The 117,405-nt window shown below is 38.3% G+C and overlaps 3 protein-coding genes and 1 long non-coding RNA gene across 18 annotated transcripts; 2 read left to right on the forward strand and 2 right to left on the reverse strand.

Annotated features, from left to right (window-relative positions):
* Positions 1-2,243: 2,243 nt before the first annotated feature.
* Positions 2,244-12,387, reverse strand: LOC110136320 (uncharacterized). Its single transcript, XR_002313603.2, has 3 exons — positions 10,592-12,387; positions 7,063-7,156; positions 2,244-2,529 (listed from the first exon to the last, which is right to left on the reverse strand). It is a non-coding gene; the product is annotated as an uncharacterized lncRNA (long non-coding RNA).
* Positions 12,388-38,206: 25,819 nt separating this feature from the next.
* On the forward strand, positions 38,207-76,052 carry SUPT20H (SPT20 homolog, SAGA complex component). 13 transcript variants are annotated; one of them, XM_070471323.1, is made up of 26 exons: positions 38,207-38,281; positions 40,529-40,625; positions 43,183-43,218; positions 43,874-43,932; positions 44,382-44,448; positions 48,993-49,122; positions 50,131-50,234; positions 52,208-52,324; positions 52,441-52,494; positions 53,783-53,922; positions 55,362-55,518; positions 55,612-55,668; positions 57,719-57,790; positions 58,080-58,237; positions 60,048-60,074; positions 60,581-60,613; positions 61,172-61,289; positions 61,893-61,995; positions 62,168-62,326; positions 64,024-64,330; positions 64,794-64,948; positions 67,343-67,398; positions 69,307-69,444; positions 73,253-73,358; positions 74,702-74,805; positions 75,551-76,052. In XM_070471323.1, the coding sequence occupies exons 2-26, from the start codon at positions 40,623-40,625 to the stop codon at positions 75,686-75,688; spliced, it is 2,598 nt and encodes an 865-aa protein (XP_070327424.1). In that variant the 5' UTR covers positions 38,207-38,281; positions 40,529-40,622; the 3' UTR covers positions 75,689-76,052. The 13 variants fall into 13 exon arrangements, with proteins under 13 accessions (XP_070327424.1, XP_020747498.2, XP_020747488.2 ...); XM_020891839.2 differs by having other exon boundaries at positions 38,236-38,341; XM_020891829.2 differs by lacking the exon at positions 38,207-38,281 and adding an exon at positions 38,450-38,595.
* EXOSC8 (exosome component 8) lies at positions 75,964-83,187 on the reverse strand. Its single transcript, XM_020891921.2, has 11 exons — positions 83,120-83,187; positions 81,716-81,752; positions 81,419-81,482; positions 80,403-80,476; positions 79,417-79,462; positions 78,500-78,605; positions 78,368-78,413; positions 77,500-77,596; positions 76,791-76,911; positions 76,478-76,584; positions 75,964-76,177 (listed from the first exon to the last, which is right to left on the reverse strand). The coding sequence occupies exons 1-11, from the start codon at positions 83,134-83,136 to the stop codon at positions 76,062-76,064; spliced, it is 831 nt and encodes a 276-aa protein (XP_020747580.1). The 5' UTR covers positions 83,137-83,187; the 3' UTR covers positions 75,964-76,061.
* Positions 83,188-83,429: 242 nt separating this feature from the next.
* Positions 83,430-110,295, forward strand: ALG5 (ALG5 dolichyl-phosphate beta-glucosyltransferase). Of its 3 annotated transcripts, none has more exons than XM_020891794.2 (10): positions 83,430-83,764; positions 88,041-88,212; positions 88,601-88,647; positions 88,970-89,038; positions 89,578-89,670; positions 91,225-91,338; positions 96,153-96,212; positions 101,059-101,210; positions 108,014-108,099; positions 110,097-110,295. In XM_020891794.2, exons 2-10 carry the CDS (start codon positions 88,074-88,076, stop codon positions 110,210-110,212), a joined length of 876 nt encoding a protein of 291 aa, XP_020747453.1. In that variant the 5' UTR covers positions 83,430-83,764; positions 88,041-88,073; the 3' UTR covers positions 110,213-110,295. The 3 variants fall into 3 exon arrangements, with proteins under 3 accessions (XP_020747453.1, XP_070327428.1, XP_020747445.1); XM_020891786.2 differs by lacking the exon at positions 83,430-83,764 and adding an exon at positions 84,470-84,584; XM_070471327.1 differs by lacking the exons at positions 83,430-83,764; positions 108,014-108,099; positions 110,097-110,295 and adding exons at positions 84,465-84,584; positions 105,803-106,241.
* The last annotated feature ends 7,110 nt before the right edge of the window (positions 110,296-117,405 follow it).

Here is a 117,405-nt window from a genome sequence, read left to right on the forward strand (position 1 = left end):
TTACTTAAGAACCAATTTTTGTTACTTCTTTTGTATTCTATTTAAACATTTCCAAAATGAAATTATGTTCATGCCAAATGGCTTCTATGAAGACAGTAGTCTAACCAACACTATGGCCAAAAAAAATTTTTTATAATTATAAAGAAATCCTTGTATTTGAAAAGGCTATTCCCTAGTAAAATATCTCCATTTGTTGAGAAAAAGTACCAGGAAGTCCAATAATTAACTCAGAAACTCATATGAGACTAAAATCAGTTGCATTTGACTGTAGTTCTTGAATTGCCAGGGCAGGAAGTGGACTCACGGGAAACAAATAAAGCCTCATGTGCAGGGTCACCGTGAGCATTCGGTGGGGCCAGGAGCTATGAAGCACCCTGGATGAGTGGGAAGGAGAAGCCCAGCGATCAGGTGGCAACAAAGAAGCATGTATGTAAGCATTTCTGGTACACTGCCTCAGATAGATTAGAAAAACAGGAAGTTGAACCTCCAACACTCAATTATCGTGATTTCTATTCCTACACTACACATGTCATGCTTATTTTTATGTTTATACTTTTATCTTCATTTTCTTAAAGAAAGCCAAAAAGTTTTGTAAGCTCAGTACCCAAAAAACCTGAATCTACCCTAGGCAGTACAATTTACTCAATCAGTCCACCCAGAATATGTTATTTCACTTTTAATGGGGTCATCTTGGATTCATACGGACAAAAAAGAAAAAGGTTTTAATGACAGTTTTTAAACTAAGACTAACAGGAGTTTAAAAAGCCATTGGTGAAACACTTGATACAATTTTTTAAGGAAAAGAAATAAAATTAATAGCTGCCCAACAGTGAAGCCACCTAGCATTCAGCAACCTCTAGCTATTGATATCTATATAATGATTAAGTATACTGGTGTACAGTCAGGCAATTCTGGGTTTCAACCCTGAATCAGTCGGTCTATATAGCCATGTCACTTTTGGTGAGTCAATTGTATCTTGCAATGAAAGGCATTGAATAACTACTTGTTGAAGAAACAAGAACACACATCAACTCCATACACTGTCCAGAAGACTTTCAATTTAGCAAATGTAACAATTTTTAAAACTTTTGTTGCACGTCTTTTAGAGGAAAGGTATTGGGCAAAAGAGTCAGTTCAGTTCAGTTCGATCGCTTAGTCCTGTCTGACTCTTTGCAACCCCCATGGACTGCAGAACATCAAGATTTCCTGTCCATCACCAACTCCCGGAGCTTGCTCAAACTCAAGTCCATCGAGTCGGTGATGCCATCCAACCACCTCATCCTCTGTCGTCCCCCTTTTCTGCTGCTGTCAACCTTTCCCAGCATCAGGGTCTTTTCCATTCTTTGCATCAGGCGGCCAAAGTATTGGAGTTTTGGCTTCAGCATCAGTCCTTCCAATGAATATTCAGGACTGATCTCCTTTAGGAAGGACTGGTTTGATCTCCTTGCAGTCCAAGGGACTCCCAAGAGTCTTCTCCAACACCACAGTTCAAAAGTGTCAATTCTGCGGTGCTTAACTTTCTTTATGGCCCAACTCTCACATCCATACATGACTACTGGAAAAACCATAGATTTAACTAGACAGACCTATGTTGGCAAAGTAATATCTCTGCTTTTTAATATGCTGTTTAGGTTTGTCATAGTTTAGTAAGAAGGAATACTGGAGTGTACACAAAGCATTGTTTGGATTTTTTTCTTACTGGGATGTGTACTTGTATTTGATGAGATTGGGCAACTCCTGCCTGGAGTAGAAAGCATTTAAGGATAGAGCCTGAAAAATTATCAAGATTAGACCTGGGTGATGGAGAAGGTGGAGCAGGCTGGAAGCATTTCAGGATGAGGGAACAATAGACTAAGCCAAGACCCAGAGACAAGGAAATGCAGAAATCTAAGGATTCTGGGAAAAGTCAGCAGCCCTGCCACCTTAAGGTTTAGAGAACTCGTGGGAGGCTGGAAACAATTCAGGGTCATATCACCACCTTCATTAACAAAGCACCTCAATCTGGAGATGCTTGCAAAATTCCTATTCACTAAAAATCCACACAACCATCTATAAATTATACTTGGCTTTAACTGATACAATGTCTTTAACTGATGCAAGGAAATTTGAGACTTAAGATTGCTAAAGGAAATTCAAGTTAATATGGTTCCAGTGTTGAAGAGGGATTTTATTTTTTAATTTAAGCTTTCATCCAAGAATGGACTGTTGGTAACTTACAAAATATTTCCCTCACGTGGAACACATTTGCATTTCAAAACCATTTCAAAGCTGTTTATTGGCGAATTGAAAGGGAAGGAAGCGTGATGGGCACTGGGTTAACTACTTTCGTAGGAAGTCATTATGAGGAAAACTGTTCTCAAGACAAACAGCAACAAAGACGGATGAGTAAATGAAGCTGACATTTTTGTTGGTATAATACAAAAAAAGTAATGGCCTTGGGTCAAAACTTGAGATTCCAAGTTGGCTTCTGCCAGTTGTCAGTGGTGTGAACTTGGGCAGTTTAACCCCTCTAAGCACTGGTTTCCACCTCTGTAAAATAAGAAGCACAATCACAATAATAAAACTTTCCAGTGGTGTGCTGCATTATTATTGTACACTTTGAATGCGGGCTTCCCTGATAGCTCAGTTGGTAAAGAATCTGCCTGAAATGCCAGAGCCCCTGGTTCAATTCCTGGGTTGGGAAGATCTGCTGCAGAAGGAACAGGCCATCCACTCCAGTATTCTTGGGCTTCCCTTGTGGCTCAGCTGGTAAAGAATCTGCCTGCAATGCAGGAGACCTGGGTTCAATCCCTGGGTTGGGAAGATCCCCTGGAGAAGGGAACAGCTACCCACTCCAGTATTCTGGCCTGGAGAATACCAGAGTCAGACACGACTTAACCACTTTCACTTTCACTTTCTGTCACTTTCAGCCCACTGTCTTTGGATCTGATCATATGATGTGTCCACTGGAATGTGATGCTTGTCCCATCTCTTTGTTATTACAACAGTGTGCCTGCAAGGAAGCTGCTCTTTCAGCTGGAATTCTAAAATGATGAGGACATGGGAAGCAGAGATGCAGCTGATCTACAGCCTACAGTAAATGTAAATGTTAAATCAACTTTGTTGGTGTAAGTCACTCAGATTTGAGGGTAATATGCTCAAGTAATATGCTGTGCTACCCACTTCACACACGTGTTATAAAGATTGAATAAAATAATATATTTTAAAGCACCTTGTAACTTTCTATGCTTACTCATACCTCAAACTATCTCCTTCTCTCCCTCAGGTTGTTGCAGATCAGAAACTTGCAATGTGACAGAATAAGGAAGAATGGGATACTGACTGTCAAAGCTGCACCCCCCTCCCCTGCCTCTCTGCCACTGCATCCTCAAATTCAATGCTACTGCTCCATCAGCAGTATACTCAAATCCTGTCCCATCTCCTTACCATACCTCATAAAACAAAAGAATCCTGGGGTTTTTTTTTAATTAGTTTTGATGTTAATTTCCATGAGAATAATAAAGTGGGGGTATCTTTCAAATGATATAGCTTTTCATGCTAGTGCTTGCCCCAACTCTTCTGAGAAAATGTTCAGAATCACTTAAGTCTGGTTTCCCTTTGAATTTTGGTGAAATCTTACTTAATTCTTTGTTTAGCCAGAGTTTTATCAGAACTTCTCTATGGAATCCTGTTTAACTTGGAGGATCCCATGGCGCAGGGGCCGGGGGGGGGGGGGGGGGGCGGGGGGAATTTAAAAGATAGCTTTAAAAAAAAAAAAATACATTTCAATTTAACTAGCAGTTTAAAAAAAAAAAACTTTGAGTAAATTCAACAAGGAAGTAATAAAAGAGGTGGCAGAGGAAAAACCCAAGAGATGGTACCATGATTCTCAATAAACCAGGAAAAGATGAAGGCTAGGGAAGCAGATGAGTTCATGACTGGGCAAGAAAACAAGAAAATTTTTTTTTTTTTTTGCCCAGGCCCCTGAGACTCCCATTTCTGTGTGAGGAAGTTGAAAGAACACAAAGTTCAGAGTTACACAAGCCTCAGAGCTTTGAATACCAGCTCAGTCACAATCTCTGTACAAGCTTAGGCTAGTTATGCAATTTGAGACTTACCCTCCTTAACCAGTAAATTAAGGGAAATAACAGCTACCAGGTAAGATTGCTATTAAGTAATAAATGGATTAAGGTGAGTGGAGCACTAAAACAGCACTTGGACAGTAACAGCTTCTCAAAAAATTCCCATTCTTGGCTCTTTGACATTAACTTTTCTCTCCATACCCTGAATCAATCTTCAACAATCCATGTGCAAATCCTTTTGTGTCCAGGTTGGGAATCTCTTATAGAGTAGTAAGTGAAAGTTGCTCAGTTGTGTCCCACTCTTTGTGATCCCATGGACTATATAGTCCATGGAATTCTCCAGGCCAGAATACTGGAGTGGGTAGCCTTTCCCTTCTCCAACAGATTAGTAAAAATGACTTTAATCTACCACGTAAAGATGGATGATAATTAAACATTTTATGTTTTAAAGTTCACAGCATTTTTTAAGTATGCACACATTTATATGTAGATATTTTTCTTAACATATTGATACCTTTACACGGGTCACCAAAAAAGCAATCATCTGAAATACGTAGAAGTAAAATTACACATTTTCCAAAGGCACATCATCAGTTGTCTGTTTATTTGACTTTCAACTCTGAAATCCCCAGGAACTAGAAAAGCGAGAGAGGGAGCCCCCACCCATCAAGAGGTCATACTGAGTGATTCCAAGGAACCGAAGAAAACCTATACTGTATCCAAGTTTTTAACCGCCAGGTTTTTAACTCCTGGCTACAGTTCCCAAGTATGATATAATTTAGAAACTTGGCGTAGGCACAGGAGAATCATGGAATTTAGAAGTGTCCCTCAACATGTAAAATTTTAATGAAAAACCCAAAAAAGTCATAAATTATCATAAAGAAATTCAGAAACAAACAAAAAATTTGCAAAATGCTAGGGGGAACTTTTTAAACCAAAAAAGAGGGGAAAAGGAAGGATAGCTGTTTTATTCATGTGTAAGTTGAATGGAGGGCTTCCCAGGTGGCTCAGTGGTAAAGAACTCACCTGCTAATACAGGAGACATTAGTTTGATCCCTGGGTCGGGAAGATCCTCTGGAGTAGGAAATGGCAACCCACTCGAACATGCTCACCTGAGATCCCATGAACAAAGGAGACTGGCAGGCTACAGTCCGGGGGGCCGCAAAAGAGTCGGACACAACTTAGCGACTAAACAACAAGTTGAATGGAACCTTCCTAGTCCCTTCACCCTCTTCCTGTTCTCCAGGCATCTTCTGCACCAGTGATTCCCGAGAGCCACCTACTATGAAGCTGGAACAGCCAAGAATGGTGCTACATTTCCAACCCAAGTTGATCACAGAAGTTTGAAAATACACATTTTTCACCCCAATCCTACAGTACAAGCACGACCAGCCACAATAGTTGCACACATAAGGACTGATTTGTTCATATAAACCCTGGGGAAAAAATCCCAAAGGCTTCCTGCTGCATTTCTTTGAAACCATTTGTTGACTCTTAGTCTGATATTTGACTTGAAAATTACAGATAAAATTAATTTTTACTGTAAGTCTCATATTTACCCCTCAAATCCCTTCTGGTCAATCTCAGTTATCCCTGACACAGAAAAGAGAATGCACACAGGAGAATTTATCAATTCAGACAAAATAGTCTTCCTCTGCCCCTATTAACATTTAACCTTAGACATATTCTGATAGATAAACACCTATCTGGTCATAAGTGTTGTTCTCCATGGTCAGAGAAATAGTTACAGAATTAAACAGTGGAGAGAGGAGGACAAAGTCATGTTCCAGCACAGTTCATTCACATCTTCATTTATTCACTCAGTATTCATTTATGGAGTACCCACTACAGGTCAAATAATGTTCTGGTTGCTGGGGTTGTATCAGTGAACGAAAAGACAAAAATCCCTACTGTTACAGAATCTGTACTCTAGTGGGGACAAATAAATAAAAGAAACAAGTAAATTAAATTACTTATAATTGTGATGAAAAATAACATAATGGAGGGGATAAGGAGTATTGTACACAGTTACAGACATAAATATGGTAGTCATGAATATCTCACTCAGAAAATTCCATTCGTGCAAAGACATGGAGCTGAAGGAGCATTTCAATAAGCTCGAAAGTTCCGAAGCAGGCACAGGCTAAGAGTATCTGAGAAATGGCAGGACTTCCCAGGTGGTGCTAGTGGTAAAGAATCCACCTGCCAATGCAGGGGACGCAAGAGGCACAGGTTGGATCCCTGGGTTGGGAAGATCCCCTGGAATAGGCACCCCACTCCAATATTCCTGTCTGGAAAATTCCATGGACAGAGGAGGCTGGCAGGCTGCAGTCCACAGGCCACAGAGTCAAACACAACTGAGCACAAGAAGGCTAGAAAGCAGAGCAACAGGGGTGAGGTCAGGGAGCTGGGAGAAGGGAGGGCAGGTGAAGGGTGAGACGAAGAAAGGTTGCAGGGTCTTAGGCAGAGCAGTGGCATGACCCGATGAAGGTTTAATGGAGTCAGTTTGGAGCTTGGAAAAGAGCTTGAAGGAAGGATACACGCTTGGAAGCAGAAATCCCATTCAGTTTCTACCACAAAAATCTGGGCACTCAGGTGACCATGGTTAGGATCAGGCTGAGAAAGAACAAGAAGTTATTGGATTCTGGATGTACTTGAAAAGTAGAGCCAATGGTGTTCTTTATTCATACAGGAAAAAAAAGATAAAGATGACTTATTGATGTTTGGACTGAGTAACTAGCAGAAGACAGTTACTATAAACTGAGATGGACAAGACCTTGGCAGGGTGTATTCGGGGCAGGGCAGGATCGGGAATTCAGTTTTGTGTGTTGTTATATATTTGAGATTACTGTGAGATATAGATACCTAATGATGACTGCCGACTGCTAATACCTATGGGGATACCTAACAGGCAGCAGTCAATATGACTGACTCTTCCTCTACAGCGATGGAGCTTTATCTACCTCCAGGGGTCCTTGATGGTCTCTCTAAATACTTTTACCTTTTCTCACTTAGGGGATTGAGACAGCACAGAATTCTTCATTGCTGATTCCATCCGTGAGTCAAGATTTCCTTTACGCTTTGCTTAGGCAATACTGTGAAAGATAAAACACAGTAAGGGGCAAGCAGGAAAATCTTAAAGAGGCTCAGTTATCCTTGAAATAAGTCAGAATTCTATAATCACATGCAAAAAAAAAAAAACCTAAAAGTACATTGAGAAACCAGCTATGGCTGAAATATGGCGACCATTAAGGCCACTATTCACTGTAAGACATTTGCATAACTGCTACTTTATAAGATCAAACTTTTCCCTGCCTTTATTAAACTAATGCATTCCAGCTCTGCATCCTGTGGTTTACAAATCATCAGGAGCTTGGAAAATTCGTGGTCATATGAAGAGCCAAAAAACATGACATTTCTCAAATTAATAGGAACAAACATAAATATGATGAGCAAAGAAGCAAACCACAAACACAGGTTTGCCACAGATCTGTAAACTTTCCACTAAGGGCCAAGTTCCAACAGGAGTGATGCTGTAAATTAGATGACAATTCTAACATTTAAGTGGGTAAAAATTTGTTCTAACATTGAGTATTTAAAGACACATAGTATGCCATTGTTAATTGACTATATTCCAATACAAAATTTTAAAACTTTAATAGAAAAAAAAAGATACACACTGTGGATCCTGCCTGCTAGTAGAGTACATTCTAAATCTTAAGAGTAAAGATATATATAAGTATATATATCTTATATAATATATATTTTGTTGTTCAGTCACTCAGTCGTATCTGACCCTTTGTGACCACACAGACGGCGCACACCAGGCTTCTCTGTCCTTCACAATCTCCCAGAGTTTGCTCAAACTCATGTCCATTGAGTCGATGATGCCATCCAACTATCTCATCCTCTATTGTCCCCTTCTCCTCCCGCCTTCAATCTTTCCCAGCATCAGGGTCTTTTCCAACGAGTCAGCTCTTTGCATCAGGTGGCTGAAGTATTGGAGCTTCAGCTTCAGCATCAGTCCTTCCAATGAATATTCACGGTTGATTTCCTTTAGGATTGATATATAACAAATATATATCACATATAATATATATCATATGTATAACATAGATATCATATATAACAATATATACATAGAGAGAGAGAACCCTTGAGCACTGTTGTTCAATCTCAAGACAAACAAAAGTCTCCCTTTCCCATACCTATTAACACTTCTCGATAAGTGATACAGAGCTACTTTCGTTCAAGTTTCAAGTAGATTCTTTTCATTCCTTTGCTCATTTATTTGAAGAAACTCCCATCTGAACAAGATTACCCACTCTTTCCATTGTGCAGTTATATTACTTAAGGCAGAACTAATTACAGGTTAATGTAAACAGTTTTTACAATTAGCCTCATGTCTGAAAGGCAAATCTTGGAGTCTGAGCAATTTGTTGCAGATTCCCAGATGATTATTATCTCCAGACAACCTCACTACTTGTGGTTAATGAGTCCGTTTTATTCACTTCAAAATAAATGTGGATCACAACTGCCATTTTAATAGCTCTATGGAAGCTAAGAGTTCAATCTCTGAGGCAGTAGCCCCATTCCAGGCCCAGTTCTGACCCTTTTGAGCTAGGAGATGTTTGACAAAGTTACTTAACATCTCTGTGTTTCAAGTTTTATTGTATGTAAACTGAGGTCAGCAATTGGACCAATCAGTTGGCTAGCATGTGGATCATATGTAAATGACACTTGGCACTGTGACAGGCAAATAATAAATGCTTGGTAAATACCCACCCCTAATATCTGAGGATGTGAGAGTTAGACCATAAAGAAGGCTGAGCGCTAAAGAATTCTTGCTTTCAAATTGTGGTGCTGGAGAACATTCTTGAGAATCCCTTGGACTACAAGGAGATCAAACAAGTCAATCCTAAAGGAAATCAACTCTGAATATTCATTGGAAGGACTGATGCTGAAGCTGAAGCTACAATACTTTGGCCACCTGATATGAAGAGCTGACTTACTGGAAAAGACAATGATGCTGGGAAAGACCAAAGGCAAAAGGAGAATAGGGCGACAGAGGATGAGATGGTTGGATGGCATCACTGACTTCAATGGACATGAACTTGAGCAAACTCTGGGACATAGTGAAGGACAGGGAAACCTGGCGTGCTACAGCCCATGGGGTCACAAAGTTGGACATGACTTAGTGACTGAGCAACAACAAGATCTGTGGAGTCTGGAGAGGAATATAAATGAAGATTCTTAAAACTGTCAAAGAGACCTGAAGCCAAGTACTGATCAAGTTGGTAAAGTAGGATTTTATTCAGAAACTATTATAATTGAGGAAAAGGAGACTTCAATATAGTATAAGAAGGATAAGCAGTAATTTATAGCCAAAGAACAAGATAAGGAGGTCAGTCGATGAAAGTCACCATGAGGAAAGAGGTGTCAAGAGTAGGGGGATTCTTGTTAAATCAATATAACAGGATTCTTGCTGAAGGCAAGCCAGGGAGATCATATATTAAAGGTGGGGAAATTCTCCATAAACTTACTTAGAAAGATTCTTCTTGTCTTTGTGTGCCTAGCTTATTTTACTTAACATAATGCCTTCCAGATTCAACCGTGTTGTCCCAAATGGCAGGATTTCCTTCTTTTTTAAGGTCAAATGTATACCACATTGGAATATATTTCCATTGTGTTTACATATACCACATTTTCTTATTCATTCATTCATCAATGGACACTCAGTCTGTTTACATGCCTTTGCTATTGTGAATAAGGCTGCAATGCACATGGGAATGCAGAAGGAACGAAAATTCAGAATCCTCCTATATTGCCATCCTGGTGATGTCTTTTCTAAAATGTTGGTAGTTGCCTGTGTTAGAATTAAGTAGGGTTATTCATTCCCTCCTCCTCAACCTTACTACCAGGTAGCATGTTACAATGAAAACAAGTCCCAGAGTGAACTTAACCATCCTCTCCAGATTCAAAATTGATCAAGAAATATAGAAAAAATACAGAAATCAAAATATAGTCTTTATTATTTTCGGAAAAATAAGATTGTGACCTCAAGCAGTACTGTGTAAGAATGAGGTTTGACATTTTATTTTAACTCGACAACCAGCAGGAAGAAATATCTAGGCAAAGAGTTTCAAATATACTCCTATCTAAAGAGAATTTACAAAGTTTAAATATGGAGAAGGGTCAATTTTATTAAGATCAATGAGGTCACAGTCAGTGAGTTAATTATCACAAAGCTGGTGAGCAAATTCAATTTCCTAGCACAAACATAGGTTACAACTTTAGTGAGCGAACACAATTTCCTATAGCAAACATTTGAATAAGCTTTGAGGTTAACATGGTCTTAACATTATAGGTTTAACATGAGATCAACAATAAAATTTTGTCCTTCGTTAATCATTCTTATCCAAAATGAAACAGTAAACATTGTAAGCTTACACTTTGAATTCTTAAAGCACTTATGTCAACAATGTTTATTCTGATGCTGTTTCTTCCATATTAAACAAAGTTGAATTTACCTGCTCAATTTGGGCCATCCAGGCTTGTCTAATATGCTTACTTTCAATAAAGAATATCACAGAAGACTTGGAAACAGAAGGTGAAAAGAAGAGGAATGGGTAAGAAGGAAAGAAAGAAACAGAGGGATGGAGAACTCTAGCAATCCAAAGCTACGTTTACACACAGAATCCCCCTTTCCCAGTGTCATCAAAAAGTAAAGTCATTTCCACTTCTGGGCATAAAAGTAGATTGGAGGTATGGAGAAGATGGAAGCTTGCTTCCAAATGAGTGCTTCTATGTGTGTGAAAGTGTGGGTGGAAGTTCCTGTTTATGACCCAAAGGAACTTTGGGAAAGGAAAGAATAGTTTCCCTGGTGATAATATTGGAAGAGGAAACCCATGATGGAATCTCAGGGAAAAGAAAGAACAGAGAAGCAGCAAAGGTAAGGGGCAGCCAGAAAGATAAATCGAGAAATGAGGGTGATGTCTCAGAAATGTAAATCAGACAAATATGGACTAGAGACAGTTTGGACAAGGAGAAGAAAATGTTCAAGCTACCAGTATAGACCATGTGCTGTGAGTCCCTACGTGTCAGGCACAGTGGGACGCGTGCACCTCAGCCAGTCCCCCAAATGAGAGGTCACCCTACTTCACCAAAAAGAAAAGTAAGGTTAAGACAACTTAAGTAACTCTTAACAAAGTCAGGCTTTGAACTTCTTTCTGACCATGAGGTCTACTGGGTCTTCACCATGTTATAAAGCCTCTAAGAATAAGGAATTTGGCAAATTCATCATCTTCATCTTATGCACCTCCTTGGGGGTCTATTGAGGCCATTACTAGACTCTCTAGTGCTTACTCCTTCCCAGTTATCCTACAGCTGCTCCTTTCATGACCCAGCCTATCAACTCCACTGGGCTTCCCATTAGTCCCGCTGCCTGGGGTTGATGTGTTGCTTGCCCAGCCTACCGGCTATTTATTGCCACATAGAGAATAGCTTTTAATTTTATAGTTTCTGTGGGTCAGGAGTCTGGGCTTTCTCTGGCTTCAGAACTCGCCAAGGGCTAAAACTAAGCTGTTGAGTTTTTCTTAAATTCCTCTGTAATTGATGAGCATTTATTGGGTGTCTATCCCCCCCCATCTCCCAGACACCATTTTTTTTTCTTTAATGTTTCCATCCTACCAATAACTTTAAGCCCACCTGAGGTTGCTTTCAGCCTCTCATCATTTCTTCTCAGGAGCCCCCCTTCCTCCATTCCATGGGATGCCTTGGGGGCTGCCAATCATGAGACATCACCTTTCTCATCCTGGGAACACAGACAAGACCCAGACCTGCCAATCAGAGACACTGCTGCTCCCTAAGACTCAATGATGGGTGTACTTAACTTCAGGGAAGATCACCGGGAGCCTTTTTTATCTTTAAAGGACTGATTTGTTGTTGTTCACTCAGTTGTGTCTGACTCTGTGACCCCATGGACTGTAGCACACCAGGCTTCCCTGTCCTCACTATCTCCCAGAGTTTGCTCATGTCCACTGAGTTGGTGATGCTATCTAACCATCTCATCCTATGCCACCCTCTTCTCCTTTGGGCTTCAATCTTTCCCAGCATGAGGGAATGAGTCGGTTCTTCCACCAGGTGGCCAAATGGGCTCATAAAAAATAGAATACTCCAGGGTAGAGTTATAAGGGCTGTTTTGATCCAAATATATGTGAAACCATCTTTCCTATCATTTGAAAGAGAAGCTGACACAGAAATACGGCCAAGAGAAAGAAAATAGAGCCAAGAGATGTAAAAAATAAACAGACGCCTGACAACATTATTTAAGTAACTGGGGACTGTCATGTCTGAAGAAGTGAATCCCTGAACTTTTCAAGTTATATGAACCAATAAATTATCTTCTTTTCCCTAAGATGGTGCAAGTTAGATTTCTGTCACTTGTAAGAAAAACAACTGAACCAATTTATCTCCATTTCCACAGAGCAACTCCACAGTCACTTTTAAGGAAGGGAAAATATTTTACCACCATTATGTGGCTCAGTGGTAAAAGAATCTGCCTGCTAATGGAAACATGGGACATACGAGTTTGATCCCTGGGTTGGGAAGATCTCCTGGAGTAGGAAACGGCAACCCACTCCAGTATTCTTGCCTGGAAAATCCCCTAGACAGAGGAGCCTGGTGGCCTACAGTCCAGAGGGTCACAAAGAGTCGGACAGAACTGAGCACACACACCACCATATATTTCACAGTGTCACAGAAACTAAGTTCTTTCTTTTTGAACCTCAACCAGCTAAATAACTGTGACGAGCTTCCCAATTAGTCAATATTTAATAGGCCTATTTTATTTTTAAACCTACACTGCCTTCAAGTATCTGTGGAAAGGTGTGGTCACACAGGTACAGAGGGACTGGCTTGTTCCCAGCACAGAGGTAAGCCCACCTTCTGTCTGCCAACATGGCCATCCTCACTCTTTCATGGTTAGGCCGTGACACGCACACAAAACCTGTGTGTTGGTGGCCTGAAACTTAGAGGAAAACAACATACCACCAATCTCAACTAATGATTATCCCTTCCCAATTTCCTCATTCCTATCAAAGTTACCCCTTCTTCTTTGCCAGCTACTTTTGATCTATTATTATGGTCTGTTGCTTCTTTTTCATGAGGCCTCTTAGGTGTGACACTGTCTTTTTATATTCACAGTCATGTCCTTTTAGGGTCTGGTCCTAAGCACCCTCAGCCACCCTTCATCGCATGGGTCCTGGGAATGTGTTAAAATGTGTCCCCAAATCCACTGCCACTGTATTCCACCCAGGCTCCTCACCACTCAGCCCTTCCTCCTCCTCCTCTCACCTACTACTTCCAATCTCTTACCTCCATCCTCTTGTTTGATTCTCTTCTATTTTTTAAATATCCATTTATGTCACTATGCTATGTGGGGTCCTCCCTGTCAAAATCTGTTTTTTAATTTTTCAAAAAAAGAAAAGCATGTTTAGAAAATGCAGATGTTATATTAATCACACAATTCCTAAGAGCAATTTTACGCTGAGTGAAAAGGAAAAAACTGTGTGGTTTGATATTTTAACTTGATTTAAAAAAAATGCTTTCTAGGTTTCACTGTTCCAATGTATTAGTTAAATAATACACTAAGTGTTTCCATGTGACAATGACCTCATCTCTGTGAACAAAGAAACTGACCTAAGTACATGCCAAGAGAGCTTGCTCAACTAACCATGAATGTTGGATCACAAAATATAATCAAACTCTAGCCAAGAAGAGTAGATGCTAAGAACATAAAATACTGTATATAGTTCAGGTCAATAAAAATGTGGTTTATTATTTCTAAATCCTCTTTAAATAGTAAAAAAAAAAAAAAAAAAGAAAAAAATGGAGTGTGCTCCTGAAAGAGTCCATCAACTGAAAGGTGTTTTTCCCATGTTTTGAAGTTCATTGTCCTTCAATTTCACTCTATCTGAAGAAGTAGTTGTTTTGAACAGATACCCTTAAAAACTCTTGCCAGAAGTCTCACCAAAAAATAGTTAAGATACATAAATTACCCTGCATGTATGAGCCACCAAACTCTAAGAATAGTTATTTGCTGAATCCTGAGATTCTGATTTTACAGTCTTCTTGTGAACTTATTTTATTTATTTTTTTTTTCTTCCATTTATTTTTATTTGTTGGAGGCTAATTACTTTACAACATTGCAGTGGTTTTTGTCATACATTGAAATGAATTAGCCATGGATTTACATGTATTCCCCATCCCGGTTCCCCCTCCCACCTCCCTCTCCACCCCATCCCTCTGGGTCTTCCCAGTGCACCAGTCCTCAGCACTTGTCTTATGCATCCAACCTGGGCTGGTGATCTGTTTCACCCTAGATATACATGTTTCGATGCTGTTCTCTTGAAACATCCCGCCCTCGCCTTCTCCCACAGAGTCCACAAGTCTGTTCTATACATCTGAGTCTCTTTTTCTTTTTTTGCATATAAGGTTATCGTTACCATCTTTCTAAATTCCATATATATGTGTTAGTATACTGTAATGGTCTTTATCTTTCTGGCTTACTTCGCTCTGTATAATGGGTTCCAGTTTCACCCATCTCATTAGAACTGATTCAAATGAATTCTTTTTGATGGCTGAGTAATATTCCATGGTGTATATGTACCACAGCTTCCTCATCCATTTGTCTGCTGATGGGCATCTGGGTTGCTTCCATGACCTGGCTATTATAAACAGTGCTGCGATGAACATTGGGGTGCACGTGTCTCTTTCGGATCTGGTTTCCTCAGTGTGTATGCCTAGAAGTGGTATTGCTGGGTCATATGGCAGATCTATTTCCAGCTTTTTAAGGAATCTCCACACTGTTTTCCATAGTGGCTGTACTAATTTGCATTCCCACCAACAGTGTAAGAGGGTTCCCTTTTCTCCACACCCTCTCCAGCATTTATTGCTTGTAGACTTTTGGATAGCAGCCATCCTGACTGGTGTATAATGGTACCTCATTGTGGTTTTGATTTGCATTTCTCTGATAATGAGTGATGTTGAGCATCTTCTCATGTGTTTTTTTGCCATCCGTATGTCTTCCTTGGAGAAATGTCTGTTTAGTTCCCTGGCCCATCTTTTGATTGGGTCATTTATTTTTCTGGAGTTGAGCTGGAGGACTTGCTTTTATATTTTTGAGATTAATCCTTTGTCTGTTGCTTCATTTGCTATTATTTTCTCCCGATCTGAGGGCTGTCTTTTCACCTTACTTATAGTATCCTTTGTTGTGCAAAAGCTTTTAAGTTTCATTAGGTCCCATTTGTTTATTTTTGCTTTTGTTTCTAAAATTCTGGGATGTGGGTCATAGAGGATCCTGCTGTGATTTATGTCGGAGAGTGTTTTGCCTATGTTCTCCTCTAGGAGTTTTATAGTTTCTGGTCTTACATTTAGATCTTTAATCCATTTTGAGTTTATTTTTGTGTATGGTGTTAGAAAGTGTTCTAGTTTCATTCTTTTACAGGGGGTTGACCAGTTTTCCCAGCACCACTTGTTAAAGAGGTTGTCTTTTTTCCATTGTATATCCTTGCCTCCTTTGTCGAAGATAAGGTGACCATAGGTTCGTGGATTTATCTCTGGGCTTTCTATTCTGTTCCATTGATCTATATTTCTGTCTTTGTGCCAGTACCATACTGTCTTGATGACTTGTGAACTTATTTTAAATGGCACCTCCCCATTGAAACAAAAAAAGAATACTGAATTAACTGCAAAGGCTAAATTTCAGACTATAAGCAATTTACAAGGTCAACAATATGACTTGCAAGGTAATCACCAAGCAAATAATTTGACTTCACAGTCTACACAGTTAAGATTATTGAGGTCCATTTTATTAACTCAAACCAGATCTGAACATGAGGATATTTACAGTCTTTGTTGTTTTTATTCACTTACTTATTGTGAATTATTAATGGGGAGTACTACCTCAATGAAGAGGAAGGATTCTAAGTTCTAAAACAATCTGGCTCCAAGGGTTCTGGAAGAGGAGTGGGGACCTGTCCCTTTATTTTGAAATACTGGAAAAGTTGATCCTGTTTCTCCATTGTGTGTAGACTTTAGAAACTAGATTTAACATCAGTGTCTTCAAAAGAAAATTCCATAAGTGATGAGATTAGCCATTTTCTCACCTCCTTCATTACCAAATATTATTTATTACTGACTAGCTTCTCTGAAAAGAGCATTGCTCCAGGAAATGAGGTGACAATGAAGGAAAAGGCATGATCCCAGATGCTCGCAAACTAGGTGGGGAGTTGTGGGACATGCATTTTTTTTTTTTAAATCCATCAAATCTGTAAGTAAATTCTTTAGGATTTCCAAGGAAAGAATGGTCACTCAAGCTTTTAATCTCCTGGGGACTCTATGAAAGAAGTGAGATTCATGCTGGAGCTGGAAGGATACATAAGAATTACTCAAATGGAAAAGAGAAAGTGCATTCCAAAATAAGAGAAATGGTATAAACATAAGAAATTGGAATGTGTGGGGCCAGTTCTGAGAACAATGAGATGACCAATTGAAATAGAATGGAAGAGATACGGGATTTATTTAATCCTTCTCTATTTTTCTTTTGCCAGCACTCAACTAGAAACTTGAAATACAACTGATAAATCAGAGAGTATCTATGTTCTAGAAGAGTTATAATATAGAAAAATCTATATAAACAATTTGTCCTAAAATTTTATACATTTGTTGTGATAGTGTGACATGACCATACACAAAAAGAAATAATCAAATCTTTGTAAATGGCTAAAGAAAGTCTTCTTAGTGATGGTACTAGTTGAACTGGGTCATAGAAAATATACTAGGATAACCACATGTGCAAAGTCAGAGGCTATTCTAAAACAAACTTTCTTAACTTAAATGGATCTATGTTATAAGTTTAAAGCTCTTAAAATATAAAAATTCTGCAACTTCTTTTGATAACCCATTCTAGCATTCAATAGCCTTACAATATTCTTGCTTACAAAATTCTTTTTGCTCACCATGTTGATGCCTCTCCTCTGATATAGCTCAACCTGGAGGATTTTATTACTTCTGGTTTATGCGTCTCGCATTCATAGTAACCTTCTCTATATGGGACAGTTAAGCGGAAAGATATATTGCTTAAAGCCCGAGACAGACAACATTAAGTCTGTGACTTTGACACAGAAGAACATCTGATTTAGCATCAAAATGCTGGAAATCTGCATTTGTTTGGCTTCCATGGGCTGCTATACAAATATGGAGAACACTACTACTTTGGGAAATAGGATTAACTAAAATTCAGTTAATTCAGGTGCTTACATACTCCCCAGTGCGAATATAAACAACAGAGGAGTTGTTTATCCACCAATCATTCCAAGCACTCTTCACAGGCTATTTTATGTCCCATTTTAGTTTACTCTTTGTAATCCCTTCTGAACATACTCAGACGCCCCATTAAACAATAACAAAGATTTTCTCTTTCTGGTAAATGGAATCTCTCTCTTTCCATTGATAGACTAAAAACATACATAAATACCTTTAAATTTTAAGATAATCGTATTGCTTAAGAGTCAACCTCCCCCAACCATCTTCTTAATAGACTTGGTGTATTTTTTTTAATACTTGGTTCATGAGCCCCCAGCTTTGTTACAGTAAACACTCCTGGTTTTCATGTAGTCAGAGAAAGAACGTTCCCATATTTTCCAAAGAAAACGTCTTCTTTTTTGTTCACATCCCTATATGAATGGATCAATTCTACCATATACATTCAGAATTTTATCACAGTTGATTCTTTAAAACAGAAGATCCCTTTTTCATCCTTAGGCCTACAGTACAACTTCTGGTACATAATAGTGCTGTCTAAATAGTTGTTCATTGAATTAATTATAGAAATAACATTAATGAACTTACATTGCTATGTGTAACACTGTTTTAAACTATGGTGCAAATATTAAAATTAAAAGCTCAATATTTTATAAATTTCAAAATCATTAACAAAATAAACTGTATCCAGAATTCGAGCTTTTTTGTGAAAAAGTTACTTGAAAGAGAAAATACCAGTTTAGTTTTACTTTCTGGGAACTAGGAAGCCTGCAGAAATGGGGCGGGGGGGAGTCTATTTGTGCACATTGAGTAATCTGGTATCTCACTACCTTCGGTGTTCCAGGAGCTGTTTTTATCTCAATACCAAATAACTTTTTTGACAAATTTATAACTATTAGTTCATCTGTCACTAATCAAAATGTGCCAAGGAGTAGGGATAAGATGTTCTGGGGCAGAGCTGCTTTCCCAAGTTAAGAGACCTGGCAAGAAGGATAGTACTGACAAATCCACCTGCAGGGCAGCAATGGAGATGCAGACATAGAGAACAGGCTTGTGGACACAGTAGGGGAAGGAGAGGCTGGGACGATAAGAGAGAGTAGCATGGAAACATAGACATTACCATATGTAAAATAGATAGCCAGTGGGAATGTGCTGTATAATGCAGGGAACTCAGATCCTGTACTCTGTGACAACCTAGCAGGGTGGGATGGGTGGCAGGTGGGAGGGAGGTTCAAGAGGGCAGGGGACGTATATATTCCTATGGCTGAATCATGTTAATATATGGCAGAAACCAACACAGTACTGTAAAGCAACTACCCTCCAACTAAAAATAAATAAATTAAAAAAAATTTTTTTTAATAGAGGAGCCTCAACAAAGGAAACTATAAGCAAGGTGAAGACAGCCTTCAGAATCGGAGAAAATAATAGCAAATGAAGCAACAGACAAAGGATTAATCTCAAAAATATACAAGCAACTCCTGCACCTCAATTCCAGAAAAATAAATGACCCAATCAAAAAATGGGCCAAAGAACTAAACAGACATTTCTCCAAGGAAGACATACAGATGGCCAACAAACACATGAAAAGATGCTCAACATCACTCATCATCACAGAAATGCAAATCAAAACCTCAATGAGGTACCATTACACGCCAGTCAGAACGGCTGCTATCCAAAAGTCTACAAGCAATAAATGCTGGAGAGGGTGTGGAGAAAAGGGAACCCTCTTACACTGTTGGTGGGAATGCAAACTAGTACAGCCGCTATGGAGAACAGTGTGGAAAAAACTGGAAATAGAACTGCCATATGACCCAGCAATCCCACTTCTGGGCACACACACCAAAGAAACCAGATCTGAAAGAGACACGTGCACCCCAATGTTCATCGCAGCACTGTTTATAATAGCCAGGACTTGGAAGCAACCTAGATGCCCATCAGCAGACGAATGGATAAGGAAGCTGTGGTACATATACACCATGAAATATTACTCAGCCATTAAAAAGAATTCATTTGAATCAGTTCTAATGAGGTGGATGAAACTGGAGCCCATAACACAGAGTGAAGTAAGCCAGAAAGATAAAGACCATTACAGTATACTAACACATATATATGGAATTTAGAAAAATGGTAACCATAACCCTATATGAAAAATGGAAAAAGAGACACAGATGTACAGAACAGACTTTTGGACTCTGTGGTTGAAGGCAAGGGTGGGATGTTTTGAGAGAACAGCATCAAAACATGTATATTATCTACGGTGAAACAGATCACTAGCCAGGTTGGATGCAGGAGACAAGTGCTCGGGGCTGGTGCGCTGGGAAGACCCAGAGGGATGGGGGGGAGGGAGGTGGGAGGGGGGATCAGGATGGGGAACACATGTAAATCCATGGCTGATTCATGTCCATGTATGGCAAAAACCACTACAATATTGTAAAGTAATTAGCCTCCAACTAATAAAAATAAATGGAAAAAAAAAATAAAATAGAGGAGCCTCAGGGCAATTTTCTGTGCTGCTAATCCTTCCTGTTTCTAGAAGCCAACTCTAGAAATGCTATTTTCTTCGCAGCATTTACAACTCCTGTACTGGCTCCGTAGTTCCTGACTCAAGCTCATTTCACTATTTTCCTAGGAGTTAGGTACACTCGGTAACTTTGGCTCTAGGTTTCTGCCACCCAGATTATGGTCTATTTTAGTTCATTATGTGTGTTGTGCTTAGTTGCTCAGCGGTGTCTAACTCTTTTCGACACCACGGACTGTTTGTAGTCTGCCAGGCTCCTCTGTCCACGGGGATTCTCCAGGCAAGAACACTGGAGTGGGTTGCTGTGCCCCCCCACCAGGGGATCGTCCTAACCCAGGGATTGAACCCCGGTCTCCCGCACTGCAGGCAGAGTCTTTACCATCTGAGCCACCCCCTGCTTCGAATCTGGTGGAGCCACGTAACGTGCTGTGGTTGAAATTGCTCTATGGGAGTAGAATGCAAATTTAGGTTAGTGAAGAGAACTCAGTATGACAGATTCCTTCCAGAACTGACGATAACATATTTTCTGAGAACTTTACTATTAACAATGCATTTTCAGAAACAGATAACCTAAATCAACGCTTTTTCTTTAGAGATGTGCCTTCATCATGTCTTTCCAAAGATCTATTTATTTTTCAGAAAAATAACTTTTCCTACTCATTATTTCACGCATTACATAATACTTAACTAAATTATATCACTGCATCACAAATACAAGGACAAAAAAGACTGATTCATGGTAGGAGCATCACTTGTCTTAGTCACCTTGTGAAGTGAAAGTTGCTCAGTTGTGTCCAGCTCTTTGAGACCCCATGGACTATACAGTCCATGGAATTCTCCAGGCCAGAATACTGGAGTGGGTAGCCTCTCCCTTCTCCAGGGGATCCTCCCAACCCAGGGATTGAACCCAGGTCTTCCACATTGCAGGCAGATTCTTTACCAGCTGAGCCACAAGGGAAGCATTAGTCACCTTGGGATGCCATAAAAATACCACAGATTCAGTGGTTTAAACAATAGAAATTAAAAATAAACTTTTTAAAGGCAACAGACGTCTGTTTTCTCACAGATCTGCATGCTAGGAAGTCCAAGATCAAGGTGCAGCCACTTCAGTTTCTGGGTACAGCTCTCCTCTGACTTACAGATGGACAGCTTCTCCCTGGGTCTTCAGAGGTGAGAGGGAAGATGGAGAGAGAGCTCCCTGTGACTCCTGTTATAAGAACATAAATCCCATCAGATCAGGGCTCCACCACAGCCTCACTTAACCTCAATTACTTCCTCACTCCAAATCTAGCCACAGTGAGGGGGCTTCAACACAGGAATCTGGCATTCCCTAAAGAATATGCCCACAATATGGGAGACTGGGTTTGATTCCTGGGCGGGGAAGATCCCTCAGAGAAGGGAATGGCAACCCACTCCAGTATTCTTGCCTGGAGAATTCCATAGACAGAGGAGCCTGGTGGGCTACAGTTCCTGGGGTTGCGATGAGTCAACACGACCGAGTGACTAACACTTACTTACTTAAAGAGGTTAAATACAGAGTTATCAAATTACTTAATAATCCTATCCCTGGATAAATTCCCAAGGGAGGGGGAAACATGTACACCATAAAACTTATACCTATGTGTTTATAACAACATTCATCAGAATAACCAAAACATGAAAACAAACCAAATTACCCTAACTGGTTAATAAATAATGTAATAGATCTGTAAGATGAAATATTCAACAATAAAAAGAAATGAGGGAACTTCCCAGGCAGTCCAGTGATTAAGACTCTGAGCTTCCACTGCAGGAAGCACTAAGATCCCCCATGTGGTGTGACCACAAAAAAAGAAAGAAATGAGGCTGGGACTCTACAAGGATCCAGCAAGGGAAATTGAACAGAAGCAGCCAATGAAATAAGATGAAAAGCCAGTCCGTGCAACCACCCAAGCAGCTCTAGGACTCATTGGTCCTGCTTTACATACAGGTAAACAGAAGCTCAAGGTGGTCATGGTACAAGATGCCATAATGAAGAAGAGCCAGAATCTAAGCCCTGAGCCCTCCGGGTTAGTCCATGCTTTTCTATCCCTGTAAGATTGCTCACTGGAGAAAAGATGTGGTTCTAACAATGTACTGCTGTTATCATACTCATCATAACAGGTACACTGCTAAGTTAAATTTATCCCACTTGTGAAGAACACAGACAATGCATAGCAGCAACCCCAAACAAAACTCTTAAGATGATAAACTGAGGAACTTCTTTGGACCCACAAAGCTACCCATAGCAAGGCATGTTTCATATGTAGTGCTGCAGATAGCACTGGGAAACAGCCTGCCCCAGAGAGGAAGCAGTCTTGGGCTGCCACTGCAGACACGGACAACATAAACTTACTTCTTCCTCTCCTCCACTGCTCAGTGCTCTTTATTCCACGTTTGGTTTCACCAGTATTTTTCCTTCTGTCCTATATTTCCTGTTTTTCCATTTTACCCAGAGTACTATATTGAGTTAAAGCAGTATATAAAGTGACTTGAACTTCTAGGGTAAAGGCGTATTTAAATCTAAGAAACAAAAAGTTTAGCATAGTAATAATGGTTAAACACAGAAAAATTATATTGCAAAAAAAAGTATTCAACCTTTTAAAGTGACAGTTATATTTCAGCCAAAAAAATTTACCCATGAATTCTTAAAGATGACACCTTATAAACATAATTTTTTTCAGTCTTTTATAAAACTTAAGTCTAGATCCTTCATGAAGCACTTATTTTTAAAATAAAGTCCTGACCTCTAGTGGCTAAACTGAATTAATTCAATACCCGAATCTATTGAACAATCTTGACATCAGGAAGAGAGACAGTCGGACATTACAGTCTCTCATTAACGTAATGTAACAGGCAAAATACAAACACATCCATGAAATAGTTGTGAAAAAACTCAAACTTGAATCTGATCTAGACTCAGATCTAATCTAATAGCCAGGCTAGGGGAAATAAACAGAAGATAAACATGTTAAACAATATTAATTTAGAAACAGAAATTCTACCTCACAAAAGGCCCAGTCCATTTTCTTTTTTTAAAAACAAAGAACATGAAAAAACAGAGAGAACTTCATAGATTAAATGGATCTTAAGAGACATATTGGGTTTCCCAGGTGGTGCTAGTGGTAAAGAACCCACCTGCCAATGCAGGAGCCTTATAAGACATGGGTTTGATCCCCGGGTGGGGAAGATCCCCTGGAGGAAGGCATGACAACCCACTCCCGTATTCTAGCCTGGAGAATTCCATGGACTGAGGAGCACGGAGAGCTACAGTCAATGGGATTGCAAAGAGTCAGACATGACTGAGTGACTAACATACACACACAACATCGACAGCAGCTAGAACCTTGCCTGGTAGATTACAGGTTCTCGGTAAATACTTATTGAATGAATGAATGAATGAATGAACGAACAGTAGATACTCAGATTTCAGTAGGCATTAGAGATGCAAGCATGAACCAGATCAAGTCCTTGAGATGTTCAGAGTTAGACTGGTTCAAATATGCTTGCCTGAGGAAAGGAAAAGAGGGGCAGAGACAGAAAGTCAAATTCTACAGTGGGGACTGCTGTGGAACTCTTCTTTCCATTCTTGCTGTTTTTTTGCCTTTGCTTTCTTTCCTTATCTTTCCTTGGGAGAAAGTGAGACACTCCCCTCAGTGCCAGGTAAAAAAAAAAAAAAAAAACTATGGCTTTTCCTGTGCCAATGAGAACTGAACATGCTATGGAATCTTCATGCCAAATCTATAAAATGTAGTCTTTATGGCCTCACTGAGATAATAATTCAAGAATGAGAGTCATTCATTGTAATTTAGAAACCCTTCTATGGGAGAAACTAATGCCATGAAACTTGAGAACCATTAGAAGGGTTTCTAAATTACAATGAATGACTCTCATTCTTGAATTAATCATTATTACTTAGGGACTTTCTTAAAAATGTGATGACTTTCCCGACCTGGTTGGGGCTGTGAACTGTCCCAGGTAGGCTCCAGCCATGGAACAAAAGCATCCTTTAACAATACCATTATCCTTTTACCCCAAATGCACAATGCTTACTTGGGGTAAACTTTTCAAAAGATATATAAGATCCAGATTTTTTAAAAGAGAACAATTTGTTCGCGAAAAATACTGATAGAGTATTCGCAATTCCATTTGGTGCCACAAGATGTCACCTGTATATAAGAAAATTCTCCATGTACAACAGAAACAATTGAAATTGTATTCAGAAAAATGTTTTGAGGCTCTAATTTTTAAGGACACCAGAATGTGCATTCTGGATGATGAAAACATGAACACAGCATGGTTCCTGACCTCACCGGGCTTAAAATGCCGCATAGAAACAGATGTGTGCTCAAACAACTATACATAGTGCATGGAACATACAAGGCAATGTCAGAACTACAAACTGTCAAAGCAAAAACTGCCCCAACAAAGTTAAAAAGGTTAGGAAGACTTTACTCAAGGCTGTCTATATAGTTACAAGAGATCAGAGCACAGTCTGAACTCATCTCTACTGAAACAAAGAATCAGAGAGTTATTTTGGTGGCTTTCAAACATTTTTCATTATAGTAAAATACACATTTACTACTGTAACCTATTTTTAAATATATAATTCAGTGGCACTGAGTACATTCACAGTTGTTGTGCATCAGAATTATCTATTTCTAGAACATTTTCATCCTCTAGAATGAAACTCAATACCCATTAAATAATTTCCCATTCCTTCCATCCCACAGTCCCTAATAAACTATTCTATTTTCTGTCTCTATACATAGTTAAATAGAATTTAACTATTTTAGGTATCTCATTAGAAGGAATCATACAATTATTGTCCTTTTGTGTTCGGCTTATTTCACTTCGTATAATGTTATCAAGGTTCATCCATCTTATAGTGTGTGTCAAAATTTTATTCCTTTCTAAGGCTGAAGAATATTCTGTTGAATATATACACCATGGTTTATGAATTTATCTGTTGATGGATATTGGGTTGTTTCCACCTTTTGACTACTGTGAATAATGTTACTATAAGTACTGGTGTACAGTCTCTGCTTTCAGTTCTTTGGGGGAATATACCTAGAAGTGAAATTGCTGGATCACATGATAATTCCACGTTGAACTTTTCTAGGAACCACAATTCTGTTTTTTTTGGGCTTCCCTGATGGTTCAGCAGTAAAGAATCCACCTGCAATGCAGGAGATGCAGGAGACACAGGTTCAATCCCTGGGACGGGAAGATCCCCTAGAGGAAGAAATGGCAACCCACTCCAGTATTGTTGCCTGGAAAATCCAATGGACAGAGGAGCCTGGGGGGCTACAGTCCATACGGTTGCAAAGAGTTGGACGCAACTGGGCATGCAATATTGTTTTCCAGCACATCTGCACCATTTCACGTGCCTACCCTCAAAGTCCACAGCTTCTGATTTCTTCACATCCTTGCCAGTACTTATAATTTTGATTTTTTTTTTTTTTTTTTTTGGCAGGGGGTTGGCGGTAATAGCCATCCCAAGGAATGTGAGGTAGTATTTTATTGTGGCTTTTACTTGCATTTCCCTAATGATTAGTGATGCTGAACTACTTTTCATATGCTTGCTGTATATCTTTAGAGAAATATCTATTCAAGTCCTTTGCCCATTTTTTCCTAGTTTCTTACTGCAATTTGAGTTATAGAACAGAAATTGAAGTAGCTATTAATTTCTTTGAATACAAATATCATATTATTTCACTGGATTGGTATTTACATAAGATGATTAGTCCTCTTAACAGTTGAAAAAAGCTATCAACACTAAAGAAACAATTAAAAGTATATTTCTGATTCTCTGAGGCACATGCTAGTAAAACTACTCCCTCTTGGGAGGAAAGTACTTGTCCATATTAGGTAAACTGTCTAAGGGAGCCAAATAATGATTTTAAAAGGTCAAGTAATAATTCAATGATAAATAAAATTTTTTCATAGCACGTATGAACTTGGAGTGTTTGTAAATTCCCTCAATATATATATATATATTTATATAGCAAATGGCCAATAATTTGCTATTTTCTAAACCTAAATGTATTTGCCTAACACATAGCTGGTTATTAGAGCTCACAGCAGTATTTATGACAAGAGTGTTGGCTCTGTAGGGGTATATACAAGTATAGTCTTTATGACATCATTTAAAACTTTAAAATGTAGTATATCAGGATATGAGCTACTGAGTATCATACACATTCAGAGTAACAGCTGGATAATTACAGGTTACACACATCTATTCCCTCTTAAGGATATAGCTAAAAATCAGTCAGAAATGTTGCCACTTGTCATAAAATGTTTTCCTTTGTTGTCTATCATGGAACTAGCCACAATGGATGCTGAGATCAGTGATAACAGAAGTATATTTGTTTTCAGTGTTTTCTCCAGGTTCTTCTTTATCATTAGCAGGTCTTCCAAATAAATGTACAGATCTCTATAGGGTTGACAGACAATTACGCCCATGGGCAGTGGGTACTTCACACGGTGGCAGGCAATATGATTTCTCTGCCAAGATGTGCTTCGTTTCAGTGCAGTCAATAAAAAAGTAAACATGGCTGAGTCTTCAATACAGCCTAAGACGGCCTTCCTTCAATATTACACTGATTGAAGTACAAAGGTGCAAAGCCAAAGTAGCTAAATATACAGGCGGAAACAATAGTACATGTTCTCAAGTAATGAAAAAATATATCAATCTATCACACAGTTTTTTCTGCATTTGAGTTTCAGTTTTTATAAAAACAGAAATAAAGTGCAGATATTTTTAAAGGCAATTTAAGAAACTATTGCAAACTCATCTTAGGCACTAGTCCGGCCATCGCCTTCATTTTATTTTCTCGTTCTCTCCAAACAGCATTCTCTTGTATTTCCCACCACACACACACACACACACACACACAAATCCCTTTCATAGCTTATAAACTCTCATAATTCCAAATGCCCTTTGAAACAATCTTTCTTGATAAAATGACACAAATGACGATCCAGAAGAACAAGAGTATAGGAATCAGTAGAAAGATCCATAACCCGTTCACTGTGAAGGATATTGTAAAGGATACAGAAGAACAGCCAGATGAAGAGGTACACAGGTTGGAGTACAGAAGGGTTCTAGGCCCAGGAGCTTTTGTCCCCAGGGAACCAACGTGGCCACACCCTCCTGGCGCGCGGATGCATTCACCAAAACCTGAAGCTCCTCCTTTGGCCATTTTGCAATTAAGTTGTTTGGGGTTTTTTGTTGTTAAGTTGTAGGAGTTCATAATGTATTCCAGATATTAACACCACAACAGATATGTGATCTGCAATAGTTTCTTTCAGCCCATGATTGCCTTTTCACTCTTTTGACTGTTGATTCTTTTCAATCCTTTGAAATATGGAAGTTTATAGCATGAAAGGTTTCAAGAGCTGGGGTGAGGACTTTGCTGATCACTTGTGTTAACTGGCCTTACCCAAAGGAAGAGTGCATCTCCTTTTATCCTCATGATGGTGGATATTTTACAATCTGGAGCTAGGCAGCCTTGCTAACTCCCAGCAGGCATCATCCTACTCTTCCAGCAGACCATGCGAGATGGGACCCTATCTTCCTTGATGACTGCATTTCAAATGGATGGCTGGGGGAGGGAGGAGATTAAAAGCTTGGAGGTTAAAGCCTTTTTTAAAATGTGTATCTTTGCGGGTTCCTTAAAAAATAAAAATAGAGTCACCATACGATCCAGCAATCCCACTTCTGAGCATATATTCAGAAAAGATGAAAACTCTCATTCAAAAAGATACATGCACCCCAATGATCTTAACATGGTAAAAATCTGATCCTACCAGTCCTTCTTCATTTATCAGCCTTTGTGCTTCATTAAAAGGAAATATCCGCTCATGAATTAATTGGATCCCTTGAGGTACAGTCAATTATAAAAATAGGATAAATGCTTAATTCTATTTATTTACCAGTTTTCATTAGTATTAGTAACAGGAGATATAAGTATTTCTCTATATTTATTACCTTTTTTTGATGTGGACAATTTTTAAAGTCTTTATTGAGTTTGTTACAATATTCCTTCTGTGCTATGTTTGTTGGTTTGTTTTTTGTTTTTGTTTTTTTTTTTTTTTTGGTCATAAGGCATGTGGGATCTCAGCTCTCTGACCAGGGATGGAATGCGCACCCTCTACACTGGAAAGTGAAGTCTCAACCACTGCACTGCCAGGGAAGTCCCCTGTATCTCTTATACTGTATAATATGTTAAAATAGCATAATAAAGCAGAAAACTAAAACATAAGGGTTACCAATTGAGGGAAGGACGAACAGAATGAAAAACTGGAATGGAAACTAAAATTTCTGACTTCAATTTTATTTTGTAGATTTGATTTGAAACTATATGATTACTTTAAATACTTATAAAAGTAAACTATAAAATAATTCTTAAGAACAAAAAAGGTTTCAATTTCTAAAAGCAAAAACAAACACCTCTGTGTATCAAGTTGTTGACAGAGACAATCAGAGAGAAATTATTTTAAACAACTTTAAAAACTCATAATTTGTATATATATTCCTAGTAGTATACAATCTAAGGTCAAAAAACCTTCAATAAAAATCTTTAAATGTCCCAGAGATCATACTGTTGATGGTAAGCATTCCTGTTGTCATTCTGAGATGGCAGGAAATGTTATGTGGGATAAAACAATCACGATTTTGATGCAGCTGGGGACCAATATTTTCAATGTGAGAAAAAAGCTATCAGATCTAGGAGCTAGAGGTTAAATAAAAATCTTACAGTACTGGATTTTTTATATGACAAATCTTATTTTATTACCTCCCGATCTTATTAATGTTTTTATTTAATTAAGCCTAAAAGATTAATAATAATTTTAAGGCACTGTTCTAGACAACCACTTATCTACCAAGCTTAAGCTCTGAAATACATTTTTTGGACATATTAAACATTTAGTACAGATTTGAAGCTGCCTCCTTTTTTTTCAAGGAATATAAAATATACAGATAATTGGGTTTGTGTATAAGCAGATTATACTTGGCTTATTAATGTAAAAAGGATTTAAAATTCAAACAGAATTTTATTTTTTCCTTTTATTTACTTAATTACTTGTAAATGCTACATTTTGTATCTCTAATAAATAAAGTCCATTTTTTCTTATTTTCATAATGAAAAAAATCCCTATTCCACCTAATGTCATTGTATTAGTTTGCCACAGCTGCCACAACAACATATTGCAGGCCAGGAGATTTAAACAACAGGAGTTAATTTTTTCAGCATCTGGAGGCTGAAATCCCAGATCAAGGGGAGAGCAGGTCTGGTTTCCTCTCTGGCCTCTCTGATTGGCGTGCAAACAGCCCCTTGTTGATGTACCCTCAGAAGGTCTGTTCTCTGTGTGCTGGCAGTCATGCTGGATTAGGGCCCGCCCTAACAACCTCATTTAATTTAAAAGCCCTATCTTCACAATGTGATTGTGAGATACCAGGCATTAGTGCTTCAATATATTAATTTGGGGGATGGCACAATTCAGCCTGTAACAGTTAACAGTAATCCCTTAGTATTAATCACATAGCCAATTCACATCCAATTTTCCTACAGTTTACTATACTATGCATTGGGCAGACTGTATTAGCATGCTGTCACTTTAACCTGTTACCCTGTGCCTCTTTTTTTCTGGTGTACTAATAAGTTAGACCTAGGGGCTTGATTCAGTTCAGTTTCAATTTCTCTTTTTGTGAAGATATTTCATAAACAGTAATAGTATGAAGTACCCTACGTCAAGAGGCATATAGTACTTGACCAGCTCACCTTTGGTATTGCAAAGATTGATTAAGTGTTGTCAGCCTGATCCATTCCTTATAAAGTTCCCTTTCACTCTTCCACTAATGGAAACCATTAGTTATTATTTCCTCAGCCATATCCAGTGTATAATACGTCCATCAAAGGAATGCTTCATCTCTGTTGCATTTTTTTTTATCTCTACCATTTCTTTTTAGTTCTTTCTTAGGATTTTCATATCTCTGCACACATTACCTATCAGATTTGGCATGTTATCTATCCCTTAGAGTTCTTAGCATATAAATCATAGTTTTATTTATTGAAGTATAGTTTATGTGTTGTGCATTATATTAGTCACATGTATACAATACAGTGATTCACTATTTTTAAAGGTTATACTTCATTTATAGTTATTATAAAATATTGGCTATATCCCAGTGTTGTTCAATATATTCTTGTAGCTTATTTTATCCATAACAGTTTGTACCTCATTAATCATAGTTTTAACATTGCCAGTCTGATAATTCCAACACCCATGCCACATCTGGTTGTGGTACTTGTTCTGTTTCTTTAAACTGTATTTTTGACCTTTCAATATGCCCAGTAATTTTTCTTGATAGCCAGAAATTATGTAGTGGATAAAGGAACTGCTGTAAATAAGCTGTTAGTTATGTGGTGGTGAGGTTCGGGGAGAGGAAGCAGTCTACAGTCCTTTGATTAGGTCTCGGTCTTTTAGTGCGTCTGTGTCCCTGAAGTGTTTTTCAAACTTCCCAAGTGTTTCTCAGACTCCCCTGCCCATAGGTGAGAGAAGACAGCTACAGTAGATTGGATTCAGGTATTTCCTTCAGCTTCTTGTTTAGTCACTAAGTCATGTCTGAATCTTTTTTGACCCCATGACTGCAGCCCGCCAGGCTCCTCTGTCCATGGGATTTTCCAGGCAAGAATACTGGAGTGGGTTGCCATTCCCTTCTCCAGGGGATAAAACTCCAGCAGATTAGGCTCTGGTTAACTAGTTTCCCCTGAGGGCAGGTCTTGTTAAAACAACAGAGATCTGGTATTTTCATCCTACCAGCTTGCCTTATAGATTTCACACCTGCCAGCCTCTACAATTGCATGAACCAATTCTTTAAAATGAAGGGATGACTAGCCAGAGCAATTGGGCAAGGAAAGGAAATAAAAGGCACCCCAATTGTAAGGAATAAGTAAAACTTGACCAATTTTGAACAGATGACATGATTCCATATATTAAAAGTATTAAAGAACACATACACACACACCACATACAACTATTAGCACTAATAAACAAATGTGGCAAGTTTTCAGAGTGCAAAATCAATACTCAAAAATCCATTCTTTTTTAATACATCAACAATGAATAATCTGAAAAGAAAATTCAGTAATGATTTTATTTATAACTGAATTTACTATAGTTTGGTGACTGGTGCGAAGAGCAGTTCAGTTTCAGTTCAGTCGCTCAGTCGTGTCTGACTCTTTGCGATCCCATGAATCGCAGCACGCCAGGCCTCCCTGTCCATCACAAACACTCGCTGGAAAAGATCCTGATACTGGAAAAGATTGAGGGCAGGAGGAGAAGGGGGCAACAGAGGATGAGATGGTTGGATGGCTTCATTGACTCAATGGACATGAGTTTGAGCAAACTCTGGGAGATGATGAAGGAGAGGGAAGCCTGGCGTGCTGCAGTCCATGGGATCACGAAGAGTGAGACATCACTGAACAACCACTATAGACTAAGTTGTGTTCCCCAAAGTTCAGATGTTGAAGCCCTATTCTGCAGTGGGATTGTTTTTGGAGAGAGGGCCTAGTACCCTTTCAAGAAGAGTTACCAAGGCTCCCTTTCTCTCCTTCACCGTCACGTGAGGAGAAGACAGCTTTCTACAAGCCAGGAAGAGAACTCTCACCAGAAACCAAGTCTGTCAGCATCTTGACATTTGAACTTCCCAAGCAGAACTGTGAGAAAGAAATTTCTATTGTTTATGGCACCCAGCCTGTGGCATTTTGCTACAGCGACCCTGAGCAGACGAAGATAGCATTCAAAAATGAAAAGAAATATATAGGAATAAATTATCTAAAGAGATGAAAGCTTGTACCCTGGAAACTACAAATATTGCAAAAAAAATTAAAAAGGATCAAAATAAATGGAAAGACATCACGTTCACAGATTTGAGGACTTTTTTTTTTTTTTTTACTTAATGTTTTAAGATAACAATTGTCAAAGAGACCTACTATTTCAATGCCTAATTCAATCCCTATCAAAATCCCAGTTGCTTTTTTTTTTGCACAAACAAAAAAGCTGATCTCAAACTCATATAAAATTGCAAGGGGCCTGAATAGCCAAAACCATATTGTAAAAGAAGAACAAAACTGGAGCACTTACACTTCCCAATTTCAAAACTTAGTATAAAACTACAGTGTGGTACTGGCATAGGACAGACATATAGAACAATAGAGAAGAATTAACAGTCCAGAAACAAACCCATACATCTATAGCAAACTGATTTTTGACAAGGATGTCAAGTTCATTCATTGAGGATAAGAACATTCTCTGCAACAAATGGTTCAAGGACAACATACAAAAGAATGAAATGGAATGCCTACCACAGAACAGATAGAAAAATAAACTCAAAATGGATTACTGACCTAATATAAGAGCTAAAACTATAAAACTCTTAGAAGAAAATAGGGGTAAATCCTGTAGAACCCAAACTAAAGTGATGTCACTTATACTGGGGACAAAATGGAGGACAACAGAGGTGCATTAAAGAAAACCAAAACATTATCTAATGTAATTTGCAAGAATTTACACCCTTCTCGGAAATCAGCAGAGGATGCCAGTCATCCTCAAAGACCAAGACTGTTCATGCTATCTTTGGACTTCCTTGTTCCCCTGACACAACTACCCTGATCCAAATAAAGATCAGCTGAAAAAGTCAAATTACTTCTTTACCCTATATACACCCTTTGGTCTGTGAGGAACTCAGAACTCCCATAGCCTGGAGTTTCTTGGCTTGCAGGTTGAAAACCTTGGGATAAACTCACTTTCTGCTTTGTGTAAAACAAAATACAGAGATGGTTTTCAACAATCCTTATGACCTTGGATTTGGCAGCAGATTCTTAAATATGATATCAAAATCACAATTCACAACAGAAAAAAAATAAATTAGACTTCATCACAAATTTAAGTTTGTATATAAAAAAAATCAGAAAAGTGAAAAGACAGCATACAGAACTAGAGAAAATGCTTCTAAATCCTATATCTGATAAGGGTCTAGTGTCTAGAATATATAAAAACAAACAACTGAATTTAATAATGGGCAAATGACTTGAATAGACATTTCTGCAAAGAATATAGACAAATGGTCAATCAGAACATGAAAAGACTCTCAATCAATATCACTGGCCATTAGAGAACTGCACATCAAGACCACAGTTCAGTTCAATCACTCAGTTGTGTCCGACTATTTGCGACCCCATGGACAGTAGCACATCAGGCCTCACTGTCCATCACCAACTCCCAGAGTTTACTCAAACTCATGTCCACCAAGTCAGTGATGCCATCCACCATCTCATCCTCTGTCGTCCCCTTCTCCTCCCACCTTCAATCTTTCCCAGCATCAGGGGCTTTTCCAATGAGTCAGTTCTTCTCACCAGGTGGCCAAAGTATTGGAGTTTCAGCTTCAACATCAGTCCTTCCAATGAACACCCAGGACTGATCTCCTTTAGGATGGACTGGTTGGATCTCCTTGCAGTCCAAGGGACTCTCAAGAGTCTTCTCCAACGCCACAGTTCAAAAGCATTGATTCTTCAGTGCTCAGCTTTCTTTATAGTCCAACTCTCACATTCACACATGACTACTGGACAAATGATAGCTTTGACTAGATAGACCTTTGTTGACAAAGTAATGTCTCTGCTTTTTAATATGTTGTCTAGGTTGGTCACAGCTTTTCTTCCAAGGAGTAAGCGTCTTTTAATTTCATGGCTGCAGTCACCATCTGCAATGATTTTGGAGCCAAAAAAAATAAAGTCTGAAAAAAAAATTAAAAATAAATAAATAAATAAAATAAAGTCTGTCACTCTTTCCATTGTTTCCCCATCTGTTTGCCATGAAGTGATGGGACCAGATGCCATGATCTTAGTTTTCTGAATGTTGAGCTTTAAGCCAACTTTTTCACTCTCCTCTTTCACTTTCATCAAGAGGTTCTTTAGTTCTTCTTTGCTTTCTGTCATAAGAGTGCTGTCATCTGCATATCTGAGGTTATGGATATTTCTCCCAGCAGTCTTGATTCCAGTTTGTGTTTCATCCAGCCCAGCATTTTTCATGATGTACTCTGCATATAAGTTAAATAAGCACGGTGACAGTATACAGCCTTGACGTACTCCTTTCCCTATTTGGAACCAGTCTGTTTTTCCACGTCCAGTTCTAACTGTTGCTTCTTGACCTGCATACAGGTTTCTCAGGAGACAGGTCAGGTGGTCTGGTATTCCCATCTCTTTCAGAATTTTCCACAGTCTGTTGTTATCCACACAATCAAAGGCTTTGGCTTAGTCAATAAAGCAGAAGTTGATATCTTTCTGGAACTCTCTTGCTTTTTCAATGATCCAATGGATGTTAGCAATTTGATCTCTGATTCCTCTGCCTTTTCTAAATCCAGCTTGAACATCTGGAAGTTCACGGTTCACATACTGCTGAAGCCTGGCTTGGAGAATTTTGAGCATCACTTTGCTAGTGTGTGAGATGAGTGCAATTGTGTGGTAGTTTGAGCATTCTTTAGGATTGCCTTTCTTTGGGATTGGAATGAAAACTGACCTTTTCCAGTCTTGTGGCCACTGCTGAGTTTTCCAAATTTGCTGGCATATTGAGTGCAGCACTTTCCCAGCATCATCTTTTAGGATTTGAAATAGCTCAACTGGAATTCCATCACCTCCACTATCTTTGTTCTTAGTGATGCTTCCTAAGGCTCACTTGACTTTGCATTCCAAGATGTCTGGCTCTAGGTGAGTGATCCCACCATTGTGATTATCTGGTGTGATAATCAAATCTTCTAAATCCATGCTCTGACCAGTAATGCTGAAGAAGCTGAAATTGAACGGTTCTATGAAGACCTACAAGACCTTTTAGAACTAACACACAAAAAAGATGTCCTTTTCATTATAGGGGACTGGGATGCAAAAGTAGGAAGTCAAGAGATACCTGGAGTAACAGGTAAATTTGGCCTTGGAGTACAGAATGAAGCAGGGCAAAGGCCAACAGAGTTTTGCCAAGAGAATGCACTGGTCATAGCAAACACCCTCTTCCAGAAATACAAGAGAAGACTCTACACATGGACATCACCAGATGGTCAATACCAAAATCAGATTGATTATATTCTTTGCAGCCATAGATGGAGAAGCTCTATACAATCAGCAAAAATAAGACTGGGAGTTGACTGTGGCTCAGATCATGAAGTGAGCCTTCTGTGCACCAGGACCCAGGTGATAGGAGAAATGACCCCATGAGACTGACCCAGAGTTGCCCATGAGTGTCCAGGAGTCTCCGGCGGAGGCGTGGGTCAGTGTGGCCTGCTGCAGGGTTGCAGGCACTGAGTGTAGCAGTGTGTGCATGGGACCTTTTGAAGGAGGTCAACATTATCTTCATTATCTCCACCATAGTTTGGCCTCAGGTCAAGTAAAAGGGAGGAAACACAGCCCTGCCCATGGACAGAAAATTGGATTAAAGATTACTGAACATGGCCCCACCCATCAGAAGAAGACTCATTTTCCCTCTCAGTCAGTTTCTCCCATCAGGAAGCTTTCATAAGCCTCTTATCCTTCTTCATCAGAGGGCAGACAGACTGACCACAATCACAGAAAACTGACCAATCTGATCACATGGACCAAAGCCTTGTCTAACTCAATGAAACTATGAACCATGCCATGTAGGGACACCTAAGGCAGACGGGTCATGGTGGAGAGTTCTGACAAAGTGTGGTCCACTGGAGAAGGGAATGGCAAATCAGTTCAGTATTCTTGCCTTGAGAACCCCATGAACAGAATGAAAAGGCAAAAAGATAGGATACTGAAAGATGAACTCCCCAGGATAGGTGCCCAATATGCTACTGGAGATCAGTGGAGAAATAACTCCGGAAAGAATGAAGAGACGAAGCCAAAGCAAAAACAACACCCAGTTGTGGATGTGACTGTTGATGGAAGTAAAGTCCAATGCTATAAAGAGCAATATTGCATAGGAACCTGGAATGTTGGGTCCATGAATCAAGGCAAATTGGAAGTGGTCAAACAGGAGATGGCAAGAGTGAACATCAATGTTTTAGGAATCAGTAAACTAAAATGGAATGGAATGGATGAATTTAACTCAGATGACCATTATATCTATTACTCTGGGCAAGAATCCCTTAGAAGAAATGGAGTATCCATCACAGTCAACAAAAGAGTCCAAAGTGCAGTACTTGGATGCAGTCTCAAAAACGACAGAATGATCTCTGTTCGTTTCCAAGGCAAATCATTCAAAACCACAATGAGACCACAACTTCATACCCACTAGGCCAGTTATGTATGCATGCTCAGCGGTGTCCAACTCCTTGCAACTGCATGGACTATAGCTGGCCAGGCTCTTCTGTCCATGGAAATTTCCAGGCAATAATGGAGTTGGTTGCCATTTCCTCCTCCAGGGACCTTCCTGACCCAGGGGTCCAACAACCCGAGTCTCCTGCATCTCCTGCATTGGCAGCCAGTCTTTACCACTGAGCCACCTGGGAAGACCCAAGGATGGCTATCAAAAACAAAATAAGACAAAACTGTTGGTGAGGACGTGGAGAAATTGAAACTGTCATACATTGTTATTAGTATGTAAAACATCTCCGCCACTGTGGAAAACAGTTTATCGACTCTGCAAATATTTAAGCATGGAATTACCACATGACCCAGCAGTTCCATTCCTGGCTATTCACAAGGAGTGTTTCCTTGACTTTAGTCAGGCTCCTCTAAGCCCTCTCAGCCTCTACTTGAGTACTGGCCTTGTGGGACCTGCATTAACTACTTGTCATAAGATTCCAGTTAGGTCAGTTAAAGAGCCCCTCCCAGGATAGTTTATCATCCTCAACATCTCATCAAATTCTTCATCCCCTATCTTCAATATTACATCAACCTGGTCTGCCTTCAGTTAAGAAACCTGTTAAAATGGTTGGGCCAGAATTTAGCCCTTATCAATGGCATTTCATTTTAGGAAATATCCACCCACTGGCTATAGGTTCTCACTTGTTTATGATGTTTTTGTTTAACTGACCCCAGTTCTATACCAAGGTCTCTTTCCTCTATTGCAATAATTCCTAAATAAATTGTTTTGTTTTGATTCACTGATTGAATTACTGTCAGATTCTGATTTTCTTCAACAGTATATAACCCAAAGAGTTGAAAACAGGGTTTAAACAAATACTTCCATACACATATTCATAACAGCACTATCACAGTAGCTCAAAGGTGTGAACAACCCAAACGACCACCGCTGGATGGATGGGTAAATTATGGTATATACATACAAATAAGATGGAGTATTAGCCATAAAAAATAATCAGATACTGATATTTGCCATACAGTGGACGAACCTGGAAAACACCTTTATGTGAAAGCAGACAGCACAAAATGATCATATAATCCATTTACGTGAAATACTCGTATTAGGTAAACCCAGACTGAGTCTGGGCTTCAGTCCATGGGGTCGCAAAGAGTCGGACACGACTGAAAAGTGACCTCACTTTCTTTCTTTCTTTCGAGTCTGAAAGCAGTTGTTCCTGCTAGGTTCCAGGAGCGAGAAGAAAATAATTCTTAATAGGAATGAAAAAAATGGTTTGCAACTAGACATTGTTAGTGGTCTTACAACATTGCGATTATACTACATACACAGAATTGAGTATTTAAAGATGTTTCATTTTAGGTTTTTTGAGTTTCACTTCAATAGTATTTTTTTTTTAAGTTTATAACCCAACAGCCGAAGTTGTTCAAAAGTGCAGAATTACAATCAGGCACTGCAATGTGCCCTGATTATTCCGCTTCTGAGTTTTTAGAACTCTTCAGTGAGGTGTTTTGTTTTTTAACATTAAATTCATTGGCATTTGACTGGTACACCATCACAAACTGCAAGGCCGGCACCAGTATAGGCAAGAATGGTGGGGTTCCTGAGCATGAGGATGGACCGAGCAACAAGGCTAGTTCGTTCCAAGCTTCTTTCACTGTAGTATTTCAACCGGGCTCCCTACCTCACAAATAGTCACAAGCTACCTCGCCTTTTACGGACCTGGACGCCGGGTCTGCGAAGGCGCTCGTGGACCTCGCCCCGTCACCGGGCTCGAGTCACTAAAGGGCACGCGGGGGTGGACCCAGGCGGGAATATCCCGGCGTCGAGCCCAACGACCGCGGCCCAGCCTGCCCACCTCCACCACTTCCGCCCGCGCCGGCCGCCCGCACCGCCCAGCGCGCCAGTCGGAAGTGTGGGCGCCGGAATAGGCGGTCGGCGGGCCTGTGGCGCCGCGCGGGCCGGAGCGGGGGCGGGGCGTGCCGGGACAACGCGTAGCAGCCAGCGCGGGGCCCAGGTCGGTGCTCCGCGTTTTGGCCGAGCAGAGGGCGCGGTCAAGAGTCGGCAGCCTGCACAGGTGGGCCGCGGCGGGAGGGCAGGGGCGCTCTCGCGGCGGGCGGGGTAGGCGCGCGAGACTCGGGGCGGGGTCAGAGGGGAACGAACGGCTTCCCGAGTGGCTTTTCGCCGCTTCCGGGGCCCGGCGCCCGCGGGAGGAAGACGGTGTTCTGGGAGACGCGGTGGGCCAGGCCGAGCCAGCAGCACCCCCGGCGGTCGCCTTCGTCGCCTCTCGGGTGTTTTAGTTTTGTGCTGACGTTTGGTTTGCAGTTACAGGTATTTCCGGAAATTCGCTAGAATTTCGCACAGCGCTTTTTGTGGGGAGGGTGGCGGGGGCGGGGTTTTTGGTGTCCATATTGAATAAGACTGTCAGCTGGGCTGTGGAATTGGGACGTTTTTCAGGTAAAGTCTAAGTTGTTAACAAAGCTCGAGCAGTTGCCAGATACTCACGTCCGTCAGGGAAGTCAGTGGGATTGATGGCGATATTTAGAATTGGATTGCTGACGATCCTCGCCGTGGTTCTTGGGAGTTCAGAAATAAACTTGGCGAATAGCCGCCCCTGGAAGCCATCTCCGTTAACCGTCACCGGGGAGGGGCCGCGCCTAATAGTCTCTGTTAGGACTCGGGATAGAAAGTGATTAGCTCGGTTTTCGGAGTTACATTGAGTACAGTGAAAAATGTTTGATAACCATGATGTAAAAATAGATCAAAATTAAGACAAAGTATTAGTCTGAGCAGAATCAAGTCCTTATTTTAAAATGCTTTTAAAAATTCAAAAGGTGCTGGGTTGAATGGTCTGAAGGTTGTAAGATTTAATAGTAAAAATCTCAAGATTAAAAAGAGGAGTCTGAATTCCGGTCTAGCTGTGTGCTCCTGACAAAATCACTAGTTCTGAGAGCCTTATTCTGTAAAATGGCTACGATGATAATTACAGTAGTTTTCTCACAGTTCTAGTAAATTCTGTATTACGGTCAGAATGTTTGGATTTGTAAGTGGTTGTGGGGTTTTGTAGTACTTAAATACTTAAAGTCACTAAGCCTTCCTCTTCTCCATCCCCCACAGTTTAGTGACAAGAGGTCTGATTTTAAAGTCATCACATTTTGCCTATACCTAGTGTATCTTCATCAGTAGATTCAGGGGTCAGAAAAATTTCACCTTAAGTTCATCTTAAATCTCCCATGAACTTTTGTAGAATAGGATTAACGTCATATTCATTTGTGAAATGCTTATTCCTGGAACCTGGACGGTGCTTGTCAATTTTGGTGGGTTTGTGAATTTTTTCCTGTTTTCTACCTTCTTTTTAAAGACCGAACTGGCAAAACTTATGCTTTGGGTTCACCCAAAACAAACCAAAATAATTTTACATGGAAAATACTGTTTTCTGTTGCTTAAAGGTGTGCTCAGTTGTGTATAGACACACGGGGTGATTACAAGGAGTTAGGTAAAGAATTAGATTACAAATAAGCTTTATTTAGCATCACTTTCAGAGCGAACAAAGCATCTCTGTGAGAGGCAGAGGAGATCTAGCAGTAGACTTCAACATTGGCAGCACTTTTGAATTGCTTAGAGAGAGTTAAAAATACTGACCTCTGGGCCCTAATCCAGACCAATTAATGAGCATTTCTGGAGGAGCATGGGTATCCCACCTGTTAACAGTCCCCAGGGTTACTCTGTTGTGCAGCCAGGATGAGAGCTTGTGTATTAGAGGAATGATTTTCTTCTAGAGTGTATCTTGTTTGCTCGAGGAAGGGAAAAGCTGGAAGGACTGGAGCTACATTGGACAGTGTAGCCTGGGGCATTTGAGAGAATGTTAAAGAGGACTTTTATCTGCGGGTGTGATGAAATGTTTTGATTTGTAAAATGAACTGTGCAGTGACCCAGGCCAGAGGGCAGGCTGTTAAAATCCTGAGTCACAGAACAGTAACTGTGAAGATAGAAGAAATTAAAGAAACATTCTCTCCTGGATGTTAAATATTTGTAAGAAATTGAGTAATGATTTTAACTTGCAAACTTTTTTTTGCCCTACCTAGTTAAAACTGTGTTTTTCAGAATGGGTGAATAGACTGTCAATGTGTGAATTTGTGACTGGTTATTTTTAAAGCGTCATACAAATATATATACTTCAAACAACTTTCCTTGTTAATTACTAAGTAATCTGATATATGTTGACTTATGTTAATTTAGGGGTTTTGTCATTTTTGTTTTTCAGTACTCTTAAGATTGATTTCTAAAGATATGATTTTCATCCAACTTCATCAACGCACATAAATTTTCTCCTTTTTGGACTCTTGTTTTATATCACAATGGTGAGCTACAAATCAATATGTTAATATTCTTAGAATATTCTCTTCCCTCAAAAAATATCAATATGAAACAAATATTCTTGTTAACTGCTCTAGTTACCCTACCTGGGAAATTACTTAGCAATTGCATGCAAAATCTTAAAATATGAGGCTCATCTCTCAATTCAGTATTATATTCATAACCAGGGTACACAGATAATCTATCTGTCCTTATTTATGTGAAGTAGTAAAAAAAATTACTTCCATAGAATTCTCCAGGCAAGAATAATGGAGTGGGTTGTCATTCCCTTCTCCAGGGGATCTTCCCAAACCACAGATTGAATCCTGGTCTCCTGCGTTGCAGGCAGATTCTTTACCATCTGAGCCACCAGGGAAGTCCTCTATTTACTTTACCATAGTCCAAATCACTGGCAAGAACCTTGGGTATAAGTTTAAATAGTTTTGGGGGCACAGGTTTCTCATATTTTGAAGTTCTTGTTAGTACAGATTTTTTTAAAAAATTAACAAATATAACCTGCTTACTGCAATTAACATTTAAGCAGCATTAGGGTTAGCCTTCTAATGGCACATTTCTGCTTACCACTTACGGTCACTAAACATACTTAAGGCTGGGCATTTAACTTTAGACATTAAAAAATTAAAAACAGAAGAAAAAGATCACTTTCTGATGTTACAAAGAAACAGCATTCGACAGAGATATAAAGAGCACTGACCACCATGTTGAATAAACTTCAGAAAACATGTGTCTTCTCTTGTTGGGATCTTGCCTGTGTATCCTTGCCTTTTTAGAGAAAAGTGGAGCTATCACAATGGGTTTCTTAGCTTATATTTTGCTTTCATATTATCTTAAGTATTTGAATGCAGTAGTGAATATATGATACTAGCATTTACATATGCAGGTATATCTCACTAGACCCTTTACAGTTTTGATATCAGAAGATTAAATATTTGAGAAGAGTGGCTGTTTGAAATTGTCTTGGAGTATACATTTGATTGTGTTTTATAACTTTTTGATAAGTTATAAGCTTACTCTATAAGGTTTTATGGCCAAAATAAAAGAACCTTGTGTTTTTGTCAAGAGTATATAATGGAAAATAGTTTATGCTCAAGAATCTAATTTTGAATCCCTGGGAAACAGTTTCACTGAATTCTGCCCGTGAGATTTTTTAATAAGTTGATATAAATTTAACAGCCTTCTGAAGTAATGGCATATTTCAGACTTTCTTTTACCTACTCCATTCAGATGCTTGATAATGTACAGGTTCTATCGCTCTTCTAAAAGGCTGACTGTTTTTGTAATGTTAATTCTCCATCCTTATAACTGGGATGACAGGGTCACCTCAGCCTTTGTGATTTCTGAGACCTGGACATATATGTTCTTAATCCTGCACGGTTGGGGTTTTGATGGGTGCTAGGAGTTTTTACTCCATGGAATTTGGTAGATTGAATTGTTGGAGAGTCCAAAATGACACAGAAAAATATAGGTTCTTAAAAATAAAAAAAGAAAATTATTTGCCTCTCAGTGAAATTAAAAGTGATTGTCATTGTGAATGAAAAATGGTATAATTCTTTGTGATACCCAAACTACAAAACTAGAAAGAAATTATTGGTGGTATATTGGCTTAAATTTTTTTAAATCTAGTACTTTTTATTGTTGGGTATCTTTGCAAAAGCATGCTATACAGGTAAAGAAGACAGAGTTTACCCTTCTTATTACTCTCTCTTGCCCTATAAGACAGGTCTCTAAGAAATCACACTTGATCTTAGCCAAGAGCGATTCTAAGAAATCAAAGAAGGATGGGGATCTACTAGTAGATCTCAAACTGCATGCAGTAATAACACTGTATTTTCATCAGTTCTAAGGTGCATCTGCTTTTGCTTTTACATTTTAATTACTGAGTTAATAATGTATCTGTGATACAGTCAGTGACATCTTAAATTTATTGGCAGCATACTCTAATTCCCTAATGTTAAATAATAATTCAGGCATGTAACTGATGGTATCTTAAATTCATTAAAAATTAGTAAGGGTAGCCATCATTTATTGTGTTTCTACTAGGCACTGGCCTAGTTTCTATACATAATGTTAAGAATGTCTGAGTTGATACTGGCCACCAACATAATAGCCCCCTCAGTTTTTAGGATTCCTAGCAGCTTAAGGGATTTTAGTTTTTGCTTCACTTTAATTGCATACCTGATAGCCAGTATATTTTCCTGAATGATGCTCTTAAAATGCTGAAGTTTATAAGATGGTAATAGTTACCATATCGAATCTTCAGCCCTATATCAGCTGTACAAGCATGACCAGAGAAAATCATTATAGCATTTCTTAACTAATTTGTGGTCAGAATCAGATGTCTGAGATGACCGTATTTTTTCCTGTAATATGTCTTGAGCATGCAGTGAGGTGGGTGGAGGAGACAAAGAAAGGAAAATGTTATACCTATTTTAAAAAGTAAAACACATTTAAAACATTTAATTAGAAAATGTTATATGTGTATTAAGTTATTTTTGTGTGAAAATAACTAATGTGATAAAATACACCATTTACTTTTTACAGCAACAAGCTTTAGAACTAGCTTTGGACCGTGCAGAGGTGAGGCATGACTAAGTTACATATTGAAATAGTGTTGTCTTTAATTGACAAAACACGGTTTAAAGAGATTTTTGTATGTGACTGTCTAGGACGTACATTAATATTAGGATGAGTATACTTTCTGTAAATATATATATAAGAATACCAGATGATGTTTGAATCATCTGTTACTTGGAATGCTCAGATAGTAATGTTGTGGAATAAAAACTGAACAGTATTGTGAGTTAAATATTTGAACAAGGACATAGAGTTTCTGAAACTATGTTTTCTGTTTTAAGCAATTTTCTATTTGCTTAATTAAAGGGGAAGTAGCTCAAATATATAGAGTCTTTGTGATTGGGTATGCTGTATATATTCTGAACAACTATAAAACATTGAAAATATTGACTGTGAAAGCACAGTGGTGAAATGGTATGGTTTTGCTCATAACATGCAAGTAAATATTGAGCTAAATTTTACTACAGTTTAAATTTCACTTGTTTATTACATATATTTAGAAGTTTAGTAGGTTTCCCTAAAAGGTATGATTTAATATACATGCGGGACTCGAATAACTGAATAGTCTTTAGCCTTACACATGATTTAAATATACTTAATGCAGTTGTTCATGCACTAAGCAAAAGGCCAGCTGTTTTCTTAAACTTTTCTTTTTTAGTATGTCATTGAAAGTGCCCGGCAGAGACCTCCTAAAAGGAAATACCTATCTAGTGGAAGGTATGAGTACTTAATTGTTGGTATCTTAGATATGCTGAAATGTGATGATAGCCACCATTTATTTCTTACTAGACACTGAGCTAGAAATGTTGTATCATGGGTACTTTGCATATATAGTTGACCCATGAACAGTGTGGGTTTGTACTGTGCAGGTCCATTTATTTGTAGATGTTTTACAGTAAACACTACTGTACTTCATGGTTGAATCTGGATGCAGAGGAACCACAGATACAGAAGGCCAGCTATAAGTTACATGAGGATTAACCTCCATGTTGTGCAAGGGTCAGCTGTATTCGTAATTTCTAAATTGATGTTAGCTGCCATGTCCAGCCCCTCTTCACCACCCAGTTTTTGGGAAATTGTGGGGGGAATGACAGAAAAATTCAAAATGCTTATTTTATGATTATTATATTCACAGTACTTTGTATGTTGTCTTTGTTTTATTTTAGAAAATCTATATTTCAAAAACTTTATGACTTATATATTGAAGAATGTGAAAAAGAGCCTGAGGTTAAGGTAAGTATAATTTTTTTGTATCATTATGGCTTTTGAAATGTAGTGGAAGAAGCGAAGTTTGAAGGAATTAGATTTGAAGCACGTAACGGTTTGTATTTTTGTTAGTGAACAAATCTACTACTTTCTAACCAGACTACCTGGTTCTGCAGCTAAACTAGAGCTCTGGCTAATCTGGCACCAGGCAGATAGCCTACTTGGTAGGAGAGGTGAGCAAACTCAACATGTTTGCTGAGTAACAGGCTATCTCATTGGGAAGTTCGAAGAAGCGAAACCACCATGTATATTGTCTTTTGCTTCTTTTTCTTCCTGAGAAGTTACTTGTAGACCAAAGATCAGGAGAAAAGTAACCTATCTCCTCATGGTAGTTTGCACTGGAAAGTTAGAACTATTGCAGGACATGTAGGAAATTTAGATACGATAATAAAAGGTGAATTTGGTCACAAAAATCAGTTCATGGCCAAGTTAAATTTATTTTTATTGAGCATGAACATATGGGCAGTAGAAATGTAATAGAAATTGATTTCTTGATATTTTTTGGACCCTTGGGTTGTAAGGGCCTTAAAGACTCTAGTGAGCTTCTGTTGTGTGTCTTTAATTTAAAAATGAATACCTCAGGCAAAAAATCAGTGGAATTCTAATAGTATCTGTTTTTAAATATTTAGGAAAAACATGATTGTGAAACCACGAGTTTTATGGCATGTTTTCCATACATTTTATTAGGATATAGTTGACCTACAATAATTTGTGTATGTTTGAAGTATGTAACACATTTTGTAAGTTGTGACATGCATTGTTATTTAAAAAATTGAGTATAAATTTGAAGATCTAATTGGCCTTATTAAACGACTCATGAATTGGACAGCATCTCATCAGACAGAAATATTCTGAGGAGTTACACAACATGGAAGAGGTATATTGTTAAGGAGGGCAGGACAAGGAAAGAAAGTCATCAGCAAGGAAAAACTGAGTTCACTCGAGGAAAGTAAAACTTCAAGAGATGCTGGCTTTTCGTAGGCTGAACTACAGGTGTTTTCCATTGGCTGAGCTGCAGTCCTTTCCCACTCACAGAGCTTGTTGCTGGGTAAGAAGAAAGTCTTCCCCCAGTTGGGGAAGGAAAATAGTTGCATTTCCTATTTAGGAGTGCTCGGTAATTCTCTTCCTGGTGGGATCAGTAATTGATGTCTTCCTGGTGGGGTAATGGATGATGAGTGGTGGAGCAGGAGAGTTCCCTCTGCAGGCCTTCCCCACTCCAATTTTAGTTGAGGTTTCCTTTTATTAATTTTCACATTATACACCCATCAGTTATCACCACAGTCTGTATGATGAGCATACATAGAACTAAGGTAGGAGAGATAATAAAAGATTCCAGATTGGTGTTGACAGCCACTGTCCACCAGCCGGATCTGGCTCACAGCATGTTTTTGTAAATGAACTTTTCCTGGAATCCAGCAACACCCCTTGTTTATGTCTTGTCAGTGGCTGATTTTGAAATAAATATCATAGTTGACTAGTTGCAACACAGACCTTATCACCTATAGGCTAAAGTGCTATGTGGTTCCTCAAGAATAAAGACATTTTATAGCTTTCCATCACAGTGGTTAAAAGTTGCTTTGCTTTGCTTTGTAAAGATTTATTATTTTCAAAATAGGTTTTGTTTCTATGTTGACTATAGACTAAGAATTCATAATTTTTGCATATGACTATATTTATCAGTTCAGTTCAGTCACTCAGTCCTGTCCGACTCTGCGACCCCATGAATCGCAGCACACCAGGCCTCGCTGTCCGTCACCAACTCCTGGAGTTTACTCCAACTCATGTCCATCAAGTCAGTGATACCATCCAGCCATCTCATGCTCTGTTGTCCCCTTCTCCTCCTGCCCCCAATCCGTTGCAGCATCATGGTCTTTTCCAATGAATCAACTCTTAGCATGAGGTGGCCAAAGTACTGGAGTTTCAGCTTCAACATCAGTCCTTCCAATGAACACCCAGGACTGATCTCCTTTAGGATGGACTGGTTGGATCTCCTTGCAGTCCAAGGGACTCTCAAGAGTCTTCTCCAACACAAGACTTCAAAGGCATCAATTTTTCGGCACTCAGCTTTCTTCACAGTCCAACTCTCACATCCATACATGACCACTGGAAAAACCACAGCCTTAACCAGATGGATCTTTGTTGGCAGAGTAATGTCTCTGCTTTTTAATATGCTATCTAGGTTGGTCATAACTTTCCTTCCAAGGAGTAAGCGTCTTTTAATTTCATGGCTGCAATCACCATCTGCAGTGATTTTGGAGCCCCCAAAAATAAAGTCTGACACTGTTTCCACTGTCTCCCCATCTATTTGCCATGAAGTGATGGGACCAGATGCCATGACCTTAGTTTTCTGAATGTTGAACTTTAATCCAACTTTTTCACTCTCCTTTTTCACTTTCATCAAAAGGCTTTTCAGTTCCTCTTCAGTTTCTGCCGTAAGGGTGGTGTCATCTGCATATCTGAGGTTATTGGTATTTCTCCTGGCAATCCTGATTCCAGCTTGTGCTTCTTCCAGCCCAGAGTTTCTCATGATGTACTCTACATAAAAGTTAAATAAGCAGGGTGACAATATACAGCCTTGACGTACTCCTTTTCCTATTTGGAACCAGTCTGTTGTTCCATGTCCAGTTCTAACTGTTGCTTCCTGACCTGCATACAGGTTTCTCAAGAGGCAGGTCAGGTGGTCTGGTATTCCCATCTCTTTCAGAATTTTCCACAGTTTATTGTGATCCACACAGTCAAAGGCTTTGGCATAATCAATAAAGCAGAAATAGATGTTTTTCTGGAACTCTCTTGCTTTTTTGATGATCCAGCAGATGTTGGCAATTTGATCTCTGGTTCCTCTGCCTTTTCTAAATCCAGCTTGAACATCTGGAAGTTCATGGTTCATGTATTGCTGAAGCCTGGCTTGGAGAATTTTGAACATTACTAGCGTGTGAGATGAGTGCAATTGTGCGGTAGTTTGAGCATTCTTTGGCATTGCCTTTCTTTGGGATTGGAATGAAAACTGACCTTTTCCAGTCCTGTGGACTGACTCTGCTGAGTTTTCTAAATTTGCTGGCATATTGAGTGCAGCACTTTCACAGCATATCCATGTTGAAAATCAGGTACTCAAAACAGGCTTGTTTTTTGAGGTCAAAATACTCTATTAACTGATATCTTTCACAAATAAGATTTGATGAAAGAAATTATTATATCTAAAAGTGGGTTTCAGTTTAAGTTGTTTGACTTTCTAAAGAATGGATTTTGGTGTATATATGTTTCCTGATAGTTTTTTGGTTTTGATTTTTTTTTTTTTTTTTTAAGCAAAGTGGTTTCTAGGAAGCTGTTCAATTCAATTTACAGAAAATTACTTAAATCACTTTCATTCTCTTAACCAGTTGGATATCTTTGAATTTAACATTTCAGCTAATTAAAGCTGTTGAGCTTATTTGGATTTAATTTAAGCCATAAAATGTTTAAGAAATGTGTTCTGTAACAGTACAACCAAAGAGAATGCCTCAAATTATTTATGTACATTTAAACAAACTAAGATCATGGCATCTGGTCCCATCACTTCATGGCAAATAGATGGGGAGACAGTGGAAACAGTGTCAGACTTTATTTTTGGGGGCTCCAAAATCACTGCAGATGGTGATTGCAGCCATGAAATTAAAAGACGCTTACTCCTTGGAAGGAAAGTTATGACCAACCTAGATAGCATATTAAAAAGCAGAGACATTACTTTGCCAACAAAGGTCTGTCTAGTCAAAGCTATGGTTTTTCCAGTGGTCATGTATGGATGTGAGAGTTGGACTGTGAAGAAAGCTGAGTGCCGAAAAATTGATGCTTTTGAACTACGGTGTTGGAGAAGACTTGAGAGTCCCTTGGACTGCAAGGAGATCCAACCAGTCCATCCTAAAGGAGATCAGTCCTGGGTGTTCATTGGAAGGACTGATGTTGAAGCTGAAACTCCAGTACTTTGGCCACCTCATGCTAAGAGTTGATTCATTGGAAAAGACCATGATGCTGGGAGGGATTGGGGGCAGGAGGAGAAGGGGACGACAGAGGATGAGATAGTTTGGTGGCATCACCAACTCGATGGACATGGATTTGAGTAAACTCCGGGAGTTTGTGATGGACAGGGAGGCATGGCGTGCTGCAATTCATGGGGTCGCAAAGAGTCAGACACAAGTGAGCAACTGAACTGAACTGAACTGAATCTTCATAGAAACTAACTATACATTATAGCCTCTTTTAAAAAAAATTTACACTTAATGGTTTTCCTTTCTAAATATTTTTAATATTTGCTACTTGTGTACTCAGGTACATATATTTGTATTTAGTGGTTTTATTTTTGAATCACTTTTTCTTTGTGATATTCATTTGCATAAAACAGTAGTACATCAACATTAATTTTATATAGATGTGGAAGGATCATCAAAGATTAACTAACTCAGGTCTACTTTCATTAAGTGATTGCATTATTTGAAGTTATGCTGGATTATTTTCATGAGCTCTGCCTCTTTTTAAAGCAGAAATTAAGAAGAAATGTGAACTTATTAGAGAAGCTTGTTATGCAAGAGACATTGTCATGTTTAGTGGTCAACCTGTACCCAGGAAATGAGGGATATTCTCTGATGCTCAGGGGAAAAAATGGATCAGGTAAGACCCTCCAGAGGGCAGCAGCCACGAAACTGCATCTCCTGGGCAGGATGTGTTGTGTTTTAGAGGGAGCTTCTCACCCTGCTGAGTGATCTGTCCTTTACAGCAGTGATGCCTGACAACAGAAAACTTTGATTTCAAATTTTCTTCTTTATGATGTTTTGTTAGAATATGAGAAGTTAACTCTCCTGTGATTAGCCTTGCTGAATTTGAGAAATATTCTGACTGAGAAAGGTCTTTGAAATTAAATCATAAAAGGTGTCGTTTTAAAACATATCAAAATTTCCTTTCATTCTGTTGCTGTTTATGTATTTAAGATAGTGTAAGGTGTTTTAATCTATGTTTTTCTTCTATGCTTTGAATATATTTTGAGTGTGAAACTTTCAAAGTTAAGCAGACTCAACTACCTTTTGAATAGTCTTCAACATCTTATTCTGATTAATGTGAATGTCCAAATAGAATTTTAAAGTATTAACACTCTGAGATTTCACCAAAGAGACATTTAAATTTTGATTCGGTGATGATACTATAAGTTCTGTAAGGAACTTACCCAGTTAAAGATTTTTAAGGATTTTTTTTCTTGTGTTGGTTGTTATTGTAAAATGTAACACCAAGAGAAGTTTGGCCTGTAGTCATTTTTCAGAAGCTATATCAGATTATCAGTCTGACTTCAAGATTAGATTAAGGAATCCAAGGGAGTTTTATTTAACAGTCAGAATTTTATCACACTCTGATTATTGTACTGCTAGCTGGGATTTGTTTTGTGATTGTTGTGCCAGATGTATTTCCATAGGATGTTAGGTATTTTTCTCTCTTCCAGTCTAAAACTGTTTATATACAGTTTGTCAAGATTTTTATGAGGTGATTTATTTTTTAGACTTAAATGAAGGACTTCAGGAGAGCTTTTAGTTTTATTCTCTTTATTTTTATGAAAAGTTACGTAAATTATTACCTAAGCTTTTTGGCGAGCCTGATCACCTTCAGAAACATTTATGTTTTAAAATTAAGATTCTGAGACCATTCGACTGCCTTATGAAGAAGGAGAATTGCTTGAATACTTGGATGCAGAAGAATTACCTCCAATTTTGGTTGATCTCCTAGAAAAATCTCAGGTACAAAATTTTTATCCATAAAATATCCTTAGATTTGTCAAGTACATGTTGTTTTGTGATAAAGAATATTTCGTTTTACTCTCATTAGTTCTTGGAAAGGGAAGCAAGACCTAATATATATATGCCTATATGAAAATTGGTTTATTGTGGGATATTTATCCTTTAGGCTATATACTGAAATGTATAGATGTAGTTGATTAAGCTTCCAAAACAAAAACAGAAAACAACAAAGTTGCCTGCTTAAGGTTCTCCAGTGTCCTCTCACTGTACAAAACTCCTGCCTTTGTATTTGTCTTCACCTCCTGGTTCTCATCCCCACTCACTACGCTCCAGCCATCCATGCCATTTTTCTAGACTAAAACACACCAAGTTTATTCTTATCTTATTCATCTGCTCTTCTGTCTGGAGTGATCTCTCCCAGGTGTCTGGCCCTTTGCTATGATTCAAGTCTCAGCTGAAAATTACTCCAAAATTTTGCCTGAGCACACAGTCAAACTAAATTAGTCACTCTCTATTTTATTTTCTCTAGCATTCAGTCTCTCAGGTTATCTTGTTTTTGTTTACATGTTTATTGCCTGTCTTTCCACACTGATAGCAAGTATCTCACCACTTTATCTGTGAAGCTTCTTGGATACTTGAATAGTGCTTAACAGTTCACCTTGTAGTGGCTCAGTAAACATTCGTTAAAAAGCATGAACAGAAAAATGGCTGATAACATGGAAATCTCAGTACTCATTTGAGTTCTAAATGGTGAAAAAAACACAAAAGACCATAACCAACTGTTAGTCAGTTCAGTTGCTCAGTCGTGTCTGACTCTTTGCGACCCCATGAATCGCAGCACGTCAGGCCTCCCTGTCCATCACAAACTCCCGGAGTTTACTCAAACTCATGCCCATCGAGTCGGTGATGCCATCCAACCATCTCATCCTCTGTCATCCCCTTCTCGTCCTGCCCCCAATCCCTCCCAGCATCACGGTCTTTTCCAATGAGTCAGCTCTTCGCATGAGGTGGCCAAAGTACTGGAGTTTCAGCTTCAGCATCAGTCCTTCCAATGAACACCCAGAACTAATCTCCTTTAGGATGGACTGGTTGGATCTCCTTGCAGTCCAAGGGACTCTCAAGTCTTCTCCAACACCATAGTTCAAAAGCATCAATGTTTCGGCACTCAGCTTTCTTCACAGTCCAACTCTCACATCCATACATGACCACTGGAACAACCACAGCCTTGACCAGATGGACCTTTGTTGGCAAAGTAATGTCTCTGCTTTTTAATATGCTATCTAGGTTGGTCATAACTTTCCTTCCAAGGAGTAAGCGTCTTTTAGTATATGTGCTGCTGAAGTGAGCACAGGGTAAGCGTCTTTTAATTTCATGGCTGCAATCACCATCTGCAATGATTTTGGAACCCAAAAAAATAATCAACTGTAGCAAGTAATAATTAGCAAGACTTGAGTGATACACTTCCTTACCTTTGGACTTAGAACTAGAAAATAATATCATTAGCAGGAGATTATTATTTGAATTAATGTTAGCTTTCTTCCTCTTATTAGTGAAACCTGTCTCTTGGAAATTTTAGCAGAGCAGATATAGCAGTTGTATCTGTAAGCTGAAATTCTGGCATGGTTTATTAACAAATTTATAACAGTGACAGTGTTAGCAGAGTACAACAGTGACCCAGTGAGTGTCAAGAACAGCAGTTCCAGTGATCTGTAACATTAATAGTAAATAAATGGCAAATGTCAGTCTGCAACTAGGAAACAGTGTTAAACTGCTTCCTGAGTCAACAGTGATGAACATAAAACAGTTCCCTTTTCAAAGAGTGTGTGTGGTGGTGAATTCACCAAGGAATTTTGAGTATGTGGATGGTCAGAAGCAGTGCATGAGAATGCCAAAAACCCGAAACATTCAGTATAAACCTACGTACTTAGGCTTTTGAAAAATGGCATTTACTTAAATATTTTCACTCAAAACAGGTTAATATTTTTCATTGTGGATGCGTCATAGCAGAAATACGTGACTATAGGCAGTCCAGTAATATGAAATCTCCTGGTTACCAAAGTAGGCACATTTTGTTACGTCCAACAATGCAGGTAAGGAATGTTTAATTAAGAAATACTTCAGATTTCATTTTGAGTTTTACCTATTCAATGTTTTCTTGTGTTTGTATGCCTATATAGTAATATTTTTTAATTGTTATTTCTTTTAGACTTTAATCTGTGATGTACATTCAATAACAAGTGATAACCATAAGTGGACCCAGGTTAGTTCTGTTGTTTTTTTAATCCCAAACAGGTAATGTATAGGATGAAGCAATGCTTACTAAGTTAAGCAAAAGATATTTCCTGCTCATGATTTGATTTATGAGTAAAGTATCTGGTTCATTATGAGCTCTACAAAGATGCATTAATCCTACAAGAAACTAAACTTCAAAATCCATGGCTAATTCATTTCAATGTATGACAAAAACCACTGCAATGATGTAAAGTAATTAGCCTCCAACTAATAAAAATAAATGGAAAAAAAAAAAAAAGAAACTACTTCAGTTCCAGTTGCTTTAGGACATGGTAAACTAGGGTGAGTTTACTAATCTAGTTACCATAGATTAGTGACCTAATCTACCCAGTGTGAAACTTAGTTTTTTATCCTCTCAAGTAGAATGTTTTGTTTGCATAGTGGATACAAATAGATGCTGATATTCTGTCATCTTGGGTTCTAAAGCACACCTAACCTGTCTTTTTGCCATCTGTACTGGGTAGAGCCCTAGGAACCGACCTCTCTCACTGAGAGAATAGCCAGTTAGTCCTCCAGTGCTGATTCAGTGAGGTGCCCATTCACAAGGCTGTTTATTTCTCTGTTACTATAAAGAGGAATAGTTACTAAAGAAAATGTCAGTAATGAAAATTATTTTAGCTGTGAAATAGGATTATAAAATAAGATTCAATTCATCAGTAACTGTCAAGCATTGTGTTTTAGTTTGGGCTGTAATCTTCATTTATAAGGGTAGTATAAGGTTAAAAGCTGTTAAAAGAATATTCAAAAACAAAATCATTGGTCATCTGGAGATTCCAAGGGTATTGATTTCAAACTCTGGCAATTGGTAAATAAAGGGAGAGGCTATATGCTTTATTGTACCTTTTCAAGGAAAATTCTTCAGAAAAATTTCATTTTCATTTGAAAATGTCATCAACCTGAGAATATTAATGAATCTAGACAGCTGTATTTCTTAAATGTGAAAAACCTATAGTCTAAACAAAAACTCTCTGACCTCTAGAACAGTGCCTCACATATTATAGGTGCTTAGTAAATATTTGTTGGGCTAACAGATAGGCATTCTTCCAGCTTGACCAGTTTGTCCAAATTATTGAAATTCCATTAGTGGTGTCATGCTGTTCAGTTTGTAAAGTTTACACACTTAAGTTGGTACTTGAAATACTACATTTTACTCTGTTCCTTAGCAGAAATACTCCCAGGAATATTTCTAGATTAAGAGATGTGTACGATTTGAAAATCTTAAAGCTAGTACTGATATTTACTCTTACCCATTTCAGGAAGACAAACTTTTGCTTGAGAGCCAACTGATTCTGGCTACAGCAGAACCACTGTGTCTTGATCCTTCCATATCTGTAGCCTGCACTGCAAACAGACTGCTCTATAACAGGCAAAAGATGAACACGCGCCCAATGAAACGGTAATCACCTTTGTGGAAGGATAAACCGAAAGAGAGTTAGAGAGCTCTGAATTTTGACATTTATGGTATCTTTTCCCTCTAAAGAGTAAAAGTGTAAGAATTAGGATTTTTTTTTTAAATACTCTTCTTTATTTTGAAATGATGTGTTCTGTGCATTCTTTTGAAGAACAGACTACCTATAAATTCAGTCTGTTCACCAAAAAGAAATTCTGAGCAGAGACAAGTGTGAGAATAAAGAATAATTTATCCCGTCCTAATACCAGTGTAATTTTTGTTAATGTTTCCTTTAAAAAAATCAATTTATAATTTCTTTTACAGTTCTGGAGGAAAGTGATTATAGTTTGAGAAGTCAAATTATAACTAAGTGCCTTTTTATAACATGGTAATTTGTCTTTGAATATTTTAGCCATCTCAATAAAGTAAAAGAATGCATATTAATTTAGACTGCAGTTATAGTTGGCTCATCATTAAGATCTCTTTGAGTAATTTGTTTCAGTTGTCCACTCTGGATCTTCAAGTTTGAAGAGGCCGAAGTAACCTACCCATTTTCTAAATTCTCTGTTTTACTGTTGAAGTAATAAATGCTGAGGAAAAGATATAACTTTGGAAATAGTGAAATAAGTCTATAGAGAATCTGTGAGCAGTCCCATAAAGTGTCCTGGAACCTCTTTCCACATCTCTCCACACCTACTGCCAGTAGCTTAGACCAAGCCAGTGTCATCTTCATCTTGACTTCTGTGATAAAACGCCTTCCTAACTGGTCTGACTGCTTCACCTTTGCTCCCTTGTGGTCTGTTTGCCATGTAGGCAAACCAAAGTAATGTTTTAAAAACCTCAAAGCAGATCATGCTACCACTTGCTTAAATCTCTCTAAAACCATCCCATTGTACTTTATGTTATCATTCATCTGCAAGGCCCTTGGCTTGCTCTTTGACCTCATTTCCTGCTGGTGCTCTAGTCCCGCCTGTATTTTTCATTTTTGAAAACAAGCCAGCATTGTTCCTGCCTCAGAAACTTAAAATTCTCTGCTTCAAATATTCATTTCCTGATCTCTCCACAGGGTGTTTCTTCTTGTCATGTCTTAGCTCACACAAGTTTTTCAGAGTCCTTCCTACCCTCCCCTAGTGTTGCCCTCTATATCACTTATTCCTCCCAGGACTCTGGTTTTTACGCATACTCTACTGTTGTTATCTGGAGTGATCTGACCTGTTCCTTTGTGAATGTATATGTGTCTTCCCTTCTTGACTGTCAGCTCCATGGGAGCAGAAATTGTGTTCATCATGTTCATTTTTATTTCACCAGTGCCTGGAACATTACTTGGCAAGTGACATTGTTCTCCAGATATTTGTGATTTAATTACACATTTTTTAAACCATATTTATTCTGAGTTTCTTTTATTAGCCTGGTGTATCAATAGTTCTAATCTCTTAATATTCCAGATGTTTCAAGAGATATTCCAGGTCCTCTCTGAATCGGCAGCAGGATATGTCCCATTGTCCACCTCCTCCTCAGCTAAAATTACTTGATTTCTTACAAAAAAGAAAGGAAAGAAAAGCAGGTCAGCATTATGACCTCAAAATTTCTAAAGCAGGAAATGTAAGTATATGTTTTTAAATGAAGCTTATTATGCCAAATGCCTTATTTTGCATCTTAAGTATATTTATTTATACTGTTTTTAATTTTTTTTAGTGTGTAGATATGTGGAAACGGAGTCCCTGTAATTTGGCTGTACCTTCTGAGGTGGATGTAAGTTAGTTCATGAGTTGCACTTATTTTCATATATAAGATTCCTAAATCTCACTAATAGTACTTGGGAAAACAGAGATTCTTATTGCTACTACTTTTCTCTGTTAATTTTATTGAATAAAAGATTCTTTAAATTATATAGTGCTTTACAGTTTTCAAAATTTTCACACACATGATTTTATACAATCCCATAATAACCACTTTTTCCCCCCAGTTTTAACCACTAGTTCGTTCTCCATATTTGTGCAAAAACACTTAAGTCAACTGCTCATTTTCAGAAGCTGCTCTTTCATATTACTTGTCTAAGTATGTAACTCCTTAATATATAGATTTGTATTTAGAGCAGGAAAAATAGGCAAAGTATTTCCAAAAGTGTAAAAAGATGGTACATATTACATTATATGCATAAAATGCCTCTGATTTTTTTTCATAATATTTCATCATAATTTCCTGATAATACTTCTCACTGGTCAAATTTAAAAATTAACAATGTTGGAGCAGTGGTCAAGGTTTGCATCCTTCAGTAGTATTCTTTGCTGGTCTGTAATGTACATGAACTATAAATAAGCAAAGACAGGAAAGAGCTCTTTTGATAGGAGGTTCCATGTTTCTTTTATTTTCCTGTTTCTCCTGTTTTTCTTATTCATTAAACTCACTAGAGTTAGTTATTTTATTTAGTTATTTATTTATTTATTTTTGGTTAGTTATTTTAACAGGTGTTTGCTCGGGTGCATACTTCCTAGGCTAGCACAGTTGTAAATCTTACTATCTGTGATTTTTAAAAAATTTTCAAAAGCACAAAGCCAAAAAAAGCATTAGAAGTAGACTGTATATACAATATACAACTCGAGAGTAAGCCACATTATCTTTCAGTGTGTGTCTATCTATATAAGGAACATGGCCTGAGAAGAGATGTTCGGTGCAAATACCAAAGGGAGGAATTCACTTCAGAGGGCAATCTGGGTATATAAAGCAGTGCTTCCCAAACCTTAATGTACATAAGAATCACGTGGATTGCTTATTAAAGTGCAGATTCCAATTCAGCAAGTCTGGGCTAGGGCCTGATCTCCTGCAGTATTTGACAAGCTTTTAGGTTGCATGGTACTAGGTTCTGCAGACCTTAACTTTGAGTAGCAAAGCCCTAATACAAAGTTTCTCAGTCTGATCAGTTGAAACATCCAGAATACCAGTTAAACATACAGATTTAAAGCCCCACTTCAGTCCAACTTACTGAGTCAGGTCTCCAGGGGAGGGACATGGGAATCTGAATTTTTACCAGATGCCCAAGTGAATCTGTTACTCTTAAGAATCATGGTTACCAGAAAGATGAGAACTTTTGGTTCACAGAGTCTGGTAGAAAACACATGGAATATATGGTTTGAGTTTGACAAGAAAATGGAGATTTACAGAAATTTTACCAATTTTAATATAACTGCCCTAGTCTCTTTCTAGTTGTGTCCGCACTGTTGCCTGACAACTCCAGGACAGTGAAGTCGCTCAGTCATGTCTGGCTCTTTGTGACCCCATGGCCTGTAGCCCACCAGGCTCCTCTGTCCATGGGATTTTCCAAGCAGGGATATTGGGGTGGGTTGCCGTTTCCTTCTGCAGGAGATCTTCCCCACCCAGGGATCAAACCTGGGTCTCCCACATTGTAGACAGACGCTTTACCATCTGAGCCACCAGGGAAGTTGATTCCAGTAAAGACTCAGCCAAAATAAAAGATCCTGGTCCTAATCACCTCTCTGACATCCCAGTTTTCCTGAAAGATAAATATGATACCTACTTTAGGAATAAAAGGAAGAGGCATTTGTGTTTATTACATTTGTTTAATGGCAAAAGAGATCCTAATTTTTTTATATTGTAAAACCAGTCGGTCTAATTGAATATATATCAGGAGAATTTTAAACTACTTAAGCATAAATAGTTGGTGTTATTAGTGATTCAAGAATTCTTGGCCTAAAAAGCATATTGTATTAAGTTACTTATGTTTTTGTCTATGGTCATAATACTGATTTCATTATATCTGGTGTCTCTTGATTTGGTTGCTTAGGTGGAAAAATATGCCAAAGTAGAAAAATCTATCAAGTCTGATGACTCACAACCAACAGTCTGGCCAGCCCATGTAAGTAGCCACTGTAGGCTCCATTTCTTTGATGCTATTTCTAATCTGGGATCTGAATTTATTAAACATAAAGCACAATAGCCTTTCCTTTGGGGTCTCCTTCTGTTTTTAAAGAATGGTAAGGCAGACTGCCACTGAGCCACCAGGGAGGTCCCTTGGGCGGTCTTAAGTAGGCCTCCATGTGTCCTAATTGCTGGATACAAGTGAGTGTGTCACTTACCCCTGGTTTTTGTTAATTCTGATGATGTATTTTCGGAAGAGGGTATTTATTTGGGATATTTTTTTCCAGGATGTAAAAGATGATTATATATTTGAATGTGAAGCTGGTAATCAGTATCAGAAAACAAAGCTGACCATTTTGCAGTCTCTTGGTGATCCACTTTACTATGGTAAAATCCAGCCATGTAAAGAAGATGAGGAGAGTGACAGTCCGATGTCACCATCCCAGTGAGTTCTGTTAAATACATGTATTTGACCAAGTAAACCGTCAAGAGTTTATTCAGTGACTACTGATGAGCTATTGATGAACAAAAATTTCCCCTTTTTGTTAACTTCAGTTAGATTTGGCAGCAGACCTCAGTAAATTTAAATTGTAGTTACCACGTTGTGAAGTTCTTTAAAATAGTAGTTTCTTTTTTAAAAACTATGCTTAATTATTTTTATATTTGCTATAAAAGATATGCCTGTGCTATTCCTTTTGGTATATTTATTTATATGCTGCCACTTACGACTTTTGGGGGCTTCCCTGGTACTCCGACAGTAAAGAGCCCATCTGCAATGCAGGAGACCTGGGTTCGACCTGAGTAGGGAAGATTCCCTGGAGAAGGGAATAGCAACCCATGCCAGTATTCTTGCCTGGAGAATTCCATGGACAGAGGAGCCTGGCGGGCTACAGTCTGTGGGATTGCAAAGAGTTGACACGATGGAGTGACTAACACTTTCACTTTCACTTATGACTTTAACCTCTGTGAGCATGAAATGCTTCTGGCAATAATTCGTTTAAGTGGGAAGCAAGTTTACTGTAAATGTAAAAGCTGTTTAAAATGCTTGGTATTTCAGCACTGCCTGTAAGGAAACAGACTCAGTGCTTCATGTAGTTACTGGGTCTAGAAATATATTTACATGGGACTTCCCTGCAATCCAGTGGATAGGACTCCACGCTACCACTGCAGGGCCAGAGATTTGATCCCTGGTGATGGAACCAGGATCCTGCAGGCTGCATGGTGTGGCCAAAAACAATAGAAAGCAATATGTATAAAGTTGTTCCTCGTTACCGCAGGGCACTGGTCCCATGACCCCTTGGGTACCAAAATCTGCAGATGGTCATCTCTTATGTCGAAATAGTACGCAGTTGCAACTTAGGCACATCCTCTAGGTTACTTACAATACCTAATACAATGTAAATGCCATGTAAATAAGTAGTATATACAACTTAACTGTTGAATAAATAGTTGCCAGCCCGTGGTAAATTCAGGTTTTACTTTTTGGAACTTTCTGGAATATTTCTCTCTTCCCCACCCCACTCCCCCAAATATTTTCACTCCATAGTGGTTGAATCTGAGAATACAGAATCTGCAGATATAGAGGGCCAACTGTACTTGATCTTTCTAAACTTATGGGCTGCATATGTTTACTACGAGGTACCCAGTATTTAGTTTTAATGTTTTATTATTGATTCTGTTCTTTAGTCAAGTTGATCCTGTTTTGAAAAGAAGGAAAAAGAGAACTTGAGCAGAAAAATAGCAAGAGCCAGCTCTATGTTAAATCATAACAAAATACAAGTTAAACTGTAACAGAAAGATGGATTTTAAAGAACAACCTCACCAATACCTAAGTAAAAGTCACTAGGAGGAAATAGTAGCAGTCAGGGGATCCTCAGCTACTATTTTATTTATACTTAGTAGAAAGACAAGATATTTTGATTAGCCATATTTTTTAAGTCTTCCCTTGAGAAACACACGTTGGTCATTTTAAATAGTTACTAAATTTTCTGAAACACAGTGGAATGACATATGATCCCTCATTAAAAAAAAAGTTGGTTCAGAAAGCCAACTGGTTATATTTGTTTGACAATTAGAGAATTGAATTTTTTGCCTTTTACTTCAGGACATTGCTGCAGAAATGCTGCATGGCTTATTACCTTCCAGTCATTCTCCCATATTCATAAATTACTTGATTTAATAGCTATGAAGTTAAAGTTTGAGCTGCATTAACAAGTTTTTTCTTTTTTTTTTTTTTTTTACATTTTATATTTCAGCTTCTCCACAGATGATCATTCAAATTGGTAATTAAAAAATAAACAAACTCACTATTTTAATCTGTTAAGAAATCATATAAATGTCATTCTTTTAAAAGAGTTGGTAAAGACTTTATTTGAATTGGCAATAAACTCTTGTTTGTCAAAATGTATTCTAAGGTCCTGATATGTAAACATTAATAATGACTTACAAAATCAAAAGTTTAAAGCTAGAGGAAGGCCACAGGCCTTGCACAAGGTAGTTCAGTGAATTTTGGTGTAGGACAGACACTTGTAAGGGTATGAAGCACTTGGCAACTTTCAGCCCCAAATCTCCCTTAAATTAAATCAGACAATTTATTCACAGAATTATTTTGTAATGCATGCAAGTCTTGGTCATCACTTAATATTTTTTAATGTGTTTTCAATATTTTTTTCATGATATGATAGAGTTTAATTCTATATTTAAAATTACTAAAAGCCTTCAAAAGTAATCTCGGGGCTCTGTAAAACAAGTATTTAATACTTTTCTCTTTTCTTAAAAAATAATTTAGGTTTGTTATTGGATCAAAGACTGATGCTGAGAGGTAAAAATATTTGCATCTTTATTTTTGATTGGATGGATATGATAAACTTTACTCTTGCAGGATAGAGAATACTCCGTTAGGAGTCAAAGCTTTGATTCTAATTATATCTCAGGTACTCTTAGGATTTTTAAATAGAATTAAGAAAGTAACAATTAAAAGGATAATGTTTAAAATACAGCTTTATTTTAAATAAAACTTAGATATATCTATAATAGCTAAGGAAAATGAGTTTTCGGTAGTCTTTTAATCAGAATATAAGTCAGAGTCAATGGTTAATTCTTTTGGCTGCTTATTGGTGAAATAATCCCTGTAATTTTATATTAGAGACAAGATACTGAAAGGATCTTTAAATAGTTAATTAGCAAAATGTTTTCAGCTTTAGCTTGTTACTGAAAAATTAAAAGACTGCTTTTATCAAAGATAAATTGTCTAAATTTTAATTTTTGTGTTATTTTTCATAGAACTTTTTTCATTAACAGTTATTCATTTTCTATGTAATCAATTTATGTTTAAAATAGAGTTAGCTAATCATTACTTGTTTTCCCCCTGTTATTTCAGAGTAGTCAATCAGTACCAGGAATTGGTCCAGAATGAAGCCAAATGTCCAGTGAAGATGTCGCATAGCTCCAGTGGCTCAGCCAGCTTGAGTCAGCTTTCTCCAGGGAGAGAAACTGAAGTGTGTTTGGTTAACTTTTTTGTGCTGTTACTTTTTCCTGCCTGATTGTTCTCAAGGAATGTGAAAAATATTAACGACTAGTTTTTGAGGGATTGTTGCCATCCAGTTGCTAAGTCGTGTCTAACTACAACCTCATGGACTGCAGCACACCAGGCTTCCCTGTCTTTTACCATCTCCTGGAATGTGCTCAAACTCATGTCCATTGTTTAGTTTTGTAATTACTTTTAACTTTAATTTTCTTTTCATTATTTAACTTTCCATATATAATGGAAATTTTCAAACGTACACAGGTATAAAACAAAAATTGTAATGGACATCTGTGTATACTAATCACCTGCCTGACTTCCACAGCTATCATTTTTCTGGGGAAGATTTAGGGGTTAAGCTTTGCTGTCATCTTACTCTGCTCTTCTCCTTCAAAATCTTTCTTCACCTTTTTGGTCAGAAATATTTCTCCCTTTGTGAAGTTGCAGTCTTTTGAAATACATGTAATACCTAATCTTTTTAAACTGTGTTTTCGTCCAGAAGTTGCAGTGTTGTAAATTTGTGAATTTCTGATTTGAGTTCATTTTAATGAGTATGCTTAATGTCATTGTCTCTCAGCAGCCTGAGACCGTGTCAGTTCAGTCGTCAGTACTGGGGAAGGGAGTGAAACATCGACCTCCACCCATCAAACTTCCCTCAGCCTCAGGAAATAGTTCCTCAGGTATTGTGTTCCTTAATTGCCTATAATCTAGAGTAAGAAGCAGATGATCATAATCCATTTACTCATATTTTGATTTGCTCAGAATTTTTAATTGTAAATCTAAGAAATAGCAGAATTCATAGAATGTTAAATTGTAAACCTAGCAAATAACTTCTACATTTTTTTTCCCTAGGTAACTATTTTACACCACAACAGGCCAGCAGCTTTCTTAAATCTCCAACTCCTCCTCCTGCTTCTAAGCCACCAAGTCTTTCTCGGAAGTCATCCGTGGATCTTAATCAAGTTAGCATGCTTTCTCCAGCTGCCCTATCACCTGCCAGTTCATCACAAAGTAAGTTGTAACTTAAGTTCTTCATTAACTCTTCATAAGCTTTTGCATTAGTGTTTCTTAAGATAGTTCTTAAGAAATAGTGAAATCTGAATGTACTGTCTACCCAAAATGTACAAGTTTTAAGAAGCTTCAGGCAGATCTTGTTGACTGTATGTATTATGTGTTTATTGTAATTGTATTTGTTTTTCTGTATTTATGTATGCAGCTTGTGTATACCTTTCTTATAGACTTGCAACCTACACATCTCCTGAAAAAATTAATCTGATAGCTAAATGTAGCAGTAAGATTCCAAATTATTTTTTATACCAGTGTAACTTAGGACATTTTACATTTTATGTAAACTATGCAGCTGATACAGAAAAAAAAATGTCGTATGAGTTGTTGCTGCAGTCCTATCTTCGTAAATGTAAGAAGTAAACTGAAAGCTAGTTTTTTAATAATACCCATACACTCTCATTAATTGCTGTCAGTTACTAAAATGTGGGATGATCATAAAGCATTCTGAAGATAATAAAATGTAATTTTTACTACTGAATACTTTTTTTTAAACATCAAGAAGAATTTGCTCAAGAATTTTAGCATTAGTTTGAATTTCTTCAAATTAACAAATATCTGAGATACTTAGGTACCAACTTGCAAATAAAAAAAGCATTCCAGTTTTTTAGATTTTTTAATAAATGACTAATATGTGCTGAAAGTTTTAGTACACTGCACAGTGACAGGGTGGTCTTTGCATTAGATGTAAACATCTTCATCTTGATAGCTCAAAAGGTGTAATTTTTCTGCCTTCTTGTTTTGCACAAAGAAAAAATTTATAAATTTCCTGAAAGTCTTATTCACACTTCTTATGTTGTGGGTATGGATTATTATGTTAATCTACTGCACACAGTTGTTACTTTAAGTAAGGGTTGAGTGACAGCTTCTGGACATTCACATTTCTTTCCTTTCTTTCTGCAGGACATGAAAGCTAAAAAAGAAAACACCTCAAGAGCTTTTGGTTTTATTTTTCTGGTTTTTGTTTTTTTATTTTTTGTTTTTTTTTTTTAAAAAGTTGATAAACTGTGCATACTTCATTCACAACAGATTTTCTATACATTCTACATTTAAACCGAAGTACACAGTTACTGTTAAAGATGCAGTATTATCTATCAAATACTTGCTTTATTACTGTGTTTTGTAAAATTTGTTTGTCAGGGTGAATTTGATGTGTTAGGAATTAAGTATGTATATTTAGGTGCCAAATACGATGGTTAACTGTATGTAATTTATTAAATATGTTCAGAGTTTTATCTCAGACTGTTAACAGAAAATAAGAATATTTCTAAGTGATGTCCTAAATTAGTGAAATCGTAAATAACAAAACTTAATTTTAATTCCTTTTAAAGTTTTTAGGCCACAGATAGCATGGTAGGAAACTAACTTTTAAATGGGTTTTGTGATAGAATACGAATGTATATTTCTACTGTTCCTGTAATAGCATCTCTGATGGCATTTGTAGGTGATATACTGCATCCTTAATTGTAATTGAGTGTAGCAACACTCATGTATCATGTGTAGAAATTAACACTTGCAGTTAACTGCTTTTAAAAAAAAACTGGAACAGACTGTCAGTGCTAAATAAGATTCCATTAACCTTATTTGAAAAAGGACTGGCCATTTATAACAAACTAGCAATTTTTATTTTTCTCAATGAGCAGGATCTGGAACTCCTAAGCCATCTACTCCTACACCAACCCCTTCATCGACCCCACACCCTCCTGATGCTCAGAGCTCAACTCCTATTACCCCTTCAGCTACCCCTACTCCCCAAGATTCAGGCTTCACCCCTCAGCCCACTTTGTTAACTCAGTTTGCTCAGCAGCAAAAGTCTCTGAGCCAGGCAATGCCTGTAACGACCATTCCTCTTTCCACCATGGTGACATCCATAACCACAGGAACCACAGCCACCCAGGTCATGGCAAACTCTGCTGGACTTAACTTCATCAATGTAGTGGGCTCTGTTTGGTAAGTTTGCACCAAAGCCCCGATTTTTTTTTTTTTAAGATAATCTCACCAGTCTAAAGAAATTACTTGTGAAATTAAAAACAAATTGTATATTGTTGAAACTGAAAAAAATGGTTTCTGCATGACTAGAATTTATCTCAAAAAGTACATTTGAATTTTAGGTAGTAATACATCCATTATAGGCACTAAGGTGGCACTACTGATTTCACATTGACAGCAGCTTAGATTTTTCTTGTTTATCCTGTGTTACCATCTTTTAATCCATTGATGAGTACATTACTCTACCAGATTATATTTTAAACCTTGGTAGATACATAGCACTTAATTTTTGCCAACTTTGCTGTTGATATTTAAGACAGAAATATCTGTGTTTGTGAAGCAGTTTGTTTTTTAATCCAAGGATTTATGTAGCTGATTTTTCTTTTACAGCACTAGTCTAATGCTTTGTCTTATTCTCCTGCAGTGGAGCTCAAGCTTTGATGAGTGGTTCAAACCCTATGCTGGGCTGTAACACTGGTGCCATAACTCCTGCAGGAATAAACCTGAGTGGCCTTCTACCCTCAGGAGGTCTGCTACCAAATGCATTGCCGGGTGCAATGCAGTCAGCCTCTCAAGCAGGTCAGAATATTGGAAATAATAACCTCTAACAAAATTAACACTCCATACTTATGTTAAAATGTCATTTAAGTGATGTTAAACATTTAACATCCTTTTTTAATGAAATATTATGTTGAAAATATTTCCTTTCAAAAGCTTTTAAAATTCTCACATTTGAATTAAAAACCATCTGGCTATCATATTCTCTGGAGAAACTTGGTAAACCTGTAAGTCTTTGCAAATTTTATCTTTGACTTTCAAACATTATTATAAAAGTAACTTTGATGGTTCCCAGTGTAGTCCTGCTCCAGGTAAAAGAAACATATTTTGAAAACATAGGTAAGCAGGAAAAGCAACATAGCATGGCATTTAAAAGCCTCAGTTCTGAAGCCAGACTACCTAGATTGAATCCTTCTTGTGTAACTTACCATAACTGCATAATCATAGCAAAGTTACCTTTGGGCCTCATTTTCCTTATAAATAAAATAAAGATGATAATAATAATGCTTTACCTCACAGTTGTGAAGATTAAATGAATAAATACAGATGAGGTATTTATGCCTGGGATGTGATAAACATTCAAAAATAACTGCTGTCACCATCATTAGTAGTAGTTTATTGTGGTAGTTGTAGTAATGTAATTACATGTACTGGAAAAATGTTTTAACAACTTGTGCTACTTTTAAAGTTCTTTAAGAGAATGTGTTGTAGAACAGTCTCATTTCTTACTCAGAAAAAAAAGATTAACAGAAAAACAAACTCAGCATAGTAAGAAAAACTTAACTATGAGTTAGGAGAAACTTTCTGTGAGTAGGAGAAAGAGAACCCAAAGAATATAATATGAATATGTTTAATATATTGCTGTGATTTTCTAATTCTACCTGATATATCCTTAGTTTAATGTGTGTAAGTATGTTTTAGTGGTAGGAGCCCTGGAAAATGGAATCAGTGTTGAATTTGGGATATTATATTTACATGTAATTCTTCTAATTACTCGTAGCTCCAAATGCTTATTGTAGGGCCTGGAAGAAGTCACTTAATTGTTCCCCCTCAACCTCAGTTTCAACCCACTCCAGTACTCTTGCCTGGAAAATCCCATGGACGGAGAAGCCTGGTAGGCTGTGGTCCATGGGGTCGCGAAGAGTCGGACATGACTGAGCGACTTCACTTTCACTTTCCACTTTCATGCATTGGAGAAGGAAATGGCAACCCACTCCAGTGCTCTTGCCTGGAGAATCCCAGGGACAGGGGAGCCTGGTGGGCTGCCGTCTATGGGGTCACATAGAGTCGGACACCACTGAAGCGACTTAGCAGCAGCAGCAACCTCAGTTTCATCTGTTCTAAAACCGGAGTAAATGTAGCTACCTTAAGTGGCTACTTAAAAGAAAATAAATGAAGTGATATGGAAGTGCCTTTAGTAAGCTATAAAGCATTACCCAGATGTCATCCACCCTTAAAGGGAGTTATCTCTGTCTCTTTTTTCTTTTATGAGAATTCCTGGAGGGGCTATCCGTATTGTCACATTTTTACCTGGTTATGCTTTTTCCGTTTTTCAGACAAGCCTTTCATGCTGTCTTTTGTGCATTATCTACCCTTTATCTTTTTTAAATACAATTACCTGCTTAGAGGACGAGTTACCTTTTAAACTAGAGTTCAAATTGGTATATTTAGTGAGGAAGATACATACATACTTGAAGACTAGTATCAGCAAACAGTTCAAGCTAAGAATAGTTTTACGTTTTTTAAGGTTTGTTTTCTTAAAAATAGATAGGAGGAAGAAGAAGGGACAGAGTCTCTGTGGCCCATGAAGCCTACTGGAAGCGTCTGCCAGCGCCTGCTTTCGGATTTGCTCTGTGCTATGTCACAGATTTGGGGGAATAAGTTCAGGATTCACAGAGCATTGTTTCCTGACTTTCAGCTTGATCCTTACACACAAAATTCGGTGTTCTTCAGCGTTATTAATGTTCGCATTTGCACTTTAAGAAACATCACAAAGCACACTGGTTCTGAGACAGGGCTATTGATCACATGCCGTGTAGCACTGAGAAATATAAGTAGATAGCAATGTGTGAGACGTGTTTCCACAGCAGTGATGGTTTTATCATACCTGTGGTGTCTGCATGCTGCCAGATTACTTTTCCAGCCAGTAGTTTAAGTAGTTATAAAGAAGTCTCAGTTTCTGAAATACAGAATATAAGGTACATCTGGTGCTTCACATCTTTGAATAAGATCTCATTATCAGCAAATAGTGATGAAATTGGGGGGCTGGGTTTAAGAAAATGTTAAAGTATAGAAAATAAGCACATCTGTGGCAGAGAGTACTTAAAAATTTTTCTTTAGATGCTAAAGTATAAAGTACCTCCAAGTATAATAAAGTTTTAATTTCCTGTTTTAACCATGAGTTTTATTTAATAGGTGTTCCATTTGGTTTAAAAAATACTTCAAGTCTCAGGCCCTTAAATCTACTCCAGGTAAACCCGAAACACTGCTTTTGATAGTTTTTTACTTTTATTTTGTAAAGTTTTTTATAGTGCTTTTTGTTTTTTAGCCATGTATGTTTGCACATTTTAGCATTTGAAGTTCTGAGGTTGTTGAGAATCATCTGAAAGTATGGTTAAGTGGATAAGTGGGAAAAAATTGGTGCCCATGTACCACACTTCCGTTGGCTCTGAAAGCCCTGCCGAATTAAGAACTAGTTCCAGAGGGGAGAGTTCACAGATGCCAAGAAGAATAACTTGCCTACAGTAGTAGCAGCAAATATACTTAGAAATTAATTGTTCTGTCACAGACTTTTTACGTGTATATAGAAGTATTGCTGTTTGCTTACAATAGATTTTATACATGAATAGAAGGTTTTTAGATTAGGTATGTGTGTTCTTTTCCTGAGGAGAGTATGACTTAATAGCACAGTGCCAGGCAGGTGACTATTCAGTCACTACTGAATAGTCATTCAGTAAATGTCCATTAGGTTACAGTTTGTGTCAAGTGATAAGACTTTTCTGATACGTTTTCTCAGTATTAACATACAAAGAGAAAAGGTAGGTAGAGAATTTAGTACATGTTGTGAACTTAGAGTATTCTGGGCTATGCTTGGTCCTTTAAGGATCGCGGTCAGTATTACGCCTAGTAGGTTGGAAATGGATGAGATTGTCTACAAGAATTGTCAGAAAAGGTAGACATGAAAGTAAAGATTTGGAGACACAGAATGGCAGAGCTATGGATTATTGGAAAATAATTATCACATCCATCCAACCTGATATTCAGAAATAATAAATCAGGAAATACATTTAGAACTAAAACCTTAACTTACTTCCTATACAGTATGCAGACAGTGTCAGTATTTACAGACTCATCGCAGAATAATCTAATTATAATATGGACACTTTGGATTAGCTTATTTAACCCGCTTTCCTGCATTTTGCTGTAGGAATTTCTGTAGGGATCAAGCTCAGTGTTAAGAGTAGTGGCATTCCTTAATAGCACTGATAATAAAGGCAAAAACCACCTTACAAATTATATTCTGCTACATTTTTATTATCTAACTAATTGAGAAAGAAACACTTGGCCTGTACTTTGTCCAGATTTACCTAACAATGAGCTATGCTGGGTGTGGAACTTTTGACCCTAGACACCTCTTTTTTGACTATACAGATCTAAGAGTTTCTCACTTGGTATTTGCTTGGACTTTGCCCCAAAACTTCAAAGTGCTTTTAACTTAAACCCCTATAGAATAAAATGGAAAAACATTTGTTTTCTGATACATTTGGAATGCATAGTTTTAGTGTTTAATGTGGAATTTTCTGGATGCTTCTTGTAAAATTTTTTTTATTGTTAATTTAGATTCATAATGACAGAGCTTGTAATGTCTCCAAATTAAATATGGACATCTAATGCATTTTCTTTTCAGCTTTGGACTTCCTGGCTATGTTATATAAAAATCCATGCACCTCTGGGTTTGGGCAAAAGCTAGACCAAAGTTAGGGAAATGAGCTTTTTTAACATATATTCCCCATTATCACTAGCTTTTTTTTATACTTGCAAATGCATTTAATGCTGTTTTGTGTTGATGTATAAGCAAAAGCAGTATGTTTATTTAGACAGCTAAGTATTAACTTGAAGCAGAAAGATTTATGTTTGAGATTACTAATGTATTTGAGAACCAGAGTAATACCACTTGAAAAATGTGTTTAAAGAGATTGTCCCTTTTTTTTTTTTTTTAAGAGCAGGGAGTTTGTTTTGTTTTCAATTTTGTTGACTTCGTTTTCCTCATCCCTGGAAGAATACCTGACGCATAGGGAATGCCCCAGAAACATTTGTAAAATAAGGAAATTTAAATAATCCGAAATCGCCTAATTAATTATTGCTCAAATTCTTAATAGCTCCCAGGCGGCTCGCTCATTTTTAACACCCTGCAGCAGCAGCAGCAGCAGCAGCAGCAGCTCTCCCAGTTTACACCGCAGCAGCCTCAGCAGCCCCAGCAACCCACAGCTTCCAGTCCTCAGCAGCCTGGGGAGCAGGTATGTCCTTTCTACCTTCCACATGATACGCTTTGTATTGTACAATTATATCTTTTTTTGGTATATTCCAGGCCTATTTCAAGTGTTTTTAGACTGTTTGAACAAACTTTTCATATGCTGTCCTTTCTTTATTAACAATAGTAGCTATCAGTTATCAAGGCCTATTTCTAATTCTCACAACAGCCGTACTGAACAGATGATGTCACCTCCATCTTGCATAGTCTGAAATAGATTCAAGTGACAACTTGCTCACAGCCATACAGCGAGTGGCAGAGCAGGGATTCAGGTCCAGGTCTTTCTGCCTCTATAGGCCATGTATTTTTTTACCCAGTCATCATCTTTCTGTTAATAGTATTTTGTTTCTGTTAGAATAGAGAAATTCTTTTTATTGTGAAGCTTAAAACAGAAAATAGACAAAAACAAATATTCTGTATATTGCCAAAGAGAAATTGAATAAGAACTGCAGTAAAGTAGTAAAAGGAACTTTACTTTTAAAATGTTCAGGGTTTTCTGAACATTTGCTACACTTTGGAATGCTTAAAAGTACTGATTCCTGAGTCCCACCTCCAACATTTCCTTTCAGTTCAGTTCAGTCGTTCAGTCATGTCTAACTCTTTGTGAACCCTTGAACCACAGCTCGCCAGGCCTCCCTGTCCATCACCAACTACCAGAGTCCACCCAAACCCATATTCATTGTGTCAGTGATGCCATCCAACCATCTCATCCTCTATTGTCCCCTTCTCCTCCTGCCCTCAATCTTTCCCAGCATCAGGGTCTTTTCAAATGAGTCAGCTCTACGCATCAGGTGGCCAAAATATTAGAGTTTGAGCTTCAACATCAGTCCCTCTAATGAACACCCAGTACTGATCTCCTTTAGGATGGACTGGTTGGATCTCCTTGCAGTCCAGGGGACTCTCAAGAATCTCCTCCAACCCCACAGTTCAAAAGCATCAATTCTTCAGCACTCAGCTTTCTTTATAGTCCAACTCTCACATCCATACATGACCACTGGAAAAACCATAGCCTTGACTAGACGGACCTTTATTGGCAAAGTAATGTCTCTGCTTTTTAATATGCTGTCTAGGTTGGGTATAATTTTCCTTCCAAGGAGTAAGCATCTTTTAATTTCATGGCTGCAATCACCATCCGAAGTGATTTTGGAGCCCAGAAAAATAAAGTCAGCCACTGTTTCCACAGTTTCCCCATCTATTTGCCATGAGGTGATGGGACCAGATGCCATGATCTTAGTTTTCTGAATGTTGAGCTTTAAGCCAACTTTTTCACTCTCCTCTTTCGCTTTCATCAAGAGGCTCTTTAGTTCTTCTTCGCTTTCTGTCATAAGGGTGGTGTCATCTGCATATCTGAGGTTATTGATATTTCTCCTGGCAATCTTGATTCCAGCTTGTGCTTCCTCCAGCCCAGTGTTTCTCATGATGTACTCTGCATAGAAGTTAAATAAGCAGGGTGACAATATACAACCTTGACATACTCCTTTCCCTGTTTGGAACCAGTCTGTTCTTCCATGTCTAGTTCTAACTGTTGCTTCCTGACCTGCATACAGGTTTCTCAACAGGCAGGTCAGGTTTGCTCACTGTTAAATATATGAAATGTTCACTATCAGTCCTTCTGCCACAGATTGCCCGGTCAGGTCTTGGCTGGATAATGCTCATCCTCTATTAGATTTCTCAAGGAGGGCATACTTAAAACTATTTTTTGGACACATGTATATGTATGGCTGAGTCCCTTTGCTGTTCACTTGAAACTATCAACATTGTTCATTGGCAGTACCCCAATACAAAATAAAAAGTTCTTTAAAAAAAAGAGCTAAGTCAAAAGGAGCAAAAAAAAAAAAAAAAAACTGGTTTTATTAACACATGAAGGATTACTTAGCTCAATAAAAAATTCTTGATTTGTACTTTTCTTTACAAAATTGTGGTAAAATACATGTAATACAAAATTCACCATCCTACCCATTTCTAAGTGTGCACTTTGGTAGTGTTAGATATATTCTTACTGTTGTGCAACTAATCTCCAGAACTCTCTCATCTTGCAAAACTAAAACTATACCCATTAAGGAATTCCTTATTTCCCCCTCCTCCTAGCCTACTTTTTTTTCTGTGGATTTGACTACTCCAGGCACCTCATATAGGTGAAATTTTACAGTATTTGTTTGTGACTGACCTCTATTTCATTTAGCATAATATCCAAAAGGTTCATCCATGTTGTAGTTTATCCATTCATCCATTGATGAACATTTGGGTTGCTTCCACTTTTGATGGAAGTCTGAGGGTTTTTTTTGTTGTTTTTTTTTTTTTTTTAGATGAATTTTGCTTTAGGTGTGAAGTGTTAAGAACTACTCTCTGGCTTCTCTGCCCACAAGAACTTTTTATACTTTCCATTTAAAGCCTATGATCCATTTTCAGTTAATTTTGTATAAGGGGTGAGATGTTGGTCCGGGTTCATTTATGGGGGAGCTGTTGGCAGTTTGCGCCAGCGCCATTTGTTCCAAAAGCTATCCTTCTCAGTTGAATTACTTTTGCACCTTTGTCAGAGGTCATAATTAATCTTAAAATCAAAGGGATCCTCTCGTGTTCTTTTTCAAAATTGTTTAGCTATTCTAGATCCTTTGCTTTTCCTTGTAAATTTTAGAATCACCTTGTCTATATCTACAAAAAAACATTGCTGGGATTTTTAAAGGAATTGAGTTTGAACCTATAGGTCATCTTGGGAAGAGTTTACCATGTTTATGTGTTTTCTAGTCCATGAACATGGTATGTCTCTAGGCTAAAATCAGCTAGTTTTCAGCATGCAAGTCCTATATGTGTATTATAGACTTAACCTAAGTTTTATTTTTGTCCTTTATCCATTGTGGGGGGGGGGGGATTGTTAATGGTACTGTTTTTCATTTTCTACGTGTTTATCACTAGTATGCACAATTGGTGTTGAACTTGTGTTCTGTGATCTTACTGACCTCACTTATTCTGGGTTTTTTTTTTGTAGATTCCTTAGGGATTTTTTTTTTTCGCTGTAATAGTCTGCCATTTGCAAATAAGAATGGGTTTTTTTTCCTTTATAATCTATGTCTGTCTGTTTCTTTATCTAATGTGCTCACTAGAAATTGTAGTACTGTGTTGCAAAGAGTGTTTTAAGCTTTTAAAAAAATGTTTTGATGACACTTTATAGAAGCAATATAAAAAAAAACAAGCAGCCCTATCACAAAATTGGCAGACCTAAATAGATGTATCTCCAAGGAAGATGTACAGATGACCAGCAGGCACATGAAAAGATGCTCTCAACATTGCTAATCAAATCAAATTAGAAATGCAAATCAATACCACAATGAGGTATCACTTTTCATCGGTCAGAATGTTCATCATCAAAAAGTCTACAAATAATAAATGCTGGAGAGGGTGTGGAGAAAAGGGAGCCTTTGTGCACTGTTGGTGGGAATGTAAATGGGTGCAGCCACTTTGCTGTACCCCTGAAACTGACATAGTATTTCAAATCAGCTAAACCTCAAGAAAAGATAGTTCTGATGAAGCTTTCTAGATACCTTAGTAGCTATTAATGCCACATCAAATAATAAACCAATACAGAATCAGTTCTGAAAATTAGGTTTCGTGCTTTTGAAATACTGTTTTCTTACTAATTCTTAATACCTTTGAAGGCTTTTCCTTGTTATTCTTTTTATAAGACCTACTCTAATGTTGATTTTTAATATCAGGAAAAAATGCCAATCCTTCCCACCAACCCAAAGTTGTGTTTTCTTTTTGTACATGTCTTTTTTTTTTTTTTTTTTTTAATTCAGGGCTCTGAACAAAGTTTGACCAGTCAGGAACAAGCCTTATCTGCTCAACACGCTGCAGTTATTAACCTTGCCGGAGTAGGAAGTTTTATGCATTCACAGGCAGCTGGTTGGTATTTTCCTAACTAAATAATGTTGAATTTATTAAAAGTATCTCTTGGGATCACACCATTGAAACCGTTTCTTTTCTTTTTTGCAAGCAAAAACAAGGAAAAATTTCAGTTATATTTAATGTGTGAACTGTTGATTGAGACACTGAGATTTTTTCATTATTTTGATAAAGTGCTTTGACCTACATATATTAATAGCAGTTGTTTACCTCATGCTAAATTTTGTTAGCAAAATTCTGTACAATTACCCAACTTAGTAGGATGCTTCCAAGCAGTTGACTCTAGTTTATCAGGATTATTGAGACTGCACTTTTCTAGATTGCAGTTTTTTGTCTCATTCTAATAGCTTATAGTGCATGAATTAGGACTTAATGGTCAAGTAGCAAAGCTTCTTTAAGACAATTGTAAAAAAAAAAAATTAGATATACTAAATGACTGCTCACCACTTCTAGTAATAAATGGTAAACCAAAGATTTATCTTTAGTGAAGATTATTTCATCAATTTAAGACAGCAGTTATAAGTTCATATTTAATTAAAATTAGTAAGTCACATGTCTGCAGAAACTGAGATAGTGTGTCAAGACTAATGAGTGAACTTGTGAATATTTTGAATGTTCACTGGACTTACTGTGAATTCAGTAGTTTCCAGTGTCTGAATTTGGAATAGCTACATAAGGTTCTAATTTAGAGCTGGTGAATTTCCAAATGGAAATTTATTATTAATAAACCTTTACCCTACAAACTATAAATTTCCTAAAATAGCAGTAGTGTAATTTTAATGGAAAGAACTTTGGTTCCAGACTTGCCACTAAATTACCTTGTAGTGAGTCCCTGAGACCACTAAGGCCTGCAGTTTCCTCATCTGTAGAGCTGAACTTAACCCTTGACCTCACTCTGCTCTAAAAGGTTCACCACCTTTGTTGCTAATAGTGTGGTCTGATAGTCATTGTACCGTCTCTTGGCATTTGTCTACCAGTTTTGTCCTCACGGTAGTTTGAGTTTCTCCCACTCCATTTCCTACTTGACTGGTTGTATTTTAAACATGGTATAGTCAGCATTCTGCTAGAAAGCCTTCTCAGGGAATTGGCACAGAGATGCAGGAAGAGAGGGCGCAGTGCTCTGGCCACATGCTCTCCCCTCTTCATGTCCAGGAAGTCCTGCAGGCAGTGTTCCCCTCAACTAACAGGATACTGTACTAAATTTATTCTCAAATGTCTGTGATTTGATACTTAAGATTAATCATACTGATACTTTTCTATTTCATTTTCTGTGTTGTCCTTTTCTAACCCTGGTAGCCTTCAAACTTTCTGACTGGCCTGCTTTCCCCTTCTCCTCTCTGTAGTGTTGTCTCAGCTTGGCTCTGCCGAGAACAGACCTGAGCAAAGCCTTCCTCAGCAGAGACTCCAGCTCTCCTCTGCCTTTCAACAGCAGCAGCAACAGATCCAAGTAATCCAGCAACTTCACTCTGCTTACATTTTTAAAGATACTTTGCTCCAAAAGTACCTCACAATACCTTACTTCATTTTTAATGTTACTGTCTTTTGAGACTATACAGTAATTGGTAAATAATTTAGCAAATTTATTTAAAAGTCTGACAACTTTAGCGAGTCAGCTTGGAGCACTGCATATATTTTGTACATTTAAGTCATACTTTCTGCCTAATTTAAAATCTTTCATGAAGTGCTGGTGGCACATTAACATACATTTTTAGATTCCTTTTAAATAGTCCATTGTAAGTGCCAATGGTTAACTTCTTAATACTGTACTGCAGAAAAAGGCAAGTATACCAGTGTTCCTATTTGTAAACTGTCCTATTTTAGAAAAGTGTTATTCCATTCTTAGGAAGTCAGAATAGTGTACTTGACTGTCTTTAATTTGCAGGGTGGTTTTATACTGCTATAAACTAGCTTACAACACAATGGTAACTGAAGTTGCTGAGTTACTGCAGTATCGACTGGCCAGGCAAAGTAACAGCTTCTTCTGAAGTTTGAAAAGCCCTGTCTTCAAAGCCCTCAGCAGGCTTCTGTACCACTGGTGCTGTTTGACTGTGCATTGTCTCCATGTGGTATAGTCCCTTTTTGTTACCTTGGTGCTCTCTCCCTTTCAGTTTTGTTCTCATCACTCTCAGGAAAATCATCTTTCCATGCCTACCTATGTTTAACCTAACTAGATTTTTTCCCTCTGTTTGCAGCAGTTACGATTCTTGCAGCATCAAATGGCTATGGCAGCAGCAGCAGCACAAACAGCTCAGCTACATCGTCATCGGCATACAGGCAGCCAGTCAAAAAGTAAAATGAAGAGAGGCACGCCAACCACTCCAAAATTCTGAGTCTTGAATAGTTTTTCTTTTTAAAAACATGAGCATTGAATCAAAAGGATTCGGAGTTTCTACTTCATTTTTGTTTTTTAAAAATGTCAGTATTTTACATTGCTAGATATACAAACTTTATACAGAAGTTTGATTTTTAAATAAAAACAAATAATTTTTAAATAAAAACAGGGAAATGGTTTAACCATTAGGGTTGGTTTGCCTAAGTCATTGTTTTTTTAAAATGGTTTCACTGTACATAATACAGAAGTGACCTGAGAAATACTAGAAACATCTTTCAAAAACCTGTAGTTTGGTATTTATTTAGTATAAAAGGTTTGTGCACAGTGTAACAAATACAGTTTTTACAAATCTGTTTTGAAAATGTGGTTGCTCATTTGGGTTTCATACTCTTAAATACTTCATCCATCAGTTGTTTTACTTCTCTGTGTCTTGTAACCGCTCGGCTCATACAGTCTTGAAGTTTAGATCCAGTCAGTCCACTTCCACCTGAAAAATTGTGCCAACACTAATTTTAATTACTCTTACATGACCTACATCATGTCAAGTTATAAAACAAAATTTGAATAGTAGGTTATGTGTTAACAAGACCTCCTGAAGTTTAAGAACCACTGACATAAAAGATGCAAGGCACCTTTTTTTTTTTTTTTTGCAAGGCATCTTAAGTAAATTTACATTAGGTAAAATAACAAAACATCCCACATTCCATCTGGCCCTCCCTAATGTAAAGAAGCTCAATCTGCATTTTCAACTACATGTTTAGTACTGAGATGGAAGGAAAGTGCGTGCCTGGTTTGTGAAGACAACAGAGCCTGCCTTCCTCATCCATTACAACTGTTAAGGTTCCAGTTGCCAGATGTTCCTCCTCTTCGGTAGGATCAACTATAAGCAGAGTGCTATTTTAAAAATAAAAAGTATACATTATCAACCCATGAGACACATTTTATTTTAGAAAAGTAAATTACACTTACTACCTGCATTTTAGCTTAGGAGGGAGCTAGACAGAACCGGTAGAAACCAGAAACGCTAGTAGCAAGCTCAAAGTTCCACTTGTAAGAATCTTTGCCCTTCAGTTAAATACACAACCTTTTGATTAACTTACTCATCAAACACAGCAAAGGAAGTTGCAACTGGATGAGTTCTAATATTCAAATAACTCTTCTTCTTTAAATTAACTTCTGCTAAAGCAGTTTCTTCATTTATAGTAACTTCAGGCAACTGTACTACAAAAAGGCAAATATGTAAAGTCAGTTTCTCACTCCAGTTAAACAGGGCATTCTATGCTTGGTTAATTTACTTTTCCCTCTCTTTAAACTTGTCCAGAAGTATTTTTTTGTTTTTAAACTTTTATTTGTATTGGGGTATAGGAAGGCACGGCAACCCTCTCCAGTATTCTTGCCTGGAGAATCCCAGAGGAGCCTGGCGGGCTGCAGTCCAAAGGGCTGCACAGAGTCGGACACGACTGAAGAGACTTGGCACGCACGCATGCTTAGCCAATTAAACAGTGTTGGCACGGTTTCAGGTGAACAGGGAAGGGACTCAGCCATACATACACATGTATTCATTGTCCCCCCAAACCCCCCTCCCAGCCAGGCTTCCACATTAACACTGAGCAGAGTTCCACATGCTATACAGGAGCAGAAGTATTAAAAAAACAGAACAATTAAAGCAGATATGGTGGATACAAACATTGTTGTTCTTTAATTTAGAAACGTGGATAGGTAAATCCTCACAAAAACCTTTAGACAATTTTACCAAAATGAAACACTGGCATATATGTAGGAATATTCCCTTTTATTAAAGTTGCTTACCATTTTTTAAAGCTGCTAACAAAGCAAAGGTACAAGCATCCAAAATGTTTCCATCATGGTTGAGGCAAATGAGATCACAGTACAAAACCCAAGCAAGCTAAAACAGAGTTGACACAGAAATTAAAGCTTTCTGATGGGTATAATGTGGTATTTGTTTCTACTCACAAACCTTAGTTTGTTTAACCTTAGTTTGTTTAACCTTAGTTAAACAGTCAACTTTTGAGGCTCAAAGACTTAAAAAAATTTACCTTTATAAAGTAAAAAAATGAGCAAGTTTGGTAATACCAAAAGCTGACAAGTGAACATCTCCATTTCCCCTCAAGGAAGCTACAGATGTAGAAGGAATTTCCATTCTTACTGCTAAGTTAGCAGATGAGGGAATTGCTTCTGAAAATCCCAAATGAGACTCAAAATGTATTTTACCACAGAAACCTCAATACATGAAATTTTTAGGTCTTACACTGCTTAATAAATGAATATAATCAAACATGAAAAGCTTCTAGGTACTTGTCAATGTAGTTCAAAATTATCAAAAAGACTTGAAATTTATAATGTGGATTCACCTTAAACACATGTTTGCTGATCAGATACTATCTGCTGGAAAAAAATTTTTAAATGACTGCATTATTAGCTGAAAAAAGATTACATCAGCTTAAAAGATAGTCTCTAGCCAGGCAATGAAGTAACAAAATTTACTGGGGTTTTTTTTTGGTGTGAACTACAGTTTATCTAGATAGTTACAGAGTTAAGAGTGATTTTAATTCCATCTAGAGACAAGATATCTGTAAGGTTGCTGTGCTTTTTTAATTTTCCCCACCCCAAAAAACACTTCAGAATTAGAAACTCACAGCTTCTTTACTCCTCTTACCTTTCCTGAAGAGATGCATAAGTCTTCTTTATTAATTATCTGTGAACTTGATTTAAAGATGAAGAGCACAGTAAACAAAAGTTCAAAAACTCTAAAATGAATGACAGTCAGACTTTATCATGATAATCTTACTTTTCAATGACATCTGCAATGAACTGGCTGGCCACTTGGGCCTCTTCTCCAGGAGGGCCAGACCGAAATCTCCAGGAACACAGAGGTGATAGATCCACGTTAGGAACTGAAAGAAACACTGCAGCTGTGAACCAAATTTCACCTCTGGTTTAGTTTTAAAGGCTTTATCCACTGCAAAGGCAAGTGGAAAGCATTATATAACACATCAGTTACATTCTTTTCCATTTTTAATAAAAATCTTAGGCTTAGATAAAATTTTCTGACTTTCTCTGCACAAAAATAATACACCACCACACAGCACCCCAAGCATCTATTTAAGACTTCCTTCAATTGTAAATTATTCACAAAAGTTTTTAGGTTTCTTTCAAAGTACCCCAATCTATAACAGTATGCTGCTGCTAAGTCACTTCAGTCATGTCCGACTCTGTGCAACCCCATAGACGGCAGAACACCCGGCTCCCCCGTCCCTGGGATTCTATAGCCTCACTAATCATACCAGCTGTTCTGCATTTTTAAAATGTTGGTTCCCACCATAAAGAAAAGATGATCCAAGTTAAGAAAAAGAAAATCACAGTGGTATAAAGGAAGTGTTTATGGAAATAGAAAAGTTTGCAATTACAGCCCTTTGCCTAAGTCAAAGGTTGATGGTTGATGACACCTGTATAAACAAAACTGATCAAACAAGTCTGACAAAGGTATTTACAGAATTCTGTACCTTGCTGTTATACCATCATCTTTTAACAATTTCAATATTTAACAGGATTATTTAACTTAATTTACACTATCGTCTAACATACATACATTAAACTTTTCAGGACTGTCTGAAGCTTCTGAATAATTTTCAATTCACCCACTAAGATTTAACTATAATAATAATACTAAAATATTTATTAAAATCACAAAACTGTTTAACTTACCAACATATCCTTTATCAGGGGCATCTGTTGGTGGTGCTCCAAATTCCTAGAAGCATACAAACATTTCCTATGAAAGAAGCTACTAGAAAATTGTGAGGACAGCAGTCAGTCAAGGAAGGCTCTACCAAAGACCATCTTAGCTAGTTAGCAACATCATGAGCATCCACTGTGCCTGGGAAGGTGGGTCAGGGGCTCTGGGGACATCAGCACCATTCACACTAGCTCTGCCAAGGCAAGAAGGCAGTATGGCAAAGCTGACTAGTGCACCTCAGCAAAATGACCGGAGGATCTTAGAGTTCTGCCCCACCTCTCTTCTTACTCAGTAGCCAAGAATCTGAATTTAAACCCCAACCTCAAACGAGACAATGTTAAGCCCCTAACCTGGCAAGTCTCGTGAAATGTCACCCCACCTTTACTGAGGAAGAATCTCAACTTAGGCCGAGTAACTCAAGAGTTCAGAGTCAAAGCAGAGACTTTGAAGTCAGTTTATACTGAAGTATTTGGAGAGAAAAATTTCCAGTGACTCTTCAGGGGATTAACTGGGCAATTCTGAAAGCACCCAATGTATGGTGCTAGAAACAGCAAGTACTCAGTAAATGGTAGCTATTACTCCCTCAAGCTTTTGAGCAATTTTCTACACATTTGCACAGATTAAATGCCATCAATGGATAAAAATACGTCACCAAAAACCTCTTAAAATTTCTCAAATTACAACCAAATTCTTTAAAAATTAAAGGCAGATAAGGAGGATTTTTTTAAAAAATCATTTCAGCACATTTGCAAATGTTCACAAATTGTAATTAAGAGTCATTAAACTTGGGTTGTATTATCTAAAACGCAAAGGTGAAAACTTGGGAAATGAAAACAAACACTAAAACACCTGACTGCCTAGTCAACAGTAGAACTACAGATGTATATAACAATCTAGTAAGTATATGAGGCTGTCTTAGTAACTCAAATCTTGGTAGTAAGTATATTAAACCTACCGCTTTAATTCCACAAATTACTGTAGTATTTCCCAGCTTCACTAAAGAAGAACCATCTGCGGTACCAATCGAACCTGAAAAGTATTTTTAAAAAATGAAAAAGTTTTCTTCTTTTATGTATGATATTTATCTTTAAATATCTAAGTTGTCTGTGAAAATTTACTCCTTACTTGAGTCTTTGTAAAATTACAGTTGACCCTTGAACAACATGGGCTTGAACTATACCGGTCCACTTATACAAAGATTATTTTCACTAAATACTTCCACAGTACTACATGATCCACAGTTGGTTGAATCCAAGGATGGTGAGCCTTGGATATGGAGTGCCAATCCATAATGGTAAGATTATACTTGGATTTTCAACTCTGTGAAGGTCAGTGCTCCTAACCCCCTCATTGTTCAAGGGTCAACCAAATTGTTTTAGGAATTATTCATTTTCTTGATTTTGAGTGAATCATTTGATGTTCAATCACAGGGCTGTTATGAAAATCTCTTGACAGAAAAATTACTGTAATCCCTTAGACATGGTAGAATTTGTCTGAAATACTGTTTAAATGGCACAGAGTCTAAAACTTGGGAATGTCATATTGGTAAAATTGGAAAATTCCATGTTTGCAACAGAAGATTTAATAAGTGTAAGATATAGAAGGAAACCAAATCTTACAAGTTTTGAAGGAAGAAAAGGGGAAAACACTTCAGAGTTACTTTAAATTTAACATGAACATAAAAACTGAAAGGATGTGCTTAATTGTGCAGTCGTGTGTGACTCTTTGTGACCCCATGGACTGTAGCCCACCAGGTTCCTGTCTATGGAATTTTTCAGCAAGAATACTGCAGTTGGTTGCCATTTCCTTCTCCTGGGGATCTTCCCCACCCAAGGATTGAACCTGTCTCCCACACTGCAGGTAGATTCTTTATGCACTGAGACATTTGGGAAGCCCACTACTGAGAGGAGACGGAGTTGAAAAAAAAAACACTCTACGAATAAAAACTTGCCATTAAAAAAATACCCTCACCTACGTTGACAGTTGTGGTTCTGAATTCACCAAGTTCTCTTCCATCAGGACGGCAATTCTCTTTCTAAATAAATATATGAAAGCAGATTACAGCTACATGTGTATCTCACACAGGCCAGGGAAAACACACTGAGCCTTATTAACTCAAATAAATTAATCTGCATTACTTTAAAACTCTTTTAAAAACTGAAGTATAATTGGCACATTAGATATATAACATAATGATTAATACTTTTATTTGTGAAAAAAGCATATGATACCATTATCAAAAGGCATTACATAATCACCTTTACTTACCAGAAATCTCCTGTAATACTCCAGAGGTTCCACAGTTCTGAAAGACACGTGAAATATATGAGATAAATTATAAATCAATATAAATCAAGAACTGCAACAATCTTAATAGTGGGGCGATGGAGCAGAAATCTTCAAAATCTGTAACTAAGTTTCTGTTATTAATTCTAAAGTTTATGTTGCCACATGTTGCTAATTATAAAAAGTAGCTACCTTTGCAATAACAATCACACTCAAAGACTGACTTTACTATAAAGATGGAGACCAAAACCCTAGGCCTCTTTAAAAAGAGAATTAATTCAGGTGTGCATCACTCACACTTTGAAGCAGGAATACTTCGTTAGTAGGAGAAAACAAAACAAAACAATCACGTATTTATTTCCACTACCCGTGACTTAAATTTAGCATATTCTTCGATTACGAGCATAGGCAGTAAACCACTATAATGTTAGCTGTACCTGATGGCAACCCACTCCAGTACTCTTGCATGGAAAATCCCATGGACGGAGGAGCCTGGATAGGCTGCAGTCCATGGGGTCGCTAAGAGTCGGACACGACTGAGCGACTTCACTTTTCTCTTTTCACCTTCATGCACTGGAGAAGGAAATGGCAACCCACTCCAGTGTTCTTGCCTGGAGAATCCCAGGGACTGGGGAGCCTGGTGGGCTCCCGTCTATGGGTCGCAGAGTCGGACACGACTGAAGCGACTTAGCAGCAGCAGCGACTTTAACAACCACAGATTAAATGTTTTCGTTTTTACTTTATAGTTGCCTAAGGTAAGTGTAAGATGTATGGTTACTTCGAAATTTCAGGAGTTACTTTAGACTTCCCACTAGGCCTTATCTAATAAAGTTAATTTCAAAACAGACATTTCACTGTGTCAAAAACCCAGTTTATACAAATATATAATCGTTTCTAAATATAATTGGTTTCCTTCGGAATCCTATTTATTTCATCCATTTAAAACTGGACTCAGAACGAAAAGCTATAGTCTTCCCCATAGAGTTGCCCCCAAAACGCTTAAGGAAAACCTTTCTAACGAGGCAGAATGCTTTTACACATAAACTATGGGGCAGGGAAAGCAGGGAGCCCTGAGGTTTTGACGCAACGCTTTTTACAAGATTACAAGTGTCTCTCCTGGGCAGCAAAGTCCACTAGACACCAAGCCTCAGCGCTCGCGGCGCGTACCGGCTCAACACAGTACTTCCTATCGCCCGCGTCACTGGGGAGAAGATGCGCCCTTTCCTTTCACTACAACCACCTTCAGTTCTCCCGCCCAACGTCTGCGTCTGCGGTGGAAACAAATAGGAACCAGGCAGGGTGGCCTCCCGATGAGAAAACCCCAAGGGTAGAGTAGCCGCCAGCCGCTAGGCTACAAACTCGCGCCCGCCAGCCTACCGCACTCACTTGAACCCAGCCGCCATCTTCCGCCCGCGGATCTGCGCCTGCGCCCGCGCCTGCGCCTGCGTATCACCGCCCCTTCGGCCCGCGCTGCTGTTTCGCTTCCGCACTTTCAACACTGATTCTGCTACCTGATATCTTGAAGGCACGGCTGTGTGGCTCAGAGTAGAGGGAGAAGAGGTGAGGGTGGTTTCCCGCACGGCTTCGCTTCGACCACCCCTAGCCAGACCCTCCTTTTGGTTTTCTTGACCTTGACGTTTTTTGGCGAATCGGCTTTTACGGAAGTTACGAGTGTTTGTTTGGAAACAGTTTGATAGTTCAAGCGTGCGTGCTTATTTATGTAGAATCAGTCTTTTCGCGACCCGTTCGACTATAACCCACCACCCTCTTCTGTCCCTGGAATTCTCCAGGCAAGAATACTGGAGTGGGAGGATCTTCCCAAACCAGGAGTGGAACCTATGTCTCCTGTGTCTTCTGCATTGAAGGCGGATTCTTTATCGCTGAACCACCAGGGAAGCCACCATTCAAGAGTTTCAGAGAAAACCGACCTTATAGCAAAGAATCAAGTGTTGAGCGTGGAGCATTATTCCAACGTTTCAGCGTCCTTTCCCCCTCCTCCTTAGGCTGAGCCCTGGGCTTGCCTTCTTCCAGGTAAAAGCCTCCTGCTCGAGCACCGAAAATTTAAAACTTCTTTGCGCTCGTTATCCACATCAGGTTACATTACGCAGCTGCCAAGAGTGGGCTCCAAAGACACAACTTTCGTTGTAGACTGTGTCGTGGCTCAAAACCTCCACTTCACCTCCTTCCTAGAAAGGGTTGCCGATAAAACGCAGGGCATCCGATTCAATTTGAATGTCAGGTGAACAAAGAGTACACGCAAAATAGTTCATGTTATTAGTTGTTACCGAGAGCTGGGGGAGAACTGGGAAAGTTTTAGAAATAGACAGTAGTGATGGTTACAGGAAGCTGTGAATGCAATCAATGTCACTGTAGTAGACACACAAACTGGTTAAAATGGGAAATTTTATCAGTTTTTCAAAATTAATATAACAAAAAGCTCTTAAATGGGTGAACTTTATGAGTGTGTGTTATATTTTAATAATGCTGTTAAAAACCGATCCGTTGCTATCTGAAATTCAATTTAAGTGGACATCCGTTTATTTCTCCTTGCTGATTCTGACAACTCTGCTACGTTAGAACAGAGCCGCTCTCACACATAGTCATGCGGTGGCGCTGTGGGCAGCGAGGGCCCCCGGGCGTGACCGGGTCTGGCCGCGAGGCGGCGCTGTGGGCGGCGGGCGCCCGGCTGGCGTGGCCTCTCTGCGGGCAGGAGGCGGGGCTGCGCGGCCGCACTTCCGCGTGTGTGTAGGCGCGGGATAGGGCGGCTGGCGGCCCGGCATGGAGGATGGTTCCGCTCTTGCTGCAGCTAGCGGTGCTCGGCGGGGCGCTGGCCGCCGCAGCCCTGATTCTGGTGAGGAGAGGGGTTGGGGACAGACGCGGGCCTGGGCTCACTGCGCTCCTGGAGGCGCGGCCCCCCCAGGCATTCTCTCCTCGGAGCTGTCCGCTCTTTGACGTGTCCTTGCACTACGCTTCCCAAGCCTAGACCCCAGAATTTCACACCGCCTTTCCTTCCGTTCTTTGTTTTTATTTTGGAGCTTCTTCTTTCTGCGTGCCCAGAACCTAGCACTTGGGTTCACTGGGACATGCCCACCCCGTCTTCTCTTAGTCCCCTGGTTCCCGGACCTTCTGCCCATCTGCCCTCTCAGCCCTGACCTCTCCAAGATTCCCTCCCGGGTCTGCAGTTCTGGCCCTACCCGGGGAGGTCCTCAGCCCCCTCCAGAAAGTGTGTGCTTTCTAGACACTCTCTTTCCTGGTATAGTTAAGCAGATGGAAAGTGGTGACAGCACTGACCAAAGCCAGCTAGTAGCAGAGTAGATAAGTCAGCGGATCAGGAAGACCAAGCTGGTCAAGGCCTGGTGTTACCGTATGGTTGGGGGTCGTTATGTCCCAGAATTCAGCCCCCTAAGTTTACTGCATCTGCACGAAACAGTACAGTGGTATTCAAACTCAGATTTCCTTTGCCACTGCTGTGGAAACACAGAGACATTTTAACACTTCCTGATCCGTAAGTAGTAGAAAATTTGCCAAGTGAACTTTCTCCCATATAATTTGGGATGGGCCCGCCATCTAGTTAGCAAAGAGAGAGATTGCCGCTTCCTTGACGTTGAGGTTAGCAGCCTAGGTAGCATTGCCAGGGAGGCCACTGGGCCAGCTTCTCAGAATTTACAGCTTAGAGGTAGTTTACATAGAGAACAAGCAATGTATCCTGACATGTTTAGTGTTTGTGTATGCCTGAAATAAGAGGTCTGTTTTTCCCTAAGTAGTATATGGAGGTTTGTTTCTTTTTTTCTGGTTTTTGGTGGGGCAGAATTTGACAGAATACTACGTTGAATCTGTCTTGCGTTGACTCTGTTAAATGTGCACCTTATGAGGTTGTACTAGAAGTATTTGATCACAGTAGCTCAAAGTGGTTATAAGAGCTTCCACTTATTGAATACTTCCAATATGTTGGATATTGTATTCAGCTTTCAACCGGGATTATCTGTTTTGAGCTTTGAAACAGCAACTGACAGAAATGTTATCATTAGTTTCCCTTGACTGGTGAGGAAGCTGATGTTGGAAAGATGGACTCATGGAGGCAAATGTCACCCAACTAGTGGAACTTCATTGTTTTAGATGCCAGAGCAGGAAATCATTACAGAACACATCAGTCTTGTTTCATATATATCTCCCCACTGTCTCTTTACCCGCTTCCTTTCTGAATTAATTTTGAAGCAAATCTAAGACATAACATTTTATCTGTAAATGTTAAGCATTTTTCTCCGAAGTTAGGACCGCCTTCTAAAAACATAGTCACAATAAGGTTATCGCAGTTTTAAGTTTAACATTGTTAAGTGATTTAAAATACACTGTTGCTCAAATGCCTCGTGTCTGTATTAGTATAACTGGTTTGTTTCATTCAGTATCCACACACACTTAGCACTAGATCAGTTTGTCTCAAGTCTCTTAAACAATTTCTCCTCTTTTTTTTTTTCTTGTCTTTCATAAAGAGTACATTTGTTCTGTAGAATTTCTCACAATCTGGATTTTACTAACTGCATCCCTTAGGTAACTTTTAACATTTTGCTCTGTCCCCTGAATTTCCTGTGAACTGCTGGTTACAGCTGCAATTTGATGAAATACATATTTGAGTTTTAATCAAGTGAAGTGTGTGAATGGTGCTGATTACTCCTTTTGTGTTGTATCAGGAAGCTTGTGATGTCTGATTTTCTTTGGTGTCTAGTGGGATTCACAGCTTCAGGAGTGACCAGCTTGACCCACCAATCATAAAGTTTGTCATTAACCTAATGATTTTAGCAGCCATTGGTGATCACTGCCTAAATCCACTGTTTCACTGGGGGTTGCAGAGTGGAATATTCTAATTGTATCGTTCCTTCATGTGTTACCTAGAATTTTGTAATGAAAAAACTTTATCCTCAGCTATTCAGTTACTCTGAAATACCTTTCATATTTTAAAAGGTAAAGATAAAAGGGAAGTTTTCAAAATAATGAGATGGTTCCCTGGCTTCTTACAAAGGCGATTGATTAATTTTTTATTTTCAGTATCATTAGGAACCCATGATATAAAGTTTTTCCTGTGTTTTGATACACTGCACTAGTTATTCTTTTTGAAGCTTCAATTCTTCCCTGTCAAGTTGGCTACCTTGTCATTATGTTTGTAGCTTCCTAGCCTGACTGCTACTCCACTTGAATCAGCCATTCCTCCTCGGAGCACTGGTTATGAAATTGAATTTAATAACCACAATCTGGATGCTTGGAGTACAGAGCAGGAACTCTTTAACCACTAGGGGGCACACTGCCTTCATACTCATGCTAATCAGAAGCTCATTCAATTTCAGTATGTTTCCAGTGGGATCTCACAAATGGTCACTGAATTACAAATGAATTGCATTCCAAAAGTTGGTAGGTTGATTGTTTGAAAGCAGAAAGTATATCAGTAGAAACAGTGCTACAAATGATGGTTATTTCCAAAGCCAGCTCCCTAGTGAATCTGGAAGAGGACTATATAATGTTAGCAGTTCATAGTGCCTACAGGCTCCAAATTTGATACTTGACTCCAAAAAATTCTGTGTTCTGAACTGAAATCTGGGATGAGTATATATTCTTCAGCTTTTTTGTCCTATCCTGGGGCCGGCAAATGCTTTCCGTGCAACTTGGATCAGCCTGGTCCTGAGGGAGAGGCCTGGCCTCGCCCACAGGCTCTCCCTGCAATGTGCCCTTTGTCACAGGCTCTGGGGGAAGTGGGGCAAGGGGCTGGGGCTTCAGGGCATCTCGGGGTAGGTGGCACTTCCGGAGTGACTGTTCCTTCTTAGACCTGAGGTGACAGAGGCCTGGGGCATGACAGGACACAGAGAGCCTCCTGGGGCATTAGTACCTTAGTAAGGGAAAAAAGGACAATAAGAATCAGTTTACAAGAAGAGGTGAATGGTTGGAGTTTTGAAGTCACCTCCAGACCATTGTTAATGGACTAAAAACAGTAAATATTTCATCTCATGAGGGAAGCATCATGTAAATGATGTATTCTAATATAAGTGTTAGTCACTCAGTCATGTCCAACTCTTTGCGACCCCATGGACTGTAGCCCACCAGGCTTCTCTGTCTGTGGAATTCTCCAGGCAGGAATACTGGAGTGGGTAGCCATTCCCTCCTCCAGGGGATCTTCCTGACCCAGGGATCAAACTCAGGTCTCGTGCATTGCAGGCAGATTCTTTACCATCCAAGCCACCAGGGAAGCCCCTATTCTAACATAACACATGTTTTAAAAGGTCACCACAATATAATCTCTAATTAACATATCTGCTTTTAGATTTCCTTTGTTGCATTTATAACTGCTACAGAGATGCCACACCTTCATCGACATGAAGAAGAGAAGTTCTTCTTAAATGCTAGGGGCCAGAGGGAAGCCTTACCCAGCATTCAGGACTCACCTACCAAACAGCTTTCTGTGGTCGTGCCTTCATACAATGAAGAAAAACGGTGTAAGCCCTTCTTGATTCTTCTGGTAAGGGGTAGTTTGGGAAGAAAAGGAAATTGAAAGTTTGGACTTGGCCAGAGCCTTGATACTTGTGGGCTGTAGAGAGTGTGCACAGTTGGTAGTTGTGGATTAGACGAGAAAGGATGAGTGCGGATTAGACGAGAAAGGAGCATCCAGTCTGATGCTGAAGTGTTGAAGTGATGAGTGAGAGGGGAGCAGAAGACAGACGTTCCAGATAGAAATAGCCTCTGGGGGGACAGCCCGGGAGGGCTTAGTTAGTCAGGCTTCTTTGATACATAAACTGTGTGCTGGGACAAAGTGATTTTCAAAAGCAATTTATATATGTGTGTGTGTGTGTATATATATATATATATTTTTTTTTTTCCTTTAAGTGCCTGTAATGATGGATGAAGCTCTGGGTTATCTGGAGGACAGACAGGTATCATGTTTTCTCTGACGTCTAATTAATACTAGAACGGGTCACCAAGCTGTGGACCCCAGGCTGGATCCGTGATGAGAGGCGGTGCTGGCCGTTCTTGAGCTGTCACGGCCCTGACCTCCGTGCTCAGCCTGTTGCCTTGGCCTTTTTACACATTATACACTTTATACAGTTACATTCTGTAAGTGTGCTTTGTACACTTAAACTTGTATTCATATTAACGTTAAAAAAAACACTAGTTTTTTTAGCTTCTTTACAACGTGATTAGAATTCTTGATGTTGGCCATGCCGAATGGTGGTATCTTATTTTTGCTTTTTGCAGAAACAAGATCCTGCCTTCACTTATGAGGTGATAGTAGTTGACGATGGCAGCAAAGACCAGACTTCAAAGGTAAGTCTGCTGAGGAGCCAGCAGAGAGAAAGAGGTTGAAGACTCAGAGGAGGACAAGTCCGGTGGGATTCTCTGCTGAGAGTGAGGAATTCGAGGAGAAGATTTGGGGGAAATGCTGTGGGATACAGACAGCTTCTCTGGGGAGTAAGGTTGGCTGCTGACAAGTAAATAGGTCTTTAAGTAGTTCTGGGAACCCAGTCACAAATGTGTCACAGTCAAGGAGCACGTGGCTTTTATTTTTATTTTCTCTAGAAGCTCTATAGCTTAGGCAGAGGAGTCAAGAAAAAAAGAGGCAGCCACTGCCTGTTCTGCTGTCTCCTCTGCAGGAGAGAGAGCTGTGACCTCAGCAGTCAGGCTCGGATCTCGGCCCCAGGAATTCAGCAGCTTCTCTAGGCCACCAGAAGCTGCGTGGGCGCCACTGGTCACAAAGAGACAGCAACTAGAGTAGCAAGTGTTTAAGCCAAAATCAGAAACCCAGTTTCTGTAACTGTCTTGGAATTCAAATTTGTTTTAATTCTGACTTTTATGTAATTTGACAGGTAGCTTTTAAATACTGCCAGAAATATGGAAGCGACAAAGTACGAGTGATAACGCTAGTGAAGAACCGTGGAAAGGGTGGAGCAATTAGGATGGTAATAACCTAATTTCAACATTTTTATCTGAAATATGAAGGTATTTTGAATAGCCTCTTTTGTCGATTACAGCACATGTATATTCTGCAATGGGCTTGTTAAATAACAGCCTTTCAAATAAGGCTGATAAATTGCTTTTAATAATAACTTCTTACGTATATGTATATATAATGTGATCATAATAAAAATAAAATATCATGTCATAGCTATGATGTGCTGGGTGATTCGGAAAGAAGTATTCATCTTGATCTAGCAGTGAGGTGGAGGCCCTCGGTGGTAGAATCGGGAGGGTCGCCCACATTCAAGAAACCCCCTTATCATGTATCACTGAGTTACTCCTTTATTATTATTTTTTAATCTTAAGCTTATAGCTATAGATTTTGTACCTTGTAATGTTTCTCTTTTCGAAAACTTAGTATGTGATGTTCAGATGTTAAATACAACTTTGTTATTTCTTCTTTTTCACCCATATTCTAATGAATATGATAAAAAGACATCACATTTACTAATAAGTGGCTTAATCGTATAGAATAGATGGTCAGATTTCTGTCTAGATTTGTATGTGCTGTGCTGTGCTTAGTCACTCAGTCATGTCCCAACTCTGCAACCCCATGGACTGTAGCCCGCCAGCCTCCTCTGTCCATGAGATTCTCCAGGCAAGAATACTGGAGTGGGTTGCTGTGCCCTCCTCCAGGGGATCGTCCCAACCCAGGGATCAAACTGGGATCTCCTGCATTGCAGGCGATTCTTCACCAGTTGAGCTACCGAGGAAGCCCCCTAGATTTGTATATGTGTATTTTATCTATAGTCACACTGTTAAGTGACAGTGTATTCCCACTGAAGAAACAATGTATTCACTCAAATGCATGGTGAAATTAAGAGCTGATGCACAGTTTCTGTGTGAAATATGCACTGGTAAGGCCATATTCTGCCCAAATATTGATCAATTTAAAATTTAGTGGCATAAGTTTGCTAAGCGTCAGATGCCTAAAATAATATTTGAATATATCCACACTCCCTAAATTTTAGTGGCATTCTACATTTCTTTACTCAACAGTTAATTTTAAATATTTTAGATCTCATCGTAAAAAATACCAAAGCTCTGTCATGTTATGATGCATTTCACTACAAAGCTGTATTACATTTGTTCAATCTCTCCATAAATATCTTCTCCATATATTCCTCTAAGGAGCCCCTAGTCCCTGTTAAGTGCCATTGTACTTAAATAATACAGATATAATATTTATAGTAGGTATTTTACATTTTTATTGTTACTAATGCAGCATATCTTTATCTAAATCTATTTTCTCATCTCGATATTTTCCAAGGTATTAGTAGTATGACCTCACAAAGTTTTTAAAATAATGAAGTAGACACTGGATACTTCTGGAATGATCTTATCAATTGTTTTCAGGGAATTTTGGCCTCCTTCTGCCATGTCATACCTAATATTTCTTTCTTGGATATTTTAAGTAAAGCAGAACAAATTGCTATGTCACTGAATTTAACTTTGATTTTAAGCAACTTTCTTTTAATTGAAATTTTGACATACAGGGTGTATTCAGTTCTCGAGGGAAAAAGATCCTTATGGCAGATGCTGACGGAGCCACAAAGTTTCCAGATATTGAGAAATTAGAAAAAGGACTGAATGATCTACAGCCTTGGCCAGTGAGTATAAGAGTATAGTTTAAATGATATTCAGTAAAGAGCAGAGGGGGCCTAAAGTAAAATCAAAATGGTGTTTTTAAGTTAAACAGTTGGGGAATTTTTTTTTTTTTTGTATGAAATTCCTATATGCAGTCCCACAAAAGAGTTAATTACTAACATTCACTGATTTTCTGAGATTCACTTCACAATTTCTTGTTTAATATTCTGTCCATCTCTCTCAATTTTAAATTGCTTTACTCCCACCAGAGTTTTAATATTTATCATGCATATTCAGCTAAATCTTTTATGTAAAAGCACAGACTGACACTTCTGGGTGGAGATGTGAAATGGAACTGGACCACAGAATCTTGTTTTTACGAAACAAAACACAAGCAACAACCACTTGAAAAAGATTACGTGTCTGTTTGTGCCACAACTTCAGAAAGCAGAGGTTGACTTTTCACTCTGCATGATGCATCTGAGCTCCATCCCAGTTGCTGTGTATGTCAATGATTTATGCCTTTTAACTGCTAAGTGGTATTCCATTGTGTGGGTGTACCACAGCTTGTTTATCCATTCAGCTGTTGGAGGACATTTGGGCAGCTTTCCAGCATTTGGCAATTATGAATAAAGGCAGTATCAACATTTGTTTTAAAAGAAAAAAAAAAGTAAAGGTTGAGGAAGGAAAGAAAATCCTGGTGCCATTTCTAGCCTTTAAAAGCTATTTAGAGAAAGAAGATAACTTGACCATATTCTGAACTTTTTACCAAATACTTCTGATCTAGAAAGATTCAGACTTTGAGGATGAGTTAGTGCCTATGGACAGCATTCACTGACACACAGTATCCCAGGATTTAGCAGAAGTCTCTAGGGCTCCCCATTGTCGGGTTTTCAAACTGGGTGTGGATCCATTCTTCAGAGCCGTGCACCCTTATACGGGAATGACAAAAATCTCACAACAGCAAGGAACCCAGGTAACCCAACGAAGCTGCATAGAACTTTATCAGTTTTCCATGTGTCTGCTCGACTTTGGCCTGTCAGTAGTTATTTCGGTTTTTAAATAGCAGATTTCTTTTTCTTATCATCCTGGTCATTTTCTACCAAAGTTGGTGAGGATCCAGTCACAACATGACTCCATTACCTCATAGATACTGCCATTGAACCTTGACTCCCATCCTTATACTGGTACAGGTGTTACCTCTGTTTCTGTATTTCTTTTGCTTTGTTAGGAAATGGAAGTGTGGCTCTGAAATTATTACATACCAGCATGTTCAATTTCAGTTTCTCAGGATACAGACTCTTGTTCTGTCTTTAATGTAATTGGTACTCCCTTTTCAATTCATTTGAGCCACAAAGCCCATAAGCATGCCTCACATGTATCTCCTTAAACCCTCTAATGAAGACTGACTAGAATAGTTCTGAAAATAATGAAGCAGGAACATGAATTTCAAAGTAGTGGAGTTCTCTAATGAATACACAACTGACTCACTAGATGGCAGAAGTTAACTTAAATGTCTTTTACAGCATTGGTGTGACAGGATCACCAGCATGTTGTTCTTCAGTGGCTTCCACTGTTCTCTTTCTTCTTGGCTGGTTTTATTTTTAATTGCAACAATAAGAAATCTGCTGCTCCAGCTGACCCTTGAACAACAAACGGGGTGTAGGAGTGCCTACACCCCACCTCCCTCCACCTGCCCGGGTCAGCCCTGGGTTGTTCAAGGGCCAGCTGTACTTCTTTCTTGTGTCTCCTCTTAGAGTAGCCAGGTCACGTATCCTAGTCTAATTATTCTTACCTGGTGAACTTTAAAAAGTTTCCTGCAGTCCCTTCTCTGAAGGTGATTATCCTTTCAAGGTTGTGAACTAAATGTGTATAATTCAAGTAGAGCTTTATATGACAAACACATGAAATAGGGATCTATAGTTCCAAGTATTTTATCTTTTTTTTTTTTAATGTAAAGCTTTTCTCCCAACTTTTCAGTTTCCTAACCTGTAGTATCCTACCTCAATAAAAATGTTTGATTTTATAAAATAATTTTTTGAGCAAAGTACATGATGATCACTTGTTTAGTAGTTTAACTATTCGAAATAGAATCAACTGGGACTAGCATGCAGGGAGTGATTTCTTAAGCCAGTTTTTTGGGTTTTTTCCCCCTAGACTGGGGTAAATAGTCCTTGAAAAAGGAGAGCAAAAGTGAAAAAACACACAAGGAAATAATACAAAATGTTAGCAGTGGCTGCTTTTAGGTGGCAAGATTATGCATGAGTTTTTATAATAACTTTTTTCCCGTTTGTATGTAAATTTACATACTTAACCAATTTCTTTACAATGAACACTTTTTTAAAATTTATTCTGATTAATGGTTCAAAGTTCAAATAGCATAAGAAGGTATGCAGTGAACCTAGCTCTGCATTTCTCAGTCACCCAGTCACTCTCAGAAGTTAGTGTTATCTATTTCTGCATATCCACCTAGAAGATGCATGTTATATTCTTTATTTTTTAAATACACACTATGCATTGTTCCTGTTGTTTGCATTTCACAGCATATCTGGGAGATTGAGCCTTCTGTGTACATCAGAATCCTTCCTTATTTCACAGGTCCATAGCCAGTCCCTTTGGATGGACATACAGGTTGCTTCTTCAAACAGTACTGAAGTGATCAATCTTATATAGATGTCATTTTACACATATGCAAGTTTATTATGGGAAGAATACCTAGCTGTAAAACTGCTGGGTCATATTGTGTATATATTTGTAATTGGGATAACAGTTTTCAAACTGCTGTCTATATAGAATGTGTGTGTACAATATGGTAAAAAAATTAATAGATTTTATTTACATTGCTCTTGGTATAAGCATGATTGAGGTAGGAATCTCTTCAGTGATTTAAAAGGTATTTCCACTTCCTATTTTTGTGAACTTGTGTTTATAACCTTCATCTCTTTCCAAATCAGTTGTTGAGTACTTTTCTTAATAATTTGTAGGAGCACTTATAATACATTTTGGAAATTAGCCTTTTGTCTGTAATATAAATTATTGCTGTATTTTGCCCCAATTTATTTGTCTTTTAATTTTTAATGTGGTTGGATTTTTCTTGTTTTGCCATACAACGGTTTTTAAAATTTTCTTGTCAAGTTGATGAATTTTTCTGGGGTTTGTATATTTGTGCCTTTCTTGGGATCACTTAAAATATTATTTCTGATAACTTCATTCTTAAATCTTCAGTGTTATCTGGAGTACGTTCTAGTCAGTAACTGGTTCAGATCCAATTTAATTTGGCTTCTAAATGGCTACCAAGGTGCCCCACAGCATCTTTTTCCCACAGATTTAAACATGTTTGTCTTTACCATACTCTTAAGTACGCATGCGTTTTGTGTGTGTGTTTCTGGCCTTTCCCTTCTGATCCGTAGGTTCATCTGTTTACATTCTGCTACCTTAGTTTCTTGGGCTTCCCTGGTAGCTCAGCTGATAAAGAATCAGCTTGCAATGCAGGGGACCCTGGTTGATTCCTGGGTCAGGATGTTCCCCTGGAGAAGGGAGAAGCTACCCACTCCAGTATTCTTGGGCTTCCTGGTGGCTCAGACGGTAAAGAATCTGCCTGCAATGCAGGGAAACCTGGGTTCAATCCCTGGGTTGGGAAGATCCCCTGGAGGAGGGCATGGCAACCCACTCCAGTGCTCTTGCCTGGAGAATCCCATGGATGGAGGAGCCTGGCGGGCTCCAGTCCATGGGGTCGCAGAGTCGGACACGACTAAGCGACTAAGCACAGCATAGCGCCTTAGTTTCTCCAGCTTCCCTGGTGACCCAGTGGTAAAGAATTCCCCTGCAGTGCATAAGACATGGGTTCAATCCCTGGGTTGGGAAGATCCCCTGGAGGAGGGAATGGCAGCCCACTCCAGTATTCTTCCTGGGAAATCCCAGGGACAGAGGGGCCTGGGGGACTACAGTCCATGGAGTTGCAGAGAGTCAGACACACTTAGCGACTAAACAACAACTTTAGTTTTAATTACTTTTAGCTTTATGATGTAACTTTAAATCATCTGGCACTAGTCCTTTCTCTTAGAATATTCTTGGCTCTTCTTGGTTTTTTATTTTTCAATATTAACTTCCAAATTAGCTTATCTAAATCAGTGAAAAAATATTTTTATGTTTCTATTGTTATGGCTTTAAATTTAAAGGTTAGCTTAGGGAGTTGCCTTTTTAATGCTGTAATCACATCCTCTCATCCATGGTCATGGTCTTGCCTCTGTGATTGGATATTTTTCTTTCCTTTGGTTGCATTTGTATGTTTCCTTTATCTAGATCTTGCTACATTTCTTGTAAAGATTATAAATTTTTCCTTTTTATTCATATTATTAATATTGTTTTTGCTTCCATTATGATTATCTGATCATTGTATCTACATATAAGATTAAAATATTATATATATATTCATTTTGTGCCCACTCATCTTTTACATTCTCTTATTTGTAATCAGTTTTCAGTTGATATTCTTGGGTTTTCCATAATGCAGTGATTACATATAAAATCACATTATCTACAGATAACCCTTTTCTTTCTAATACTACTAATTTTTCTTATATTGACAAAGTATTTTCAGTTAGAAAAATCACTTAAATATATGAATTCTGAAATAATCCATGCCTCTTATTTTTAGCAGGGAAAACTGTCATCTCAGTACATACAATTAGACTTCTTTAAGATTCTGAACTCCTCAGTAAACCTTTAAAGATATTTAACATTACTTTAGAAAAAAATAGTTTCTAAAAAAATAAGATATTTACATTGAAAGCAAAGATTTTATTAGTGATACTTATTTCATTGCTTCTTTCTTCAGGATCAAATGGCTATCGCTTGTGGATCTCGAGCTCATTTGGAAAAAGAATCAATTGCTCAGGTGAGGCTTTCATCAATCATGCATCTTTTTTTTTCTTTCTTACATATACATTAGCATGAAATAAGCTTAATCTCAAAGAAGTTCCTTTCAAAAGAAAGTATTAGCACATACAGGAATTGATTTTTTTTTAATTTTCTTTTTCACGAGTATAAAGGGAGAGTGTAGACTTCACTTTGATTTAGGATGCAAGCAGTTCTTTTCTGAAGACACAAAGAGCGTCCCCATTCAGTTATCGTATGAGGCAAATTTCCCCAAATGATATGTATTTGAACCAATCAACTTGCCTTTAGTTTTTCTCATGTCAGCACACTGAAATACTATATTTTAAATTTTATTCAAAGTTTAAATTTTTAAAAACTATTTCCCTTAGAAAAGCAACATAACTTCACATGAGTAAAGTTGTGCTGCCCTTTTCAGAATATTAAAAAAATCAGTGAAGACATTTACTTCTTCAGGTGGTAATTTACAGATTAGGCTAAGAAGCTGGAGTGACTTCAAGGAAAAAATATAATGGAATCTTTCTATGCAGTGTTTTTTATTTTAATTCTTTTTCATGTAAAAATGTAGACCTAATGTATCAGACTCAGTAATTGTCCATTATATTCTTCTATGTTCATCTGCTAGAGTGGTCACGTAGAGTGAGCATAAAGCTATAGTTTTCAGAGGAAGGTCAAAATCATCTGGGGCTTTTTTTCTTTGTGTTTTTCTTTAATGCACATTCCTAGGCCAGTCTCAGACGCTAAATCAGATTCTAGCCATGGGACCAGGAGTCTGCACTTTTAAGTTTCCCAGGTCACCTTATGCAACCAGAATTTGAGAACCAATGGAATATAAGATTGACCCTTTCCCTCGGTGCTTCTGAAATAGGACATGAAAAAAATTCTAATTTTTCCCCCAAGATATACTGATAGCAGAACCATTAAATCCCTTAAGGATTTTGCTCAAATGTGAAAATTTGAACTCTCCTTTTTTTTTTTTTTAAGAATAAATTATTATATCATCTTCAGCATCTAGTCTAAATGTAACTCTGTAACCCTATGAACTCTTACTGGTATTTGGAAAAGGTTAATCTATTAACCATAGAGAATATCAAACTCCTAGAAGTTTAGTGCTGAAAGAGTTTAGAGGCTAGCTAGTCCAACTTCATCACTTCACTGATACACAAGAGATAAGGAAAGGAAAAGTGTATGTGCAAGGTGTTCAGAACATGATTTATAATTGTGAAATACTAGAAACTATAAGGTACTGTATCCCAACGCTAGAAAATGTACGTATTTCCCCTGGATGAATGGCATACAGCAATAAAATACATGATAGTGGGCTTCCCTTGTGGCTCAGCTGGTAAAGAATTCGTCTGTAATGCGGGAGACCTGAGTCCAACCCCTGGGTTGGGAAGATCCCCTGGAGAAAGGATAGGCTACCCCCTCCAGTATTCTGACCTGGAGAATTCCATGGACTGTGTAGTCCACAGGGTCACAAAGAGTCAGACATGACTAAGCGACTAACTTCACTTCACGGTGGAGACTGTATAATAATGTAGGGAAATACTAAAATGTTAGGTTGCATGGAAAACAGTATAATACTATAAATGCAGTATACTTGTTTGTGTTAAAAAATCTATTCAAACAAAAACACATAATGAAAACAGACATTAATTTAAGGGTTTTGTGAGTAAATTTTTTCCCTTTTTAAAAAAATATATAAATGGGGAAAAAATTATAATAAACTTGGAAAGGAAAAAGATTGGAGAAATAGGAAGCAGTTGAAGTAATCTAGAAAAGAAATGATTGGGACCTGTTATTGTTGTTGGCAATAGAAGGGAATTGTGGTTTTTGATTTTGTTTTTAACGATGTAAATTCTTTTCACTTAGAACTTCCATTAGTTGAAAACTCTTTGAATTTTTTCAAAATAGTATTTAGAATGAGACTGTGCTATGGTCTGGACCTTCTTTTACTGAGTGCTGCTTTTAACCAGTCATCAAGGGATCTCCCCCTAGGATCTCTTTTCTTTTGTCATCTGTCCAGCCATTCCTCCATCTCTAAAACTTAGTGACTGACATAATGCTTCAGGGCTCTATAGAATTGGCAGCTGCTCCAGAAAGAAAGGGTAAACTGATCAGCAGTTGTTCACTGGAGCCGCTATGTATAACTCCTGCTGAGTAGGCTTGTTGTTCAAGTCTAGTTGATTCTCATAGAACTAGGTCTGTCTTAGAGAAGGTCGTCTCCAAGGCGCAACATGTCTATTTGGCCACGTGTCCAAGAAACTGCGGCATGGCCATCCACTTCTTGGCCACTGGGGTTCTTTTAATGTGCTACAGGCGATGCAGATCCTCCATGGTGATCGATCTGTGGACAGTGAGAAAATTACAGGAGTATTAATTAACACAGTAAACAGCAACTTTGGTAACTAAACTATGCAGTTTTCAGACTTACCTTACCTAAACATCCTTATACATATTCTCAGTTAATCCTACTGTCTGTCCTGTTGCCCTCTTAGACATGCATGATACAGCACCAGTGGGGTCATTTAAGCCTCCTTAAATGTGTTCATATGCCCATATGTTCTGCGTAACAGTTAAAACAGTTGTGTTTATATTGTCTGGGTATTCTCAAATTTATCATTTTTAAAGGATTCAAAATAGAATCCATTACTGTTTGTTTGATCTCTTTAGATTATATTTTTGAAGAGTCTTTGCTTAAATCTTGAGACCTCTTTAACTTCTCTTTTTAAGATAATAAAATTACCAGTCAGCTTTAAATTTCACCTGAATTCCTTGTTTATGTTTCATAAATATTAGAAATTATTGTTAATGTTAAAATAGTAAATATTTTAAAATATCTACTTCAGAAGTTCATATAATGCTGTCCTATGACTTTGTTACCTTCATTTAACTAAATAGGTCTGTGTTTTTAGATGTCTTCTAAACTTTAAGATACTTTTTAAAGTTTTAAAAATTAAAGATCCTGTTGTTTATATTGTTATGCTTTTCAATATGTTAGAAACCAAATAAGTTAAAATCCTCATGTGAACTCCACATGTTTGTGGTTTTTGTTTTGTTTTTTTTTAAGATAGCCATTATCCTAAAACAAACAAAAATCTTCTATTAACATCCAAGCAAAAAGCAGTCATGAACATTTTTATTTGGTTGCTAGTAAGCTCATCTCAATCACATTAAAAATCATTTGAGGACTAGTTTATAGGTATTGTTTTTCTACCTTTTAATTTTTATTTTTCTATCTTTCGATTTCTATTTGTTCCTTTCCTAAGCATAAATGGTCTTTTGGAGGTTTAATCAGTCAACCAGTATTTATTGGAAATATTTTAAATGGAAGGCACTGAGCAAGCTGTTGTGAGATTCCCAGAGTATTTTAAGATGAGGTTTCTGCCCTATCTGCTTAGCGAGGTAAGACATACTTACATCAAAACATAACTAATGATTCTAGGTGATCAGTCAGAAGTGCTAGAGCTTTCCAAAGACTTTGTTTTAGTACCATCTAGACAAGTTTGATATTGTATCCTTCCTTCCCTTCTTGTCCTGTTTAATACACAAGTGAAATTCAGTCAGGAGGTTAAAGTGAGCTTTCAAACCTTCTTCCCTTACTAAAAGCATTTATTAAATGTCTTTTACTTCCTGTACCAAACACCAGGCTAAAGACTTTAATATTGTACCATTTAATCTTTACCTTTGTGAGGCAGGCATTTCCATTCTAGATGAGGGAAGTGGGATTTAGAGAGTGGAAGTAACCTGCTCAAGGTCAGCCTAATTATTAATGGAGCCAGGATTCAAATACAGGCTGCTCAGTGCAGTGGCTTTTCTCTTATGTCATCTTATATGACTGTTGAGTCATGATTTTGTTCCTTGGTGATAGAAAAAGTCATGTGAATGAAGAATGATCCCAAAGATTACAGTAATGAAAAAGAAAAGCCGAAAGGAGGAAAGGACCTTGATTTACTAGGACAAGATATTGTTTTGCATAGACTTTTATGGGGTTTCTTACGTGCATATGTAATGTATCATTCCATGGGTCTATTACCATAATTATAGAAAATTTTAAGAGCTATTATCTTTTTTTAATCCTAAATATGAAAGTCTTGACTGCCATGGTAATTACTGATCTGTTTTTCTTATGCTTTTAAGTTTTCATTGTTTTACGAATAAAATATGTGTTGTGTTACTACTAATAGTAAAATTAATGACTGCTAAAAATAGGGAATACTTAGATAAAAGACTACTTAAATTTAATTTCCAAAATATTAAATAACTTAGCCTGCTAAAATATATTTTATCAGAAATATCTGTCATACTTAATTAGGGAGACTGGGTTTTTGTTTCAAACTCCTTGATGGTCTGTGGCTTCTTTGACACTCTAGCTGACCCCTGCTATTGTATTCTCATTAGCCAGGTATCAAACTTCAGGTAGAAATCATGTTTCATTTTTCCAAGATTTTCTGGTAACTCACCTTTTTTGAAACCAAAATATGTTTGGGGCACAGAGGCACAAAAGACGGGGTAGAGGAGATGTTCCTCTTGCTCATAGCAGCCCCCCAACTGCTGTGCAGGTTTCTGGCAACTGAAGCCCCAGCTCTCACAGTCACTGTGATTCTTCTTGTCTGAATAAACCTCCAGGAAGGGAGTAACTACTTCTCTAGCTCCTGCCCAGCTCCAAGCAGTAGGCATCCGCAGTGTCTAGAACGGAATAGGGCAGCTAGTGGGATGGTGGTGTTCACGTGTGAGATCTACCCAGTCAGTTAAATATTAAATTGCGGTTCTCTGCAGCCAGATTGTTTTCCATGTCTCCTTTATAGATAAATGGAAAAGTCATTTATATTTTGTCTTTGTTGCAGCGTTCTTACTTCCGTACTCTTCTCATGTATGGGTTCCACTTTCTGGTGTGGTTCCTTTGTGTCAAAGGAATCAGGGACACACAGTGTGGGTTCAAATTATTAACTCGAGAAGCAGCGTCACGGACGTTTTCATCTCTCCACATTGAACGATGGTAGGTTCCTAACCGGCGTGTGTCTGGTATGTCTTCCTATGCAGCAGTTACTCCAGGTAATGGGAAGCAGCCCTGTATTCTCATAATGAATCTCCAGGTTTAAACAAAATTCATACTTATATCTGTAAACTTAATCTGTGCCTAGACTGGTTTGGTTCTTATTTTTAACATCTCAAACCAAATATAGGGTATGAAGTTATATATTCACCTTAATTATCAATCAAGAGGCCTGAAAACATCCTGTTTCCTTAAGCTTCCTTTTTTCCTTTGAAGAAAAATTCAGAAATATCAAAGCAGAAAAGAGTATCCAGTTTCTCTTTTTTCTTTTACAGGAGTGAGTTCCCTCTCCTGCCTAAGGCCAATTCTTGGATCTCTGCATCCCCTTCCACCTTCTAAGAACCCAATCCTGTTCACTTACTTTCTCTCTTGTGTGTTTAGCCTTTTCTCACAACCGTGTTTTTCTCATCAGTTTTTTCAAGTTTAAATTTCCCTCGCCATTAAAAAAACATGGTCTCCATTGATACCAGCCACCAGCACCCCTCCAGCCCTAGCCCTCTTTCCTTCCACAGCCAACTTCTTCCTGGAAAAATGGTCTGTATTCATTGTCTCCATCTTCCTACTTGCCACTCCTCACCCGTCCTCCCATCTAAACATCTCGTTACCCTCCTATTAAATCCAGTTGTCTTGTTTAATATGACTACTTACCATCTTGATGAATCCATCAGCAACATTTAATACTTCAGAGCACTCTATCTTAAAATATACTGTTATCTCAGTCTCTCTTCATTCCAGACCTTGCTTTAGCTCTCAGCGTGTTTAGGGACTAACAGTGTGACACAGAAGCCTGAAACCTGGAGTCATTCTTACCGTCCCTTCATTTCTCTTCATCTTCACCACCATCAGTTTGATCATTTTAATTCTGAAACTCCAGTTTCAGAATTAAAAACTCCACAGGACATCACTTCCTGTGCTGTAGCCAGGGGGATCTCTTCAAAAATTAGAAATGATCAGACACACCTCTTTGCTACCCATTGCCTTTGAGTGTCTTCCCTGGGCCTTGAGAGTGATAATGATACCAGCATCAATATTGGTTTTATGATTTTGCCCACCTGAGTCTCCACCTGCAGTTTCTTCCCTTCTCATCGCCCACTGCCTCTCCATCAGCATCCACTTATCCTTCAGATCTTCCTTAGGACAGCCTGCCCTCACTCTCTGTAGTAGACCAGATGCCCCTACTGTATGCTGTTGGAGCACCATAAACCTTTCTTGTAGCACCTGTCACATCTGTAGTGTTTTATTTGTGTAATGTTTCTTTTTCTCTATTAAAACAAACTCCACAAGAGCAGAAAATCCTAATCAGTTGCACACTTTAAAAACAAAAAGTAAATGGATTTGCGATGATTAAATGTCATAACATTTATGACAATATAAAATATTAACATATGGTATAGTTCACTGTCTAAGAGAGTACCTGACCCATCATATCTACTCAGTAAATACTGTTGAAAGAATCAATACTCAGTGCTAGTTCTGGATTCTGTGTGAATTCTGTTTGTGGCAGGAGTCTGCATAATTATTCCGGTAGATATTCATTCATGTAGTCTGTGTAACTTTCATGCATGTATTTGCAAATATTTGTTAACCCCTAGAAATAGATGTCATCTAATCTTCCCAAATAACTTTATAAAGAAACTGGAGTTTCAGAATTAAAATGATCATCATGTTTTTAAATCCGTTTCCCCTAGGTTAAAATTTTTTTTAAGTACTTATATTTGGTCTTTAAATTTAAATGCATGTTTCTCTTATGTTGTTGGAGAAGAAAATATACTGATAGTTAATGGACTCCAAAATCTTAAGAAGCCACTCCAGAAATACACCTCTGCAGTAGGTATTTTTCATTCAGTGGTTGTGTCCAAATCTAAGGTCAAAGAGCTAGGTTCTTTGTAGTTTGAAAGGAAGGATTTAAAAATGGAGAACAGTAGGGTTTTAGGCTTGACTTTAAAATCATGAAACTTCCTCATCAGGATTGTTCTAAGGCAGCACTGTCCAACAGAAATAGAATAGGAGACACGAATGCAAGCCATTTGTGTGATTTTAAACTTTCTAGTAGCCACATTAAAAAGTAGAAAGATGAAATTTAATACTATCTTTAACACAGTATTAAGCATAGTCATTTTGGCATGCATTCAGTATGAAAAAGATACTGAACTATTTTACATTCTTTTCTTTGTACTATGTCTTGAGAGTATAGTACCTATCGGTTCAGACCAGCCACATGTCAGTGCCCAGTAACCAGCCACATGTGGGGCGTGGCTGCCCTCTTGGCCAGCACCATTCCCAGGTTTTATGTGTTTTTTTAAGGTAAAGAATGTGTTTTGGCTTTTTTTCTTCTGTAAATCTTAAGTTCATATGCACGCCTTTCTGATTACTTATTTGAGATTTGATTGACTTAAAATTTTAACCTCTGACATCTCTCTTTAGGATCCAATAATGTTTCTTTGGTGCCCATAAAGGAGAACCATCAAATAGGCATGTATCAGCCTGATAAGCAGTAAAATCTCACTGTTTTTATTTAAACATCTCTGTTCCTACACTTCAGTCAAGAAACACTATAGAGCTGATGTGGGTTTTCTCTTGTGCAGTGTAAGTTTTATTGTGCATCTACTCATTTCCATGTAGGTGTCACCTTAGACAGTTTTCTTAAGAGGACTTATTCTAAAGATTCACTGAAATTTTTCTCGTAACTTTCAGGAAATCCAAGTCAAGTAGAGTTTCTAGGTGTTAGAAAACATCATGGTATAATACACACTGTATTGCCCAAGTTGAAAAACTACAGCCATCTCTTTGATTTAGAATTGCTTGATATGAGTAACGTTAAATATAAATCTATATAGTCTCCATCCTGTGAACTCTACCTCACCTAAAGTCTTCCCATTTAATGTTAAGGTATAATTTGACCCTGTTTGTGAGTAATTTTTAAAATGGGTTCTTTGAAAGATACCTTCTTCTAGTAAATAATATTTTTTTCTTTTTAATCGGTGTTATTCATGTTTATAATTTAACATCATTCCATCGGGTTTATAAGAAGAAGACCGTTGTCCTTCACCCCATCTCCTTTTACTCCCCACCCCCGACGTGGCACCCCCACCCGCCCCCCGATTTCTGCTCCCTTACTGAAGCCACCGTCATCTCTTCACTGCTTGCTTGTGGCAGTTGCTCCACACTCAGAACAAAGTGTCTGTATAGCTGTGTCTGTTTTTCAGTTTTAGATATTACTTTCCAAAGTAGGAAATGCATGTTTAAGTATTCTCTTAAACTCCTGTTTATCCTCCACACTCACGTGCCTACTGCAGTTTTAAAATAATTTTGCTCAGCTCAGCGTTGATCATTTTAGCTGGGTAAGGAGATTTGATCTGTAGCATGCAATGAGATTATAGACCCATATAATTGTAGTACTTTTTGTTTTTCCTAAAGGTAATAACTGCCTGGAGCTTTTTGTTGGCATTTCTTGCCTGTGGATTTCACACTTCCTCATGCTCACTCTGATAGGAGCATGAATCCCAGAGGCATCAGATTATGCCTCAGTTCCATCTTTTTCTCAGAGACATCTCGTCGGCTCTTCCTTTCGAGTTGTTTCCTGGTCTGCTGCAGCTCCTATCCTCCATCTAGTTCTCCTCGGTTTCCATCCTATTTTAGTAGAGCACATCCTCCATGAAACTTCCTGAAAATGTGAAACAGGCACTGCAAGACCCTCATGCTCTTTTACCATTTAGCTGGAGAAAGAGTTACAGGTTGGAAATCATTTTTCCTCAGGATTTGGAAAGCGTTGCTCTGTATACTTTGGCACTCAGTGTTTCTGTGGAAAAGTCCAGTTCTGTCGATAATCTAATCTTGATTCTTTTCTGTGGCATATTGTTTCCACAATTTGGAAGCCTTTTTTTCCTCCAGAGTGTTTTGAAATGTCATGATTCAGCAACTTAATATGGCTCTCTTCCATGCATTTTGTTGAGAACTCAGTAGGCCTCTAACTCTGGAAACCCATGTCCTTTGTTTCTCAGAAATGCCCTTTAATCCTTTCTTCAACAGTTTCCTCTCTCTTCTCATTTGTGAAACACATGTAGAACTTCCCTATTGATCCTCTTATTTTCTCTTCCTATTTTTCTATTGAGGTTTCCTCGATTTTACCATCTAACCTTCTTGTTGAATTTTTATCTCTGCTATCAAAACTGCAATTTCCTACAACTCTTGTATTCCAGTATTCATTTTTCTGTTTTATGTACAACTATAGTGTCTTCCACTGCGTCTCTTAATGTCTCATTTAACACTTGGAGATTTTCTTCTTTCCTTGCCTGTTGTTTTGCTGCAGTTTTTTTATGTTTATTTCTATCATTAAAGTTTACCTTCAGGTATCTTTAGTATGACCCTGTAAAGCTCATCAGCAGCTGTGTGCATGGTCAAAGAACTCTGACCGACTGGTAAATGTCACTGCAGACTCAATGAGCGGGGCCACTTTGTGTGGGTAACTGCCAGCTGTCACTATGTTGGGGGCTGGTCATTTTCACTAAAGTGAGATCCTTCAATCTCCTGCCTAGGACACATGAGCCTGGCTGCCAGCATTTACAGAACCAACTGGAAGAAAGGAGAGTCTTACACAGATTTTCAGTGAGTCCTCCAGTTTGTAGCCCACTGCACCTCCTACAGGTCCGTCGAGGCCCGATGCCTGAACCTCAGGGGCCCTGTGACCATTAGCTGCTCTGGGCTTCTCCCTCTGCCACTGTCCACTCTGCCTGGTTACCACTCGTCCAGCTACTTTCCAACATTCAGATTTTTTTTTTTTTTGCTACTCTCGTCAGGTTTTGTTCTTGTCTTACTATCCTTTCGTTGTTGTTTTAATTTTAGTCATCTTTCAGGAGGGAGCAGGAGGGTATGTGTGTATCTGCCGTTGAACAGAGTCCGCACACTCTTCATTCTCCAGAAATAGATCTGTTCATGAGGAAACAGATACACCAGGAACTAAGTCACAAAAGAAAACGTGGCAGCTTTGCCCTCTCCACTGTTAAAAAGCTCAAGAAGTCACTTAGCTGGAGAATGACCCTTCTCTTCATTATCCAGCTAGGAGGACTTGGTACTTTAATTATAAGGTTTGCTTTGGTACCAGATTGGTCTTTTATTTATAATACGGTAATGTGTTTTAATAAACATCTCACATCTAAATTGTTTAAGGGGTGAAGGCTATAATAAAAATAATAGTTTAGAAGATGAATAACCCTTTCAGTTTTTTTTAATATAAATTCAGTTATTCAGCTGCATTTTCACCCCTTTCCTTTTCATTCATCATTCTTGTGTTGTGCCTTTGATGAGTCAGTGATTCTATACTAACATCCTTGGAGAAATATTTCATAATCTTGATCAGATTATTGAATATCATTAGAACTAACTCAGAAGCCCATTAGGTAATTTTGGGGTTTTGTGTTGATAGAGTGAAGGATTAAGCACAAGGCTTAATATTCAAATTGTTTCCTACTTTCATGAATATCACAATTCTATTTAACGGAAGTTTTACATAGTCCTTTTAGAAACACAAAGAACCCTTTTGTAGATGGTTTTATCATCTTAAGTAAATATTTTATTAGGATAAGAAAAAGCATTACATGTTTAAAAAAAAAAAAGTTTTCATACTGAATTATCCAAACACTTGGGATTTAAACTAGTTGCATAATGGACATTGGTAGTATTGTAGCCAAGAAAACAGAACTCCAAATTCAGATTGCTTGGGATCAGAGAAATCAAATGGAAGTGGATTTGAGGCGTTTTGCTATCTGTGCTAATATTTTAAAACCAAGCTTGGGACGTTTGAAGTATGTTCTGTGCAGTCAAGAAAGTGGAGTGAGAAGGGGGTGTTAATGTCTCAAGAATGAAAGCGAAACAGTAAAAGACTTCAGGGCCTTTAGAGACAGGCAGAGGTACCACAGGGAGTGGTACTAATGCCAGTGAAGAAGCAACTGGGGGAGAATGCTCTAAGAATCCAGCATATCAGGATTCAATGTTCAGGGAAGCAGATTTGACCTAAACCAAAGGACTGACTGAAGAGGATCTTTAAGAAAGATCCTTCCACAGGCAGAAGGAAGGCTGAGCTGGGAACTGAAACTAGAGATGATCTCTGTATGTCTGTAGTTATACATACCCCCCAGGCCTTTCACACCAGCCGAAACTGGCTTTTCACTTTCGCCAGCTGCCACTACTGTGCCGTCCGGGACAGCATTGTGGAGGGGAAGGGGGAGGGTAGGCCACAGGGACCCTGGACCTAGAAACGAAACCTTGGTTCTTTGATGGTAGAAGAACATAACCAAGCAGCTCTAAAGCGATTGAGAACATTCTCTCCTAGTGCTTCTCAATGGTTGTTCTGTCAGCTCTCTTAATCAGTTTAAAATGCTATCAGTTCTGTATCTTGAGCTAGCTAAAGCTGGGATGTGAAAACCATCCATCTTAAAGATTTCTCTTGGATTAAATTTTCTCTTGGACACCAAGAGAACATTTTTACCTCTGCGCGTTCTGCATTGTGAGAGAGACGCCATATTTCTCACTTAAATGTTACACAGTGACACTCAGCATTTTTATTTGCCTTGAAACTCCTCCACTCCTTGACTTTTATTTGACCTTACGTTTATCTGACCTTCACTTTTACAGCATAAGCTTTTATAATCTGCCGTGTAAGCTTCTTTAAAACATGCCAAGGTAGATAGAGATTTAGTTACACTCTATTTGTCTTTTTATAATAAATAGCCATATATTTTCTATTTCAGGGCGTTTGATGTAGAACTGCTTTACATAGCACAGTTCTTTAAAATCCCAATAGCAGAAATTGCTGTCAACTGGACTGAAATTGAAGGTGAGCATATTGTTTATGTTACAGCTGATCTTAAGTAGGGGGAAGACCTCAGACCATACAGTACGTTGCCCAGTGACATCAGCTGGCTTTCCTGTCATCCCTCACCCCCTTCAGGGCCCACTCAGGTCTCCTGACTCAGAGAGGCAGTTTCATAGACAGTATTGCCTACTGACACCGCCCCCCGCCGCCACCTGCCTCCAGCTGGCTTACTGCCTTCTGGATTTTTTATTCTCTTCTTAGGGTCTTTATTAGGCCTACTGGCTTGCCTAAGAAATTCAGTAAAAACTTGTACAGTAGACAGAATCGTGATGACTTCGGGCTACAAGCAAGGTAGATAGTCTTGGAGTAAACTTTACTTTTTATAATACCTTTTTTTTTAGTATTCTATTATGTCATTGCTCAGTGAGTGTAGAATACCTACAAACCACTTTGCAAAGCTAAATGAAGAATTATAGCTGCTTTTACTCCAAATATCCATAATCCATTCACAGCTGGTTTTTAGCTAGTGTCTGTACATACATCCAAAAATGTAAAGATCTCTAAGGTTTATAATGATGTGAAATCTATCATAATTCCTGATTTCTATTCAGAAGTGCTTAAACAGCTCTCACTGTTTAGAATTCAAAATATATTCTAGTGTTCTCCTTTGCTTAGCTTAGAATGACCCCATATTAATTCACCGTGTGGGAGGAGCATTGCTGGAGGCTTGCAGTTACTTCTCCTCCAGGTGAGCATGGCGTCCTCTTGAAAAGTCAGTGTGGTGTTAAGCAACCTGGGCTCTTTAGGGCCAGAAAAAGCTTAAGAGCCAGTCGAGAAACCATACAGACTATGCACACGTCTGGGAGTCTTGCTGAGTCATACTGAGCTTACAGCGGTTTGACTCATCTCCATGGTAGCAGCACAGACTGCCGGGGACGGGAAGCAGGTGAGAGGATGCTCAGACCCGTTGTGATCGGCTCCATCGAAGTGTCTGTGTTGCTCTGCGCCCAGCATGGACTCTATGGGAAGCTGAAGTGGGGGAAAGTAAAAGTACTTTTCAGTTTAGATCACTTGCTCACTTTGCATTTCTCAGGTAGCTGAGTATTAAATCTCATTAACCGTTTCACTCAGTGAGCAGGTTTTGTGTTCATCATCCCCAGACCCTCTGCTCGAGACTCCCTGCTCGAGCAGGAGCCATCTGAAATTCTGAGTTTAGATCCTCCCAAGTTTTATTTCACATCAAGGTGTTTTGTTTTTATTGTTTTTAGAGAAACCATTCACTTTGGTTTTAAAGATGTTTAACTGTCTTGTCCACGATTTAAATAAAATTACGGTGGATGTGTTAACTAGATTGTGGTAATCATTTCACAGTGTATCCAGGTATCAGATCATCGCACTGTGTACCTTAAATACATTTGTTTTGTCAATGGGGGAGAAAAAGAGAAAGCCAGAGCATTTGGCCTTAAATCTGGAAACTGTGACTGTCCTGTGGTCCTGACCAGGTCACTTTACCACCCAGCACCCTAGTTAACTGAAACTGGAGGGGACTGCTGACTTAAAAACAATTCCAAAGGGTAAAATAAAGGAATCTAAACTTTAAAACACGCTCATGGAGTCAGCTGGGCTTGATATATTACCATTTGACAACCACTGGACAAGAAGGCGGCCTAGCTAAGATATATTTCTTTGATCTGATTTAGAATATTTAGTAGAAATAGAGTAAAATTTGGATTTCTGTCTTGGCTTTCTTATCTCAGATTAATAATCTGTATTTGTATTATATACAGAGGTTTGCCCAATTCTCTGTAGTGCATGAAACTGAAAAGCAGTGTGTACAACATGAAGACTTACCCCAAAAAACCATTTTTACATGTACAAATGGAATTATGTTTTACATACAGATAATACACATTATGGTGACTAGAAGCTCACAAAGATGGTGTAGACTGACTTCTAAAATACAGTTTTAACTATTACATTTTCCTCTGAAAATATTTTTAATTATTTTCAAATTACAGGTTCTAAACTAGTTCCCTTTTGGAGCTGGCTACAGATGGGAAAGGATCTACTTTTTATACGACTTCGATACTTGACTGGTGCATGGAGGCTGGAACAAACCAGAAAAATGAATTAGGTTATCTGTCACCTTTGATTGTATTCTTACGTATCAGTGTCACATTGTTTCATTTGAAATTAAAATTTTACAGCTGGAATAAACCTGTGCCGTTGTCTGCCTTCTAATAATTTTGAAGAATTTACTGTCAGAAGTAAAAATCTTTATACCTCTTGTGGACAAAAATTTTTAAGGTATTTATAGCAAAAGTCAGATTTCCTTTTGCTTTAGCAATTTTGTTTATTAATAGGCCAATTATCATTCTGATTCTGAGAAGTATAATTTTTAAACAGAAGACATAAGCATTCTTATTTTAAAATGCCTATATCATTCTCATGAATTTAAATATAAACAGTAATCATATAACAGTGTTCAGGGATATTTAATGTATATAAATTTATATTAAACTCATATTTCACCCTATTGAAAAGTATAGGAAATTGTATGTTAAAGAAAGGATATCTGCTTGTTCACAAAGGTATCCACTTTCTTATACATTAGTCATATTTATCTCCTTCCTAATTTTTCTTATATATACACCATACTTTCTTACCTCCCGGCAGCCTTTCCCTCTTGAGTTCATGTTAATAAAAATTAGAAATTCTCTATTAAAAAGAAGGTTTTATGGTATTAGTAAATATTTACTTAACATCAGAAGCCTAATATGTTTTTGAGAAGCTAAAGACAAAAAAACAGCCATTATAATGATCCCCTGAAACTCAGAATTTGGTTGTTTCTGATGTTTTAGAGACAGTAATGATAATACCTACCATTTATTGAGTGCTGTCTGTGTGCCAGCCACTGCTGTAAGCACTTAGTACACAGTCACTCACCTGACTTTCACAACAGGAGACGGAGCTGAGGCGCAAGCAGTCACCTGCCCAGCTCACGTGGCTAGGAGATGGAGGCGTCACGATTCGAGCCCGCAGAGCCCGCATCCGGGGCTGCGCTCTTTCATGGCCACGCTCCTGCAGTTTCTGAAGGTGTGATAACCGGGGACGTGTAAATAGAAAGCTTCAGAAGCACATAAGTACAACATTGTAAGTTATGTGGAAAAGTAGTAAGCTAAAAATGACTCCAGTAGTTTCAACAACAGTGATACTGTCACATCTGCATTAGACTATAAGCTCTCTTATACAGAAACCATTTCTTATTCAAATTAGTATTCTCAGGGACTCCCCGGGCGGTCCAGGGGTTAAGAATCCATACTTCCATTGCAAGGGCCTCGTCGAGGAACTTAGATCCCGCGTGTCACTCAGCATAGCCAAAAAATAGATAAATAAAAATAAATTTTTTAAAAAACTAGTATTCCCAGTACAGTGCTTAGCATAAACACTTAATTATTGATCAAGTGAATAAACAAATTATTCCCTACCAAGTTTCGAGAACCTTTAAGTCACTTAAACAGAAGAACAGAACAAGTCACTTGAACAAGAACAGAACAAGTCACTTGAACAGAACAAGGCTTATGCAAGTAGAAATGAGAGAAAACAAACAATGACCTTGAGCATTTACAAGAATTTAAAGTTACAAGCCTTGAGCCAAGAATAAGATCCTTAATGAAACTATTATAAGACAATAAAATAATTTATTCCTGTTTGCAAACTAGTGATAAAAATGTGAAGCATAGGGGGAATTTCAGGAAAAGTGTCAGTATTTTTTTATGCAACTCACCCTTGAGCACTGTTACAGGTTTCTGGCATGCTTGATATGAAGCACAGGTTCACCTAAGCTAACAGTGTGGCACAGATCGGAGGCACTCTAAGAGAAAACATGTATCATAAATAGGTATGGTTACCCACATTTCAGAAATGAAACAGGCTTAGACCAGTGATTGGCCCATGATCACACAAGTAGCCAGTGCCTGCTTCTACTAAAATAAAAAAATAGGAAACATACATGGGTGTGATTAAAACTGAAGGTACAGTCTCATTATAATCAGACAACATTATCATTTACTTTCAACCTTCTGACTTGTTCTTACAGAATATGTATGTATACATGGAGTTTATTTGACTCAAGATTATGTCTGAATGATAACATCTTTCTTGCCATCTATAATGCTGTATCTCTGTGTCACTGTGTAGTTCCACTATTCATAGCTGATTCCCCAGTTCTGTTTTCCTTTTTTTTTCATTCAGTTACAATAGCCTTGCCTTTTATTTTATTTGTGTGTCTCCACAGCATCCTAAATTGTGATTGTTCAGTAAAGGTTTCCCAAATGGTTAGATAATGCCACCATTACAATTCATTTGCTGAAGCAAAGAATTACATGAATGAAGTTATCCATTTTATCGACAGCTAAATCCCCTGAAGTAGTCTAATGGGTTGCTTTGTTTTTGTGCAAACTCAAAAGCACCAAATCTACAAACTAATGATTTTAACATGTCCATCCTATATAGGACTCATTTAGAATTCTCTGATTTTGAATTAAAACTCATTAGTATTTTGATGATCTCCAAAAGCAATACCTTACAGATTTGATCCTTTAGACAATAACTGCTGTTCTACAACCGAACACTACAGAAAAGAATGGTGCCCTCACACCTGCTGACGACAGCAAAGGCTGAGTGAGGACCTAGATGCACACCCTCATGAGGCTAGAATCAGGCACCCGGACACCCTGACCTGGGCGATGTCACAGAAGGTCCAGCGGCAAGCAGGACTTTCACCCCCAACAGCCAACCCTGACTCTTCGCCGGGGCTGCCGAGCAGCAACGAAGCCACCCCACCGCGGTGACAGTGAAGGCCATGTAGTGAGCCAGAACTCCGACCCCTACCCAGATGTAATAAGCAGTCCTCCTTCCTTTGGGTGTCAGTGGGGGCCAAGTGGGGAGCCTATACGTACACCTCCCCCAGCAGTATAACAAGATGGTGCTTCTTCTTCTCAACCAGAGTAGCGTCATTTAAAACAAAAAGTCTGAATAAGATCCAGAGTCTCACAACATAATAAAAAATGTCCGTATTTCAAAAGAAAATCATTTGTCAAAACAGGAACCAGAAAAACCTCAACTTGAATGAAAAAAGACAAGAGATGCTGACACAAATCACAGAGATGTTAGGATTCTTTGAGAAAGATTCTATAGCAGCCATGATAAAAATGTTTACACATAATTACAAACGTGCTTGAAATTAATGAAAAAATTAGAAAGCTTCAGCAGAGAAACAAACTCAGCAAAGAAAACGAAGAGATTGAGGAGAACCAAACGGAAATTTTAGAACTGAATGAAAAGCTTGGTGGATAAGCTCAACAGTAGAATGGGAGTGGCAAAGAAAGGAATCAGTAAACTCAAGATAGCACAATAGAAATTATTCAATGTGATCAAGAGAGAGAAAATAGAATAATAAAAAACAGCTCAGTGAAACTCAGATCTAACATTAGTATTATCAAAAAAAAATACTAACTGAAAACTCAAACTTGGCAAAAGGCATAGAATCACAGAATCAGATTCCTTATAGGATAAACCCAAAGAAATCTATACCAAGACACATCATAATTAAACTTTGGACAACTAAAGATAGAACAAATCTTGAAAGCCACCAAAAAAAAAAAAAAGAAGAAGAAGAAGAAGACAGCGTCCCTGTGATAGGGAAACAATCAGAATGACTGAATTTACCATCGGAGACTATGCTGGTCGGAAGGATGTGGCACACTATTTTTAAAGTACTAAAAATAAGAAACTGTCAATGCAGAATCTCATACTCAGGGGAAAAAAAAAAAAACAACCTTCAAGTATAAAGTGGAAATAAAAACAATTTCAGATGCTTAAGAGAATTGGACGCCCACAGACCTATCCTAAAACAATGGCTAAACAGAAAACATCAAAGGACGGAAACTTGGAACCCTAGGAAAGAAGAAAATACATGGTAAGAAGAATACAGATGAATACAAAAGACTTTCCTTCTCTTCAAGAGTTTTATATTATGTTGGAAGCAAACACTATAAAAATCTGATGTGGTTCTAAATGTGTATAGCAAAATTTGTAAGACAGTTGATTAGAGATGAGGGAGGGCAAAGGGGCAGGAAACAGAGGCTACAGTCGTTGCAATCCCCTAGGCAATCTTCTGACATCACGCTGGGAAGCTGTGACCCACTGCTGGAGAATCAGTAAGTTAAGTGTGCAATTACAGCCCGATCTGTCTTTTTTTAAGATTAAAAAGTATTAGCAGAAGGTGACAGGTTCTCATACTGAAGAAGGTAGGATAAGCGTTTAACCCATTAATATTTTCCACTATGATTACTGTTCTCTTTCCATTAAAGAGAAGATAGAATCAAGATTATATAAAGAAAGAAATGAATCGAGATTGTAAAATTTAAAATTTTGTTTAGTCAAGTCCCATACAGTTTTTTTAATTTCTCAAATACCTGTCCGTTCACGACTGTTGATGATTAATTCCGTGCACAACAGCTGGGTTTTAGCTGCAATTACATCACATTCACTTTTTAAAAATGATCATTTCAAAAAAAAATAAAAATGACCATTTCAGAAAACATACTTCCAATAAAAACTGAACCTTATTTACATTTCTTATAGGAAATATATGTCAGAAATTGAAATTTCATTAAAAATGTGCTTTCTTGCACATCATTCTTCCCACATAGACAACAGATGTGGATGGATACTGTTTAGGTGAATCAAAAGACATTTTTCCAGTGATGAAAGCTGTGTGCATCACAGTTTTCTTATCTATGAAGTGATAAGACAGACAGAACATGAGCTGCCTGCCTATAGGGTTACTATCAGAATTAAATGAACTAATGCAAGCCTAAGCTTTAAAAAGAAAAGTTTTATGGAAATGTGAGATAATACATAAGCACACATCAGAAAGAATATTTTTGTACCTGGTAAATGCAGAATGGCTCAGCAGTGAAGAATCTGCCTACCAATGCAGGAGATGCAGGTTCTATCCCTGGGTCAAGAAGATCCCCTCAAAAGGAAATGGCAACCCACTCCAGTATTCTTGTCTGGGAAAACCTATGGACGGAGGAGCCTGGTGGGCTACAGTCCATGGGGTCACAAAGATTCAGACACGCCTTAATGACTAAACAATAACAAATGCAGAATAACACCTCATATTTTATTGTTTGTTTATGACCTTTATTCTAAGGTAATATGACTTTTTTTCCCTGCACCCAAACTTCTCTCTTAAAGAGGAAAGCCAAAAGTAATGAATCTGTTCTCTTCTATGCTTAACTATTTTCAATAGAGGCCTTAAAGGTAGACTAAGGCTCACCAAACAATATGCAGTATGATAGAAGCACAGACATGATTAAGATCCTTTATGAATCTTAAATTCTGTATGAACATGAAACATTATATTTGTATAGAAAATGCTTTCAGAAATGTTCTTTTATTCTCATTTAAAGAGTTTTGAATATCTCTTCTATTTCTCCCGGATTCATTCCGTCAGAAGTCATCTATAAATTAAAAATAAAGAGCAATGTGTGGTCAAACAGTATAAACTTTATCAAGCTCTTATAAAAAAGAAAATGCCACAGAGCATGGCAAAAAGTCAACCTGCTGATAAACACCAGGAAGAAACTTGCATCTTCCAGCCAGGCATCGTGCTGGTCTAGTGGTCTCAGCCTGTCCTTTAAAATAGAAAGGGAGAGACTTTTCCTCATCAATTTCATTTAAACGCAAAAACTTGACTTGAAGCGTTTGGTTAAAGGGATGGCATTAGGAGGTGGAGCCTTTGGGGATGATTCGGTTTAGATAAGGTCACGAGGGAACCTGAGGTCACATGGGAAGCCCCCATGACACAGTCAGTGTCCTTACAAAAGAGAAAGAGAGGAGAGCTTGCTCTCTTGGGCACAGGAGGATATAACGCAAAGACAGCTATGTGCAAACAAGGAAAAAGGGTTCTCATCACACACCAAGTCTGCCGACACCTTGATCTTGGACTTCTAGAACTGTGCTGTGAGAAATAAATTTCAGTTGGTTAAGACCCGTGCTTAGTAGCAAAACTCAACCATAATTCTGTGATGCCTTAGGATATTGCCTTCTATTTCAGAACATATTCACAAAGTTTCCAAATCAAAACTAAATTTATCTTCATCTTAAAAACAAACTCCTGCTATTCAAAAAGAATGGGATCCCACAGAGTTCTGGAGAGATCAGATGCCACAAAATTAAGCACCACCCCCCACAACCCACAAAAATGATACTGAAATAAGTAGATGATATTTAAATGAAAAAGTCATTAAAACTGGTTTGGAGTGTATGCTGCATATACCATCAAATAATTAACTTCTACATAAAAATAAGAATAAACCTTATCCTTACTGTACAGGTAAGTTTTGTGAACCATATGACTCTCCAGGTCCTTCAACATGCCCACCGCTTCCCCAAAATGACTGTGAATCACCCCTACCTTCACCCCTCAACACACACACAAATATGCAATTATTGTTAGATTTCCAAAAAGAAGATCAGAGGCAGGCATTGGTACAACAGAAGTACAAAGCAGGATCTTTGCATCTATGGTTTACTGCAGACTTTGTCACAGCCTTGCACTGTGCTGGGCATATGACAAGTGAAAAGAATGAGCCTTCTCATGGGTGAGGGGGCTGCCCTTCCTACCACTGGTTTATGGGCTGCAGAAGCTCACGTTCTGCCAAGTCCTTGTAATTCAGAAAAGAGGGGGGGCTTCATTTTGCCGTGGTTTTCAGGTTTTGAACCAAAATCTTACTGGCCTTTCTACCAAATCACAACCCGTGACTGAATGACCCGTGAATCCTGTAGTGTAGTTTTTCGGTGGAAGTTGTAACGTGCGTGTGTGCTCATCCAGTTGTGTCCGACTCCTTGTGATCCCATGGACCGTAACCCATCAAGCTCCTCTGTCCGTGGAATTTTCCAGGCCAGAATACTGGAATGGGCTGCCATGCCTTCCTCCAGGTGATCTTCCCAAACCAGGGATCCAATCCGCGTCTCCTGTGTCACTCGCTCTAACCAGCAATACAACTGCAGCCGATCAAAAACTCAAGAGGGGAAAAACAGTGTTTAGATTTTCTATTGCAAGAATATTCAGCTTCTGAAAAATTGGGTGTCAACTCTGAGCCTTCCTTCCCAGAGTCGGCATCTTCTCCTTGGAAATCAGATTTGATTGTTCAGGGGGTCTAAAGGATTAACCTGCTCTCCTAGGTTTAGGGGCTACATGACAGGCATGGAATAAGTGACAGGCTAACTTCTGCATGCCAAAATTTCTTGGCA

Source organism: Odocoileus virginianus, chromosome 8, assembly GCF_023699985.2.
Source record: "Odocoileus virginianus isolate 20LAN1187 ecotype Illinois chromosome 8, Ovbor_1.2, whole genome shotgun sequence".
NCBI lineage: Eukaryota > Metazoa > Chordata > Mammalia > Artiodactyla > Cervidae > Odocoileus > Odocoileus virginianus.

Bases quoted from the DNA above. Each gene is read 5' to 3' on its own strand.
- EXOSC8 (XM_020891921.2), bottom strand. The intron at 79,463-80,402 runs GTAGGTTTAATA...GTATGCTTCTAG, and splicing joins TAATTTGTGGAATTAAAGCG to GAATTTGGAGCACCACCAAC. The intron at 78,606-79,416 runs GTAAGTTAAACA...TGTTTCTTTCAG, and splicing joins CCCTGATAAAGGATATGTTG to TTCCTAACGTGGATCTATCA.
- ALG5 (XM_020891786.2), top strand. From the start codon at position 84,519: ATGGTTCCGCTCTTGCTGCAGCTAGCGGTGCTCGGCGGGGCGCTGGCC. The intron at 84,585-88,040 runs GTGAGGAGAGGG...ATCTGCTTTTAG, and splicing joins CCGCCGCAGCCCTGATTCTG to ATTTCCTTTGTTGCATTTAT. The intron at 89,039-89,577 runs GTAAGTCTGCTG...GTAATTTGACAG, and splicing joins GCAAAGACCAGACTTCAAAG to GTAGCTTTTAAATACTGCCA.
- SUPT20H (XM_070471323.1), top strand. The intron at 62,327-64,023 runs GTAAGTTGTAAC...CTCAATGAGCAG, and splicing joins ACCTGCCAGTTCATCACAAA to GATCTGGAACTCCTAAGCCA. The intron at 73,359-74,701 runs GTTGGTATTTTC...TCCTCTCTGTAG, and splicing joins TATGCATTCACAGGCAGCTG to TGTTGTCTCAGCTTGGCTCT.